This window comes from Momordica charantia, assembly GCF_013281855.1.
Source record: "Momordica charantia cultivar OHB3-1 chromosome 5 unlocalized genomic scaffold, Mcharantia_2.0 BLBB01000005.1, whole genome shotgun sequence".
Classification (NCBI taxonomy): domain Eukaryota; kingdom Viridiplantae; phylum Streptophyta; class Magnoliopsida; order Cucurbitales; family Cucurbitaceae; genus Momordica; species Momordica charantia.
In genome coordinates this window covers 20477998-20607820 of record NW_028275163.1, presented here as the reverse complement: position 1 = coordinate 20607820, position 129823 = coordinate 20477998, and the positions used below count along the sequence as shown (strand labels likewise).

General features: G+C 34.3%; 8 protein-coding genes and 1 pseudogene across 17 annotated transcripts; 4 read left to right on the top strand and 5 right to left on the bottom strand.

Annotated features, from left to right (window-relative positions):
* Window positions 1–14893: 14893 nt before the first annotated feature.
* On the top strand, window positions 14894–17440 carry LOC111021562 (zinc finger protein WIP2). The gene is made up of 2 exons (XM_022298579.2): window positions 14894–15630; window positions 16803–17440. Exons 1-2 carry the CDS (start codon window positions 15103–15105, stop codon window positions 17253–17255), a joined length of 981 nt encoding a protein of 326 aa, XP_022154271.2. The 5' UTR covers window positions 14894–15102; the 3' UTR covers window positions 17256–17440.
* A 34051-nt stretch (window positions 17441–51491) lies between these two features.
* Window positions 51492–52370, bottom strand: LOC148211514 (uncharacterized). The gene has a single exon (XM_088124446.1). It carries the CDS (start codon window positions 52368–52370, stop codon window positions 51492–51494), a length of 879 nt encoding a protein of 292 aa, XP_087980572.1.
* Window positions 52371–55076: 2706 nt separating this feature from the next.
* Window positions 55077–59746, top strand: LOC111021572 (Far-red impaired responsive (FAR1) family protein). Of its 3 annotated transcripts, none has more exons than XR_002602847.2 (5): window positions 55077–55211; window positions 55647–56126; window positions 58944–59159; window positions 59270–59387; window positions 59591–59746. XR_002602847.2 is itself a non-coding variant. In XM_022298590.2 (4 exons), the coding sequence occupies exons 2-3, from the start codon at window positions 55647–55649 to the stop codon at window positions 59145–59147; spliced, it is 684 nt and encodes a 227-aa protein (XP_022154282.1). In that variant the 5' UTR covers window positions 55077–55211; the 3' UTR covers window positions 59148–59159; window positions 59270–59746. The 3 variants fall into 3 exon arrangements, 1 of the variants encoding a protein (XP_022154282.1); XR_002602848.2 differs by having other exon boundaries at window positions 59258–59387; XM_022298590.2 differs by having other exon boundaries at window positions 59270–59746.
* Window positions 59747–60405: 659 nt separating this feature from the next.
* Window positions 60406–67098, top strand: LOC111021575 (target of rapamycin complex subunit LST8-1). Its single transcript, XM_022298592.2, has 11 exons — window positions 60406–60772; window positions 60892–61008; window positions 63831–63932; window positions 64100–64212; window positions 64318–64387; window positions 64706–64783; window positions 65598–65714; window positions 65790–65884; window positions 66030–66109; window positions 66236–66295; window positions 66731–67098. The coding sequence occupies exons 2-11, from the start codon at window positions 60901–60903 to the stop codon at window positions 66856–66858; spliced, it is 951 nt and encodes a 316-aa protein (XP_022154284.1). The 5' UTR covers window positions 60406–60772; window positions 60892–60900; the 3' UTR covers window positions 66859–67098.
* A 1261-nt stretch (window positions 67099–68359) lies between these two features.
* On the bottom strand, window positions 68360–90051 carry NRPA1 (nuclear RNA polymerase A1). The gene is made up of 21 exons (XM_022298543.2): window positions 89742–90051; window positions 89430–89599; window positions 88032–88191; window positions 87647–87916; window positions 86211–86465; window positions 85964–86134; window positions 85264–85426; window positions 81607–81791; window positions 80022–80288; window positions 79011–79099; window positions 78759–78906; window positions 78420–78638; window positions 77608–78036; window positions 77346–77490; window positions 75954–76165; window positions 74754–74956; window positions 73998–74196; window positions 73635–73894; window positions 72862–73002; window positions 70145–70928; window positions 68360–69270 (listed from the first exon to the last, which is right to left on the bottom strand). The coding sequence occupies exons 1-21, from the start codon at window positions 89757–89759 to the stop codon at window positions 68674–68676; spliced, it is 5085 nt and encodes a 1694-aa protein (XP_022154235.1). The 5' UTR covers window positions 89760–90051; the 3' UTR covers window positions 68360–68673.
* Window positions 90052–93441: 3390 nt separating this feature from the next.
* On the bottom strand, window positions 93442–100339 carry LOC111021541 (Pentatricopeptide repeat (PPR) superfamily protein). 8 transcript variants are annotated; one of them, XM_022298548.2, is made up of 7 exons: window positions 100216–100339; window positions 99406–99449; window positions 98882–99195; window positions 94890–98014; window positions 94677–94799; window positions 94139–94592; window positions 93442–94022 (listed from the first exon to the last, which is right to left on the bottom strand). In XM_022298548.2, the coding sequence occupies exon 4, from the start codon at window positions 97671–97673 to the stop codon at window positions 95343–95345; it is 2331 nt and encodes a 776-aa protein (XP_022154240.1). In that variant the 5' UTR covers window positions 97674–98014; window positions 98882–99195; window positions 99406–99449; window positions 100216–100339; the 3' UTR covers window positions 93442–94022; window positions 94139–94592; window positions 94677–94799; window positions 94890–95342. The 8 variants fall into 8 exon arrangements, with proteins under 8 accessions (XP_022154240.1, XP_022154238.1, XP_087980653.1 ...); XM_022298546.2 differs by lacking the exon at window positions 98882–99195 and having other exon boundaries at window positions 93442–93758; window positions 93890–94022; XM_088124527.1 differs by lacking the exon at window positions 98882–99195 and having other exon boundaries at window positions 93442–93711; window positions 93890–94022.
* Window positions 100340–104760: 4421 nt separating this feature from the next.
* On the top strand, window positions 104761–114435 carry LPAT2 (lysophosphatidyl acyltransferase 2). Its single transcript, XM_022298524.2, has 11 exons — window positions 104761–105133; window positions 105718–105840; window positions 106241–106280; window positions 106397–106470; window positions 106682–106741; window positions 106949–107026; window positions 107145–107303; window positions 110141–110266; window positions 112322–112414; window positions 112979–113065; window positions 113961–114435. The coding sequence occupies exons 1-11, from the start codon at window positions 105053–105055 to the stop codon at window positions 114186–114188; spliced, it is 1149 nt and encodes a 382-aa protein (XP_022154216.1). The 5' UTR covers window positions 104761–105052; the 3' UTR covers window positions 114189–114435.
* An 898-nt stretch (window positions 114436–115333) lies between these two features.
* On the bottom strand, window positions 115334–117961 carry LOC148211513 (receptor-like protein EIX1; annotated as a pseudogene).
* Window positions 117962–121258: 3297 nt separating this feature from the next.
* On the bottom strand, window positions 121259–125874 carry LOC111021545 (receptor-like protein EIX2; the record flags this gene model as incomplete). The annotated part of the gene is given in 2 exon segments (XM_088123736.1): window positions 121259–125068; window positions 125071–125874. Coding segments are annotated over 2 exon segments (2886 nt in total), but the record flags the coding sequence as incomplete, so codon positions are not given.
* Between the last annotated feature and the right edge of the window lie 3949 nt (window positions 125875–129823).

Here is a 129823-nt window from a genome sequence, read left to right as displayed (position 1 = left end):
CTGCTGTGTGCTGACTCCGGGGCAACATCACACATCTTAAATGACCCAAGTAAGATCCACAACTATCAACCTTATAAAGGACATGAGAAGATTTTTGTAGGAAATGGCAATCAACTTGATATATCTCATATAGGACAAGGAACAATAACTAATGAGTTTAAAGATCTAAAACTTAAAAATGTTCTGATTGTTCCTGAAATGAAGAAAAATTTACTCTCCATTAGCAAGCTAACAAGAGATAATGACTGCATTATTACTTTCCATGCTGATAAATTTTTTATCAAGAACAAGTAGGGTCAGATACTTGCTGAAGGAAGTAAGAAGGGGGGACTGTACGCATTGGATGAACAAAAACAGCAGCTGGAAGTCTTTGTAGCAGCAATAACAAAGAACAGTTCTGATGTTTCTCTATGGCATAAAAGAATGGGGCATGTCAATGACAAATCCCTCAAAATTTTGTGTGAACAAAGTCTCATAAATGTGGGCTGTTGGAAGAAATCATAGAGGATTTGTGAGAGTTGTCAAATGGGAAAAAGCTACAGATTACCTTTTAATTCTAGAAATGATTTTAGTTTATTTCCTTTGGATAAGATTTATTGTGACTTATGGGGCCCAGCTCCTATTATTTCTTGCCAAAACTTTAAATATTATGCTTGTTTTGTTGATGATTTCTCAAGATTTACTTGGTTATACCCTCTCAAACGAAAGTCGGATTTTTTCTCTTGCTTTAAAAAGTTCAAAATGTTAGTTGAGAATCAATTTGACAGGAAAATCAAAGTATTTCAAAGTGATGGAGGAGGGGAGTTCACGTCCTTTGCACTTAAGAATTTCTTAGCAGAAAGTGGAATCCACCATCAATTCTCATGCCCTTATACACCTCAACAAAACGGGGTAGTCGAAAGAAAACATCGTCATATAGTAGAAACAGGTTTGACACTTTTGTTCCAATCTAATGTTCCATTAAAATATTGGGTGGATGCTTTTCTTACTGCTATTTATCTTATTAATAGAATGTCCTCTAAGCCCCTCAAGGATCAAATCCCTTTTCAAAAATTATTTCAAAAAGTTCCTAACTACAATGGTATTAAGGTTTTTGGGTGTAAATGTTTTCCGTATCTTAGAGACTATGGCAAGAATAAGTTCTCAAAAAGAACTTATCCATGTGTGTTCATTGGATATAGTCCTATACACAAAGGATATAGGTGCTTAAATCCACAAAATAATAGAGTCTACATCTCTCGTCATGTAATATTTGATGAAGAATGCTTTCCTTTTATTAACAATACTCACCATAAAAACTATACACCACTTGTAGCTACTGAGTTTGCAGATTTTGAAGTGTGGGAAAATACCTCAAAGAATGGAGATAAACAAGCAGCCACTCATGAGGAAACACAACTACAACAGAGAAATACAAGACGAACAGTAACTGATGATGGAAAACTAATAAATAATAGACACTGCTGTGACTTAGAGATACTTCCAAACCATAATGAAGAAGAGAGTACCGAAGAAGTGATCAACACACTACAAGAGGTAGCTCCAGCTGAAGAAGAAAATTCTACAACAACAACTAATGCAGAAAATGATGTCTCAACTGAAGCTCCAATTGTTCAAGAAACACATAATGAGCAATATCTTCCCTTTTCTTCTTCAAGTTCTTTAAACTACTCTCATCTCCCTAATATTAGTAACCAACTGCATGTTGATTTAAATTTATCTCCTGCAGGAACACAAAGTGAGGAAATGACAAGAACTTCACATTTTGAAAACACAAATCAACTTCCCTCAAACCACCACATGATCACAAGAAGAAAGCTAACTCAAAATCCAAGCCTTGATCCTGACTTATACCAATCCATTCAAAGCACAAGGTCCATAAGACAACAAAATCAATCCCTTTTCACTACTGATAGCACCTCAGAAGATCCAAAATCATATAGGACTGCACTTCATATTCCTCACTGGAAAGAGGCAATGGAAGACGAAATGCGAGCCCTTATTCAAAATCACACTTGGGAACTAGTTCCTAAGCCTACCAACACGAACATCATAGGATCCAAATGGATATTTAAGACCAAACTCAAGGAGGATGGAACCATAGATAGATATAAAGCCCGCTTAGTGGCTCAAGGATACTCACAAGTTGAAGGACTTGACTATGAAGAAACATTTAATCCTGTAGTTAAGGCCTCCACAATTAGAATCATACTTGCCATTGCCACTAGCTCAAACTGGAGTTTAAGACAATTAGATGTGAAGAATGCATTCCTCCACGGAACGCTTAAGGAAACTGTGTATATGTCACAACCGCCAGGCTTTCAAGACCTAAACACTCCTCATTACGTGTGTAAACTCAACAAATCCTTATATGGCCTAAAACAAGCCCCACGAGCCTGGTTTGAAAGACTCTCCCAATACCTCCTACATCTTGGCTTTATATGTTGTAGATCTGATTCCTCTATGTTTATTCTCAAAAAGCATTCTACACTATTAGTCATGCTTATCTATGTTGATGACATCATCTTAACAGGAAACACCAATAGTGCAATCCAACACTTAATCAATAAGCTCAGTGATGAGTTCGCCATCAAAGACCTAGGAAACTTACACTACTTCCTTGGAATAAAGGTACAGGATACTAAACAAGACTCTTCCTCTCTCAAACCAAGTACGCCAAAGAGATCCTCCAAAAAGCCAACATGTTGTCTGCCTCACACTTCAACACCCCTATGGCCATAAGCTCAATAGACCTTCCAAATGACCAAGAACCCGTTGATGCCACCCAATATAGGAGTATTGTTGGATCACTACAATATTTAACCTTATCGCGACCCGATATCACCCAAGCAATAAACAAAGTTTGCCAGCACCTCCAAAAACCTATACAACAACACCTCCAAGCTGTTAAGCGCATTTTGAGATACATCAAGGGGTCAATTGAGTATGGAATACTTTTTCATAAAAATAGTCCCTTAACTCTATATGGTTTTTGTGATGCAGACTGGGGAGGATGCAAAGAAACAAGGCGAAGCACAACAGGTTTTTGTATCTTTCTTGGAGCAAATTGTATATCTTGGTCGTCAAAGAAACAACCTACAGTGGCAAGATCAAGTTCGGAAGCTGAATATAGAGCAATGGCAAGTACAACTACAGAAATCACATGGATCACCTTCATACTCAAGGATCTAGGCATCAAACTCCTTCAACCACCTCAACTATTTTGTGATAACCTAAGTGCTCTACAAATGTCCATCAACCCGGTGTTCCACGCTAGAACCAAACACATTGAGATGAATTATCATTTTGTAAGAGAAAAAGTAGCACTGGGATCATCCATTACACGGTATGTACCATCTACTGAACAACTTGCAGATATATTCACAAAGCCGCTTGCCAAAACACCATTTCGCAATTTAAGATCCAAACTTGGAGTTCACGCTTTAGCACACTCCAATTTGAGGAAGAATGATAAAATGGAGGACAAAACAAAAGTCACATCAGTAGCTACATTCTCAACACAGGCTCCAACAAATGCTCAATCATCAGCCACCTCACAGAACCAGCAGAATAAACAGTTAAATCAAACTTCCTTGCATAGAAAATCTGTGATTTCTCCCGATCAGCAGCTTTAATTAGTTACCTTATACGGCAGGCTCATATTTTGATATTTTATTTAAACCTCATATGGAAAGGATCACAATTCTGCTGTATTATATTTACTCTTCTTTACCGTTGCAAGTTTACCTTACTTAGCTCAAGAATGTATACTATCATACTGTATATTTACATAAGTTTTCTCTTTCGAGCAGTAGCAATTTTTGGGAAATATATTTTTCTCTTTATTTTCATTGTTGAAGCATTGAATAATAGAACATTTTCTTTTGCCATCTCGTTTGTGATAAACAGATTGTAAGGCTTCAAGAAATTCTGATCTAGTTTTGATCTATTTTTTTATTTTGGTCATGTACTTTTCAAATGTTTATTTTGGTATGGGTCATGTAGTTTCAACTTTAGTTTATTTTAATCTATGTACTTTTAAAATATTTGTTTTAGTCGATGTACTGTTAAAAAGTGACAATTTAAGTCTTTATACGTAAAATTTTAACACAAATTTTACACACAACGAAAATTTTATCATAATTACTTTTCAATTAATATATTGAGTGCAGATATTATGATAGAAAATTGAGATTAAAAACAAAATTATGATACTAAAATTGTCACTCTTAAAAAATACAGCGACCAAAATGAATATTTTTAAGGTATACAGACTAAAACGAACCAAAATTGAAAGTACAATAACTAAAATGAACATCTTAAAAATACATAGTCTAAAACAAACCAAAACTGAAAATACATAGATCAAAATAATATTTTAACCGGAAAAATATGAGTTTTTTTTTTTTCCAAAATAGGTCAGCAAAATGCTAAACACTATAAAATTTATTGCGAAACATTCTAAACATTCTAAACACGTTTTAGAAAGAGCATACTCATTTAAGTATTTCTTCAGAAAATACTTTTAAATGTTTACAAAATTTTAGGGTTAAATTATGAATTTGAATCTGATTTTTGTGTTTTGAAAAGTTTTAAAATTTATCTCGAATGGTTTGGGCGTAGATCTCGATAGTTTTAAAAGTTTCAACTGGTCCTATAATTTAGTTAAATTTTATAAATTACCTTTGTTTTTACACTATTAAATGTGACATTTTTTATATAGATGTATTTTATTTGGCTCAATGTGTTAATTAAACAGATTATATTAGAGTTTAGAGCAGAATAAACAAATTAGAGGAAAAAGAAGTGGCCCGATTTTCAAGTAGATCAAAAAATTTAGAGACGATAGGTGAGGTTTAACTAAATTATATGAAAATGTAAAATAAAATAAAAACTAAATTATATGAATCAGATTGAACTAGACTCATACTATTAACTATAACGAATCAAATTTGCGATTTAACTCATTTTAAAAATAACTTTAATCATAAAACCAAACACTATCCAAAATATATTCACTATTTCAAAAATCACATAAAACTCATTCCTAATCAAATGATTCAGTAACAAACATGAAATCTTAAAAGATTAAAATTCTATCGTTCAATCCCCCCATCACAATTAAATAACCCAGCACACAAATTCTTCCTCTTCTTTCTCTTCGGAGAATTTGATCATCTTGCCCAAAGTTTTATATATCAATACCAATAGAAATGTCAACGTCAACAAAAATTTCTAAAAAGGTGATTAAAAGGATCTAGAAATATTATGGTCACGTTAGCGATTTGATATTTTTCTTATACTTCATATAATTTAAGACCATATAATAGGATTGTCAACTGACCTTTAATAATGGTATGTCGTTATTGTCCACTTTGAACATAACTCTCATGACTTTACTTTTGATTTCATTCAAAATGTTTCTTTAATAATGGTATGTTGTTATTGTCCACTTTGAACATAACTCTTATGACCTTATTTTTTATTTCATTCAAAATGTTTCATTCAGAGTGAAGATAATGGCCTGTCTGTCTTATATATCCCAAGATCACCTCTCCTCGAGTTTTCATTCACCGTACGAAAAAAAATATTAATGCAAACAATATAGGATGATGATGATCTGTATGGCATATTGGGATTCTGGGGATTTGCGAAATCTGCAGAGGCCACAGAGATAATGTCTGTCTTGAAACCTTCAAAACAAGACAACAACATCGAAACTCGTTGCCCTTCCCCTTTTTTTGTTCCTTCAATTTTTTTCCTTTTCAACTCCAAAACCCTAATTTCTCTTCTATTCTAATTCTTACACACTCGTGCTGTCTTGAAAATAGCATTACTATTTTTCAACACAAGAAAAAAAGAAAAGAACACCCTAATTTAACCCCTCTTTTTCCTCAAATGTTTTTTCTTTGTTCCCTTTTAAATATATTGCCATTCTTAATATGGCTTTATAAAAACCATCCATTTCTTGCATGTGGGTGCTCGTGCTTCCACCCCCATGCCTTTCTATGTACTGAAATCTTGCTTTTGTGTTGGATTTCCCTTCATGGGGTTCTTCATTTCTTTACAATTTCCAAAGATTTTTGAGAGGGAGAGAGTGAAAATTTTGTATACCACTTGTTTTGACTATGGGATTGCATTGAATATAGGGGTAAAAAGTGAATGGAATGAATTCTAGGTGACAACTTTTCAACATCATCACAATATTATTGAATACAATGGTTCCAAATTGAATTCAAATATAAATAGTTGGAATTTTTATGATTAGATTGTTTGGTTGGCAAGGAGTGCAAACAAAATCTCATGTTAATTAGCTAGAAAAGGCGACTTTTGATTTTGGTTTCAGCTAGAACACCTCGTTCCAATGGAGATAATTGTCCTCATTTATATATCATGGATCACGTTATTCCTAGCCAATGTGGGAATACAAGAGAGAACAATTATCTCTATTGGTACGAGATTTTTTGGTGAAACCAAAAGCAAAACCATGAAGGTTATGTCCAAAACGAACAATATCATACCATTATAGAAATTACTTGAGGATACGAGGATACCGTTGTTCTTAACCTAGACATATGGATCTGTTTCATGGGATTCTTCATATATCAATACATTTTCCAAAGATGTTTGAGAGGGAGTGAAAAAATAGTTGTTTTGACTATAAAGATTGTCGCAGTACAGGTAAAAGAGGCAGTGAAGAAGGGAGGTTTTTTGAATTATTCTAGGTGAGAACTTGTGAACGTGATTGATATATTAGGTGTGTTTGGTTTTGTTATATAGGTATTGTGTGAAGATATTGGTGTGTGAGGAATATTTTCGAGTTGATTTGGGAATATATACAAACAACTCAGAAGAATATGTGATGATCTAGTTGAATCCAGAGATGTAGGGTTGAATTATATAAGATTGATTGAATAATATGGCATGAAACATGTTAATAATTTATAGTGCATAAGTGAAAGCCTAATAAATAGTTGGGTAGGGTAGGGATGTTACTTTTCCCGGCGCGGACCCGTCTGGTCAAATGAGGTAGAGAATTCTCGTTTAAAACTCCCTGCGAAGCGGGGTGAGAGAGAATTGTCCCCGTGATCTAAATGGGGACGGGGATGGAAAATATATTTTCCGTCCCCATCCTCGCCCCCACCCTATTATTCTTTGTTCCCTCTTTACCCTATTTATTTTTATATATATGTGTATAATGTTAACGTTTGAAATTTATTTGTATTGGTAATTTGAATGGTAAAACTTAAATTTATAGATTATTGTTTTATGAACTACGACACCCTACATTATTAGAAATCTAAGCATTTTTCCTTTTAAAGGGAGATTCACGGGGGAGGATTTCAACATTTTAAACCAGAATTTTCATGAAGAATTAACATTTAATTAAAAATTATCAAAAAGAGAAAAAAAAGACGGGAAATAATTTTCCCCGAGGAGAATTCAATCCTCCTGAAGTTCTCCCCAAGAAATCATCGCTCCAATCCTCACGAAATTTCGTGGAGAATTTCCCGAAAACATTAGAATGATATGGGAGGCGAGAACCGGGACCAAAAAACCGTCCCCATCTCCACCCACCGCGATAACACTCATATGGTTGAGGCATACCAAAGGCTATAACATATAGACAAAGGGCAAATGGACACTGCAGAAAAGTGGGTTCTCCATCTCCCCCTCCCCTGAAAACCAGGTGAAAGAACAGGTCCCCACTGTCTCTCTCTCTCTCTCAAACATGTAAGCATATTAATTTATTTTTCCCTTTTCAATTTTATCAACTACAAAAATAATAATAATAATAATAATAATAATGTACCTTCAAAAGTAAGGTACTTTTGCACTGGAGGGTAAAGGTAGGAATAAGAAATGACTTTGTGCAAACCCAAGAAAATGAATTGAATTATTATATAAATTAAAGTGAGATATGTACATTAAAGAGATAGCATATAGTATATCTCTATATATAATCATATGATATTATTATGTTAGGTTAAAATTTGGGATGATTTTACCTTTCCAATTTATCCAATCATCATTATTTGAATACTCAAGATCTTCTCTTGTGTTTACACAGCGAGAGATCAGTTACTCTAAAATATTAAAAATTGATCATATTGAATACTAAGAGAAAATGATGACAATTTCTAATATCTAACACATAAATTTTAGCCGATATAAGTTTAGTTCAACGATAATTGGCATCGTCTATATCTCATCAAAAGGTTGCATTATTGAGTTTGAATCCCCCAACCCGGCCCACTTATTGTACTAAAAACACATAAGTTTTATGTAGAAATTACATGGGGAAAAACTAAGGGTAGAGAAGGAAATTGGTACAAAGTTAGGAGGTGATTGCCAAATTAATATATATAACCCTAATATTGAAACTATTTCTAGATTGGCAATCTCATTATTATCCACACATATCTCAATTTTTTTTTTCACTTAAAAAGGCCAGACCGTACACTTTCAAACCAAGAATTCAGGTCACAGACCCATAACCCTAAAATTTGAGACTATTTTCAGACATTTGACAATAATCACATTATCATCAACACATATCTCAATTTTTTTCACTTAGAAGGTCACACCGTACCTCTCCAGACTCATGATTCAGATCAGGATTTGAAATCCCGATCCGAATTCTAGGTCTGTGACATCACAGCCAAATCCTAGTCTAGGCGCTTGTGTTGGGTTGGCAAGATAAATGCAAACAAAAGTCTCACATCGACTATGAAAGAGTACATGATTATATATATAGATGAAGACAATTATCTATATTGAAATGAGGTATTTTGAGTGAAACCAAAAGTAAAACTGTAAGAACTATACTCAAAATAGACAATATCATACAACTGTGAAGATATTTGGGGTACTACACTCTACAAATCCGACCAAGAATTCAGGTCACAAACACCCATAACCCTAACTTCAAACCCATTTTTAGATATTGGGCAATCCCATTCCCATTACGATGAACACACATCCCACTTTTGTTTTCACTTAAAAAGTCACACCATACCTCACACACTTCCAAATCCGGCCAAGAATTCAGCTCACACTCCTCTCCCACAACCCTAAATTTGAACTACTCACCTTTCAAATGGAGGAACAAAAAAAAAAGGGGTGAAATTTGAAGAGAGAGTTGGAGGGTGGGTAGAGAATTAATATGTAGATGTACTTGGCTTGGGATTTGGGGTTTTGGGTTGGCCTTGGTTTAGGTAAAGATTCAAGCTTTAACATCAAGGACCTTCCTATGCCCATAAAGTTATAACCTTTGGACTTAAAGATGGTGGAACAAGGCCCTTTGGCTTAGCTTATCACTGGGTTTATTTACTGTGTTTTATTTTGTACTTTCCATCACTGTTTCATTCCCCTCCTCTTCTCTTTCTTTCTCTTATGCTCATTACACCCACCATATCATAATTCTTTCTTGACTTTTTCACCCATAGATTTTGTCAGAAATTTTGTAAGGATTTAAAGAAAAAAAGGGGAGAGAGAGAGGGAGAATAGTGGCCTAGATTAGAGAGGAGAGAGAGAGAGAGATTGCATAGTTTTAAGAGGATATTGGAACAGTGGAGGGTTTTGGGGGAGGCGACCAGAGCTTCTCATATACCGATGGAAATGTTGGGCCATTTTTATATGCACTGAACTGTTTGTTTATGGTGGTGCTGTGTTGCTGCTTTGTTAAGTTTACAATTAAAAAAAGAAGAGGAGGAGGAAGAAGAAGAAGAAGAAGAGAAGAGGAGTATTGGTTAAGTATATACTTTGAAGTTTGAAGTTTTTGAAGAGAATAAGGTGAAAAGGGGTTTGGAATGTAAAAAGGTATGGTCAGAAATTGCGGAATTGTCACCCATCCCAAACAAAGCTTCTCTAGTATTAATTAATGTACATTACATCTCTCTCTCCCTCTCTCTCAATTTTTTTAAAAAATCGGAAATTACGACGAGCGAAACGGTGATGAACCGAGACGTACGCTTTCTAACGTCCTAATTTAGTCCTTCAACTTTTTAGTGTTATGTTTTAGGTTCTTTAAGCTTTGGATATAAAAATATTGTAATTCATTATATTACCTCTTTAATAATTTAATAGGAATGTATATTTTTTTTAAGAGAAACTATTTCATTGAGGGGATATGAGGGGAAAAAAGGGGTCGAAGTGAAAGTGTTCCGATTTAGAAAAATAGTAGAGATATTATGATTATAAAAGTGCTGGGATTTAGATGATGCTAAGGCGAGGCCGAGATTTTAATATCTTTCCGGAGGTGAGTGTATAAGATTTGAAGGAATCCATGAAGGTGCAATTATTCTTTTCTAACCAAATGTTCCGGATAATAAAATCTAGTACAGCTCTCACCAAAGAGTGTTTCTTGTGTAGTTAAGAAGGGGAAAGGTTTTCTATTAAAAAATCTTCAATGCTACCCCGGAGAAAAACACGATAGATAACTTAAAAATCATTTGAATAAGAATATACCACATGTAGCTAACTTTATATAACTCAACTGATTAAGATGTACCATATGAATGCTTCTTAATTATTATAAAAGTTAACAGATATATGTTTGAATTTTAAAAAAAAAAACACAGGTAATTTCTTCAACAAATTGTCTATTATTTAAATATCTATTTGGTTGGTTAGTAAAGGAAAAATATGTGCCAAATATAAGGTAGCTATATTAAATAGTTTATTAACTAAAAAGAAACAAATAAAAAAATGACTATAATAATTTTTTTCCATATAGAAAGACCAAAATAGAAGTAGCTAGCTTGGAATGGAATATAAACCAACATGTTCTCTCATCTTTCATTATGCCACATATATATGAAAGGTCTCTTTAAAGAATTTTATAATATAAAAGAATATCTTTATATATATATATAGAAATTAACAGTTAACTTTTTTTTATTAAATTTAATACAAATAATCAGTGAGCAGCTTTAGTTTTACTTTTTCTTTACCATGATATGCCATAATGATGATCACCTTTAGTTGGCTTTTTTTTTTTTTTTTACCTTTTTTTTCTTTTTAGAAAATGATTAAAAGAGAGAACACAAACATTATATAAAATTATATATAATTATATGTAATAGGTGGTGGATAAGGCACCTGATGTGCACGTGTTGAAAGACATTTGGGAATGCATTTGAGCTTTTGTATGGCACATGGATTCAGCCAAAATATAATGATGTTCATGGTTTTGGGAAAAAGCATTGTGAAAGTAACTCCATAATTATTGATATATCCTTAATTTGTCATCTTATCTTTGTTTGTTTTCAAGCAAACCCAAATCACTCCCTTGACTTAACGTATAATTACCGACTAGAACATAATTTAGTAGTGAAGATGAGGAGATTCAAACTTATGATCTCTTGGTCAAAAACATATGACAATTACCATATGAGCGTGTAACAGAGGGTGGGAATTCGAACTCATGACCTTTTTTTTTCTTTAATACAACATGTGGGGTAGAAGATTAAACTCACAACCTCTTAATTGAAGATATATGTCAATTAACGCTGAGCTATGCTCACTTTTGGATCGAACCTATGACTTTTTAGTAAGATATATATATGTCTTAATTAATTAACCAGTTGAGTTAAGTTCACGTTGACGTTAAGTTAGTTTTGTAAGTGTTTATTTTCTCTTGATTGAATGGGTCATTTAATCTTAAAACTTTTTTTATTTTATCAAATTTGACATTGAACTCGAAGTATTTTCATAGGATTTTATTTATTTATATATTTATAGCTAGTATTTTCATAGTTGGATTTGAACACTTTGGTAGAATATTTGTTCATTAAAAAATTTTTAATTCATAATTGGTTGAGTTAATGGACAATGTTCTAATTTTGTTTATTCACATGACATTGATTTTGTAATTGGATTAAAGTTTTAAGTTTAATTTGATGATAAATTGAAAACTTAAAATTAAAATTGACTCATTGCATTAGGATAAGTATGCTTTTTTTTTTATGTGTTTTTAAAAGCTTATTTGATAAGAATGTTGTTTCTTGTTTTTTTTTAAGAAAACTAATAGCTATTTGGGTATATTTTCCTAAAATTTTTTTGTAAAAACGATTTTTCATATTACACTTTTCTATGTCACATTCTTAAACTAATTAAAAACCTATTTGGAATGATATTATTTTGTTTATTTTTTGTACTTATTAATCCAAAATTATAACACATTTAAATCAAAGCTATACCTAAAATAATAATTAATAATCATAAATGAAGAACTAATTAAAGAAATCATTAACCAATTGTGAAGACAAGAAAAGTATTATTTATATTTTCTACTCTTTCTGGTTTCCAAAACAATTTTTTAGGAATTATTCCAAAGAAGTCTTCTAAGTTAAAAAATGCATAACATTTTTTAAATAAATAATTTTTTTAAAACCTAATTCCTAAAAATATAGGTTCTAAGTTTGTTTAATGTCAATTTTATTCTTATTTTTCTACATTCTAAAAACATTTTTGAAATCTTATGCATATATCTTTAAAAACTTAGCACAAAATGACTCCTGGGCTTGTTTAAAAAAAAATTATAAAAATTATTAAATCAATAATTTTTTTTAAAATAAACGTATTTTAAACTCTTCAAATTGGGCTATAATTTCATATATATTTTAAGTGTAAAAAACATAAAAAGTGCAATGATTACAAAATTACCTGATTTTTAAAGTTACAAAGATGACATGATTATTACTATTATTATTATACTAAACAAAGATGATTACTATTATTATTATTATTATTATTTTCTCGATAACGAGATGAAATGATTATTAAACACACATAAGTAATATATACAGTATTTGACCCAAAAGAAAATCCATCATTATTGTATGAACTCTTTAATATATAGAAATGATTATGATCTTTTCTTAAAATATATTTTTAGTAGATAAAATGCAATAAAAACATGGTAAATAAGTTGAACATTTTTTTAATACACGAGTTAAAGAAATACTTATTTCAAATTTTCACAAATTAAGCTTCAAATTTAAATAAATAGTGTAATTTATGATATTGGAAATCTAAGATCAATTTGATGAATTTGAAAATTTAAGTTACAAAAATAATTTATTATGCTACATATAGGAGATAAAAAAAATCCTTAATTTTTATTTAAAAATCCAAGATACACAAATTTATCTCATGTTTAGAACAAAAAAAAGATACAAACTATATTACATTATATTGATAATATAAATTTATCAATCACATGCTAAGGGGGAAAATATTGCATAATTGCTCAAAAATAGATCTAGTATACTTTGGGATCTTTATCTTCTGTTCCCTTTTTATCCTATTCATTGCACTATTATTAAAATACAAAAATTTAAGAGTTATATATTTGATTCAATTATTACTTCTATTATTAATTTTTTTAATATTTAGTTCTCAAACAAAAAAATATTACAATTAAATCTGATTTTAAAATATACAATCTTGCATAAATGGCTCTAAATCCACGGGTTTCAAATAATTTTGACTATTTAACTTTCAAATATACTATTTTTGCCCTTTAGATTTTACATTAATTTTTTAAACAAAAATATGAATTCGTTCCAAAACCTAACATCTAACTTACTTTAATTTAATACAATAATGTATTAAAAGCCAACATGAGTTTAATTCAACAACAATCTGACACATATTTTTTATCGAGAGATCATGAGTTTGAATCCCATATTAGAAAAGATACTACACTAAAAAAGAACTTGTCTGCTACATAAATATTTATTTTTCTTTTTTAGGAAAAAAATGTATATCTAGCTATTTACCAAAAAAAAGCATATGTATATATTAAATTAATTTTTATTAAATAATATTTAAAAAATGTCAACTCAAACTGAGATGGTTTCTTATTGCAAAGTTCAAAACAAAATATTTTACAAAAATTATGCATTAAAATGAAGTTGAACAGTAAAAATATAATTTAATGAACACAGTTTGTCCAAAATAATCTTGTTTATAAAAAGAAAACAAAAACAAAATGGGGAACTCTGACTCGTTAACTATAAACGGCCCTTAACGCCATTTTCCGATAAGATTCTGTTCATATACTCAATTCACGCTTACACACACCATAAACGTTTAATTTAAATTAAGATACAAAATTATATGATGAAAACTTGTATTAAAAAACTTTTTAAAATACTTGGATCTTAAGAGTTTGTAGATCAAATTTATAATTTAACTTAATTAATATTATTTAATTTTTGATAATTGGATAGGGTGCATAACTAAACTAACCAAAGCATCAATAAAATCTCGAAAGAAAATTAGTACTCACCCTTTTACATTGCCGTCACCCACATACGTCGTAATTATCTAAGAATGATGCGAGAAGTCCAACAAAATATATATATATATATATATATATATATATTCGAAGAGAAATTTACAATTATTAAAAAGAATTTTCCTGACTTGTCAGTCACACTAAGAGACCACATCCAATAATAATTTTTTCAAGAATTATTAGAGCAGCATAAAGTAACCAATAATGTGGCTGATAATTTGACACCATTGAACATACGAGAAGATAAACCGTATGAAATGCATCCCAAATCTATACCAAAATGGTATAATCAGAAGTTCATACAAGTTGGAAACTTTATGCCAGTTCAATAATAATTGGTCACATATATCTGAAGGTGTGAATTCAATCTGACTCTCACCCCCATATATTGTATCAATAACGATAGTTACCTACGACCCGCTTGTCCCAAATCCCGGCAGTGGGTTTTGAATAGTAAAAAAAAAGGAAGAGTTTTTTTTTTTTCTCTTTTTTTGTGGGTAAATTGGAAATTCCACCCGCATTTGCTCTGCCATATTGAAATCATCTTCTCCCCCTTCAATTTGGTGCTTATTGTATATATAATAATCTCTCTCTCTCCCACTCTCCACCGTCCACTTCCTTCAGTCATCTTCTTCTCTCTCTCTATAAAAGCAACTCCTCCATTAAAAAGCCACTCCCCACCCAACAAAAAAAAGACCCCCAAAAAAAAAAAAGAAAAAAAAAAGAGAACTATTCTCTTCTTCTTGTTGTTCTTGTTCTTGTTCCTACACAAAGATCCCCTTTTTAACCTCACCATGGATGACCCCTCCACTAACTTCTTCTCAACTCTCTTCAAATTCACTCCTCCTCCTCCAAACCCTCCTCCCACCAATTTCTTCCACCTCCACGCGCCGCCGTCCTCCCCGCCGCTCCGGCAGGCCCTCCCCCTCCTCCGCCGCAGCCCCACCAGAGAAAACAACAACAACAACATGGACATAGACAAAGAGGCAAACGACGACGTTTCCAATAATTCTGTCACAGTTGCACTCCACATAGGGCTCCCCAGCCCCAGCGCCTCAGAAATGGCCTCCCTTTTGCTCTCTTCACAGCCCCACGTAGATCAAGAAGATGAAGATGAATTAGAAGATGAAGATGAAGATGAAGAATTAGAAGATCATCAGCAGCAACAGCAGCAGCAGCAGAATCAGCTATCTGGATTCTCCCTCAGTAGACTCAATAAAGGACAGTATTGGATCCCTACGCCCTCTCAAATCCTCATTGGCCCTACACAGTTCTCTTGTCCTGTTTGCTACAAGACCTTCAATAGATATAACAACATGCAGGTAAACAAAAAAACAAAAACAAAAACAAAAAACCCATCTTTTTAATTCATGGATTAGACCTAGATTTGTATTAAAAATTTGATCTTTTTGCATGGGTTGATTTAATTGTGGTGAGATCAGTGATTGAACAACACAGGCAATGTTCTTTGTGCCTCCCTTTGGTACTTTGAACTCTGTGCTATCTGATATCTGCTGCTGATCTCTTCTCCCACGTTTTGGCTTTTGAGGGTTTTTAATTATGAAAACTCTCTCTGTGATCTGTTTTGGCAGTTGCTTTTTGCTCAGAGTTTCTCTCAGGAAATTAATTATATTATCTGGGTTTCTTTTAGATTATCCAAAGACTGAATTTTTCTGTTGTTTTTCTTCTTTCTTGGGAAACAAACGCATTTTCTAATCCCTATTCAGTGTAGAAACTTGAAGGTGGATTCTTCTTTGATTGCAAAGTTTTGGTCTTTATGTTACAATGAGAGAGGAGAGCTAGAAAACCAACTTTGCAAGACTGTATTGATGAATATAACCACCCCCATTTTGCCTTGTTTTAATTTCTCTTGATGATAGTGGGAAAGTTTCTTCCTTTTTTTCCCCTTGAAAAATGTGATCTGGGTTTGTGCAGAATTGATTGTTTTTCAATTTTCTTCACTTTTTTTTCTCAAATGGGTGTTGCAGAATTTGCTGTTTTTTTTAATTTGCTCCCCTTTCTCTCAAATGGGTGTTGCAAAAATTTGTTGTTTTTTTGCAATTTCTTCCCTTTTCTCTCAAATGAGTGCTGCAAAATTTTGTTATTTCCCAGTTTCCTCTCTAGTCTCTCAAATGGGTGTTCAAAATTTCTTATTTCTCAATTTCCTCTCACATGTAAGTTGCAAAAATTCCCATTTTCTCCATACAAAAAGCACAACTTTTCTCCATCTCCATCAATCTCGCCCCAAATTTCCCAAACTAAGAACCATTTCAAACATCCCTCAAGACCTAACCACGTAACTCAACCGTAAAGACATCGTTCGAATCTCCCCTTAACCAATCAACCCCACATCAATTTTTTATTCAAAAACAAGGGAGAAAAGAAAACTTTCTACCATCATCAAGAACACCCAAAAAAATAAAAAAGCTAGAAGAAAGCAAGTGAGAATTTGGGATGAGTACATATATGACTTATTTTCCTCTTCCTCCCTCAGATGCACATGTGGGGGCATGGCTCGCAATACAGGCGAGGCCCGGAGTCCCTCAGAGGCACACAGCCCACCGGGATGCTGCGGCTGCCGTGCTACTGCTGCTCCCCGGGCTGCCGCAACAACATCGACCACCCGCGCGCCAAGCCCCTCAAGGACTTCAGAACCCTTCAAACTCACTACAAACGCAAGCACGGCATCAAGCCCTTCATGTGCAGGAAATGTGGCAAGGCCTTCGCCGTGCGCGGCGACTGGCGAACGCACGAGAAGAACTGCGGTAAGCTCTGGTACTGCATTTGCGGGTCGGATTTTAAGCACAAGAGATCCCTCAAGGACCACATCAAGGCCTTTGGCCACGGCCATGCTGCCTATACTGCTGCTGCGGCTGCGGCTGGTGATCGCCATCATGGGTTCGAGTTGGAAGACGATGAACCTGCCTCTGAAGTTGAGCAAGATTGAGGACGATTGAGATGTATTTGTGTTGTTTGTTCTAATTTAATATGATGATATGGGAGGTGGTTTAGTTTCCCCTTCTGATCTTCTGTTTCGTTTTAGTATGTATGTATGTATAATGTAGTTTTGTTGGGACATTATTGTTATTCTTATATGTGTTCACAAAATCTAGGTGTTTTGATTTTTAGCCATTTTAGCCTATGTTTTTTTTTTCTTTTGTAAATTGATTGGCCATTTTTATTTGCTCTCTTCTTGTTTAGGTGTGATGTGCATCATTATAGTTGATAGTGTTATATCATTAATAAAAATTCGACCATTTTTTAGTTTTATGATGTGCATCATTATAGTTATAGTGTTATATCATTAATAAAAATTCGACAATTTTTTAGTTTTATGAGAACAAAATAAAAAATATATATTTTTCTTTCATACTTATCAAAAATTTAATAGTACTCAATAAAATAGGAGGACTATAAGCATCTAAGTACAATAAAATAGGAGGACTATAAGCATCTAAGTATTTTTTAGGTTTTATGTTAATTTTCTCTTTGTTTGATGTTGAAAGCAATGTTGAATGAATAACCCATCCCTATTCATCCGACAGTCGGAAATTCTTGTTGTCCACCACTAAATTTTTTTAGTGGTGTTTGTTTTTTTAGAGAAAAAGTATATATCTCTTCTCCATTCTCTCTCATATCGATCAAAATCTTAGTTTCTACGGCCTAATTGGTAGGTAAATACTATCCGATAAAGTTGCTACTAAACCCTAGAAGTTTAAGATGACAGGTTATTACTTTTGACACCCTCAGTCACTAAGCTTAAAAATCAGCACAAAATCCAATTAAGAGTATTAATTATCAATATTAATTGAAACAAAAATGCAGCCATTATGTGGGATGATATAAGAAGGGCCGTATTTTCTCAGTTCACCGAATCTCATTTCTTTTGTAATTATGACATTTCTACTATTTCTTTAAATTGAAGTACTTTTATCAAACCTCCCTTCGAGGTATGTTTGAATGGTATATTGTTCCTCTCTTCCAAAAATTAAAAGGAAAAGCAAATGATATTACAAAAGTCTGAAAATATAGGATCTTCTACACCGATACCCACGTTAAATCACTAAGCTTGAATTTATTATACAGAATGTGTCTCATTTTTCTCCTTCTCTAGACACACTTATCGAGAGTTAGCAGCAAGCCAAGGTTGTGTGATGTATGGAACATGTTCTGTTCTTTGTTTTTGTTTTGTTTTTTTTTCCTCTGTCGTTTGGTGTGTGTTTCTCTCTCCTGAATTGTACATACGAGTGGGAAAAATACAGGTGCATGGAGGGAGATCTATAGGCGTACACATATACATGGAAACCATAAATGCTGTGATTAATTACACTTCCATAAAAGGTCAAAGAAAGTTGATTGATGTGCGTAAAAGAAGAGAAGCATTGTTCAAGTAAGAAAAAAAGAAAAAAAAAAACCTCTTTCTCTCTCTCTCTCTCATCTTCTTTTTATACACATATTTTGCTGTTTTCAGGCTCTTTTTTTTGCTGATCTTTTGATTTTTCCTTTTAATCATTATTTTTCCTTTTGAGATCTTCATGATGGCTCGTATAATTCACCAACTTATTCGTAAATTTCAAAGCTAAGAGTGAAAAAAAAAAAAAGAATTTCTCTCTCTCTCTTTCCTTTTCTTTTCTCTCTCTTTAGGGTTAAATGTTTGTAGACTTTTGAGCTTCACTTCTCTGCAAATTGGTACTACTAATCTTCAAATACGATCAATGTGCCCCCTTTTTTGTTGCTTTGCTTTTGCTTGGTGGGAGAAAAGTTGAAAATAAAGAGATCTTTTGCTCTTAGGGTTAAATTTGTTATGTTTGTCATGTGGGGTTTGAGAGCTCTATATGACAAATAATATCAATTGCATTATGTTACCTCTTCAAAATTTTCAATAAATTCACGAGAAAGATTGTTTTTTTTTATCTTCTTAATCAGGTGAGCTATTATCAAGCTATTCGTAAGTGAGGTGAGGCGGCAATATCTCCTTAGATATGATATTTTTTAAGAAGACTTTGAAAATAAAAAAAGAACAACCTAAAGTTAGACCCAAAAAGTCTAAGCCTACAGTATTACATCATTTGGATAAATGGCTCAAAAATCATCTAGCATAATTGTGAGATAAAGTATTAAAAAAGCATATAACGCATATATACATCAAGGATATTATGATTACAAATTAACAAATATAGGTTAATCAATTATTACTATGATTATAGGGAACGAAATGACATCTAGGTGAATAATCGATTATGTAAATCAACCACGGTTACATGCGAAATCAAAACACACAATGGTATATTGCCATAATTAAAGTTGACTACTACTGATGAATCGAACTATTCATTCAAGTCTCATTTGATAGCGATTTCATTTTTAGTTTTTTTTAATTATACTTATTTTCTAACTATTTCCTTGATATGTGTTTTTCATCTCTTTTGATCAATAATTTGGGCCTGTTGAACTTAATGGGTCCTGTCCTCTTCTTCATGATCTTCTTCGTGAGTAAAGGCACCGCGCCATAGGTACTAGCTAGGGTTTCTCTTGGCCGTCCCAACTTCATGCATTTTTCATCTCTCGCAGGCATATTTAAATTCTTTGCCAAATTCAAAAAAACAAAAACCAGTGTTAATAGATCTTTAGGACTTTTCCTTGAGAGTAAAAGTGGTTCGGACAAAAACTTTCAATGGATTTCAACCACATGGTCCTTCATGATTTTACTTTTGATTGTCTCATACCAATAAAGATATTGTTCTTCACTTATATACCCATAATATCTTCCTTTTAATTTCTTAGCTAATGTGGAATTTTGGTTGCACTTTTAACAATCCTCCTCCGAACAAGGTACCAGTAGACCCTCCTCCAATATTCCATTTGTCAAACTCTTACTCATGTCAACTACTCTTCTTCAGAATACATTGTATGTCCAATAGAGCTAATTAACCATAGATTTCATTGTGGGATAATAGGTGTTGACCAATCATTGTCACACTCTTAACAATACTTCCATTCTATCAAGATTCATGGAGTTCCATCTCAAAATCAATTGGCAATGAGACGAGTAATCCATGTCTATTATAAATCTTTGTTAGGTCTCTTACTATAAGACTTACCAATATTTTGTTCAAATTTTGAAGATTTCACCGACACAGCTAGGGTTGAGACCATGATTATGATACTGCTAATTAGCTTGTTAAGGGACAACAGACCATTCACATTTCCACAATAGTATGATATTGTTCACTTTGGACATAAAATCTTGTGACTTTTCTTTTGGTTTCACCCAAGATATCTCATCTCTATTATTTCTTACCTATATGCACATGATTTTCCCTTACTTTGCCATTGTGAGACTTTGCTCGCATTTCCAATAAAAATTAAAAAAAAAACTTTTTTCTAGCTTTGAAATTTTGAAACGTTTTAAAATTAGACAACAAAACAAAGAAACACGGGTAGAAATAGTACATGTAATATAAAAACAGAAAATCACAAACAAAATAGTCATCCAACAGAGAACTCCAAATTCCTTGGATTTCATATCCGCGAAGATATAGAGAGACCCGTTGTTCTAAAGAAGGAAGGAAGTTGAATGATAGATAAAAGTGGGTGTAATGAGATGTTAATGGAGGGGGTATATAAGAATGGATTTGCAGTGGAATAGATACTGGTGGCAGCTTTTGCATAGAGAGAGAGAGAGATGGGCAAAAGGTATGCAGAGGCTAAGGGGAAAGAGGGGAAGAGAGAGGGGTATGTGTGGGGACATAAAATTTGTACAGATGCTTCCTATTCTGCATACACACATCCCCTCTTCTGATGGATCAACTGTACACTGAAACGACCTTTCACCAACTCTTTGACTATTACTCTCTCTTTCTTCTCTTCTCTGCCACACACTTCTTTCAAATCTCACCCCATTCTTCTTTTTCTTCACCAATTCTTCTCGCTCTTCTTTTTTCTCTCTTTTTCAATTCTTCTTGATGAGTGAATGATAATGCATGTTGTGCCCAATGGGTTGGTTTGTTTGAGTTTAGAGAGGAATTTTGATTTGTTGTTTAGGGTTCAATGAAATGAATTTATGAGATGTATCGTCGCTATTGAGTAACTGTTTTCTAAAAGAGACATTATTCGTTCAAAAAGTATGCGAGAAATGTTAAGGATCCCACGTCGAAAAGAAAAGGGACTTTACATAGGTTTATAATAAACATAAACTACTTCTCTCATTGTCCAATTGATTTTGAGATAAAACCTCATGAATCTTGATATGGTATCAGAACCAAAGAACCAATAAACTCTTAATTAATCTACCGAACAATTATATATATAACATTGATTATGGGTTAAAATGATCATAGTAATATCTGAACTTAATCAGTAAACTCTTAATTAATCTCTAGAACAATTATCTTTTTTTTTCCTTTTTTCCCTTTAGAAAAATGCTAAAATAAAAACCTCAACATAAAAATTGAAAGTGCAATAAATAAAAATGGGAGAAAAAGGAAATGATATATAGAATGAAATAGTTTAGTGAGAAGAAGGGTAAAAGTTAGAAATAGTAAAATAGAACAAAAGCATTTAGTGGGCATTAAATAGGTTTCTACCCCTTTGGGAAAGAGGAGACCCTACCACAATTTGACCATACCCTTTCTTTCTCTCTATTGGGTTTAAGGGGGAGAGACCTTTCCTTTTTGGATACTGCAGGATTTATGCCCTTCATGACATGTCTCTTTCTTCCAACCCCATCTTCTCTATTCAAAAAAAAAAAAAAAAAAAAAAAACATTCATTTTCATACCCATACAACCCCATCAAAAACCCTATTCTCTTCAATCACCAAACCCAAAAGGACTCTGTTATTCTTATTTATTCATGCTATTTTTTGCATCATTTCTCTTCCCCTTCTTCTCTCTCCTTTCACCTCTTTTGCTCCCTAAAAATGCAATGGTGGTTGGATATGGGTGGGTTGGGTGGGTTTCCCCTCCCCCTAATGTGAAAGGAAATATCGTACCTCGGGTTTAGGTGTAATTCGCCTGTACTATTTCGACGCGCGATTTAGTTTTCATGTTTTTATCTATAGAACTTTGTAGGATAGATAGTTTGTCTCAATTTGGGTGCTATATTTTGGCAAACATTACTGCAAAGAAACAAGTGAACCTCTATGGGAGCATCCAAATCGATAGTTCAGCTTTTGAACGATATTAGAATTGTCGTTTTATCTTGGTCAACTAAATCATCAATCTTTTGTAATTATGATATCTCCACTATTGTTCTAAAGCAGAGTGCGTTCATGTAACCCTTGTTTTTGTGGTATGTTTGTGATAAGAGAAAATTTTCTCTTTCCATAAAAAGAGGAAAAATGTCTAAATTTGGAGTTAGAAAAAAAAAACGTTTCGTTTTACATGCTATATTTTGGTCCCTAACTAAGCTTTCTAAACGCATTTTGTGTTTTAAATCCACTGACATCCATAATAATTATATAAAAAATTATTCTAGTCATTTTTTTAGTGATATTATTATTATTTTTTTTTGTAAGTTGCTAGTATTATTTTATAAGATGTTTCATTTTATATTGTATTCCCTTCCATACTTATATCTTAAAAAAAAAAAGTTACCATATTGCAACAAAAGTCACTTAAACTACATTTTCATTATAATTAAAGAGCAATAAAAACCACAAAAAAACATGTACCTTACATATATCTTATAATCTCATTCTTTTCTCTACTTTTTGTATTGATTTTTAAGTAAAAAATGTGATCAAAAGTCTCAATATTGACTAGATAAGACGAAAAGAGCTCATCGGTGTGTAAGTGGGAGACAAAAATCTCCACTGGTATAAGTTCTTTTTGGATGAAATCAAAGGTAAAATCATAAGAGTTTATGTTTAAAATGGACAATATCATATCATTATAGAAATATAGAAGATTTATTATCCCAACAATGCAAAGTATGTTGGTGTAGTGGCAAAAAAATGAGGTCGTTGTGATATCTCCTATCATGAGTTTTTATGTCCGAGTCCTACATTTGTCATTGTGTTACTCAGTCCAAACAACAAATCACGGTTATAGAAACTCACGTTAAAAATAATAATAATAAAAATGAGAGAGAGTTAAAATCCCAATGGTTTGGCTCCTTCTTCTCCCTTCTCCCAATGAGGAGAACTTTGTCAAAAGGTGGTTTAAGGTTAAAGAAAAAGAAAAAAATTGTAAGGTTGTGAAAGTGAGAACAGACAAAGCATATATATAATAACAATTTTTTTTTTCTTGAGTTGTGAAACTGTGTGTATTAGTTTTATCTCTTTATCTTCTTCTTTGCATTCATATTCCATTACATTGAGGGGACAATTATGTCTCCTCCATCTCCCCACCTTTCTCTTCCATTTCATTTTATATTCAATCTCTCTCTCCCAAATATAAATAATAAATAATAATAAAAAAACTATTCTTCTTCATTCATTGTTCATTAAATGTTGGGAAAATAATTGACAACCAATATATATACAATCATTTATAATAATCTATATCATAGCAAGAATTGTATTATATATTCTTAGCACTGATTTGATGACATTTTTTATGTGATTACTTATTATAATATGAAGTGAGATAAAAGTAATACCGATAATATATAGTGACTAAAACTAGTTGCAAATATGACAAAGTAGTGTATAATATGTATGAATTAATGATTATAGTAAAATAATATTCCATCAACATCTAGGTGTGTTAATCAACAAATCATCATATAAGATGTTACGTTGATTGTGCCATTATATCGAGATCAATAAGTACTACTCATTAATGATTTTTTTAAAGATTTGTATGTTTATGATAGTTCTTTTTCGTAACGACTTAAATAATATATTACAAAAGTCAGAGTTTATAATAAGAAAGAGGAGATACGTAAATCAATTATTATTATTATGATTATAATTCGTGAGTGTTTAAGTTAATCAACCCTATCAAATTTTCGATAAGGTAAATCACCAAAAAAAAAAAAAGTTAACAAAGTGATTAATAATTAAAAAAAATCAATATGTGCAATTACTTTTTCAGAAATGATATATACCTTAGGATACGATTCTTAGAAATATTTTAGAAAATTAAGCTACTCATTTATATTTTTAACAAATGTATTTGAATTAAAGATCTTGTCATTCAGTCTTTTTCCCTAGGAAAAATTGAATGTGTAGCTTTATTTCTATACATATATATAATTGATTATAAATATTATATTTTTTTTAGTGCACAACAACTGTAAGAATAGAAGTTCAAATTGATCCGAGATCTATGTTTTAATCAATTGAGTTATATTCAAATTGACATATGTATTATACCTCTTGTATTTATCTCAATTATGTTAAATTTGCGCCTTCAATTATTATTATTTTTTTTAATTTTTATTTGCAGCGGACAAAAAAAGTTATTTAGACGATAGAAAGAGGGTCCTAAAGAAGAAAGAAAAAAGGGAATAAAAATGGTGTTTTTACCCATTTCACTTTTGAATATAAAATTCTATAATCAAACATATTTCGATACAATATTTAGAATTCAAAGAAGGCAAATACTTCTCTTTTGGGATTTCATATATATAACTCAATAGAAGATGAGGAAAAAAAGAAAAACCTACATTTTTGTGCTGACCACCCATTAAAAATTTGACATTTTTTCCTTATATCCGTGAGTGTCCGGACCAGTTTACGAGTTAGTTCGACTAATTTCACCGGACAACATCTAACCCTACAACATTTGGTGACGAGATTATTCCTAAGGTAGGAGGCCGACCATCATGGGTTTGAACACATTCCCTCTCATTTTACTCTAACTCCTTCGGATAAATGAGTCACCTATAGGATGTTCATTTTTCCCCACAAGGTCCCATCCGACCTGCAGGGACCCACCTAATTGGGAAAGTTTTTTTCCCCGTCACCTAAATGGGGACGGAGATGAGGAATGCATTGCCCGTCCTCATTCCCCATTTCCCCGCCCTGCATCCCATTTTTTTAATATATATATATATATATCTTATTATTCTTGTTATTCTTATTATTCTTTATATACTTACATATACTAATAAAATCATATTCTTCTCTACCCACCAAATATACAGAGGATGATTAGACTATGTAAATAAAGCTTTTATCGTTGAAAATTAATTAATTAGTTATAAATTTTCTTAAGAAAAATATTTAATTGAAAAATAATTTTAAAATAAAAGAATAAACGGGAAAAAAATCCCCACAGGGAACCCGATCCTTGCGAGTTTCCCACAGGGAATCCCACCCCAATCCCCGTAAAATTTTGTGTGGAATTTCGCTAGGATGGGGAATTAAATGGAGGGCAGGGATGGGGACGGAGAAGCCTTCTCCATCCCCGCCCTGCCCCACCCCATGAACATCCCTAGCCACCTATAATTGTTAAAATTTGACAATTTTTTAGAGTTTCTAAACGTATAGAAAATATCTATTTTTTATGTATTTCTCTCTCGTATTTATTAAAAAATCTAATGATAGTCAACAAAAGATAAATACTAATCAATAAGCACCTACGTTTTTTCGAAAGTCATATTCAAATTGCTTTCGGAAACAACTACTAATAAAAACAATCCCTAATTATCCCACACATCTACATATATACACACATACATATACACTATTTTAATGTTCAACACCTTTTTACTAAAGTTTATTTTCATCATTTATGATACTTTTCCTGCTAAAGTTATATGCATTTCTTTTGATCATTCATGTGCAACTTGTATGTATACAATCAATAGTCTCTCTCTCTAGGTGTGTGCATAAATAAAGACAAAGGGAGAGATTCTGAGTGTGAAAAGGGGAAAAGATTAATTTTGACGTTTATGCCATCAAATCAAACAGGTATTTTTTATAATGCAACCCTTATTAATTCCTTAAAAGAATCATTAATTCTTAAAAGCGTACCCAAAAAAACCAACAAATCCATTAATTGATAATTAGGGTTTTAATTAATTAATTAGGCCCCACTTTTCAAACCCCAAAGTTCTTCAAAAATAAGTGTTGGGTAGAGACATGATGCCCCACCATCAAGCCCAATATCTACTTAATTCCCATATCAATTACACACACATCCATGCATCATTTTTTTCTTATTATTAAAATATAGTTTCGTGTCCAAAGTATTAATAAATAGTAACATTGTTTTTTTTAGATCCCACCTTGTTCTTATATTTGTAATGTTATGTGTTTGGTTTAGTGAAGTTTAAAATTTTTTAGTTTTAGCTTTTTATGTTGGAATGAGTTTCATATATTCGAACTTTATTGTTAAAGTGATCTTTAACAAAAAGTGTCAGATTCTAATCATAAGTTTAGCTAATTAAGGTTGATCAAAAGGTTTAAGGTTTGAATATCCACTCTCACATTCGTTTAACTTCCTAATTTCATTAAAAGAACCATTTAGTCCTTCAATTTTAGTAGTTAACAATTTAGTCCCAACTGTGAAAAATCTCATCAAATTTAAGTGTTGATTTTATTATATAATGATTTAATCTTTGTAATTTATAAATATATTTAGTCATTATCATCTTATTTATCTACAATATATATAAAAAAAACCTATTAAATCTTAATAAAAAAATTCACCATAGGAATTAAATCGTATAAACTTTAATCTACTTTCATAAAACTTTTAAGACTAAATTGTTGTCAATTTGAAAGTACACGAACTATAATGTTACAAACTAAAATTTGAGTATTAAATTATTACTTCAGTGAAAATATAGATAACAAAAGTATTCTTAAACCAAAAATCTTTAATATCTTTATCTTCGCTCAAATTTTATGTATGTGATGTCTAATGTTAAATATTGTCTGGATTATTTATTATAAGTGGACGATGGTATATATAAAAAAAATCATATGCCAATTTGAACCTAATTTAATTGATAGGATACTAATTAATGTTAAAGGTTTGTTCCCTTCCTCTCACGATTGTTGAACTAAAAATATAGATTATGTTATTTTTCATTAGTTTCTAACTCACTTTTTAACTATAAATATACATTTTAAATTTATTAAAATTTGAATGACTAAAATATATTTTTTAATATAAAAAGTGTTTACAATTTGGAAATGAGATAAACTTTATTAACCTTACTTTTTATTTGTTTTCAAAAAGAAAGAAAAAGAAAAAAAAACTTTACCTTTTATTGTATTTTATATGTAAATGCTTCAATAACTATGAATAAAATCATAATGATATGATTACCATTAACTAATTCTAGATACCATAGTTTTTTTTAAACAAACCATTATTAGTTTTATTACCTTTAATGGTGAAAAGTTAATTAAGTATTAAAAATTTATTACGGATTAACCACAAATTACACTAGTGGTTTGTCGAGTTTGTAGATCATAATACCTCCCTATATTACCTCTCATAAACTCGGTAAAGCAGCTTTGTAAACTGACTTAAAAGCATTAATTAGTAGGGAAATTGGGATTTTTGACCCCTTTCAATAATCACTTTGGACTTCTGACCCCCTTTTGATTTTTACCTATTTATGACCCCTTCACCTCAGATTTCTGACCCCTCCCCTTATTTTGCTTGGTAAAATTACCAAGTTACCCTCAATTTAAAAAAAAATCAAACCCAGCCCTCCCCTCCTTTCCCTCCCTGTCTCGGTCCTTCCCCTCCCTCATTCACTATCTCGTTGTCCATCCCAGTCTTCATCCTGGTCTCTCCCTCACAACCAGAAAGTTCATCTCCATCGTTTCTTCTTCGTCTCCCTCACTTCGTCTCTATCAGAGCTTTCCCCCTTCCCTAATTGAGGTAATTTTTCTTTCGAACTCGCGATCTTATTGTGAATGATTTTCTACCTTTTTTTTCTTCGTTCTTTGCGTGGGTGTGAATGATTTCAACCTTCAGCTCTATCTGAAGTAGCCAAGGTTATTATGAAGTTTGATTTATTGTTGCTTCCATTTGATGTTTTGTTTTAATTTTTGACTTTCAGGGTTTCATCTCGGCTTTAAGCCCGGTGGATTTAGGACCGGGATGAAACCCTGAAAGTCCATTCCAGAAGAATGGTCTTTCTGGATTCCATCTCGGGCCTCATCCCGGTTCGAAATAGACCGGGATGAGGCCCGAGATGGTATCCAGAAAGACCATCCTTCTAGACTTTCTGTATTCCATCTCGGGATGGAATCCAGAAAGAAGGATGGACTTTCTGGAATCCATCTTGGAACTCATCCCGAGATGAGGCCCGAGATGGAATCCAGAAAGAAGGATGGACTTTCTGGAATCCATCTTGGGACTCATCCCGGTTCGAAATGGACCGGGACGAGGCTTGAGATGGAATCCAGAAAATCCATATCTTGTACTTCGACTTTCTGGATTCCATCCCAGGCTTCAACCCGGTCCGTTTCTAAGCAATATTGTTTTGTTTTGTTACAGGAGACATGGATATGACACTTAAGATCAACCAAGACGACTGGTTCCCGGCCACGCTGTAAAATCTCGCTCACGTAAGGAAAACCTCTTCTCGTCTTAAGGCTAGGTTAACTCCCTCTCAGTTAGACATGTTTAGTCAAACATGTTTTGGTCCGATTTTAGGGATGAACGTTTTATTTAACAGTCCGTTGCTCCATCACCTGTTGCTTAGAGAGGTGGAGGAACCTAGAGACGACCTCATTAGCTTTAACCTATTCGTGAAGAGGGTTTCTTTTGGGAAGCGGGAGTTGGACCTAATAACCGGTCTTAGACACACCATGAATAGGGTAGACGAGGATGTTCATAACCGGAGACTTAGAATTCTGTATTTTCAAGACAAGGCGAGTGTGAAGTGTTCGGAGTTGGAGAAAATTTTTTTAGAACACACATTCGAAAATGACGAGGACGCTGTGAAGATTGCTATAGTGTACTTCATAGAGCTTGCCATGATGGGCAAGGAAAGGAAGCAGAAAATGGACACGAGCCTCCTTGGGATTGTGGATCGGTGGGAAGTTTTCTGTAATTATGACTGGAGTTCAATGATTTTTGAAATAACTCTCTGGAGCTTGAAGAACGCTCTGAAGGACAAGGTCGAGGCGTACAAACAGAAGGTCGCTATGGACTCGAGCCATGTTGAGACGTATAGCTTGTATGGGTTTCCATACGCTTTTCAGATTAGTAAAATTTAAATGTAATTTATTATATATTTATGTACCTGTGAAATACCGTAGAGTCTAACTTGACGTGACTGCAGGTTTGGGCATACGAGACAATATCAACCTTGTCGACTCGAGTAGCATTGAGGCTGAATGACGATGCTATTCCTCATCTACTTATATGGTCCTGCACCTATTCGCGTGCTTTTAATGTTTTGGAGCTAGAGGTCTTCGAGAACGTCAAGGTGATTACAACATGTTCTTATTGTTTTTAGTATTTAATATTAAAATTGACCTAACTATTTGTGTTATACAGTCGAAGGTTGTAGTTCGTTTGGAGGCGACTGATGTCGAACGACAGCACATGGCTCGCGTTATGCATCCACCAGTGGCCCCTGTCGGACCTCCTGCACCCACAGAACTTGATACAGAACCACTGGCTATCACAAACCCCGGAGAACTCTTCCATGTTGAGGATGAACCCACTGGAAATATTGGTTCTGCATATGCCAACATCCAGCTGTTGACCGTGTACGCCTCATCGCATAGTGTGTACGAATTTATACTACGAGAACTGGCTGCAGCAATAGCATGGGAGCACGAGACTTTAAAATAATCGAACTCCCGACAAGTACACGTCTGCGATTGCAAGTCAACGTCCCCATTGAGGTTCCCGTCGCGTACCTCATAATTAAACTGGTCGATGTTCATAACAATGTGTCTCCGTGCATTATCCGAAGCTTTGGCAATCATTTCCTCTGCGTAGTCAGACAACGTACTCTGACGTGAAGAAGCAAGCGTCCGACGTTCGTAGAACCACCTCTGATATGATCAAGTAATGCGGTGACTGGCAACTTACGTGCATGCCTGAAAAGGGCATTAACAGACTCTGCAATATTGGTGGTCATTTGTGAGTATCTTAGTTTCGTCTGAAAGCAGCGAGCCCATCGTTCCTTTCCTATAGCTTCCAGATATTCCCTCACTCCTGGGTGTGCGTACAGTTGGACCCAGTTCTCATTGAAATATGACTCGCGAAATGCCTTCGCAACCTTAAAAAATAATTCCTCCAACGCGGGCGTTTTAAATTTGGCCAGCAAGTTCATCTTTAGATGATGTATACAAAAGCAATGAAATGCAGTAGGAAATACCTCATCAATCGCTTTACAAATGGCGGCATGTCGATCAGAAATGAAGACCAAATTCTGAACGGTGTCGACAACACTCTTCAATTGAGTCATAAACCATACTCATGATGCGACGCTCTCACTCACGACTATTGCAAAAGCAACTGGGTATATTTGGTTATTTGCATCAACAGTAGAAGCAGTTAGTAATACACCTCCGTACTTCCCTTTAAGGTGTGCCCCGTCAATAACCAAAACTGGTCGAATGCAACACATAAAACCTCTAATTGATTGACCCATGGCCATGAAGACATATTTGAAGTACTTGCTATCATCCAACTCCAATTTAAATATAGTACCTGGATTCATGATTTTCACGGCTTCTCCATAAGCGGGTAGTAGCCCGTACGATGAAGCTGGATCCCTTCTGATAAGTCGGAGTGCTTCTTCGCTCGAACGCCAGGCCTTGTCGTAACTCATATTTACACCGTACTCCTCACGAATATCTTGCATGATGTCCTTCGGCCTGTATGTGCGAGAAACATCAGTAAACTTTGATCGTACTAGATGACCGACCACCCAACTCTTCGCCTAACGATGATCCTGTTTCATAACGGCACCATTGCACTTAGAGTGGACTGCGATATATTTCTTTATCTTAAACAGGTTGCAATCTCTAATCTTAGTGGCTCTAAGTCGCCACGTGCAAGTAGGATCGATGCATCGCAGCAAGTATAGTTCCGGCGTAGACTTCTTCACTCGAAACTGAAAGTTCTTCCGCAATGCAAGTAAATGCATTCTCATAACTAGTTCCTTCTTTGAGTCGAATACGTCACCCTCCTTAACATCATCGGTCCCAGCCGATTGGACCATGGCTTGCAATCTATCACCTTCTGACTGACCGGTGACTCTATTGCTTGCCATTTCATGGACGGCATCTACAGGATATTCAACCACTGTATTATGAATTGTTACCTTTTCATGCTCATGTTGCACATCAAGTCGATCACTGGCGTACTCATTTCCATATTCCCCTTCGTCGTCTCCTTCTCCCATGTCGGTCATTGGACGATATGATTCATCACTATCTTCATCCACATTTTCACTTCCATTCCACAAGCCAGGCACATCCCAATCATATGCCTTATCATCTCCCAAATTACAAGGAACAACATCTGACCCTAACGGTGTGAGAGATGTTATATCATGACCAATATGACCAAAGTAGGGGGTGGTGGGCGGGAAGAAGAGGGGTTCGACGACGAGGACGGAACTGACGGACTTGAAAATGAGGGTCTCGGAAATAAGGGTTTTGCAAATGGGGGGGCACAAGCTGAGGGAATAGCAAAATTGGACACGTGTTGGCCTAAATAATATGGGAAAGAAGGCATGTACGGTTCATTCTGATGTACCTTCTTTGACACGATAGATATGTATAGCGGCAATTCAGAGACATCTTCACCAGTCAAGAAGAAAGTTAGGTCATCGTCGTCAGTTATTTCCATTACACAAACCTTTGCCTTAAAATTATATACACGTCTAATTATGATATCTTCCTGTAATGGATTTATACTACTTAGCCTACATACATGTCCTAGAAATTCAGCATAGGTGATTTTACTATCCACAGTCAATCCTCTTGTACGACCACCCACGTAATCCTTTTCAATATCTTTTCATTCTCCACCGAATGATATAAAAACACGAGGCATCCTACAAATAGACCAAAACACTATAATTAAATACAAATCAATAAATTTACAAACAAACAAGAAAAATTCAAGATTTATATTGCATGGTCTCGGTCCCTATCCCGGTCCCGGTCCCGGTCCCAGTCCCTATCCCGGTCCCAATCCCTATCCCGGTCCCAATCCCTATCCCGGTCCCAATCCCTATCCCGGTCCCAATCCCTATCCCTGTCTACCCCAGTTTATCCCCCATCTCGATCCCGATCCCGGTCGTATCTGCCGGTCCCGGTCGTATCTGGACATGAAGGACCGGGCTTGAGTTTACCTTCTATCTCGGTCTCAAACCCGGTTCTAAATTTCATCCCGGTACCAATCCCGGTCCAAGATAAATTCTAGACTTCATTTCTGTTTTCCGTAAAATAACGTTTTTTCTAGAAAAATGATAAAATTTCGTATCATTACAAGTTTGAAGCAGTACAATATTCTAAAATGATGAAATGGACATACCTATATTGTGAAAACAATGGATTCTAGATAACGGATTATGTGGGGACCGATCGATTGGATAATGTGGGCCAACAATCACATGGAGAAAATCTTGAGTATTGGAAAAAAAACGTGACTTGTGTGTGTGTGGGGATTTGGAGTTGAAAAAACAAATTGAGAATTGTTAAGTTGGTGATTGGTGGGTTGGTTGGAAATTTATTATATCATAAATGCATTTATTATGAAATGAGGTCAATTTAGTCAATTTACATCATAAAATAAGGGGAGGGGTCAGAAATCTGAGGTGAAGGGGTCATGAATAAGTAAAAAACAAAAGGGGGTCAAAAATCCAGAGTGGTTATTGAAAGGGGTCAAAAATCCCAATTTCCCTAATTAGTAGGATTTATTTTTCTTTTGCCTTATTTTATTAACCTATTGTCTAAATAAGCACACGATATTTAATATAAGGAAGCCCCAGCCTCGCTGCTAGCCGAACCACTTCTCTAGCTAATTCCAAAAAGCTCGTCGACAAATTTGGTCATGTCGTAAGCAAGATTTTTATTCTCCTTGCAAACAATTACTCCAATTCCAGTTCGCGGGGTAGAATAATGGCAGGCTATAGGGGTGTTCACGTACGGGTTGGATTTAATCGGGTTAGGAGAGATTTTGAGACAACACGAATTTTTGGGTTGGCCATATATAGGAATCATCAAGTTTGAATTTGATGGTCAACCCGACCCTAGGTCGGGTTGGGTTGTCGGTTTGTATTTTTTTATTTTTTATTTTTAATTATCGTGGCGACGATGGGGAATTAGGATTAAAATTTAATGGACGACTGAGATTAAGATACAAAATGGAAGAAAATAATACGAAAACCCTAAATGAATGGCTAGGATTAACATTAAATACACGGTATACTTCGAAAATAAAGATATTATTATATATATAATTAAAAAAATGCAAATATATGCATAAATTCAGGTTAGGTAGGGTTGACCCGATTTTTTAAAGGTTGAACCCGAAACTCAACCCAACCGAGACTTCATCTAACCTAACCCAAACCACCAAACCATGGTTTGGGTTGGTTTGGTCGCGTTTTTTTAACACCACTAGGAGGCAGCGTTGCAATTGATAGTTGTCCACTCCATCGAAGGTAAAGATCTGTCCTTTCAAGTCATGAATTGAAATCCTCCATCCTCGATTCTTTCTTTCAAATTTCATCCCTCAATCGCACGTTTATAGTTCTCAAACATACGGATTAATTCAATTTTCCTTTTGAAATTAGATGAGGGATTTGGTGTTAGATTGCAAAATTGTTCCTATCATTCCACATCGCCCACGAAATTTTTACATCTATAACTTCTGGACTTGACTCGTTTTACATTTGTCAAATCTGGTAATTAAATTTAAATGGAAGAGATCATGAAAACAAAGTTTAGGGACTCTAATGGGAAAGTATTATCCTACAAAACTGATGATTAGGAAAGTAATTGGCAACTTGATTCGTTTTACACATGTCACATCTGTTAATTAAAATTTAAATGAAAGAGATCATAAAATCAAAGTTTAGGTACTCCAATGGTTTATTTTTACACTTATGTTAATGTACATATATTACTTTTGTTAAACATTAACATATATAATTTAGCAAAATGAAAAAACAAACTTTTAACGATACTATTTAAAACTTATTTTTAAAAACATACAAAATATGTGTATAAGTTTTGTTATTGGATAAAACCAAGGTGTCACTCGTGGTTGGTCCATTCAAACACGTGGACCACATGATCAAAGAAGAACCATTAGAAACCGGTTGCACCCGGACCAATCTCAAGCGCACTTGGACATCCCGTACAAAAAACAGCCAGCGAGCAAAGTGCTGATATTTTGTACCCAAATCGCAATACATCTCAAAGGATCACCCAGGACGCCGTCATGCCCCCTATCCACACAGTACAGAGGAGAAAATAGGTTGTCGCAATCTCCACTAGCCCCAGGTGTGACACGCCACCTCCCTATCTCTACTTCTCACGTTCGAACTCACTCGCTCTCTCTCCATATATAAGGAGGAGAGCAACCTTAATTAAGATAAGTCATCTTCAGTTACACAACTTCTTGAGAATCCCGCACACATTGAAGTAGGCTCTCACCTTCAAGAGTACTACTTTCCTACTCTATTTGCTTGATTCCTGTTTTAGTCCCAACTTGAATTCTAACTTAAGTATCAAAATGCATTCAGTAGAATGTCATACCAAGTGTTAGATTTCTGTGTGCAGAGAACCAATACCTTGGAGACGAAGGTGTTCGTGGCATTTATGTGACATTGATACGACACTGGCTCAAACATCAGCATCTCAACAAGTTCAATAAATGTGTGGAGGAAATCAAACCGTCCACGTCAAAGAAATTAATAGATAATAGACCATTTTAATTTATTCACTGAACTATATTATTGGGTAAAAACGAAGTGCTACTCGTCAAAATCCAACTAAGCCGCATAGGCCAGGTCAAAAAATCAGGCACAACTAAGTGCACTGGAAAGGATTCGAGCGCACCAATAACAGGGCAAAGCGCTCCTGCACATCCTTTACTCAAACCACTCCGCGCCTTTGAGGACCACTCAAGATGCCGCCTAGCCCCTGACTACGGAACAGAGAGGAAATAGAGAATAATGTCGGTTGTCCCCACGGGCCCTTGGCTTGACATGTCTCTCCCGTATGAGCACTTAAAGGAGTTGAGACCTCCCACTTGAACCCTTCCTCTCCATATACAAGAAAAAGAGCGACTCTAATTGAGGTTATTGTCTCTTTATTCTTTTTGCTCCATACATGTTTGCTCGCTACTTGAGTTTTAGCTTAAACATTGGAGTACATTCGACATTGATACTAAATTTATGTGCGTTCAGGCATCATATTTTTTTAGATAAAGGCATACGTAGTACCCACGTGAACCTCACCCACAAATGGGGATCATAATTTAGATGGATTACAGGAGATATATAAACCATATAAAGTAAGTCTGCAACGATCATTTCTTCATATTTTGCATAATTCAGGAGATAATAAAGATGAAGAAAATGAATGGCTCCCATGCGAATGATTTTGTGGACCAGATTTTTTTAAAACAGGAACACGTAGGTCCGGCAGTAGATGATTATCTCTCACTCTATGCCTAGTAATATCTTTGTAAAAGACTTGCAAAATGGAGCAAAACTTGAAAAAGGAAGAACTTCTCTTTTTCAAAAAAAAAAAAAAGAAAAAAAAGAAGCACTTTCACCAACTTCCTAGAAAAGGATCACATCCTTGGATTTAATACCATTTTTAATAAAGTTGAAAAGGAAATTTCAATGCAAAAATCAGATCAAAGGGGGAAAATAAAGGAGGGAGAGATTATGGTGTGGTGAAGATGTTCCAAATGCAATTATAGAGTCATATACTATTGGCTTGAATCTGAAATTTTTCAAATTTATTTTACTTTCATCTTGAGATTTTTTTAATATTCTATTTCAATCTCAAACTATTTTAATTATTATATCATTTATAAATTGTTTATGAGAAATTTGCAAAAACAGTATGGCCAATTGCGGCCCTCAAATTAGTAAGAGACCAATCTAAAGTCTCAAATCGAGGTTCAGATTGCGTGCCTGAGATCAAAATGATGTTTCTATTATATTTATAGAGAGTTAGATATGGTAACAACGTCTTACCATTTATTTGTGCTATTGGAAAATTAGTTAGACAATCATGGACTGCCTGTCTAGCCCCTAAGGTTTGGAGCATGGCATTACCTTCAACCAAATGGGAGTTTGACAGAGCTTACAAGTCACCTCTTGGTCGAGCTTCAAGGTCGATGACGTTGTGTTCCGAGATTCTGAAGAAAGATCATTAGCACAGCAATCTTTTCTAACAATCCACATGGAAAGTCCATTTTTTACCCTCCAACATAAATGATTAATTAGTACACGTCTTAGGGATAGAAATATAAAATAATATTAATACTTCGTTATTAAAATTATAAAATCCATAACCACAAAATGCATATTTTTTATTGTTTTTGTTCCAGTTGGATTTGTTTAGAATCTCTTTTTTGTTTAGAGTCGATATCTTGCTAATCAAACCCTTCCATTTTTAACTATTTATAGATAAGAAGGTTGAGCTCGGCGGTACCTTTACTAGCGAATATAAGGACTACAACTATAAAATAAGGCTATATTATTTTTTTTGCATGTCTCTCTCAAAATATATTCTTATGACGACATAGATGAATTTAAACTTGAAATCTACTTTTCTATACGGTTGGTCAAATTAATCTCCCAAAAAGTCAAAATGATTACAAGTGAGAAATTCTAGCAATTAGTATGGTTAATAATTAGGATCAAACTTAATTAAAACACATTGAATACCCTACAAATCTATATAAAAATAGATCAAATTATACCTAGAAAAGCAAGTTAATTATGGTTTAACAATCTAGAGAGAATTTAAGGGTGAGCGTGTCAAGTTAATATTGGTTGGCTTTGAGTACAAATATATTTAACCCTTCGATTTATGAAAATATATCAATACATATCTATTTACCGTTAATTCATTTTGCCAATCATCCTTAAAATTGATAAACATAAATATTAAAAAAATATATTCAAATAAATCACTTGGATAACTAAAGATAATGAGTAAAAAGAAAGAGTCTCGATAGTGTATCATTATTTAAATACTTTTAGCTTTTTAAATATCAATATATCACATCAACTTTTTTATTGATATATGAGTTTGATATATCTTTTAATTTAAGTACTTTTTATTCCACTTTTAGTAATCATTTGTCAGGTATTTAGATTAAAAAATGTCGCTAACTTTAAAGTAACTTCTTTAAAATAATATTATTTCTAGATATTATTTATTTATTTATTATAAAAAACAGGAAATTTTTTAAAAGACACTGGTTATCTAAAATTACTTAAGAAGTTATATTGTTAAACACATTTTAAATTAGTAATTATTTTTAAAATGCTTATGCACATTTTTTCACAAGCCATTCCAAAAACACTATTTATAGATTTATGATTCAAAGCTCAAAGATGGTAATTGTAATATGGATGTACAATATATCTTGAAAGTTAGAGAGATTAAAATGAGGTGATTTTTTCTCCAAACCAACATCAAAAAATGAAATATCATATCATTTAATTATCATTTTCTTTAGCACAAAAGTTGAAAAATTTTCATGTGGGATAAGGGATCCTCTAAGAAAGGTGGAATAAAGGCCATAAATGTCAGAATTGATCATAAATAACCATTCATCAAGAAGGAACATAGACAAGTATAAATGTGGTCGCCTTATCATTTCATTTATGATAGAATATGGTTTTAAATGCAATGTCTTGGTCCCTAACTTTTATATTTATTCTTTTCTGGTTTTTTTTTTTTTTAGAATCTTTTAGGGATGTTTGCGCGGGCATTGTCAAACCCGTATAGATCAAACCATCATCGGCGGCTCATTGGCTCAAAGAGGGTGAGTAGGTAAAGAAAATGGAGTACCATTTATATTGCCCCATACTCATATGTACGAGTAAATGTGGCTTGAATCCAAGACCCCAACCCACTCAAATTATCCCTTGAAAATTATTCTCTTCAATTTGCTGAACAGGGATTTTCTCTCTTTTTCTTTTTTTTCTTTTTTATCTCAAGTGTGTTTGTGTTTTCCTCAATGGTGTCCAGCTATACTTAGGAGAGAAACTTTGATTAATTAGGTTCATTTTTCCACTTTTTCAACGGAACGAGGAGATTCAAACACACGATTTAGAGTTATTAAAGTTAAGAGACTACTATTGTGATCGATTGACCTTATTGTTCAAGTTGACGTTATTTTTCCAAAACTTTGATTTATAACGTTTTCTATTTTAAAAATTTATACTTATTTTACCTAATATTTCTTCAAAAATTTGGTGGATAGCTACATGTTTTAAAATATGATTAAATATGGTTAAACTACTACTAAACCAAACAACTTAAGAGATTAGTTGTGATGAATTTATTCACTAATTTCATGTCCATCCATCAATCAAGTTTCTAAGTCAAATCTCAACCATATACTAGTAATCTTTATCCTAAGATATCATAGGCTTAAAGAATTTATTTAAAAAATTATAGTTGCCTAAAAACCGAAAAAAAATATAATTTTATTTAGGTGACAAGGAAATATTTTTTTTATTTGATATCCATGAGTGTTTGAATCAGCTTAAGCGCGCTTCGACTAATCTCATGGGACAATTATATGGCCCTATTACATTTGATTGTCAAGAAAATTCATATATAGGATATTAAATCTTAAGTATGTGGCCAATCACACAGTTTGAACTCATTCCCTCTAAATTCTTTAGAATTTATCTGGGTTCCTTTGGATGGGTTAAGGATCTCACATTGATTAAAGAATAGACCTTTACATAGGTTTATTATATACATGAGCTACTTCTCTCATTGTTAGTTTTGAGATGCAACCTCACGAATATTAATATGGTATCAGAGTCCAAAAAACTCAAACGGGCATCCGATCCGATGAGCCAAAAGAGATTGTGATGAGTCAAACCCATGATGGCTATTGAGGTAACAAGGATTGAAATTCATTTTATTTAAAAAAAAAAGTGAACTTTTCTCTCCTCATAGAAAATGAATTGGCTCGTGATTCTATATTGAATTTTTACTCACCGAGACTCTCTACCCTTCATCTGAAAGCAGTAGATCAATTCTTTGGAAAAATGGTATTGGTGTTGTTGGAATGTTTGGCTGGAAAGAAACAACTAATTTTTTTTTTGGATAAATCTCACTCTTTTGCTTAACTTTGGGAGGATATTAAAATCTTGGCATCAACTTGGTCCTCAAAATCCCATCTTTTTTGTAATTATAATTTATCTACCATTTCGCTAAATTGGAGTGCCTTTATATAACATCCTTCTTTTGTATGTTTCTCACATATCCTCTCAATAAAATGGTTTCTCCTTTTCAAACCGATGATTCTAAATCAAATTCTCAGTCTCGAAATAAGTTTTGCTTCAAAATTTTAATTTATCTATAAACCCTAACAATGCGCGCCAACCCAGAGGGTTGGCAGTTACTCTCTATATACCAAAATTATTGGTAAACCAATTAACTTGCTACCCATAGTTTGTACAGATGCAAATAAAATGTATATTTTTCGAACTATAATAAGATTAGAGAAATAATAATACAAAAGTGGAAAATGAAGACATTTTTGGTCTTTTTGTGTTACTTTCTGCAAACTTTAGATTGTGGGAGCCAATATGCACTGTTTTCTAATGATCTCTTTCTTTATATTTTGACCATCCCATAATCAAATTACTTTAAAGCACTACGCTCCCTCCCCAATTCATTACTTCTCCATTTTCCATATATAAACATGGCTTTTTAATTTGAATTTTAGTTTTCTTGTGTAATTGCCTTGTTTTTCTTTTGTTTTTCTAGTACAACATGTACGGGTAGGGGATTGAACTCACAACCTCATGGTTAGAGGTATATGTCAATTACCGTTAAGCTATATATGCTTGCTTTGACTGTGTAATTGCCTTGTTGGACTTGGAAATAGGAATGATCCATGTATATCTGTATTTATATACGAGTCATTCGTTAGAAATACAAACATAGTCTCACGTTACTTTATAGATAACAATGGAAGAAAATTTTTGGTATATGAGTAATGACAGCATCGAGTAGCTCTAATTGGTATTTGTCTTTGGCCTTAAGTCGATCCTCTTTCTCATGCTTTTACTTTTTTTTTCCGAGTTGTGAGCATAGGTTTCCCTCGCTTCTGTTTCTCTTCGTGATCTTTCCACGATACTTCTATCTTTTTTTGCTTTTGTCAACTGTTTTCCTAACCTTTTCTCTAATTTTATAGTTGTGTCTCTATTTGATCTCGAGATATGAGATTCTTTTCTTTCATATTTTCCGACAATATGTATATATATAACATCTCTGTTCAAATGAGGCATATGTTTTACAGAATAATTCAATAACAAACTATGCATGCTTAGGTTCCAAAGTGAACAATAATGTACTATTACAAAAATATAGAGAGACTCGTTGTACACATGGATATCATACGATCGATTATTATAGAAGTATATTGAGCCTTTCAATGTTCAAATTCACTATATCTTTTGGATTTTTTTTTAGTTATGTTCTCTTTCTTGCTTTAATTCATGGGGACTTTATCTCAAGCTTTTCCCACACCCTTTTGTGTCTGAAATTTGCTTTGGGAAATCCAATAAAAGACTCAACTTTTTACTTTTTTCGTAAATGAAGGGAAAGATAATGAGCTAGCTAGCTGAACAGCTGCTTTTAGGTCATATGAATCTCTTTTTGTTACATGGTATGTCCTCAAATAATTTTCATTTCCAACCCAAAATTTGTTCGCTTTAACCAACATTGTCTCAACCAGAAGTTTATAATAATGCTGGTATACCACAATAATAATTATTAGGGGCCAAAAAAAATCATTTGTTTTAATCTCACGTTGAATGTGAATAAATTATGAAATTTTTTTAGTACAACAAGTAGGGGTGGGAATCGAACTCACAACTTCGGTTAGATATATATATCAATTATCGCTGAGTCATGATCGTGGTAGCAAATTATGAAATTAATACCCCTTAATTATATATTTTCTGTTTATAATTTATGGAGTATGCTAATTTTCTTGTCATTGAAACAAATTAACTAGGTTGTAGTGGTTGCCTTTTATGATTGTGTTGGATTTGGACACCTTTTGATGTTGGGATTTTGTGCTTTTTGTGTACTTGTCATGGTAGGATTTTAGCCCCATGATAAGAAATTAGAATCAAATCAATCAAAAATATTATTTTCTTTGACGCGGTTTAATAAGAAATTTTCTAGCGAGAAACGAATTATATCTGAAATCGGAATAGAGTTCAGATATATGACAATTTAGTATAATATCATTTTCTTATTTCTAGCTCATTATAAATATATTAACTAAAAAAAAGTGTATTAACATTATTTTTAACTAAAATCATTATAAATTAGTGTTTTGTAGTTGAGTTTTGAGCTTTTTTTTTTTAACTAAATTTTAGTTTTTTTTAGTGATCAACTGACTACTTGTTTTTTACTTAATTTTCCAACTTGGTTGTCCAACGGAATCATGATTTTAGCACTATCTTTAGAAAGTTTCAAATTTTGTCTTAGTTCAATAATAATAATAAGATGTGAGTGTGCTAATTTCGTGGAGAATATATGTCTTTAACTAATTGAGGTATATTTAGGTCGACAATAAAAAACTAATTTAATTAGCGTAGTTCAACTGTAGTTCAACTGATTAGGTACGGTACACTCTCATATTATATAGCAAATTAAATAAATCAATAAATAGAATTCAACTAACAAAACATTCGAAATTAAGCCACACATATATAAATGGCCAGGTTGAACGTATTAAAATGCTCGAAGATAGGCATAAAATTAGTCGTAACTAATCATAAATCTTCAAAAATGAATGAAAAATCAAAACATCACCATTGAAGATTTATCTCCAAATTTGAAAGGGAAAAAAAAAAAGATCACATAGCTCATAAACTTGAATCAAAACACAACATTGTGATTCATAAATGCAAAGTGGTTGGTTTGGGGAAAAATGGTACAATATTTTGCCTTAAAAGGGTGTGTGTGAATGAGGCAATAGAGCATGTGTTCCACAATAAACCCTTTGAAGTTGTGTTTCATCATTTTTGTGCTTCACCCACCATTCATTGCCCTATGTCTATGTGCACCCCACATGCTTTGCTTGCCCAAATCCATCCTCTTTCCCTTTCATATTCAATAATCTCCCACGTGCGAAAGGTACATAATATTCGATCGAAAAATTATTATGCAACGTTTGATTATAACAATTTCACAAGTTTGAGGGTAAATGATAACAATTCCGATCTATTGAAGAGAGAGTTTAAACAATTATGATGTACCCTTACAATTTGAGAGATGGTTTGTGTATAATATGTTTTTCGTTTGTCATTTTGGCCCTTTCAACTTCTGGTTAAAACTATATTTATACAATAAAAATTGTATTGGTTTTTATAATTAAAAGTATATTTATAATTGATAGTCATTGTAAAATCAATAAAATTCATTATTGAAAAATCCTGTTGTCATACTTAAGCTCCTTCGAAGAAACTCAATTCTCTTGAGTCTTCAATGTAAAGAATCTATTTTGGTGTTTGATTGGATTTTTGTTGTAAATGTGCGAAAGAAAGGATGGTAAGAATTCAAAAGATATTGATAAACGGTTAAATTCATAGCTGTTAATCCACATGTACGCTGTGAATGTTAGTTAGCCGTTTTGTCTCTTTATTTTATTAACATTGGCGTTATATCTTAAATGAGAAGTTGTATACCACAATTGAATTTTCTCCTCCTCTCATAAGAATTATCTCTTCTTGTTGTTCATGTTTTAGTTCAGAGTTAGTGTCTAGAAGTTCCGCCAGATCTGAATAGTTCGAGGTTGTTATTCTATTGAGACGATCGCAGTAGTCTTATACTAGCAACTTGTGTAGGAAAAATTATTTTCAAATCAGCACTATTAAAACGTGTTTCGACCATATTTTATTAAGTTTTGGTGTTCATAAGTTGGTCGAAATCTATAATTGTTTGTAGCCAATTAAGTTATAATCTATTTGTCAGGTTAGTTTATCATATACTAATTTTTCTTTTTTTAAATACATTTACCATCATTTACCATAGTAAGCTCTAGAAGCCAAAAAAAAAAAAAGAACTTTTACACATTCAGCATAGCAAGATGTGTGAAAATATTGAGATAATAAGTCTAATTCTAAAATATATGACTTTTTTTCAGATAAAATCATAATTAAGACATAATATGATAAAAACGGAAGCGGATCACCATGACTCTTCCATAATGGGCCTTCCATTTGAGCCCATATTTGGACTTGGGCCATTTTATTTCTTAAACAAATAACTCATCGATTATTTTGATTTTAATCATGAATTATTATTATTTTTAGCTATTTATTTATTTGAACTTCCAAAATAAAAGTTTCTGTAACTCGGAACTACCGAATAATCTCTGATCGAGAATAAGTAGATGTCACCGTGTTGACCTATGCTCATGGATAACAATCCAATTGTTATATGTAAGGCGAAGGCAATACTTTCATGAGTGGGGCATAATTATTATTTAAATCAAAGGGGGTTTTTTTTTTCTTTTTGAATATTTGCTACTACCATCGAAATCTGCATCGATAGCCACTCCGTCCGAGCTTGCACCTAAGGTTTTTTGCAATGATTATCGGGCCCTTGTACTCATTAGGGCCTAGCAATGCTTGCTCCGACGACCATGTATATGTCACGTGCTTTGACACCATCCATTTTTTGGACTAGTTGACTCGGCCGGTGAGTGTTGGGAATTTAGTTCATTACTAAAGAACCAAATTCTCACACATTGACATGAGTCTAATGCTTCAATTTTTATGGTAAACATACCAACTTAAAGTACATTTTAAGTAGTAAAATATTTACCTTTTGATATTGAAAGTTGAAATCTCTACCTTCTATATTTGTTTTATTAAAAAAAATCCATAAGTGGACTTTGATCTTAAATTTCTCATTCATCCAAACATTATTTTTGGGTAAGTGAATACATCATTTCGCTGGTATGAGCACAAGAGACAATTAGTTCCCATGAGAAAGAATTGGAGAACATGTGCCCACAAAAATTATTCAAAATATTAAGTATGAAAGATTCATATTTGATTCTCAAATTTCCTTTTTTTTTTTCCTTAAGAATTATTACAAATAAAAGGTAGAGATAGTTCTGCATATATGTTGGTGGAGTAAATTATCACTCGTCACAATGTCAATACTAGAAAGCATCTTCTCCATGATTATCAGAATAGTCAAATGAACATTTCAAATCGGTTCAAGTTCAGGCAACTCAGCAGCAGAAATCGAGCGGAGCAACATATCACCGACATGCCGACCTTCGTTAGTTACGAGTCGATCATGAAGAGCACCTGCAAGTGCAAAGATAACAAGGATCTTCTCTGACACGGCATCATAAATTTCGGGTAATCGGAGAGACATTAGAGCGCTGTCGAAAGCTACGTCAGGAACTTGTCTCTATAAATATAGATTCTCACCTCTCACGCAAGATACATGAAACTATATTCTCTCTCGAATTTAAATCAGACAGAATACTTATTAGAGCGTTGGAGTCCTAACTCTGTTTTGCAGGTACTCGTACGTCGGTGTGCAAAGTCTGAATTTCCCGAATCTGAGTTTGATCATTTTGTGATAAACAAATGCTTTTAACCATGCTAAAATTTTTTAAATCGATCAAAGAAAAAATGCAAAAAGAATATAATTATGGCCAACTAATTTGAAAAATATTAAAAGGGAAAAAAACACACACCACACACCCTCGTGCACACAACTACCTACCTAATATTTGGTCAAGAGAAAAACACCTAGCTATACTATTTCTATTTTCTTATGTATATATAATTTTTTTAAATTAGTCCAACATAGAGTAGGTGATATCTTGACCAGCTCAATTATCCTCGTAAAATGTAAATTCTTAAAAAACTTTCATGCCAAAAAAATTTTTTAAATTAAAAAAAAGTATTTTTTTATTTCTTAAATAAAATATTATGTAAACAACATTTTCAAACAATATGAATCTCTACTTGTAGAGGTGCACCAAATCTAAAAATCAGAATACAACTATATTTAGTAATTATTAAAATTAAAATTTTTAATAATGTTAATAAAATTACAACTCTTTATTAATCTGATGTAAATTATCTCATAAAAATAAAATAAAACATGGCATCATAGTTAAATTCAAATCCCTCCCTCTATTTATTGGACTAAAAAAAATCTATTATTGTCTTGGTTAAGATATTAAGGTTAATTTTAGTATAGTACAATAATCAATGCATTTATAACCTTTTTATAGGTTGAAGATTTATTTCTTCCCACTCACATATATAAAGTTGTAATGTTATATTCTAAAAGAAGAAAAAACACCATCAAAATATTAGTAACTTTCTCGGTGAGTCAAAGGTTCAAATAACTACCTATAAATTAGTTAAATAGTGAAGCAAATGGCACTTGCTAAGTTTAATATCTTACTAATTTTCTTAGCAACAAAATATATTAGGGTCACATGATTGTCTCACGAGGTTAATTGAGATGCATGCAAATTGGTCCAAACACTGATGTATGAAAGAATAAAATAATAAGTTACGATTTTAGTCTAAATTAACTTTCAAGATTGTTTTTAATAAGTTTTTTTTTTTCAGTACAATGTAAGGGTGGGGATCGAGCTCACAACCTGTTGGTTGGAGATATATGTCAATTACCGTCGAGTTATGCTAGCTTTGGCTTGTTTTTAATAAGTTGCTAAACTTTAAACAAGGTCTCTAATAAATCCTATACTTTCATTGTTGTGTTAGGCCCCTAAAACATTCAATTTTGCGTTTAACAAGTTTCTATCTTTTTAATATTAGGTGTCTAATAGGTCATTGAATTTAAAAAGGAAAAAAAAAACAGTCTAATAGGTAAAAAAAAAAAGAATTGAAAGTTCATAAAGGCTTGCACTTTCTAAAGTTCAAGGACCTATTTTTGATATAATACTAAATTTTTTTGTTTAAATGCTATTTGGTCCACGTACTTTCAATTTTGGTTTATTTCAGTTCTTTGTACATTCAAAACGTGTCTTTTGGTATATTAAACTTTTATTCATTTTAGTACCTCTACTTTTAAAATGTCCATTTTAATCCATGTACTTTTACAAGTGGCCATTTTAGTCATTTCAATTTGTTTTTTTTTATCTCATTTCTTTCTATCACAATTTTATCAATATATTTCACTCACTAGATTTCTTAAAATATAGTCATAAAATGTGTTTTAAAATGTTGCAAATAGTGACCAAAATGGTCTATTTTCTAAAGTACACAGAACCATAACAGACGTTTTCAAAGTATTTCTAGATATTAATTCAAATAATCGAATTGATGAAACTTTTTTAATGATATTTTCAACTTCAGAGCATATATTAACCCATATATCATTTTTCGGTCATTTTCATTGTCATTACAATTCATTTGATAACTACTTTTTTCTGTATAACATGATTATTAGTTACTAGTTGGATTTATTCGAGGCATATATAATTAAGGGGGTGTTTGGTTCCCTATTTTCAAAATAGGGGATAGGGATTGTTAAGACAAATCTACGTTTCACAGTTTTATAAATCCAGTTTGCTACAGTAAATATCATTCTACTCTCATGTTGCAATACTATTCTATCATTCTACTCTCATGTTGCAATACTATTCTACCTCCGGTTTGCTATAGTATTTTATCACTATTCTCCCAATTGCTACAATATTTTATCATCAATATTTTATCTTTCATCCTTCTTCTAAAATGCATTAATCTTTAATAAAATATATTAGCTTAATAAGAAAATTAATTAATTATAATTTTAATAATAAAAAAGTAAATGAAATTGAATTAAAATTGGTAATAAATTATTAACTCATATATTGGTGTAAAAAAATTTAATCGTAACTTTATGAGTGAAAGCTAAAATTTAAATGGAATAAATTAGTCCAATCAAGTTAATTTGATAGGTTGGAACCATAATGGTAATTTAGTTCAATTTTCTTAGACTTATATATCAATTTTGACAAAAACCAACCTAACCAATTCATTTATACTTCTTATAAACTTCATGTTTTAGATGAATTATAATGATAAATTTATATGCAATAATTTAAGTAGACACTTTAGTCACACCTTGAACAATATTTTAAAAAGTTAATAACAAAACTAATTAAATATTTATTTCACACCAATTTAGATTAATAATTCTATTAAAAAAAATTTATTCACACTCGAAATATTAGTTCTTAAATAAATATTATTACATTTTTAATCATATATACATAAATAATCTAAACTATTTTATTTAAATTCAAAATGTAACTCACTGCATACCATCTGTTGATGCGTGGATTTCGGTCCTCCGGTTCTCCTCCTCGCACCTACCAAACTTGTTGATCCGGGACTAGTACCTGCAAAACTAGATGAGCTAAACCGGTGCGACTCTAGTCACACGGGCTCCGATGCTTAAGTTAGCAGGAGGATAATGTGAAATGTAGCTAGTTTTAGATGCCCTTACCTCTAAGGCTGGATCGCTACTTATAGTCGTCAGGTTGTTCCAGAACATTCCATAGGTAGCTAACCCTAATTTCGTTGGCGGGCCTGGGCGAAACCGTGGATCGAAGACGAAGGGCCGCTGGAGGGCCGTGGGCCGAGCCACGGGTCGGGACCGAGCCCCGGTCGGGGCCGAGCCACGGGTCGGGGCCGAGCCCCGGGTCGGGACCGAGCCCCGGGTCGGAGCCGAGCCACAGGTCGGGGCCGAGCCCCGGGTCGGGACCGAGCCCCGGGTCGGAGCCGAGCCACAGGTCGGGACCGAGCCCATCGCGGCCCAGTGGCTTCCTTCTAATCTTCACCTATACCTCGACTTTCGGTTTCCATTGCATAGCAGTTGCCCCCTGCTCTCAATGTGATGCTTTCGATCTCATTGGGAGTATAGCTTTTGTAGTGAACTATCTTGTCATATGGGCCCGAGTCGAATGAATTGTCGAATCATTGCGGGGCTCATGGCACCCTGTCGCAGTGAGTGATCTTATCTTCACGGGACACAAGAAAGTGAAAGTGTATGTCAATTTTCCTTTTCCTTGCAAGACCTAATGCAGCCTGTCATGCAACTGTCACATCTACAATAGACCCATGCTTTGAGATCTCGAGGTGTTGGGTGCCGAGCCGAGATGCCACAAGAGTGTTGGGTACCGAGTTGAGTAGTCACAAATGTGTTGGGTACCGTGCCAAGTAGTCACAAGGGTGTTGGGTACCGAGCCGAGTAGTCACAAGAGTGTTGGGCCTTGTGTCGAGCACCCTTTGGCCCGCTGGGTAAAGACCTCTGGACCGAGAACTGTGCTATGAGAGGTCTATTTAAACCCCTCCATCCTCATCAATTCTTGCCAACCTCCCAACAAGGTATTCATTTCTCTGCCCTGTTCTTTGTCGTATTTTCTTTTTATATGGCCGGCCTTGATTTCGAGTGGACTTCCTCGAATGATGGGTCATCATCGCATCCTTCGTCAGAGTCACAGTCTTATTGTCCATTTTGGATGGATAACTCCACTCTTACGGCGAAGGACATGCGCCGCTTGCGTTCGAAATACCGTATCCCGGATTCGGTTAGCCTTCGTCTTCCGAACCCGGGAGAGAGAATTGACGGTTCTTATCCCGGTGAAGTAGTATTTTATGCTGCGATGTTCCAATTTGGAGTTCGCCTACCATTGCCTCTTTTCCTTCAAAACTTTTTAGCTTTTAATCAAATAGCTCCTTCCCAAATCGTCCCGAACGGGTGGTCTACTTTGATTGGCTGCTTTATTTTGTGGTCGCACCTCGGGGGCGAGCAGCCTCTAACCGCCGCGGATTTTATGTCGCTTTATTATCTCAAACACAGCCCCGAGGATAACTTTCATTTTTATATTAGTTCCCGGAACCAAATTCTGGTTATGGGTCCCTCCTCAGTGAAGCATTGGAAGAATGAATGGTTCTTTGTTGGCGGTGACTGGCTGGCCAGTGATGAGAGAGGGTTGTATTTTCCTGTCCTGACCGAGTGTAGGGAGTTGGGTAAGTAGCTTCCGAACTCCGCCGGGACTTTCGCAAACGTCAATTCTGATATTCCTTTTTGTTGGCAGTTTCCCGCAACTGTGAGCTCACCGCCGAGGCAACCACTTTCTATCACACCGTTATCCAGCTACCGGATATCAAGCGTTGGGGCCCAGATTTGGTTACGGAGCAAAACCTAGTGGATTTTGGTTTGGCCCTTCCGCGTAACCCTCCAGGTCCTTGTCGAAATCCTCTCTTCACTTTGCATGAACGTCGCTTTTTACCTTTATCTTTGTTTGTAGACATGTCGAGACGGAGTGCTTCCTTGTATGAAAGAGAGCGTCGCCGGAATACACGGGGTTTGGGGGCCAGTTCCAGTCGGGCTTCAGATATCGAGGTAACTGATTTGACCGAGGAGGGACTCCCTTCACAACACGCTCGATCTTCCATGCCTCCGACAGCCCCGAGGTGCTCTGCTCGACTTCATGGGACAGCTACCCCGTCCTCCCCTCGAGGTCACCCAGGAAGCTCCTCTCAAGTCCCAATTTTCCCTTTCTCTGGCCCATATAATTCTGATGCTGACGGGACAGCTTACCTGGAAAGAGCATTTAGTCTCTGGCAAGGCCTCGACGACTCATCAAGTGGGTCAGACTTTGGTCTGTCAAATCCTCAGCACAGCATCAGCACCTGCCTTAGCGATCTCCACCAGGTGAGTGCTTGGTAACCTCCAGTACTTGTCATAGCATTCTCCCCTAACGTCAAATCTTATCCTTGGCAGACTTTCAACCGTCTGGTAGTATTCTCGGGTCGAGTTGCTGACGAAATTAACCACCTCCGCTGCCACTATGCCCCTCGGGAGGAGCTGGAACAGACCATTTCTTCCCTCAACCAGGCCATCAGCCTTCTGGAGGGTACCCAACGAGAGTTGGAAGCAGAGAAGAGAAAATCTCGAGACGAGCTAGCTAACCTACAGAGGAGACTTGACGAGGCCAACGCTCGACTCTCTAATTCTGAGTTCTTGGCCAGGGAATTCAAGCAAACTCAGGAGTATGTTGACTTGCAAAACTCTGCCATGGAGTGCGGTGTTTCCTGGTCTCTCCGTCAGGTTTCTACTCAACACCCTGACATTGACCTTTCCTTCCTCCCGGAGCGTTTAGGGCCGAGCGTGACGCTCCTGACGACATGGATGACGACGACGACGAGTAATAGGGTAGCTTGAGCGAGTAGTTCTTACGGTTGACTTTTATGTGCTTTGTCACTATGTTGCTTGTATTTTTTTCTTTGGAATCATCAATTAACCCTCTTACCAGTCACTTACTGGCTTACGGCTCTAACCCTGATGGAGTTTTGTTGCTTTCTTTTCGTAGGTTTCTAACTCGTTGGTCATAGCCAATGGTTTTACACCCGCTGTTGTTTTTGTATTTTTACTTCATCTCATGTTTTAACGGTGTTAGGCCAATTGACCCGCTTCTGGTTTGGCCGTGTTGAGATTGTTTAATTGTTCTTTCCAAACGTGTCGATTAAAGTAGATTCATGCTTCGTCGCACATGATCGGCGTCGAGTGATGGTCGGACCCGAGCAGTGGTCAGTCCACGAGCCGTGTTTAGTCGAAAATAAGACCTATTAACAAACATAGGCTATCTCGTAAAACCGCCGACTAATGTAGATATGTGCCCGTTCGCACTTGGTCGACGCCAACAGTGGTCGGACCCGAGCAGTGGTCGGCCCCGAGCCCTGCTCGGCCTGCTCTGTATAGCTGGTTTTACCGTCACCGTGTAGGATTGGATTTACCAAGCTTACGTCGTTGAGTAGCCGTAGTCGGTACCTGTTGCCCCCTACTCTCAATTGTATTGTCGATATCTTTTGAGAGTACGCTTGTAGACGAGGCAAAGTATTTTATCAAAAAGTCTCTTGGTATCTCGTTTTGGATTTAAGAGATACAGTTGACAGAGAATCAAATAAATAGGTATTTTATTGAACACAAGGAATTATAATTAGAAATCTTGTTAAAAGTAGAAAACAACCATATTTGAAGGAAGAAATAAAAGATCAACAGCCCCCCTTAGTAGAAGTTCTGTCGTTATCCCTTATTGAGGTATAGTAGCATTCCCGTGACACTCGTTGTTCTCCTTTAATTTCTCCTACCCCACCCGGTGTTGGGAACTTCATGGATTGGTGATATGTGGATGATATTGCTCTGAGCATATGCATCGTCGGTCTTCCCAGTATTGGGTTGTAGGAGGATGTGTAGTTAACGACCAAAAAGTCCACCATCTTGGTGACACTCTTCGGCCCACTTCCGAATGTTACTGGCAACTCTATCCTCCCTTCGGGGATGACCCGTTCTCCCCCAAATCCTACCAGTGGTGCCGGACTACTCTTGAGCACCTTTTCTTCTAGATCCATAGCTTTATAGGCTGTCCAGGAGATGATATCCGCCGAGCTGCCTCCATCCACCAAGACTCGATGTACTTTAACATTTGCTATCTTCAACCTGATAACAAGTGCATCGTTATGAGGGTGAAGGAGGTGAGTTGCTTCGTCTTCCGAAAATTCAATTGTCACCGGCCGGTTTGTAGTATACGCGTGGTAGACCTCATTTTGCTCGCGACTCGTCCTAGCTTCACGCACATTTGCTTTCCTTTTTCTCCCAGATTCTCTTTCTATGGGGCCCCCCATTATAGTTCGAATCTCTCTTGCGGGAGACTTGTCGCTTTCGCCGTTCTGGGTCGCTTTAGGTTCCTCTAAATACTCCTTGAGGTAGCCCCTTCGGATTAGTCCTTCCACCTCTTCCTTGAGATCAAAACAATTCTGAGTTGCATGACCATGATCCCTGTGGAAAAGACAATATATGCCTTTGCTGCGCTTAGCTGACGGGGCCTTCATCCTCTCCGGCCATTTAAGCAACCTTTGGTCTTTGATCTCCATCAGCACTTGCTCGATTGGAACGGTGGTCGGGGTATACTTTTCAAATTTTCGGGGTGGATCTTTCTGGCTACTCCGATCCCTCTTCTCCCATCTCGACCCCTGCGGTTTATCTCCCGACCTCTCCCTCTTTGGGTCGGTTCGCTTTCCGTCAGGTTCCCTTTTTGAGTAAAGAACTCACCAGCGCTCATGTACCTCTGAGCTCGGCTCAGCGCCGCCGAGAAGGTGTTCGGTGTTCTCTTTCCGAACGAGAATGACAAATGTTCATCCCTGACGCCGGACATGAAGGCCAACAGAGATACAGCGTCTGTAAGGCCTTCTACCTGCAGCTTCTCCTCGTTGAACCGGGCTACATAGTCGCGTAGACTCTCTATCGTCCTCTGCTTAATGGTTAAGAGATAAGCCACGGGTCGGCTCCAACACCGCCCCCCTACAAACTGGGTCACGAATGCTCTGGCCAAGCTCTTGAAACTCAAGATTGACCCTCGTTTAATTGTCGGAACCATATTCTGGCCGACCCGTTTAAAGTAGTCGAGAATACCCGGCACCTGGCCGCTTCCGACACTCCGTAGATATCCATCCATTCCCGATAAGCATCTAGATGGTCTACTGGGTCGGTCGTCCCGTCGAATTGCTTCACCGTGGGTAGGTTGAATTTTGGAGGGACCTTTTCTCTCATGATTTCCTCCGTGAATGGTGAGTCGGCTTGATCCAGTAGTTCTTCGAGGTCGAATCCCTTCTCCTTATGGCTATGTCGCTTCTCCGAGGACTCTGGCCGATCTGCCGGTTTGCCTTTGTCGAGACTTATCGGTTCAGAGTTTCTGTCATCATGGTCGCTCTTGCCCCCATTTGGTGCCGGGGATTTATGTTGCTTTTTCGTCTTTCGAGGGTCGAAAATTTGGGTTCGTCGCCTGGTATTTCCACCTATCCGCAACTTGCTCCCTGCACTGTTCGTTGACTCCTCGGTATCGCTTTCCGCTGGGCCCTTCCCCTTTTTCAGGTCTCTGACAAGGGGCACTTCGTCGAACTCCTGTCGCTCGAATTGTCGAAGGACTTGGGTCATGCGTTGAAGCATGCCCTCTACCTTGTCCTCCAAGACCGCGAACTGCTTTTGGAATGGCTCAGGGGTCGTTAATGCCTGCACCTCGGGCAACCCCTCCTGACGCTCTTGGTTTGGCTGGCTGGTCCCATCCTCGGGTCCTCCAACCTGGGGTCGCCCAAGTTCAGTCTCCTCTTGGCAGAGCAGTTATCATCAAAGCGTCGTGGACTCCTCTCTGGTGTCATGTTGTTCAACTGGATGCTTTAAGTCGTTCCCACAGACAGCGCCAATTGTTGATGCGTGGATTTCGGTCCTCCGGTTCTCCTCCTCGCACCTACCAAACTTGTTGATCCAGGACTAGTACCTGCAAAACCAGATGAGCTAAACCGATGCGACTCTAGTCACACGGGCTCCGATGCTTAAGTTAGCAGGAGGATAATGTGAAATGTAGCTAGTTTTAGATGCCCTTACCTCTAAGGCTGGATCGCTACTTATAGTCGTCAGGTTGTTCCAGAACATTCCATAGGTAGCTAACCCTAATTTCGTTGGCGGGCCTGGGCGAAACCGTGGATCGAAGACGAAGGGTCGCTGGAGGGCCGTGGGCCGAGCCACGGGTCGGGACCGAGCCCATCGCGGCCCAGTGGCTTCCTTCCGATCTTCAGCTGTACCTCGACTTTCGGTTTCCATTGCATAACACCATCTAATAACAAAGTTCATTTCACTTGATCTATAATTTTATCAAACTCAGTTTTGCTAATGCAATGCAAAGGTCAAATTAACACAATTAATTTTAAAATGTATTTTATACCATGAATGAATTTAATTATTTTGGTTAGTTTGTGTGGGAGTTAATAACTTTTAAATAATTAATATTTAAAATGTGTTAACATTTTAATCAAATTTACTGGCCAGGTAAAAAAGAAAAAAAAGAGTTAAAGTTTAATGGAATTTGGATGGTAATTAATAAATAAATCTAGTTAGCACTGTAAGAAATGAATACAAATTACATAAATTATTGATAATACTTATTTTGTGATAAATTGCATGTCGGATAAATTTGTATAAATAAATTATTAAAAAAATAAGCAAACAAATGTATTAATTTTTTAATTTTAATTATTTCAATAAAATAGTTAATATATGAATTATCTATTATTTATATAAATTCAAAATCTAAAAAAAACAACATTTTAAAGGTTTAACAAATATCATCCAAACACACGTTTAATAAACCCAGACTTAACAGCACTATTTTTTATCCTAATTTAACAATCCTCTTCAAACCTGCGAACCAAACACCCTAATGATTTATATAAATTACTACTATTTCTTTCATAGAATTTCCCTATTATTCATGCATTTACATATTTTAAACTAAAACAAACAAAAATTCATAATACACAAATTAAAATAGATGTTTTGAAAGAATAAAATCAAAATCAACCATAACAAAAATTACCTACATCAAAATAGTATCTAAACTAAAAAATTTAATGACTGGTTAACACAAATGTGGAAAAAAAAAAAGTGAACTAATAATTTAATTTAATTTGGAAAGGAAAAAAAAAAAGAAAAAAAAAATCTAAGCCTTTGATTGGACCATCCAAAACTTGGATCTAAGCCCAAAGTCCCATCCCATTGCAGCGACAACACCGCACAGTACACACACATCTCTGTTTTCCACCTTCTTTATCTTTTCTTCGCTCCTCCTTCAAGTTTTCGACACCCATTTTCGCAGACAACAGTCGCCGCCACTCGCCTTCTTTCTTGCTTCTCCCCTCTCAATTCTTCACTCGCTCATCTGGGTATTGTTTCTCTTACTTTTTCTAAATTCTAATCGTTCTTCTTTATCCTGTTTTCCCAATCCTCTGGGTCTCACACTGAAGTTGTGATGAGAGGCTTGAATTGAAGACACATCAAAACTGTATTGTTGTTCTTGATTTTCTTGCCCATTTCGCGGAATTAGCTCCACAGAGTCGAGAGCAATTGATGAACTATTTTCCACTTTCGGTTCTTGTATGGATTTCGGTAATTGGGTGTGCCGCCATTTTTTGTTTGGATGATGTAACTATGCAAATGGGGTTTGTTTGACGTTTTTTTATCAATTGCTCTCCGGGGTGGTTTTCTTTTTTGTTGATTTTGCTATGCTTTTGGAAATCAAAGTGCGATCATCTATCTTGTTTTTTCTAATTGTTTCTCGAGTTGTTTAGTTAATTTATGTAGATATTGATAACTTTCAGATGGATTTGAGAGATAATAGTGAAAGATGTCTTCTGACAGTGGACGCAGATGAGGGAGAGGAAGGGATAGAGGGAGGATCGTTTGAGAGTCCAGCAGGAACAGAATTAATTGAATGTGATGGAGATATTATTCTTGAGCCTTATGAGGGCATGGAATTTGAATCTGAAGATGATGCGAAGATTTTCTATGATAAGTATGCACGTCAGGTGGGATTTGTTATGCGTGTGATGTCCTGTCGTCGCTCTGAAAAAGATGGGAGGATACTTGCCCGGAGACTTGGATGCAATAAAGAGGGGTATTGTGTTAGTATCCGAGGTAAATTTGGGGCAGTTCGGAAGCCACGGCCGAGCACACGAGAAGGCTGTAAGGCAATGATTCATGTAAAGTATGATAAGTCTGGGAAATGGGTGATCACAAAATTTGTAAAGGAACATAATCATCCTCTCGTGGTTTCTCCTCGTGAAGCTCGTCAAACCATGGTGCGTGTTTCTCTTCCTCAATTTTTAACTTCAATCAAACATATCATGTTACAATTGTCAATTTACTTATGTTCACTGTTACATTTGTTCATCCCTTTATTAACAATAATTGGCTTCAGTTTTAGATTCCTTTTTCTCTGACAGTCATTTCGTTGCCTTTCACTATATAAAAAAAGACTGTATTTGTTGCGGTTGTGCTTTTTGTGTAATATGCATAGCTGTTATGGAATTGGCAATAATTGGAAATGCCTACTGCTCTGTAGAATTTAGAAACATATCTGATTCATTTATCTTTTAAATATGGATATATCTTACGATTATACAAGGAGAGCTATTTCAAGAGAATAAATTGTGGAAGTGCAGCATCTTTGCCTCTACACCCCATCAACTGTTTTGATAATGAGGACTCGTCTGTAAAAATAAAAAATCATATATATTATCTGTAGTTGTTACCTTGCTTTTAGGGAGAAGCTGCTTTCCTCTCATAAATATCTTCCATCACGCCAATTCAGTCCTAGTCCTCCTGGTGTTTCATCAACCTTTCTATTCTTTGCATCCTCCTACTAACTCACAAAATTATATTCTCTCTGTCTTTTTTTGTTTTTATTGAATTGAGCCTATATTTTACATTGTTCTTGTTTTTCTTGCTCTTTTCCGCTTGCATTTTTTTACAAATCAGGGGTGATACTCATTTGGTGTGACTTTAGAGATTACCTTTATTATTGAGTGTGGAAATTGGAGGACTGAGGACATAATATATTTTTCTGTTGTAGTTCCTATGAAGTTTACAATGACCTTGCCTAGAGTTTTGTTAGGGTTGCTTTATAGCCTCCTGGCGTTCTTGAACCATTTAGAGTTCTTTATAGCCTCCTTTGGAACGGAACTCTCGTGTGTTTGATGATAAGTCCTCTACTTTTGAAATTTTTTGTAGAAATGCGTACCGCCTCGTGGTGGTGTATCAATTATAGGAAATTCTTTTGTAACTACCACCTTTCCTCGTTTAAGAACAATTGGAAAGTGGTTGTTTAGTTTCTCTTTTGGGTGGGGTTCTCTCAACCTCAGCCCTTAGGCTGTTCCTTTGGTTTTTTGTGGAATATATTGAAGTTTCTTATCTAAAAAAACATAATGAAAGTATTGTTTCTTATCCCAAGGTTTCATTGAGATTCCTTTTTTTTTCCTGGTAAATGAAACAATTTCATGGATGAATGAAATTACAATAGTGGCCCATAGGAGGGATGTACAAAAGGAGGTGAGATATTCGCAAAGCTAAGGGAAGTACAAAGAGGATTTCCAATTGGCATGAATTTGCGAAAAAACCGTAATTACAAAAATCTATGAATAGGAGCACCACTTTGAGGCATGAAGATAGATATCCCACATATCATCTAAGATAATTCTTCTCCTATAACAGTTCTCGTATTCCTTTTCGTCCATAATTTTCATAGAAGACTTGCTACTGCATGGAACCACAAAATTCTGGCTGGTTTCATTCATATCTTGAGGAGTGTGTTAGTGTTAAACTGAGGGAATTTATATGAAAATTGAGTTTGTTGGGTTATCCCCATACTGACAGAAATTTCAATGGGTCGAAGATAACAAAGGGTGTTATTTTTTATATCTGAGGACATGATTTTTTTTTTCTCAACAAGTTTAACATAGATGCAGCAAAAATTTGCAAGAGGCAGGAAGACAAAGGGGTTTTGACACTAGGACAAATTTACTTGTTCGTGTACTTCATTGACCTGTATTCCACTGCCACCTTTTTAACCCAGAGTATCGGTTTCCAGCTTGCTTTGTGAGGAGAAACCAGACCTTTTTAATGGACGAAAATGAATAGAACACTTACATGGTTAGTTCAGTCAGGTTAATTCGATCTGTTTGTCTTAGACGTGGAATAGAAATGTGATGTTTTCTTTTTTATTTTTTGATAAGAAATTAAAAAATAATCTAAGGGCAGGGGAAGGGGAGGCGCCTCCTAGAAGAACCAATGATGGACAGTCGTCCAATAGTTACCAAAAAATTCATTTAAAGACCACAACGAGGCATTTAACTGTACACTATTACAAAAAACTGACTTGAAGAAGGGTGGTTGTGAAAAGCTCTTTGATTTCTTTTGCTCCAAAGGCTCCACAAAAGGGTTCTAGCTGCCCATTACCACAGGATTTTCGTTTTGGCTTTCAAAAGCCACCCATTAAGCACTTCCATAACCCAGTCATCAGCCCTCTTTGGAAGGCAGAGGAGTATATCCAATTCCTTCATCACAAAAACCCAACTTCAACTTTTGTAATAAAAAAGACAGTGGAGGAATAGATGGTCTAAATTTTCATCACGGCTCAAGCATAGACTGCATGTCGAAGGAGACAGCCCCCAATTTTTAGAGTTTTCTTTGGAGCCTTTCATAACTGTTTAGACTTCTGTGAGCAAGACTCCACAGAAAAAAATTGACCTTTGTAGGCCAATCACACTTCCAAATGGATTTGGTCAGCGATGTTTGAAGCTTCTGGGGGGTTTCTGTCAGTTTTAGGAAGGCTGATTTAGTAGAGGCTTCAAAATTACCTTAATTTAAGGTTTCTATATAGGATTCAAATTCCCCCACTTAAATTTGTACTGTTTTCTCAGGCATGACACCCTTTTCGACAACCAATTCATTGGCGATATTTTAGCATTTAAAGGGGGGGAATGCCTCACCTAGACTAATAGAAGTTCTTAGGATTACTTTTATGCTGATTGCTAAAATTTTTCTGTTGGTGATTGACCTACTACATTTATATTGTTGTATCATGATTGAAATCATTGATTCTGGATTTTTCCTTACAGGATGAAAAGGATAAGCAAATACAGGAACTTACTATAGAGCTGCGGAATAAGAAACGGTTATGCTCGACATACCAAGAACAGCTTGCTGCATTTATGAAAATTGTTGAAGAGCATACCGACCAACTATCGAGAAAAGTTCAAAATGTGGTTACCAACCTTAAAGAATTTGAGTCCATTGAGCAAGAACTGTTGCATCCTAGATAGCCTCGCCATTGAGTGAGTATTTGATTCCCCCAAAAACAAAATATACTTCTTCATTCTGAGTTCTTTTCACTGCATCAAAAGCATCTCTTATGTCATTTATTTACAACTAGATTCTTATGCAGCGTGGTCGGTGGCCATTGGTCGCATACGAAGAACAACGAAAACACCTCCAGTAGGCATTCTTTACCATCCCCCCACCCCACGCCAAGCTCTGAGCAAGCTATAGAAATGAACGTTGCGGTATTACTTCTGTATATCATAGGAAGCGCTAGCATGAAGTAGAAGTTTTTGCAGATGATTTTTGAACGAAGAGACGATTTTACTTACCTTGATAAATGAATCTTATTGAATAACCAATGCATTGTAGAAGTTTGGTTCATATTTCCAGAAATTTTGCTGAAATTTGCTCTGCTTTGTAATATTGTTTGCATTTGATACTGCAGTTGAACCATCCAAATCCCAGCCAAGGTGAAGAGAGAAGCTAGATCAGGATTGTTCCATTATGGTTTTATTTTTTAACAGGATTTTTCTGTTAGTGTGGAAATTTGATTATTTTCCCCTATTATTATTATTTATTTATTTATTTTGCTTTTACTTCAGGTGACTTGGGTGCATAAATTGTGACCTCTCTGTTAGTTTTGTATGACTATTATGAAGTTTCTCAGTGTTGGAATTGAATTGTAAATAAGTTGTTGAAGGAAATATCGGAGTTTTCAACGTGCCCCAAAAAATTAAATTATTAAACAAAATTATTTAACTATTTTAAAACTGCCTATAAATATGTTTTCTTAATATTACTCTCAAAAACATCCTAAATATATCCTCTACCAACAGATATAATGTAATTACGCTAACATAGCTTATAGTTAATATAAATTTTAAAAAAAATGTGACTTTTCATTTTTTTCAAGTTTAAATATTCTTTTTGTTTGTTTTAGTTTCATTACATTTTGATTTTTACACATAATTTTGAAAATGGTTGTTTTGGTCTCCCATTTTAGCTCCTTACTTTTATTTATTTTAAATTTATTTCACTCGTTAATTCACTTAAATTTTGTAAATATGGATCGAAACGATCCCTTTAAAAAATACAATGATCAAAAAGAGAAGTTAATGAATAAAAGTTGAGAGTGCAAGAACTTAAAATAAATACCTAGAATAAATAAAATTGGATGAGTTGTTAAACTAAGAAAAATGTATGTTTTTTTTAAAAGGTTTGATTTGAATATTTAACGTTGGATATTGCAATGTCTTGAAATATATTTGTCAAAAAAATATAGAATATTCAAATGATGTTATTTTCTGCCAACAATCATCTCCCGTGGCCATAGCTTCGTCTGTCACCGATCCGTCGCCGGGCTACTGCCGGAGTTAGTCCAGAAGACATCCACTCATACGATGGATTCCTTCATTTCGGGCCTTTAGGGTTCGCCGGAGTCCCGACCCTTCCCGCCGACGGTGATCCCATGCTCGCCCCGTCGATCGATACTGTTTGTGGAAGAAAGAAACTGGCGTTTGTTCTCACCTTCATTGATTAGCGCCTCCAAGTGATCACTATTCCTCATGGTTTTATTGAGCCACTTCCGTGATTGACTCGAAGATGCCCATGTTCCACAAATCCTGAGGTATATTTCACTTTAATCAGACACAAATGCATTTGCTACCTGTGGCTATAATGGAGAAATTTATCAACTTTATATCTGGCCTTTCAATTTACTCTGTATTTTCCTTCTTATTTTTTCAGGAGATTAAGATGACTCAACCATCAGTGATACTTGCAACTGCTAGCTATGATCACACTATTAGGTTTTGGGAGGCCAAAAGTGGTCGCTGTTACCGAACTATACAGTACCCAGATTCTGTTAGTTCATAAATCCTTTCCTACTGGGTTTCTGTGTGTTTCATGGTTATTCTACGTTATGTTTCTCTTTTCCGTTAGGAATTTTGGAAGAATTTTTTGTCGTATTTCGAATGTGATAAATTGGAAAGTTATCACATTATCGGAGCATTATGACATGCTTAACTGTCCTCTTTTATGTTACTTGAGCATTTTAAAAGATTGGAACAAGTCCATTCTGTCAGTTCATAAAGGTGTGGCTTTGGGAAACGCAATAATATTTGAAAGACTTCACAGTTAAGAAATTTGTTTGGATGCGTGCATGATTTTACAATATTCTTCTTGATATTGCCGTTTAAAGAGTATATATGCTTGTTTAAAGACACATGATAAGTTATCAGTTGTTGTGTAGTATAAAACTGATGCACGTCTTCAATTTGACACACACACACTAACTCTCCTCTTTAGTTAATAAGGATGAGAGAAGGGCTTAGCCATCATCTTAAGGTTGAGAGACTCTCCCTTAACGCTAAGTAAGTTGGAGATCTTAATGTAGGATATTGTATGGTGGTGAAAATGTAAATTGGGTGGTTGAGGGAGCGATACATAAGTACATGCTTCTTCCATAGGATCGTGGTTTGAAGTTTTTCGTTGAAACATTTGACATGATCGATCAGGACTTCTTGGATAGATTCTTCTTGTTAGATTAAAGTTCAAAGGCTTCAGGCCTTAATGGAGAAAGTGGATTTGGGATTGTATCAAGCGCAAACTTCTCCATCATTATCAATAGCAAATCAAGAGGCAAAATTCTGTAATAGGTATCTGTCAAGGTGGTCCTTTATCTCCTTTGCTCTTCATTATTGTTGCACATTGTTTTAGTAGGCTTTCCTCTCATGGTACTTCTAAAGGCTTAACAAAGGGATTTGGATTGAGACTTGGGAGGTGAATCTCTTTCTATCAACAATCTCCAATTCATTGATGACACTGTTCTTTTTTGCATCCTCCACATACACAGCATCAATATTTTCAATGTCATCAAGGTCTTGAAGAAGCTTCCGGCCTCAAGATCAGCTAAGGGAAGTTAGAACTCTTGGGTCTTAATTGTGATGAATACAATACCAAGGCTTTAGTTGCTGGTTGCTGCTCTCATGGTATTTGGTTTAGTTCCTACTTCGGTATCCCCCTTAATGGAAAATGGAAATCGATGAGCATCCTCCTTTAGGTTCCTGATCTCTGAGAGAACAAACAAAAACTTAAGAAATGGAGGAATGTAACTTTCTCAAAAGGTGGATGACTCACTCTTATACAAGTTACACTGTATTCAACCTCTCCACTCCCCACTATTATAGATCATTGTTTCTCATACCTCATACCCATCAAAGTAACTAGCTAGTTGTAGAAATTATTTATGGGGCCTCTTATGGGGAGAAACAAAAAAATAATTGTACCTGCCATTTGGTAATCTGGAACAAGGTCAAGCTTCCTACTGATAGAAGGTTGGGTTGAGATAATCTGGGTCGGAAATAAGCCCTTTGAAGAGTAGTTATTATAGCTAAATTTGGGTCCACCTACCATCACTCATCATGATCTCTTCTCTAGCTTAGTACACTCTTAATTCAATCAAAGGTCCATAGAAATCCCTTAAAAGAATGATAGACCTAATTTCCAATAGTATTATTAAATGTTGGAAAGGGCTCTTCTACTTATTTTTTATTTTTCTTATTAAAAAAAATATATTTTTGGATCAACAGTTGGATTGTTGATACCTCTCTCTCTGGAGCTTTTCCGAGACCTTTTCACCTTTCCTACCATAAATCCTTATCCATAAAGGATTCTCCAAATGCCTCTACAAACTCTTGGGATCTTGGTTTTGGAGAAACTTTTTGGAGGAGATGGTTTGTTTTTGGTATCCTCTCTTTTTATGGATCTTGTAGACAAGGCTCCTCTGGAGAGTTTATCCCCATACCAGGATATTTGTCATAATAAATATCCAAATAGAGTCTATTGCTTCCTGTGGGAACTTAATAATGGAAGCATCAATGCACACATAAATGAAGAGACAATTGAAAAAAACTAAGAATTTTGTTCCTTGATGAGTGGCAGTGCGCTCTCTTTTTATGGATAATGAAGTTCCTTCGGAGAGTTCCTGTACAAGGAGATTTGTCACATCAATATCAAAAGAAAATCAATTGCTTCTTATTGAAACTTAGTCATGGAAGCATCAATGCATATAATAAGGCAAGAGGCAATTGAAAAAATAGAAAGAATTTTGTTTCTTAAGCTGGAAGTTCTATGGAAATGGAAGGAAAAGAAAAAAAAAACGATGGGAGAGAGAGAGAGAGAGAAAGGACTGATACCTCATTCTCTTCATTTATAAATTGATAGTTCATCAGATTTTTGTAAAAAGAAGTCATAGCTTACATTGCTTTGCTTATATTTAGTTGCGACGCAAAGAGGTATGAAAAGGAACCCCATAAAGTTAACTTTGAGATCTTGATATGTATAATATTTATATTTTTAAGAAATATATGTACAATCACTCTTTCTAGAGTTTGTATCTTTGAACATTTTATGTTCCTTTTCATAATCAATGAAAAGTTTGTTTCTTGTTAAAAAAATGTATAATATTTATTATAATGGAAAGGAATAAATATTCGATTTTAATTTAAGAGTAAGAAGAAAGACTTTGCTTGGGCAGGGTGGTAGTTCTGCCTCAGGGCTTGGCTTAACTAACTGAAGTCTAGGTAGCAGAAGTTAGCCTTACCCCTTGGTTTTTTCTGGTAACAGTTAATTGTGAATGTTTTTTACTTCCTCATTTGTCTGATTACCATAAATAACGTGCGCAGCAAGTCAATAAACTGGAGATTACCCCAGACAAAAGATATTTGGCTGCTGCTGGTAATCCTCACATACGATTGTTCGATATCAATTCAAACAGCCCTCAACCAGTATGTGACCTGCTCATATTTCTTTAACACCTTACTGCTACTATTTAATTCTTATTCTTCTACATTTTCTAAAACATCTTTAGATGGAATCCGAGTGAAAATAAGATCTTCCCTTCATTTGCTAATGAACTTGTTTTTTCTATTTTTACCCTCAAACTCCATGGCAGATAATGAGTTATGATTCACATACTAACAATGTAATGTCAGTGGGGTTTCAATGTGATGGGAACTGGATGTATTCAGGGTCTGAGGATGGCACAGTAAAAATATGGGATTTGAGGTAAAGAAAGCATTCAAATTAACGTGTCATTATTTGCTTTTATACATATGTTTGATGTTGTCTAGGCTTGCTTTCAATTTTATCTGGACTTATTTTGTTATGCAGGGCTCCTGGCTGTCAGAGGGAATATGAAAGTCGTGCAGCAGTTAATACTGTTGTTCTACATCCAAATCAGGTCATTTATCACATCTCTACTCCTCTTTGGAGTTCAATGTTACTTAAAATCCTTTTAGTTCTGCTTACGTAATGGTAAGTTGTTTCTTATCGTTATAGTAGTAGTAATAATAATAATATTGCACAAAACAGTGCACAAGAACCTCTCTTGATTGTGATTTATTTGTTTAACTTTTTGAGCATGAGAAGGAATCTTAATTTTTCCATTTTCATTTAACCAATTCTGTCTTGCTTTCTGCCGAGAGATTAAACCGAGGAGAATTAGCTTACCTTATCATTTTGCTTTTGCATTGTTTAACCAAATTTGTGTCATTTGCAGACTGAACTGATATCTGGAGATCAAAATGGTAATATTCGTGTTTGGGATTTGACGGCAAATTCATGCAGCTGTGAATTGGTATTGCTTTGAGCATTTCGTTTGTATACTATCTTAATCAAACGTGCCTTGTATTTTGTTTGCAACTGCTTGTAGATTGTCAATGAGCTTTTAATTTTTTCTGTTCTTTGTGATTTCAGTCTCTATAAGATGAAATATTACTCAAATGAAAATAACATCTTTAGGTAAAAAGTACTTGTAACTATTTATAAATAATATTGCATAAAGATTGAGATGAAATTCCCTCAGGACAATGATAAGGAAATCCAAGGACACGGGTAAAAATCTGTAGAATAGCATTAGAGCACTTCATCACTCGTGTAAAGAAGGAAGTGGTTGAAAACCCATGGTTGGGGTTAATGGATAGCCTTTATTTAAGTGTTTGTAGTCATGATGCTTCTGAATTCGGATTGCCATCCTCAAATGGATTGGAAGAAAATGAGCTCATGAAGGAATCACTTTGGGTGGCTGTACTCAGTACTTATTATAGAAGTTCAGGATTAGTTCAGCTCCAAAGCCTAATCTCAAGTGATTGGAAAAATAAAAAGAAAAAGAAGTGCAAAAGGAGAAGTTTCCTTAAGATCGTTAAATTATGGAAGGAAATTTTTTGGGGGTGTGAAGTTTTAGAGATACAAGAGGCTGTTCAAAGATTTCAGAAGGTCAGTTCGGTGGTAAAACTTATAATATTTGAAACCTCCTAAACCGAAGTTTTGTACTTTATTTACTTGGGTAACTTTTTAAATATCAACGGTTTGTTTCTTCTAAAAACGCACAAAAGTTAATTAGTCACACTGGATTATCATGTATAAATCTCAGTAATCTAGTGTGATGCCAGGTGCCAGAAGTGGATACAGCTGTAAGATCGTTGACGGTTATGTGGGATGGGAGCCTGGTAGTTGCAGCAAATAATCACGGCACATGTTATGTCTGGCGCTTGTTACGTGGCACCCAGGTTGTACCTAAATGCAGAATGCTGATTATTGTACAGCTTACAATTCAAATAGTGTGACCCCTTTTTCTCTTTCAGACGATGACAAACTTTGAGCCACTTCATAAACTTCAAGCACACAAGGGATACATTCTCAAGTGTCTTCTTTCACCTGAGTTCTGTGAACCCCACCGGTCTTGTTCCTCTGACCTAATGCATTCTCTTTTCTTTCATTTCTTTTTGTTCAACATTATCCATGTCTTTTCTTTTATTTCTTTTTGTTCCACAACTTGGATGCTTTTGCAAATTGTAACATTCACATGGCTTCACATCTTTTAGATACCTTGCCACTGCATCTTCTGACAGCACTGTCAAAATCTGGAATGTCGATGGTTTCACATTAGAGAAAACTCTTATCGGTATCTACTTCATTTATATAATTTTGTTTCTATAGAAAATATATGTTTAATATTATACTGGATCTTACTGGCGGTTAATGAGAAGCAAGTGAAGTGCTTGATTTCACAATTCCATGTGCTTTTCAGGACATCAACGCTGGGTGTGGGACTGCGTCTTCTCAGTAGATGGTGCATATCTTATAACAGGTGATTTGTTATTGACAAATGAGGTCTCAGTAGGCTCTATTTTTCTTCTAAATTGCTTTGAGAGCTCTGATCTCTTTTGACTGCATTTCTAGATAATGTAGATTCAAACCAAAGTTGTTATTTTTCTAACACATTAGTTATACTACCTGGTTTTTAACCTTAAATGTTATACGGTTGTCCTATGCCAATATCCAAAAACTGATTTGGATATTCACAATTGTAAAGAAAAAGAAACAATAATCTCAAGAATTGTGATTAGAATGAACTAACATATTTTTTTGTATCCATGAGTTTCCGGATTAGCTTGTGCACACCTTGGCTAATTTCATTATCCTATCAAACCTTTTGAGGCATTTTTCTAAAATTTTGTTGAATACATTAAGCCTTACATATATACGGTGTGCAAATAAAACCTGAGATGCTTTGTGAATGCAGCTTCATCTGACACTACCGCAAGACTCTGGTCCATGTCAACTGGAAAAGAGATGAAGGTTTATCAAGGTCATCACAAAGCAACTATCTGCTGTGCCCTTCATGATGGAGCTGAACCATCATCGGGTTGAAACGGGAGCGTTGAAACGGGAGCGACGTTTATAATGTGCGGTATGCAGTCACTTCTTTGTCCATCCTTTTGTAAATTATAGAGATTTTTGGTTGAAACTCCCAGGAGGTAATATTTATTTAAGAAACCAAGTAATATATTCTCAGGCAATAGTGTTGAATAATTTGTCAAATCTCAACTATGTTTTGATCAGTGTAAGACTTGCCAATTTTAAATTCCTAAAAATTTCTACCTTCGATAATTTGAACCAACTTCCACTTCAACTGAATAATCAGACGCAGATTGCGCATAGGGGTGTCCATGGGACCATTCCAAAGTCATAATGTTTCAAAACGAGTACACAAGAATTTAGTTGGTTTTCTAATGAAGATATGATTTAGATCATCGAAACATTTGGATATTGATGCATTAGTTAAGGTTTCCTTATTTGCTGTATATTTAAATTTTCACTCCCGTAATTGTAATTTTATGTTCTAAAAAAAAGGACGAAAAAGATGAAAGGCACGTGCAATTTTTACTTATTTTCCATTTGGGTTTTGGAAAAGAAGCCTAAGGCCATTGGTAGGAGATTTTGAAGTTGCACAAGAAATTAATTGTTTCCAAAATATGACAAGTTTATATACAAGTGTTAGAGGTTCAAATTTAAGAATTTTCAATTATGTTCAAAATTTAGTATGATTTTAAGTAGCTCAATATTTAATATGGTATCTTTAACAAATTTTAATTAATATGACAATATAATAATTGATGAAATACAATGTAACAAACATATAGTCAGAGGAAATAGAAAACTAGATATAAATGAACCACCAAATTGTTCAGAATTCAAACGGACCATTTTCCTTTTTATATTAAAAAACTAAACCAAATAATAAATATACTTTAAACAAACTAATTTCAGCTAACTAGTTAAGACATCTATCTCCGATTAAAATATCTGACGGGTAGTGGCGTAGTGGATATGTTGCTAAATAAGAATACATCCTCCTCAGCGCATAGCAAAGACTTTCTCCCCAATTCAAGGACGCATAGCAAAGACTTTCTTCCCAATTCAAGGACGAGTCCCACTTGATTATAGTGTTGGGAGGTCATCAATACCCTTGATTATAGGAATCTAGTAGACAAAACCACACACATCGATCCCGAGTTATCAAAAAACAATCATAATAAAGATCTATTAATATGACCATTAATGAGAAAACATTTATTTATAAATTTAAGTAGAACATCATCCATATAAAATTAAAAATGTCATTACTAATATAACAAATCTTGACTAAAATAATAACAAATCTAGCTCAAGTTAAGCACATATGACATAATCATCTCTATCGATGATCAACACCCTTACTACATTTACAAATAAGACAATTACAATTTCTCAAATTAAATTCCATCAATTCTTTTAACTACAAAATTAAATTTAGCAAATAAAGATCTCAAATGAGCCATTCCAGGTGAAAATGAAAGCTCATATCAAGAAATTCACGTAGACAACGGAATCCAATACAAATGGATTAGATTGTTGTCATTGATCAACACAATATGCTTAAATATTTCTAGTAGTCTTTTTACATGGCTCCATTGTTCAAATATTTCTCAACAGGACAAAATTTCTGAGCCATTTTTGGGCTTGTTAATAATCTTGCACACGTGTTTCTATATGTAAACACAATATAAGTGATACAATGGTAAGCTAATGATACAAAATCTTATAGCATCCAAAATTTACATCCGCAGAACTCGCTCTCTTCTAATGCCAAAACTAATTAAATGATTCAAAACTCAAGAATATGAGGCCAAGAATTACCACTCATCAGACTTCGATTTTCTGCATCAAATCAAAGCTACCGGTACCCATCTTTGCTGGCAAACCCAGACAAATTCTAGCAGATGGAGTTTCCAAGTTGTCTATCTCCCCATGAAATGCAGCTTGAACAATGAACTTCGAAGCTGTCTCAAATGTCATTCTACTGAAAGGAGATATCGACTCGGCTATGCCTCCTAGTCGACTCATCGGTCGGTAACCGCCAGAATGAGTCATATAATCAGCAACGAGAGTTAGGTGTCGAATATTGACAGATATCCCATATGAACTGAAGATATTTTGTATCTCTCTCATTACGGTTTCCCTAGCAGCTTCCACTCCGTATGTTTCTAGCATGGCATGGATGTCATTGGAATATATATATCGAACATCGAGCTCGTCTTGTAACTCCCAGAGCATCCGAAAGTCGACTCCAGTGGTCTGTACTGCAGGAATCTTTTCCTTCTCTTCTAGTTTCATTTTCTTTCTTTCCTTGACATTATTCCCATGGTATATTACCTGACCTTCCTTGCAGGTGATTTGTTGACAGCGGATAATTTTGCCAGAGCTTTGGATAGACACCTTCTGGGCCGTTTTTTGAGCAACCTGAGAGCAAGAAAGAAAGTTTATTAAATGAAGGCAATGGTGAAAGGAAACTTGAGAAATAAAAAATCACAATATATTATGAGAAACAGAGATTACATTTACACCAACAATTTTCCAACTTTTGGATGAGCAAAAAGGATTACATCCACCCATCAGCATCATTACGATATCTTTTGTAAAAGTCTTAACAAGTTAAGAGGAACGAGCCAGGAGAAACCCAACCCATTCATTTTTGGGACCGTAGGGCAGAAGGCAATCCCCAAGAGATTAGGATAGGAAGTTGGAACCAAACCATTTTGGATTCACCCAAGAACTTGGGTCATCTAATATCTCTCCACAAAGTGTGATAGCCGCTAAGGCATAAGACTGGATTGGTTTTTCTTTAGACTAGTGTTTTAAGGAGCATAAGGCTCAACTTCAAAGGAGGATCGAGAAGGCATAATTCTTACTGAGAACGTAATCAAAAGGTTCAAGGAAAGATGTTCAACAAAAATGGGGGAGGGCATAAAAGCTCTCAAAGGCATCAAGATTCAAGTGAGGGAATCAACCTTCATCCAAGTCCATTGCTTTTGTCCAAGTTGTTATTTTTGTTGGATAGATTGAATAGAGAAGTCTCAGTTTTTTTATATCCCTTATCTTTCTTCATAGTTAGCTATTACGGACCACACAGAATAGAATAAAATAATAAAGGAAAAAGAAGTGTCAACAAAAAAACCATACATATTAAACTGATATAACAGAGCACCTTCTACTATTAGACCAGTGCTGCAGCAAACATGAACTCAACATTCCGAAATTGAAAATACATAGTTTACTACAGCAAGGAACAAACAGACCAGATCCAGATGAAAAGAGAACGAATGTGAGGAAGTACCTGGGTCAGTAAAATATGAGGTTCATTGGCAAACTTAAAATGAACCTCAAAGTGATTTCCTTTGGCTGCAACAAAAATTGCTCTATCATAGTCCTTCCTAGAGAATTCTAATTTAGCTCTCTTCTTCTTTTTGTTTGCTGTTTTGGGTGTTTTCCCTTTCAAATTGGACTTCGAGACATCTGTTATCTCAGTTTGATTCTCAGATGTACTGTCTTTAGCGATATCCATGATATCATCATTGGTGATTTCAACTTCATCACCTTGATCAACTTCACTTTCAAATCCTGCTGATGGTGCTTTGGCATTAAGCTCCTCATCTGAATCATCTTCATAATCCATCTCATCCGTTGCTCGCAGTTTTTGCTTTTTCATATCAAAACCAAGATCTTCAGCAGCATCCACGTCATTACCAACATTATCATCATCATCATTTTCTTCATGTTGTGAACTACTAACTTCATCTCTTTCACTCGAGCCCTGTGATTGTGAATCGGGCACAAAATTTTTTATACCGTTAATTCGGGATAGCAAGATCATTTCATTTTGGATTGAATCTTCCAACTCCCTAACAAACACAAATTCCAAAATTTCTTCCAAATCTTCTGAAGATACATGACCATGCTGTGGATTATTCTCAAGTGGGTAAAATTTTATTTCAAGCTTATAAATACTGCATATCTCCCGCTTCCGTACAGAAAATGGCACGACAGTTACTTCCATACTCTCTATTATGTCAGCTACTGTAATCTTCTTCAACTTATTAGCAAGACACTTTGCATAATCCCTGTCATATAACGAAGTAAGTAATCCTGCTTCACTATAATATCTGGCATGTAATAATGTAGGAAGCAACACGGATACAAAATCCTAAAGAAGAAAGGTTGCCAGCAAATACGGAGCTTGACTATAATATCTGGCATGTAATAATGCATGCTTGACTATAATATCTGGCAGGTAATAATGCATGCTTGACTATTCAACAAAAATACAGATGCTTCAAATATGGAGAAGAATGATAATAAACAAATCCAGAAATACAGCATCGTCCAGACGCTCGGTTCATGAGAGTATGAGAAACAAAAATTGTTAGAACAATCAAGATTCTAGGAATGAGCCGCCAATCTTAAACATGCGAAATTTGATAGTATGCTTCACAGTAGGGTGATTTCAGACACTTGTCCGACAGTCAATCATTAATCCATTTATTGGTGCTCTACATTATAATTTCAACTTTATTATACTCCAGGATGAAAATATCAATGTCAATATCGATAACTTAAATTTAGGGGTATATCGACACATATTTGGATATTGATGGATACTCCAGAAAAAAATCACGGATCACGGAAATTAAAATGTTGTGAATTTCTTAATAAAACTTTTAAAAAAGCTTATTAAAGTCATAAACTATCATTTTATGCATATGTATCATTAACACACATCAATATAAGAATAGATGGTAAAGTAATGAATGTCAATAAATCAACAAAATTTTGATTAATTCATTGATAAATAAACAATGTCAGTTCATATAAATACACCGTTCTTTTACAATTGGGAGTCGAAGCTTTGCTTCCCAATACCCCGGGGCACCCGCACCCACCCCAACCTGAGAGACATCAAGGGTTTTTGGTATTAAGCTCACCAGATGGTGCGAACTTGAGACCTCTAAACCAATATGACCATGAGACCCCAAGCCCTCGTCAACTGGACTGCCCTTTGGAGCTCATTACACCATTTAACAACTTAACAACAATAAGATGTGTTTTTTGGATTATAGACAATGATTAATATGCTACTGATAAATACATAAGAAATACAAAGAAGGAGAGGTCGAGACAATGATTTTTAATGTAATTTGTGTATTATTTTTTTTATCTATGGATCCAGGTCATCTTGCACGTACCTCGATTAATCTCACGGGACAACCGTCTGATCCTACCACATTTGGTTGCCAAGGTAACTCATAGGATATTAAATCTCAGGTAGGCGACCACCATAGTCTGAAGTCATTCCCTTAAGCCCTTTAATATTTGCATGGACCCTTATTGACCATTAGGTCAAGGTTGTAATTTATGTATGAATTTGTGACCCTAAATTCTTGGCCTAACCCAAAAACTCATGGTGGAACTTTCTAAAGTGATAAGAACTAAAATACCCGTTGGTAGTGAGTAGAGACGAAATGATGATTAGTAAAATACCATGGATATCAGCATTATATCGCGGATATCGGTAAAATATCAAAAAATATCGACAAAATATTGGCAGAACTGTAAAAACAACTCTCCCCCTGTTATCGTTGTCGGACCCATGATTTTAGCGACATATTGCCTATATTATGGTCAATATCGGTGATACTTTTATCCCTGATTATACTATTTATCTGCATAGATTAATAGACACACATTTGACTTAACTAAGAAAATGACCTGCAAGAATTTGTTAACTTGTGCCTGCAAAATTCACATAAAATGCAATCTATAAAGTTCCCTTCGCCATAAAATGCAATCTATAAAGTTCCTTTCGCCGTGGTTCGATAAGTTTCAAAGATTCCCTAGGCTATCTTTTATCAAAAAATAAATAGAAACAGCATAAAAGAATATTGATGTGATTTTTGGCGAAGTCACCATGTAAAATGTACACTGGTAATAAAAAGATCAGACAAATATTTAAGTCTGTCTCTAGAGAAGAATCAAGAAACACTGATTTTAACTTACATTGAGTAGCCATCTCGTAATGGACATGTCATAATTGGTGTCTTGATATCATGTGAAGCCGTCATCAAGATCTCTTGAAGGCGTGGGATTCCAAGTGTCACATTCATCTCACCACGCCCAGCATGATGGAACGTGTTCAACCTAAGATACATATTTCATTTCAATAGCAAAAGAGAATGATAGTGAAATCAGCCACTATATACCATCTAATGGGACTAAAACTTTCATTGAAATGGCACATAAATGGGACATTGACATAACTTAACATATTTAAATAGCACATAAATGGGACATTGACATTGGTGAACATAGTATCTATCATATACTACTTCATGTCAGATTGCCAACTTTATCCTTCTCATGACACTCGCTGAATGTTATATTGTTGAAGCATAGTTAGAGAATGATATCTTATAGAAGGAACTGCAGAGTGTTGCTGTTATTTATAAAATTTATAGTATAGGAGAAGATTCTTGTAGTAGGGTGATTTTACAGAAAATTCTTAGTATTATATTGAATGAAACATTTTCTAACTGTCCCTGTCACAGTAACATGTTTTTGAAATCAAAGTTTTATTTCCTACAAAATAAAATGATAACATGTTTTAATGTCCTAGAATGCATATCCAGTAGAGCTTTATTCTTCCCTATTACAGAAAGTATCTACACTAATTAAGATGACATTATTATTTCCTATTAAGAATTTCTTTAAACAATTCTTATTCAAATAAAAATAACATGATTAGATGTCTCAAAAGGAGGGGGGACTCTTACGTCATCTGTGTTGATGGCTCTCCGATAGACTGAGCAGCAAGTACGCCAACTGGTTCTCCAGGCTGTGCAAGACTTGACAGGTACTTATTCTCCAACAGCCTGAAAAAGTCATCTTTTTGTACCAGACCAGGAGCCTTGTCCTTCGAGAAGGAATTATATATGACCTCTGCTTTCTCTTGAAGAGCTGAAGGCAACTCATTGATATATATATTATACTTGCCAAGCTGATGATGACTTTTTTGGTATAGCATATCTCGGTTCTAAAACAAAAATAGCTATGATGTAAACATTTAGAGAAAACGAGCAAACAAAAAATAAAAAGCTCTATCAAGCATCCAGATTTGTGAAGCTTAAAGTTCTTACAGCTACAAGTGCTTCAAATTTTGTAATAAATGCTGTTTTATGGACATCTATGCCATCCTCGCCATATTGAAATTGAATAATGGAGCCATCAGCATCACGAACAGTGTGATCGTAACAAATTTTTAGAGACTCCATATTCTTTATTAGGCATCTTTGAAGATATCCACTACGAGATGTCTTGACTGCTGTATCAACCAACCTATGAGAGAGAAGACTCACAGTTCATATATCAATAGGATGTCAATAAAATACTAATCATATTTTTATAGTAGCTAATAATTATTGAATGTTGCTCTTTAACTAAAAAACGATCTATCAAAAGCTATAAGCAAAAAACAGGAACAGATACCATAAATCGAGTGTTATATGGCAAATCTAGAGTTTTAAGAATTTTATGCAACCAGTTTTATTTGTTTGATATAGTCTATAAAAAAAAATTCATAAGTTTGATATGAGTTAGGATCAACTTAGATAGGAGGGGATTTTTCAAGCCTACTAGGTATAGGGATCCCTCTTCCCTCTGGCCTTTTAGGCTGTAACCCTTCTTTTTGATAATTTATTTTTAGTTTCTCGTCAGAAAATAATGTCAATTTTTGATCAGAAATGATGATCTGAAACCCAAACTTAACTTTAAATTTTCAACTATCTAGAACAGTATGTAGTGTGGATACATGATGCAAAAGCAATTAAACTTTTGAGAAGAAAAACCAAGTCCTATTGATGCTAAATCACACAAAGTATAGAAGTTTAGTTTACCCTTCACGGCCAGCCATGCAATGGAAGTAATATTCTTGAGGTCGAAGACCAGTAAGAAAGCGATCAACAATAAACCCTCCAGCTCGTGATGCCCAATCCCAAGACGGAAAGCAGGGTAAGGTCTTTCCTGAGACCATTCTGGGAACTCGCTTGCCTTCTAACTGCTGCTGGCCTAAATGTGAAGATATTTGTTGAAAATTAGCCTGTTCAAAGCACCACATATTAGGAAAAACAGAAGAATCTAAAAGAAGAGCAAAATTGTGATTGAGCGTTTATTTAAATTTCAACACTTGAATGTAACAAAAAAAAAATTTAAAGCATTTAAATGCGTCAACAGGTCACTACAAGTTAGGAAAGATGGTCAATTATGTTGAAAAGGATGGAATCCCTAGACAGTAGTTTTGGAAATATTTTTGTATTCATTTGTTTGAACTTTCTTCTTTTTGTATTCTTTATTGCTGCATTTCACTTTCTAAGGTGCAACAAATACCATCACCTTCGATTTTATTATGTTCAGGGAGATAATAACTAATAACTTCTTTCTTGCATAAGATAACCATTCAAAAGAAAGGAGCAAAAATTAAACTCAAGCCTAGGATTTGAACTATCTAATATTACTCGACAAACAGTTTAATAGAAAAAAGATAGCATTTACAAAGACGTAGCATCCTATTTATACTTTTATAGAAGCTTCTAATTAACTAGCAAACCATTATACCAATTCTTCTAGAAAAAGAATACTAACAACATCAACTACACCAACTAATTAACTACTACACTAACTACTAGAAAGTAAATACTCAGCAAACAATTGAACTCTAAATATCGATCGCAGAGGAAATAACATCAAAGGAATTCAAACACATGACTACTGGTTCTAATAGCATATTAAACTACGAAATCCAAAAGTTTAAGCTAATAACTTAGAGCATATTTAATTTTATATTCTAAAAAATGCCATACGTAGATAAGATCCCAACAAAGATTTGAACTTTGAAATAAGAGATCTAAGATTATTATTCATCTTTTTAACCACTGCACTAACTAATAGAGGTTATTTGATCAATAAAGGCTTACTCCATTTAAAGCAAAAGGGAAAGAAGTTAAAATAGGAAAGGAGGTAGAAAGATATAACAACTGAGGGTGAAGCATTGTGTCGGCTGCAAATGCTTAGATACTCAGAATTGCAAGGAAACCTACCGTACCACCTTTAGCCCCAGATGTCGTCATCAGAGAAATGCAGTTCTTTACTGACGGTTTTAGTAAGCCCTCAGACAGCAAATCTTTGAGGACCTTAGAGTTTCCCGTCCTTTCATTAAGTTGGCTGGTCATTTTTCTATCCAATGATGTTAATGCAGGTTCTCCATTATCACAAATAGTTTTTTCAATATTCAATTGCAGTGTCATTGGGTCTGCATATCAAAAAAATCAAGTCCCAAATCAATCAGAGTAAAAAAGTCCAAAGGCAAAGCAAATAGATTACCACACCTACAGCTATAATAAAGATATTTGTGTAGCAGGCTGAATAATAGAAAGTGTAATGAGATGCAATCTTCAGGCCACAAGTCTCCATGGAAGATATAGCTTAACGTCTTCAAAAAATATAATTAACTAGGAAGAGCTAAATGCCCATTTATATTTGCCTTTTCAAATCATTTTCATGCTATTTATCCACATCAATTATTTTTCCTTGAAGGTTCATAATAAGTAGTTCTCAAACACTTGCAACATTTTAATCAGTGTGCATGAATTATAATTACAAATAAAATGATGCACATGAAACAAGATGTTTCCTCCCTGGCATCAAGAAGTCACCAAGAGAAAGTAATTTACCTAATTAATGTGTCAAGTTCTAGTATCGATCCTAAGCAAGTGGTTTACTCTCTAGAGTTTTTGAACTAAGCAAGTGGCCTAGAATTACAATAACTTGATAAGTGGTTTGAGATTTAAGATTTTTTTTTTTTTAACAAGAAACATAATTCATGATTAAATATTTATCGAATATTCTAGTATCGAGCCAAAGCAAGTGGCTTAATATTTCTACTAAATGCAACACAAAAATCTAATGACAAAAAACAAAATGAATTTTTGTGAACTTTCAAGTACTAAAGCATAACATTTCAAAGTATACAAACCAAAGCAGAAAAGTACACACATTTTTTTAACAAGATACAAAATCCTCATCGAAGAAATGAAAAGATACAACAAACGTTCATGGAGATACAAGCTCCGAAAAGAAGTGAAATTTTGAAAAGGAAAAATAAATAAAAAACAAAGTTGTAGAAATAATACAAATGTTTCATGCCCAAGGCCTTGAAAAACATATATAAAAGTACGGACAATCCAAACAAGAACTAAGAAAAATAACTCCATGACTTATTCGAAGACAGAAAAGAAAAAGTCCTCCCAAAACAACCCACTGAACAACTTTCAAAGAAAACCACAAAAATCACTAGGAAATCAGACTGAGGAGAGGAAAACCACCAACTCTAAAAAGTACCAAACAATATCTACAAGAGATCCATTGCTAATACTTACTTATTAATTACTATAACTTTATGCATCGAGAACTAGAGGCCAAGACGAAAATACCTAATTTTTCGCCATCCTTGACCTTAAGAAATCCCAGATGCACCTGTTCACCGATTTTCTCGCAGATTTGGAGTTGCTCCTCCCTTTCCTTGTCCATACATTCCAACAGCAAAAGATCGTCTACTCCACATGTGAACCCATGCATCTAAGTAATGAAAGATGAATGTTCAAGTATTACCAATGCCAACTCGTAACATGAGTTACTAACTATAATATGTTATTCTATATTAATGAGATTATGTTTGAACTAGTGCACCATCACCTGAAGAAAAACGGTGAACAAACGACTCATTACAGAAAGCAACAGGCCAGCTGTATTTGAACCGTAAAGCTCATGCACTGTATGCACTAAGCCATAGTCACCAAATTGAGCCTTATCTATGACACCTCGCACCAATTCATTTTTAAATATCAGTAAGCTATCATCATCCAAATGCTCTGCCTTCAATTTATCAAGCTTTGAGTACTCCTTTTTCTTTGAATTCCCTTCATCAGGAACTTCACTTTTTCCCAACCTATTTTCATTCCAAGTTCTCTTTCTCTTTGATTTATCACCATCAACCACCTTGACTTTGGAAGAATTATTCCCCGTATGTCTGCACTTAAAAAAACCACGTGGAATTTTAACATCTTTTTCCACACAAAATGGTGGGGAGCCTCTAGTGATGTGCTCCAATAAGGCTGTAACAACCTGTAAACCAAAAGAAAACAAAAATGAAGACACCATCAGAAATCAACCATGGCAACAAGTGAACTAGTTGGGAAACAACCAACTTATATTCAATCCAGGAGCAACGCTGAGAAAAGGCAAAATCAAACATCAATAGTTTTCTAATCTCAACCATTTTAAACACCTTGAGTGATGCAGATTATTAGACACTTCATCGTTAACATTGCTTACTCAAGTTCAAGCGACACAGAAAACATCTTAACAAAATCCTCTAAATTACTAAAGTAGCATACACCCATTAACTCCTAAGTCCTAATCATTTGGCTCATTTTCTTTTGCATGTCTCGATGCAACATTAACGTGCATATATCTTATTTGCTAGCAAATTTCTAAGTTCTAACAACCTGTTTCCCTGTCCAAAGAGGCTCTGGTTTCCATATAGCAGGAAGAACAGGTAGCATCTCAGCTTCAAAGTCTAAAGTGAAAACCTTCTGCCCAGGTTTCTCTGAAGAAGCACATGGTCTTGATGTTGAAATGCCAGAACTATACAGAAGCTGGCTAAATTCATCAAAATTTAAAAAAGTATCCTTCTTCGTGAGAAGTACAGCACTTATAATGTGATCCTGAAGAATACATAAAAAATTAGGTGGTTAATCACCGACCTATATCAGTAACATCAGAAAATTTATGAAGTAAAAAGCTCAGGGTTTTGACAGAAATTTACTTGTGAAATAGAGTGGTACCTGAATTAAGGCTCTGATGGGTTCACCACTGGTAGGTTTTACATATTGGTTGTTTGCATTCACAATGTTGTAAGCTTCAGCACGAGAAATTTCATCTTGTGGAAAGTGAACATTCATTTCATCACCATCAAAATCAGCATTATACGTACTGTAATTAGAGGACAATAAATTTTCAATGCCACATGCCACATGCTCTCATCGAAAATATCACAAAATGTTTTACAATTATATGCAAATTATACACACTGGTACCTGCAATTTGCATAGTGCATTCGAATAGTTTTCTCTCCCTTCAAGACACGAACAACATGAGCCATTATACTAGGTTTGTGAAGTGTAGGCTGTAAAAAAAGAGAGAAAGAGCCAAAAACATGAAGAAATGGGGTATAAATAGACATCCCAATGTTAGAACTAAAATGCAAGTGAATTCTAAAAGCCAGTTTACACCATCTTTATTTTATGTAGATCATCATTGAAAAGCATGAGTGCAAAGGACTATAGAATGCACGAAAGAATATCATACCAAGCCTCTAAAATATTTCCAATCCAATTGTATAAAATGACATATAGGCCTATAATCTGCAACATCAAATACTCATGATGAAGCCATCTACCCAGTAAAATTATAGTATGGTATTCACATCATAAACAACTTTTATGCACTTCAAAATGTTCAGTACGTGCAATCCATTTAATGGATAGTTTTCATAAATAATTAAATCTTTATCGTACAAGATTTTTTTCCTTAAGAACTATGACATCAGCTTCCACCACTAATCCATATGCGTACAACATGTGCCTGTCTTATAGTTACATCTAGGAATCCCTTTATTAAAGCTTTTCAACCAAAATCGGCATTTAATCCAGCCCTACATCTCAACCACTAGGGTATCTTTCCAGGCTCATTGTAGAAGGTATATCAACACACAATAGGGGTGTCCATGGTTCGATTAGGCTTGATTTTGGGGCCGGACCAAAAGCAAACCAAATTAAAAAAAACAAAAAAAAAAAAGAAAAGCAAAACCCTACCGAACCTCAAATATTGTGTAGACCACACTGAAGCAAACTGCAAACCAACATTTCGATCGATTTGGTTTGGCAGTTTAGCGGGCAAGGTCTGCTTGCCATTGGCCTGTTTTCATTATACCAAATCTATAATGCTAATGTTAAAGTTAACATTCATTCTGGAAGCAATTATAACAGTAATGACAAAAAAAATAGCATACATGTAAAAGAATTGTGTCAAATGACACCAAAATTTACCTGTCGATTCACAAGAACGATATCTCCATCTTGCAAATGCCGATTCACAATTTTCCCTTCAAATTCATAATCGCCGCTTCCTTGATCCACAACCACACCGCGAGAGGATGGTAATTTCCTCGAGATTGAAATGCGTGATTTCCGGCTTGGCTTCAAGTTCAACTTCACGGTAGCTAACTTATCAATGTAGTGTGTGGCTCCTGGATGGGTTTCCGGACCATTGATTATAGCATTTCGTAACTTTTGAACATTCCAAGCAGTCACTCTCTGGAAAAAAGTAACAATGCAAATGAACAAAATAAAACATGATCAGTTTTATAGCAAAAACATGTAAATAAGACCCCCCCCCCCCAACACACACAAAAAAAAAGGGCAATACCACCAGACATGCTATCAATAACCTGCTTAAGCACATGCACCATTTTGCATTTTTTCTTAACAAGAAACAAATTTTTCATTGATGAAATGAAAATGAACAAAAAATTTTCAAGGATACAAACTCTCAAAAGAGTGAAAATAAAATAAGAAAGAAGGCAAGCATAACTAAGGAAGCTAGATACAAAACTACTCCGACCAAATAAAAGAATCCCAGTTGTTAAAGATAAGAGGGCGAATAATGGAAAAAAGAATCAGCAAGAGAACACCAATGAAAGGGTCTTGAACTTTGTTGTTGTAAAAGAGAACACCAACAAAACTACTCAGGCAAACTAAACGTTTATAAAAAAGACACCCTAAATGCAAGGGTTGTTTAAAAAAAAAATCACATAGGCTCTAAGGGGTAGGGGCAAGGGCTTTGTGCCTTGAAGCTTTTCAGAGAGGCACGCGTTGATTTCACCTCACCTTTGCACAAAAAGTGCGCCCAACGCCTAGGCACACGTCCCGGAGCTTTTAAATCACTGGAATGATGTGCAAAAGAAACTAGGCGCCTATAAATACCTCAAATAGAAAATTTCTAGATAGGGATTCTAGAGTATAGCTGATCAAAAAACAATAACTGCAGCTTCTATGTCCTGCTCATTCAACAAGGGCACCCGTTAGAGTCTGATAACTCAATGATCATGGCCTTCTTTTTTCGAGCAACTAGACAGCGATGAAAGAACTTAGAATTCTCATCTTCTTCCTTCAGCCAATGAACTTTGCATTTCTGAATCAAGATGTGCTCTTCCTCGATGAAAATATTAAGTAATCTGTGTTATGAAAATATTAAGTAATTTGTTTTGAAGAGAAACACGAAGAGACCTTTCATCATTTGATATACCAAGACATTCTTCTTTCGCGTCTAAATTGGAAATGCAAATATTCTTCTTAAGCACATGCACCGTTGAAATGCAATAGTAGGCTAGACAAACAAAATTAAGACAATCAAGGCAAAATAGTTCAATGAGGTAATGGATTTTTTGGCTAGTTTGTCCTTGTTTTATCCAACTAATCTACTCTTGAGCCACGTACTACCACATCATGTCAAATCACCACTCATCTATCCAATCAAGCTCATATTTTAAAAGGAAAACCAATACATAGCATATTCAAATTTAGAAGATAATAAATATCACTACAAGTAGAATGCTTATTTAGAATAGGTTACCTCTGGATAGCTTAATCTCAAAGCAAAATAAGGGGGAATTCCAATTTCGTTAACTGCTAAGTAGGGATCCGGTGAAATGACAGATCGGCATGCAAAGTTAACCCTCTTTCCCATCATCTTTTGACGAAACATGCCTTCCTTCTTCTCCAATAACTGACATATTCCCACAGAAATATCTTTTTGACCTGAACCAGCCATCAAGAAAGCATGGCCACCATTCAATATGCAGATACTTGACTTGTGTATACATTGGTGACAGTACTAGACTACCAGTAATAGTAACATGATACTAATAGATTAAAATTAATATTAGAAAAACTCCTTTTTGAGTTCGTATCCTTCCAACATTTTGTTCCTTTTCATTAATCAATTAAAAATAATAATATAAATAAAAGTGGAAAGGTGTGGAAAAACTGCAATTTGAACAATGAGATAATTTTGGACCAAGGTGAGGCAGATCTTTTCAATTACTGGCACAAATACCAGATAACCTGTGCATAACTTTATTTCAGCATGGGTGGAATTTTATTAGGACATCTTACAGTAAAAAAGCCCTAAATAAGAATATAAGAAGGCTCCCTAACTGGAAATTTGAAAATAAAAAAAAAACAAAAGAAAAAAGAAGGTAATGAAGAAAATCGATTGAAACAAGCCAGCAAGACAAATTGAAACAAAATCAAGTCCCCAACTTCAGTACTCTCCCTTCCTGACATTTAAAATTTTAGTAATTTATTTCATTCAAGTATCCCCAGCAAGTAGGATGCACGCCAGAACCAAAAAAAATAAACTAATAAACAAACCAAATCAAGTTTTTCAAATTAATTTCTGGTTCTATTTTTTATGAAATTAAACCGACTAGTGCATATTGCTCAAACCAATTAAACCAACTTGATTTGGTTTGTTTATTATTATAAAAAATATGAAATAAACAAACCAAATCAAGTTGGTTTAATTGGTTTGAGCAATATGCACTAGTCGGTTTAATTTCATAAAAAATAGAACCAGAAATTAATTTGTCAGTTTCAATTGGTTCAGTTTGACTTTGGGGGATTTGGTGATTGGTTTTGTCATTTGTCTGATAGTCTGATTCGGTTTTAGAAAGAATAGTTTTGCCATCGTTTTTTTCTCAAACTGATAGGTCAAGTTCAGCATCGGTTTTAGCCAATAAATAAATAAATAATCAAGTTGAACCAACACGCTTACAAACCCTACCAGCAAGAGTAAATCCATATAAAGTTAAACTTAGCCCTGTTCTCAAGGGTTGCCATATTACAGATATGAAAGAAAGGCTTTGGCCATTTGAAAACCTAGATTTGGATCTCTGTTAGAAATGTTAATTTCTCGATCTTCGTAAACGGGAGAGTCGGAGACCAAGGGGTAACTGGTAAGATTCTGGCTTCTAGGGGTCTGAGGCAAGAGGACACTTTGTCCCCTTTTCTCTTCATCCTTGTGACAGACATTGTTAGCAAGTTAGTCTCTACTAGAGTTAAGAATGAGAGTTGGAAGGATTCCTTGCGGGGAGAGAGAGTATTTGCTTGTCACATTTACTGTTTGTGGATGACACTCTTCCTTTGCTCAGGAAAGAAAAGTTCCTTTATTAAGTTGATACGTCTCTGCTTGTTAATTGAAGTGATTTTGGGGCTCAGGATTAATAGAGATAAGAGTTCTAATAGTGAGCAATCCAAACTCACCTCTTGGGCTTCCCTGACCGGGCGTGAGATACAAGATTTCCCTTCCCCTTAGGGCTTACCTAGGGCTCCCTTTAGGCCATAATTTGAAGAACTTGGTGTTTTGGTCTCCTGTTTTAGAAAAGCTTCAAAAGTACCTTTCTGATTGGAAAAGAGCATTATTTTCTAAGGGAGTGAGACTTACCCTTATGTAGTTGAGAGGGATCCCAAATTACTTCCTATCCTTGTATAAAATCTCGGTGTCCATGTGCAAACGTTTGGAGAAAATCATGAGGGAGCTCTTGTGGGAGGGGATGGATGAGGGAAGAGGTCCTTGTTTGGTTAATTGGGATATCATTTAAAAACCTCAGTGAAGCGGTAAGATTGGGAATTGGGAACTTAAGGTTTAGAACGAGGCTTTATTAGCAAAATGGTCGTGGCGTTTTTTCAGGAACCTAATTCCCAGTGACATAGGATTATTGTGAGCAAATATGGTTTGCATCCTTTTCATTGGATCTTAGCTACTAGTGGTCTCAAGAGTTTTGGTAAATGCTCCCGGAACTTCTATCTTTCCCTTTTTCTCCCGATCTATTTCTTGCTCTATTGGGGATGGTATCAGATCTCAGTTCTAGGAGGATTATTGGGTGGGTGACAAACTCCTATGTCTCTTGTTCCATCACTTATAACACCTTTATGAGATGATGCCACATTCAATGACCTCTATGTTGGGGTCCGAGAGGACTCCCCTTCTAATTCTTTGAGTCTCTCTCAGTCTTTGATGGATAGGGAATCGTCGGAGGCTGTTGCTTTGCTATTGTCCGTAGGGGATGTTCGCCTCATTCAAGGGAGAAAGAACCTTAGTGTGGGGTCCCCTAGCCAGTCACCAAGTTCCTCTTGTTGTTCTTTTTTAGTCTTTTGAGCATTCTTCGCTTCTCCCTAATGCCTCATTCACATCGCTCTGACGCTCTGAAAAGGTAAAGATTCCAAAAAATATAAAGTTATTCGTTTGGCAGGAGCATGGGAAAGTTAATACTATGGATCGTGTTCGGAGACATTCTTCCTTTTTTTTGGATCCTCGATGGTGCATCTTTTGCAAGAATGCAAGATATGGGACCATATCCTTTGGAGCTACCAGTTAGTCAATTTGTAATAGTTTATTGGAAGTTTTGGGGTTTCTTTGGCTCTTACAGGATCTATAGGGCAATGTTGGAGGTGGTGTTGCTTTTTCACCTTTTTTAGGATAGGGAGGTCAGTTATAGCAGGCTTTTTTTTTGGGGGGGGCTATTTTATGGGGTATTTGACTTGGGAGAGATAACACAATTTTTATGGGGGTTGAGAGGTCTTAAGAAGAAATTTGGGAGATTGTTAGGTTAAATTCTTCTTTGTGCTAATCGGTCCCGAAGGCATTTTGTAGTTATAAGTTACATGTTATTCTTTTGGATTGGGTCCCTTCTTACAGGCCAGTCCCTTTCTTTGTATGTCTTTTGTATATTCTTTCATCTTATCTCAATGAAAGCTCGATTTTCTATTTTAAAAAACAAATAACATTTGATACAGATTATTCAAGAAAGTAAAAGCCAATGCAATTGTTCATCAGTTTTGTTTTATCAAAAGCTTCTCCAAAAACAGGATCCAGATTCCAGTGTGATAAACACCAGGTGTAAACATGATAGAAAATAATGGTTACAAAAAGAATGACAGAAACATTTGTTTTGGTCGATATATGTTTTATCCAGCAATAAAAGAAAGAAAATGGCCTATCAAAGTTTCTAGAATAGCTTAATTGCAAGAAATTATGACATGGAATCCATTTATCAAAGTCAAGTTATGTGCCTTGTGTCCAGGGTTGGTGCTAAAATTTTTCTTAAAAAAATTCAACTTAAATCTGAAAAAAGAAAAAAGAAGCCATAAACTGGGAATTGAAGCATTGCATATAAATTGAAGGCTGAAACAATTTGTAGAAAACATGACAGAATAAACATGCTTTTACCAGCTGCAGTTTTGCTATCAAACAAAACATTGACAGACTGCTGAAGATCCATCCATAGCCTCACTATCTTTGAGTGTTCTGATTTGTTAGCATGAGCATTTCCTAATGAAATATTGGACTGTAGCACCTTGTTCAGTAACACAGTTTGAGGATGCTCCATTACCTGAGAAACACAAATTATCAGCAATATTGAGATTCTCTTTCCGGAAACACATACCCGAGGCCACATAATTGTTACAGCTAGATTTATTGGATATTGGGTTAGGAAAAAATGTTGCATGCTAAAATGCTAGGGATAAGTACTATTACTTTAGCAAAACATACAATGACTCGTGATCCCAATTCTCAAAACCAGTTTAATATTGGCAACTCGAAAAATGATTGTTTTTAACGATATTCCTTACTGTATTAATAAGGGGGAATGCAAATGCTAGTCACCAGATACATTGTCTTAATTGACAAATAATGTTTCAGAGAGGAGACAAAAAAAGTATCATTCAAATTAACAAGAAATATTATAGTTACCAGTTATCATCTTATCAAAAGCTTTGATATTTAGTTGGTTTCGATTTACTAAATTTAATTCATTTCCATGCATCCACTTAAGTTGTTCCTAAAAGAAAAGGGATGATCAAGCGAGTGATCATCAAAAGCCTTTGGTCTTAGGTCGTATACAGAGAAAGAGAGAGAGTATACTTACAGAATCACCTCCTTTTGCAGGGGGTCGGAACTTAATTGGAGGGATTAGAACATTCTCTAAGAAAAACATGGAGTGGCCTGCTTTTTTTCCATGTCCCTGATGCTGAATATCACTAATAAACGAGCATAGCGTAGCCTCATTTTTCCACAATTGCCTCATGATAACTTTAACCTACAATAAAAAAAAAATAATTAGAAAAAATGGAAGGGGAAACAAATTGACCTGCTATAAAATAAACTGACAGTACCTCAGATGGCATCAAATGTCCTGAGGAGAAATTCTTTTGCATGAAGACTTCAGGAGGAACTTCCTCAGAGTCTTCTGTAGGGGCTTTGGTCGCAGTGTCATCGAATGCATCCCCTTCCGATGTATTGATAACAGTAGTGTGCGAAAATGTAGTCTCTTCCTCAAGCGAGGATATTCCTTCAGCCCCACTAATTACACTCACAGGCTTGCAACCTCTAATGGCATTCGCCCTCTTATGGGCTCCAGGCAAGCCACTCTGCATCCACCAAGAAGGAGAACTTGAAATCAAATCCATAAAACTTGTGCAATACAACTTGAAAGAGAGTTCAAGATTTCTACTAAGTAAATGGTTCTAATGAAACAAGTACATCAACTATATTTATGAACATGAGCATCATCTGTTAAATGGTTCTAGTGTCCAATGTGTAAATCATTGAATGGGTTAGTCATCAATCCCTAAAACAAACTATTAAACATACTTTATATGCTCAGTTAGAAGTGGGCATTTCACCAAAGGTTTCAATTGTATCAATCTATCCTGTTTAGTTCCTATTGAAGCATATACACGAGGGTGGGAACATTACAGGTCAATCAATCTCATAGCAAGCTTCCACTCACAAGATAGAGAGGTTTGGCAAGATTTCATGATATGTTGTTGAACTTACTCCTACCCACTTCAACACATATTCTCAGCATTCTGCCTTGAAGATCATCTTTCTCATTGATCATGTGTTCTTTGTTTTAGATCCAAAAAAAGCACAACTACATTCAACTATAATGAAGTAAAATTACAACCCCCAGCAAAACTACTAACTTCAATGAGCAATCTATTGGAAGTAGTATTTTTTCACAATCAATCTTTCACATTTAATAATCAATTAATGTATGGTAGCTTTTAAGAGTAACAAATGTTCTATATCATTTTCTTAATCAATCTTTTCTTTTCTTTTGTTGTTTAATAATGTACCGTGTATCGTAGAAAGTACAGACCGTATCTTCTATCAAATCAAATAATAATATAGAGTCATAAAAGCTAACTATTTCTCCTCTAAAAGAAGGAAAAGAAAAACAACAGTGTTATACGCTTCATTCTTTGGTTGCGTTCCTTCTATAGAAAGAAACTCATCCCTTGGGCATTTCTTTGAAAAAAACTTTTCCCAGATTAATATACTTGTAGTGTTTTTAAAAAGTGGTTGATATCATCAATAACTTTTTATAACAAACACAGCCAAGATTTACAGAAAAGGAAGGATAATAATAGGAGCTACACAACGGACCAAAAACTATGGAAAAGGGAAGAAAACAAATAACAAAAGAATCCCATATAGCAATAATCAAAAGAGTGATCATGTGTAACCACATTTGCCCATGACTAGTAGAGCTATAAATGTAATATCACTTCTGGATTTTAAGCAATGGGCATGTAATAATAAATACCATGTTAAGCCAACCAAAAGTTGGTCTACTAATCTTAGGATTTTTGGCACCACAATTTTTGCATTCTCTCTGTTTGGGCTTCAAAAATTTATTCACAACTGATATGGCTTCAGAAAATTGGAGAGAAGTCCATTTTCCTGGTTGCATGTTCTGCCTTCCATTGCTATATTTTGAATGTGAAGGCTCACTTAGCCACTCCGAATCCAACTCTTTGGCCTCGACAACATCACCATTTGAAATGAGGTCTAGTTGAGATACACATTTTTCAACCTAAAGTCAAGAATTAAATTAGCAAGTATTATTTATGTATAGAAAACATAAAGACGGGGTGTATGAAACTCAATATATTATACCTAAAAACATCATTAAACCATAATAAGTTTACCTGGGATTCACCAGCCCGAAAATGGTGGCAAGAGAAACAAGTACGTTGTAGAATATTATGGAGAATGACAAATAGCAAGGGGTTATACACAGGTGAAACAAGATCAATGTGACCACAATGACCAGGACAGTATAAAGGCCTTTGTCCACATGATTTGCAACTACATAAACAAAAATACCAAACAAATAAATATTTAATGAAATAGAGAATAAGTAAAAAACTTTAGAATACAAGACAAGCTCAAACCTGTAAATGAAAAGGATGTCACCATAATTTAAAAAAAAAAAAAAGGAAAGAAATTTTAATATGAAACTAAACTCAAAAGTCTTATAACACCAGTCTTTTTAGAAGAGAGAGAGATAGGGAAAAAATTTGTCTCCATCATTGCAGTTTAAAAGAAATGACAAAATCAACTGAAGAAAACCTTCCATTAACACGGTTTATATCCATTGCAAAGAAATTTAAACAATATGATTCCCCATTAGCTTGAATAAAGGGTTGTGCACTTAGTTTAGATTCATTTAAGAATCATCCAGTCTAAACAATCATGGCCTATGCCTTCAAAAAAAAAAAAAAGCAATCATGGCCTATGATACGCTCGTGATATTTGTGAGAAATTTGACAGAAGCTATTAAACCTACTTTTCCTTCCCATGCAATGTATGTCCAGTGATTAGAAAGAGTGAAGTTCTGTTTTCTTCCTAAGCTTAGAGGCACGTATTTCCACGGAGTGGAATCATTTGCCATTTGGTATGTCAGAACCTCTCATGATGATTTTCCATACTCAAACTAAGACCAACTCAAGAAATAAGCCACCAAAAGAACACGGCAAAACTACAAGAGAGGGCTCCAACCTCTTAAGATCATAAACAATTAAATTTACAATAAAGCTCAGTAGAATGGAATGGAAGTACCTATCAAGTCTCAACAATGATAAAAGGTCCAAAAGTCCATAAAAAAAATTCTTCCGCCAGGGAAAACCAACTCTAGAAACATGGCTATCAACATGTACACACAATAAGTCGATGCTAATAAATTTGTACTTCCTGTCCTATTTGAAGATGGATAATAAATTGGAATGTCTGATAATCTCGTAGACTATAAGAACGCTCCATATTCTAGGAGCACAACTTACATATTCATATACCAACTAATGAACGGAGAGACAAAAAATAAAAATAAATAAAAAAATAGATGTAGATAATGCAAAACAAAATATTCAAGATAAAACTTCGAGAGCCTATTGCCTATGAACAAGAAGCGTCACAAAACAAACTCGTATGTAAATCCAAGTGTGCAAACATTCGTCAAAAAACACAGATATATAAAATTGGATGGCAGCAGGACAAGAACACGATTTTTGAAAGATAACTAAAAATGTTTCCAGAATACTACTCACAGTGTTGTATCGTCTAAAGAACCCATTGCCGGATCATAAAGTCCGCCAGATACCGGTCTGCCCATACCGTCTAATAATATGGGCGCAGTAACTTTCACAGCACTGTGTTTACGAACCTCCTCATCAGTCATGAAACTGAAAGCGACCGCCTCGACCGACTCGGACGCACCCTGCAACAAATTTTCACGCCATTAAGGAACCTACAATACTTTTCAACGTTCCACCACAAAGCAGCTAAAATTTCCATGCCTCTACTTCAGAAGAAAACTTGAGTAATATCTGAAAACATCAAATAGAAACGGGCATCGGTACCTCTGTGGTCTGAGCCATGGCAGTGACAAGCTACTCCAACTACTTTAGTCTTCAAAAGTCGGCGTGCGCCAGAGAGGGAAAAAATATAGAGCAAGAGCAGGATTGAAAGAAGTCGAACATCAGCATATGAACGGCGACCACAAAAGGCACGCGATTTGAGGATGGCGAAGAACAGCAGTACGACGGCGGCGAAGAACAACGGTGCGGCGGCGGCGGCAAAGAGCACCTGTGCGGCGGATGGCAGGGGACGAGTGAAGAAGACGAGAGATTTGAGGGGAAGCAAGAGACGGTCGTTTGTTAATGTGACTGGAAGGAAAGGTTAAATAAAATATGAGATTTCAGATAATAAAACTTTTTTTTTTTAATACAAAGTGCTCCTCTTGTATATTTTTCTTTATTTTTATTTTATTTTATTGAGTTAATTTTCTTTATTTTTAATTATTTGTAGGGTATATATATATTTATTTATTGTATGTGATATACAAATAATGATACTTCATACCAGAGAGGAAAAAAATAAAAAAAGATACCCTCATTTGTATGTAATATGAAGTAATCTACTAGAACTAAGATTTTAAATTTGATATCAATGAAAATACCAAAATATCAATTTATAAAAATATTGATATTTTTTTAAAACATTTTAATTTAACAAATAAACGTTTCATTAATTTTAAAATTTGTTTAAATTTCTTATCATTAATATTTTGTCCATATGTATACACCAGTTAAAACACAAATACTAAAAAAAAGTAATAAAAAAACGTGACGGAAAGGGATAAATCAATTTTTTTATGTAAGTCGTTTTCTCTCATCATCTTAAAAAATTATAAGTAGCGTTTAGTTGGTGATCTGAAAACATTAGATTAAATAAAAACATAATTATTTTCGGTGTTTTATATGTGTTTGGTAGTACATTTGGAAATTTGAAAATTAAACATCAATTTAACAAATTATCTAATTAATATATTTGTAAATAAGTAGGAGTGACCACTAAATATTCAATTAAATATAAAATAATATTTATTAACATATATGCTATAAATTTTATGGAATTATTATTTTATAATTACATTATATTTTACTTTTTGAGTTTTAACAAAAACAAAATCCACGATGTAGCATATTTATCAAATATTTTATCTTTCTTAATTTAATTCGCATTCTTAAAGTTTCAAATTCATAGGAAAACACTGAAATACATAAAAATATTATTTTAAACATTTTTACATAATAAGAAAACAGTTTTCAAAAATAAATATGCCAAACGCTATTCACTGAACCATATGAAAATAATAAACCTAATATACACTGCATATGGAACGGACCTTTTAACTATCAGTACTCAATTTAATTTCTTTCTAGTTGACAGCTTTCACATGATATTCAAGGACCAAGATTATTGTAAGTTGAGTTATAAAAATAGTCATAGGACTAGAAATTGAAGTGAGAAAATTTTGTCAAAATGCAAGACTTGTTAATTTTATGTTTGAACATGTGAGAATCTTTTTCACTTAGAAAAATACGTCGAAATAAACTTAAATAATGTTATATATAAAGCGAACTCAAACAATGAATTTAAAAGAAACTTCACTTTTACATATCCATACCATAAAATTAATTAATTTTTAGCACGGTTATCAACTATGCGATACTAATCACTTCCTTTACGGTGGTTGATTGATTTTCCACGAAGAATAAAAAAGATATTCATATCTTTATAAGTAAATCACGATGTAAGGATGTAGTATATCGTATAGTCGTCAACCTGAACATGATTTAACTGATTAAGACATTGATATTTCAACTAAAAGGTCGTAGGTTCGAATCTCCCCTCAGAAAAGTCGATTTTTTCCATGTCCTAATTGGTGATAGATCATCATATCTTTAGAGAGAAAAAATGTCTACAATTTGCAAAATTTCATGTGATGGCGTTTTGTTTGTTTGATTATTTTTTTCTCTAAAGTGACTACCAAGATTAATGTGCTATACACACAAAAAGGAGAAGGGAGTTGGCATTGAGGTTAAGTTGAGGTCGTGGAGTTTGTGTTCTTAACTATATTGACAATATGCCATGGACCGATAAGCTAATTATTGCTTGATTGTGTGTATAGTTATTAGAAATCCTTGATATGAAAATACTAGCCAATTAGATATAAGAATTCATTATGTTATACAAATCCCCAGACCACAAACGCTAAAACTCTTAAATCAATATAATTTCAGAACAAGAGTTAGAATGGATTTACCTTTATGATCATGAACAAAAGAGTACGAAAGACGTCTTTATAAACTCAAGATTTTAATCACTCCACAAGCTAGCTTGATCAAAGCTACCTAAATGATAATATATGTGATTCTAAAATACAATAGATGCAAAGGAGAAGCTTATGGTTTAGTAAGTGCAAAACGCTGAAATCTCACTCAAATAAATATCAAATATGAACTTTACTAGGAAATAAGCAATGCTAAATAGATCCTCCAAAACAAAATTTAGTACAACACGTGAAGGTGAAAATTCAAACTTACGACTTTTTGATCGGAGATAAATCCCTTAACTAGTTGAACTATGTTCAAAACATCCCACAGTCAATTAAATGGTTTGTAACTCTTGAGTTTATTTAATACAGTTTGAGTTTCTTTAGTCCAACTGTAATGCAATTAGTAACTTGAATTTAAATTCAGTTCGTTGTAAATGATGTACGAGTGCATTTAAGGCAACTTTCATTTGTTGTTAACTTTGATAGCATGTAAGGTAAATCTCCAGGATTCTCCTTGAAGGCATGATTCAAACACCTCGATTCATATCAAATCCAATTGATATTGGATTGATTGAGATGAAGAGATTTGTAGCGTTCCAAATGTATGTTTATGTAATCCATTCAATTTAGACACTTGACTTCAGGCTAGTCACATATGAACATAGGTAGCAACGTCAAAACGGTCTGTAAAAGTAAAAATTCAACACAAAGGCATGGAAAGAGAGGAAAAAAAGAGAATAAAATAACATGTGGAGTTGAGATTCAGACTCATAATATTTTGGTCAGTGACTTAACTAGCTAAATTAAACTCAAGTTGACCAAAAAAAAAAAGTTTGATTGAATGATAATTGTTAAGAGTAAATTTTAACACTTAATAGTTTGAAGTTTAAATGGATGAATGCTTTGAGAAACAAAAGTTTAAATGACTGAAATTGAAACTTTGGGTATTTGTTTTACTTAAGCTGAAATCTAGGAATATAAATATTAAATTCATTGAAGTGCCTCTTATAGGAACTTTTGTAATTACAGCAGTTAGGATCAACTTAGGAGGGGCTTTTTCAAGTCTACTAGGCATGGGGATCCCTCTTCCACGAGGCCTTTTAGGCTGTTTCGTTCTTTTTGGTAATTTATTTTTAGTTTCTTGTCAGAAAAATAGTGCCAAATCATGATCTAAAATGCTAACATAAGTTGGGTTAAGACAACGATGTACGACTAGATGGTCGTGAGTTCGAATCTCCCACCCCACATGTTGTTTATTGAAAATGACAACGACGATATGGAACCAAACTTAATTTTAATTTTCAAATATATAGGACAGTGTGAAAGGTAGATATGCAAAATTTAACTTCTGAGAAGAAAAAACCAAGTCCTATTGATGCCAAATTACAGTCCAGAAGAAGTTTAATTTACCTTTCACAGGCAGCCATGCAATGGAAGTATTTTTATTTTTTTTTGAGAACAGGGAGTTGGAGTTTCGCTCCACTATATCTAGGAGTACCCACACTCGCCTCAAGACTCAAATTCGGGAGACATTAATGATTTTTAGTATTAAGCTCACCAGAAGATTCAAACTTGAAACCACTGAACCTAGATACCAAACTCTTACCAACTGGGCTGCCACTTGGGGTTCAATGGAAGTAATATTCTCGAGGTCGAAGACCAGTAAGAAAGCGATCAACAATAAACCCTCCAGCTGGTGATGCCCAATCCTAAGATGAGCACGGTAAGGTCTTTTGTGAAATATCTTCACATGAGACTGGAGGGGAGGGGAGGCAAACTACCAACTTTAAAAAGTACACAAACAATTTCTACAATATATCCATTGCTAATACTTATTAATTACGATAACTTTATGCATCGAGCCCTAACGGCGAAGACGAAAGATACCTAAATTTTCTCCATCCTTGACCATAAGAAATCCAAGATGCACCTGTTCACCGCGGATTTGGAGTTTCTCCACCCTCTCCTTGTCCATACATTCTAACAGCAAAAGATCGTCTACTCCACATGTGAGCCCAATCTAAGTAATGAAAGATGAAAGTTCAAGTATTACCGATGCCAACTCGTAACATGAGTTATTTACTAAAATATGTTATTCTATATTAAGGAAGTAAGTTTGAGCTAGTGCACCATCACCTGAAGAAAAATGGTGAACAAACGACTCATTACAGAAAGCAACAGGCCAGCTGTATTTGAACCGTAAAGCTCATGCACTGTATGCACTAAGCCATAGTCACCAAATTGAGCCTTATCTATGACACCTCGCACCAATTCACTTTTAAATATCAGTAAGCTATCATCATCCAAACGCTCTGCCTTCAATTTATCAAGCTTGGAGTACTCCTTGAATTCCCTTCATCAGGAACTTCACTTTTTCCAACCTATATTCATCCCAGCTGTATTTGAACCATAAAGTTCATGCACTGTATGCGCTTGTTCAAAGGCTCCTTTCCCTTTGGAACATACCAAACGTTCACTCTCTGCTGGTTCACCATTAGGGGTCTCAGATAATGCTCCTACACATGCGCAGCTCCGCTGAAGTCGGACAACCAACAGAATAGAACCATTTTGCATATGGCCATATGGAACCCTGCCATGAAATATTACTCAGAAACTTTCAGCGAGCAGATGAAACTCAAAGTAATTGTGAAAGCAGAAGCTCCTAAACTCCTACCATTCATGAATCTTGGAGAAGGTCAGCTCGAAGAGAGTAATCATGGAGTGCAAACCCCAGTAAGTAAGCCATTGCTGATCGTCGGTGGGATATTTGGTCTTGATGGCTCTGATTGAGGCATATCTGCAAAAACCCAAAACCCAAAATCCAAAAAAGATTGAATTCAGTTTAGTCAACAACTATTTTTGAAAGAGAGTGAAGCAAGAAACTTACAGAGGATAGACAAGACCGACAAGTGGCCTGCAAATAAAATGATGCCAAAGTTCACATCCCATTTTTAATTCTGATCAGAATCTCTAATTTCATCTATACATTTTAAATGGTAAAATGCATAATTATCCTTATACATCAGCCTGCAGTTTTTCACTACCTTGTTGCCTGAGCTTTTACACCTCGGTACTTCCAGAATTCGTAAAAGATCACATAACTATATGTCTTCAATTTATGAAACTGTAGGAAATCCATCTTTCTGGCTTGCCAGTGCGATTAAGGGTTCCCAAGAAAGCCACGCCACCCAAAAGAAGACAGCTTATACCATCCCGATAGCACCAGTCAATCATAAGTTATTAAGAATCAATAAGGTTAACGTGTATGAAACATTGTTTATCAGCATCTTTTATGTACCATATGTGACATCTAATAACTTCTGCTTCACATTATGATCTTTTAAATAGGTCTTTGAAGATTCGAGTACCTCTTTTCTGAACCTAGGGAAGGGATTTTCTTGAACTTTTTCTTCTCCAACTTTCTATCCCGAACTCCATCATATAACAGCTCATAACTATAGTATGTGATATGGGACTTCTTCATTAGATATTCTACAACAATTTTAGGTGCGGCCACCTCCTTCTTATCAGCTTCAAAAATTGAATTCACTTCTTCCGGAACAATGCTACTCTGTACCATGAGGTTTATAACAGCCACTGCCTCACTTAATCTGTGCTTTACACAAAGACAGTTTAAGACCCTTCCACAAGTTGTGAATGATGGAACCAACCCTTTATTGATATTTTCCAGGAGAAAAGTGTATGCAGGGTCAATGTTCCCTGTTTTGCAGTAAGCATCTATCATGATGCGGTAGGTGTAATTGTCTGGAGTACAGCCACAACCACCCATCTTATGAAAGAGCTTTTCTGCCATACTTACATGTAGTTTTTCACAGAAAGCATTGATCATAATGTTGAATATAGGTGTTGAATATGAGAATTTGAATTCTTTTTCCAATTTCAAAAAAAGCTGATATGCTTCATCCAGCCCACCATTACTGCATAAGCCACAGATCAAGGTGCAAACAGTAACAATATCAGGAGTCAAACCTCTAGCTTTCATCTCTTGAAACAAGTCCATTGCTTCGCCAACTTTTTGAGCTTTACAAAAATTTTCAATCAATATGTTATATGTAATAATGTTCGGTATACACCCCTTCTCAATCATCACTTTGAAAGTGTCCACCACATTTTCTAGCTTTCTCGCCTTGCAAAGGCCATTTAAGAGTGTATTATACGTGATCACATCAGGAGTTATACCATGACTCAACATTGTGTCTAAAATATCAATGGCTTTATCCAAGTTTAGTTGTTTACAGTAACCATCAATCAATGTATTAAAGGTAAATATATCAGGAATACAACCTTTGGCAATAGCATCATTCAAAACTTGACTGGCATCAGATAAACAACCCATCTTGCACAGCCCATTCACGACTAGATTGTAAGTCCAAATATCAGGGTTACAACCATGTTCTGTCATATCCTTCATTAGCTGCAAGGCCTGCAAAATAAGCCCCTGCTGGGATAATCCTTTGACCAGTGTATTATAGAGAATAATGCTAGGCTTTAATCCTTTTCCCAATACCTCATTAAATACAGTCATGGCTCGGTCCATATCACCGACCTGGCATAATCCATCAATTAAAGAGCTATACGTAAATTCATCAGGCACGAACCCCTTAAACATTGCATCACGGAGAATTTTATCTGCATTTTGCATCATACCATTTTTACAAAATCCATTAATAATTGTATTATAGGTAAATTCATTGGGCTCAAACCCATTATTCACCATCTTACGCATATAACACTCTGCTACTTCTAACTTTGAATGTTTACAGAATCCACAAATCAACGTGTTATATGAAACTAAATCAGGAGTTAGACCTTCTGATACGATACTCTCCAATAATCTAGCAGCTTCATCAATGGCACCTTTTCTACAAAGACCCTGAATAAAGATATTGTATGTAAACAAATTTAGGCACACTCCCCTCTTCAGTACCTTGTTGACAAGTTTTTCACTTTCTTGAACGTTTCCCTTCTTACAAAGAATATGAATGAGCTTATTGAATGTTAAAATATCAGGGCATATACCTTTCTTAAGCATTTCTTCAAACAAGTCATACGCCTCAATTTGACGGTTCTCTTCATAAAATCCACCAATCACTGCACAATATGAAACTGCATTGAACTCACACCCTTGGCCAGGCATGTTATTAAGCAGCCGCAGGGCAGCACTCGGCCTACCAGTTCTACAAAAGGACTTTATCCTAATTGTGTGCGTATAAACATCTGGATGAATTCCAATATCTTTCATCCTCATATACACTTTGTGAGCTTGATTGAAATACCCGTACTCAACGAGAATGTTCATGATGACATTATATGAATGAACAGATGGCTCACAATCATAAAAGTCCATCCTTTCAAACGCATTTACAGCTTCTTGAACCTTTCCTTTCCTGCCATAGTCTCTCATAACTCCAATATACACTCCTTCAAGCATTTTGTTATCAATATTTTTCCTCGTTTCAGCAAGCACATCCTCCATGGCTTCGAACTCTCCATGAAGCCCAAGCTTCTCAATCATGCACTTATACGTGAGCATTGTGTGCTTGAAACCATCTTCTGTTTTCACTTGGTTGAACATTTTTAGTGCTTTTAGTGGATCATTTTGGTATCTAATTACAGCAGCTACATGTTTCGGCCTCAAAGCTTGATTCATTGTCAATAAAGGAATTGATATCTTGCTGTTCCACTGTTCATTAGTTGGTCCAATATCAACTGACAGGTAGATTGTTTGGGAGAAAACTGCTATCCAGTTGTTTCCACTTTCAGAACATTTGGGAAAAGGGTGCTAGTGAGTTTGTAGACACCAAGAAAAGGGCAGCATCATGATGCTTTTACAGTTTTTATAGTTTGAAATCTTCACTTTGGTGAATAAATCGATATCAGAGGATGCAGAGTCTGCATACAACCTTCTCGAAGCTTTAGGAGATTCTTCAATAGGAGCGTGGCCACGTAGAACAACCCCATCAATGTCAAATGCAATCCCGAAATAAGAACCTGTAATCATCATAAGCTCTTCTGAATTCTTGGTTGCCAGTAAATAAATAAATAAAACCGACGAACAAGCAACAATAAACGGTCGATTTCATGTTTCTAATAAAGGAAGAAGAGAACGTAGTCTTCTAAATCTAAACTCAGCATTCAGTTCCCTTCTTCCCCATGCTCAATTTCTCGAAAAATTGATAGTCAATTACTGATTTGAGGAAATGAAAACGTGACGGAAATGTTGTTGAACCTAAGATACATTGATCTGTTGCAAGAGTCCCAGATCATCGATGATCCGTTGGAAGAGACCCAGGCTGTAACGAAAAAAGAAGACGAACAACAAAGCGGAAGCAAAAGAGAAATCGTACGAAGGAAGAACTTCTATTCATTCAATTGATGTTACAATAATTTATAGGGAAATAATAAACCGACCACTAATCCACTACTTAGGCCACTAACCCACTACTTAAGTCATTACCATTCAAAATCTCTCTAAACCAACTTCATAACTCCACTAAGCCACTAACCTAGAATTTCTCTCCAATCAACATCATCATGTCATGAACCATTATGCCCAAACTTTCTCTCAAGTTTACATCCACTCACCACTATGAAATTAATTACCGAGCATAACTCCAAATTGTGGAACCACTAACAAAGAAACTAATACATGTTAGCACTAATTCTTAACACAGGCCTCCCCACCCTCAAAAAAACCTGCCGCCAGAGACCCATAATCACGGCAAAATACTAAGTTGAAATGACAAAAAAGGAGGAAATCAAAATCATCAACACTGTCACATTTAACCCTCAAGATAAAGGAGGAAATCAAAATAGTCCCAAAAGAGCACGTGGAAGATGGAAAGGTAGATTTCATACCTATTCCAATTCAAGGCCAGTGTGCCAAGTTTGTGGAAAAACAGGGCACACTGCCAGAATTTTCTATCATCGCTATGATTCAAATGGCAAATCTAAGAATGATGGCAGCACTTCTTCTGGAAACAACCAACAGCAAGTCAAATTTACTTCTCCAGCTGCCTAATGGCTTACCCAGAAATGAGGCAGTGGCTGGTTAAAAGGAAAAAAGGGACCATAAACCGAACCGGTTTGGTTTTCGTACATGCTTAACCGAACCAATTTCGGTTTTCTCCTTTTATCTGGAAACCGAACCAAACCGGGTTTATTCACCCCTACTGTGTAGTATGATTAAAAAAATTAGACCTTCCGGATAGAAACAAACAGCAAAATTAAAAAAACTAACTAAAAATAACTCATAAACTAAGAACAGAATCATTAAACTCAAAAAAATGCACACCAACATTGGAATCATTAAACTCAAACTAAGAACAGAATCATCAGTACCCCAAGCAAAAGCGATGAAGTGTTAGAAATTGGAATCTTACCAAATCTCCAGCCACGCAGCTGCTTTTGCTCCTGCTATCACACCCTTTGTCCGTCAAACAAGAAGAAACTTAACCTTAGCTTCAGATACAAATGAAAAAAGCTAAATTTGTGGAGAGAATTATTAAAAATAGAACACCGGAATTCACTTCCCTATGTTTTAGGGTCCCTAACTCCATATAAAGTATATTTTGTTTCCTTGAACAAAAACTTGTTATAACTACAAATCGAGAAGGTCCACTTCAATAAATTTGAAGTCTTCTTCTGTTTTATAATTCTGATTTTCTTGTAAAATATTGAAGGGCAGTGAGTTTCTGGAGGAGAGAGATGAGGCATCTAAATCTATGGCTGAGGCTGAGGCATCTTGAAAGGTACTGAGTAAGATAAAAGGGACTACACGTAACACTATGACTGAAACGGTAAGGGAGAGCGAAGAGAGAAAGAAAACATTAAAATAAAATACCCATCCTCTCTTTCAGAAACACTTCTTGAAGCTAAAAAGAAGAGCACCCTCTTTAAGGAATTTCATCGAACAGCTAAAGGGCATTATCAAAAACCAAATCTCAACCCCATTATTATGATCAAACGGTCACTACTTTCAACGACCCAACTCATCAATGCCCTTCTCCTTCATCTCTCCACATTTTCTTCATCCCCTCCTGGCTCAGAACCTCAAAGGCTGCCGCCCCAGCGACCGCCTCCACGACCTTCCACCCTCAAAAACACCCGCCGCCCCGCTGTTGGGTCGCCGCCGTTGGAAACACAAAGTATAAAATAATAAAATAATAAAGAGATCAAAGCAAGCAACTTACAAATAACTCGTCGTCGCCGCCGTTGGGTCGCTCACAGAGAGCGTCGCCGCCGCCGGAGATGGCATAGAGAGAGAGAGAGCGGGGGGGTCGTGGGCGTGAACCGATCGAAGAGGGAAGACGGCTGATTCTAAAACACTATTTTAAAAGGAAACTTATTTGGTTAAAAAACAACCGAACCGAACCGTACCGACAAAACGTACAGTTCGAGGGTGCGGATCAGGTTCATACGCAATATTTAACCGAACCGACTCGACCGATTCGGCTCAAGTCGATTTTCGCATCAGTTCGGTTTCTTTCACCCTAGCAATATCCACGTCATTCTCACCAAGTTGAATATGCCACTACACTCAATTTAATTTTAAATGGAAGACTTGCTTTATGTTATTCGTTTTTTTTTACCTATTTGGAAAATTGGGATTTTTAATGTTGATGCTTATTGTTTGTTTTTCCTTTAAAAACTGTCACTAGATCGTACCATTTGGAAGTTATACTTGCACCATAACAATTAATAGTTGAATATGAGAATATCTCGGGATATATATTTTCAACAAAGATTTAAGGGGTTCGAATCTTCGTATTCACGTGTACTAAAAAAGTTATATTATAACATTAATATTTATAATATATAGGTACAATTTAAATGTCAAATTACTAAATCATAAAACTATTTTAAGAATGCCCATTTGAATATAACTTAATTGATTAAGGTCAAATTAGTAAATCATAAAACTAGTTTAAGAACGTAACTTAATTGATTAAAATGGAAACTTATAATAATTGGTACTAGGTATAGATATAGAAATAGAAAGTGATATAATTGAAAATATATAACCTTTTTAGTTATAATTTATAAATCCAATCTTGAAATATGGTGGAATCGATTGTATAGAGGGATTGTGTGTAACTGTAGTGCACGTGATAGATGGTAGCAGCTATTATACAACTTCGATTGAATAAGAACTAAAATAGGACTAAATGACGTTGAGGACGAGATTTGGTCCTTATCGTTAAAGAGTAAGTATTTTTCACTTTACTTTGGGTGCGTGAAAAAATTGGGCTCTAAGCCATTTTTTAATATGGTAGATGTACGTTTTCAAGTTATGGTTATCCAACTTGTACTATTTTTTTATCTTTGTGGTAAGTACTCATTTTATGTTAAAATTATCAAATAAGTTATGAACCTATTATCAACATTTACTTCCTTACGAATGAGTTTCTTATTTGAACATAATTTCACTACTTTCTTGAATAAAAATGAATAATTAATCATACAAAATATATAAGTTTTTTACACGAGGTACACCTAAAAATTTATATTTATTACTGAATCTACCATGGACCGCGGAATGGGATGACAGTTTCTCATTCGAAATCGGTAAAATTGATTTTTTTTTATCAAATCACATATCGCAATATACTAAATTATTATTTTTTATAGTACAACATGTGGCGGTGGGGATCAAACTTACAACCTCTTGGTTACAGATATATGCTAATTACCACCGAACTATGCTCGTTTTGGCAGGTCTAACACTTGTTAAGTACAATAAAAATACATAAATAGCAATAAAGACAAAATAATAAACTTTGAGCATAAAATACATAAATTTGATTCAGTTTTTCATAAATTTGTTCACTTTAAATTTTCTTATGGTATAAAAATTATTTGTACTTAAATATTTTTTTTTTGTATATTTTAGTAAATGTGTTATTATCATGTGTGTCATGTCATATCTGTGTTACGTGTCCGTAAGCTCGACAATTTCGTATCTGTACTTATGAGTGGTTAAGCTAGACAATTTCAATGATAATGATTCAATTGTTTGTGACATACTTTATGAGATGGTAACTCCTCAAATCCACTTTGAATAGCAATACATCAGTTCGGTCGGGTCGGTTTTCTGGCCAAGACTCCTACGGACGACTAGATGAAGCTCACTCTGACCAGTTTATTGTCGGGTTGGTCGGTCGGTTGTCGACAAACCGATCTCTCCCTCCTTTTTTTTTACCTTTCGTGTTTTTCGAGCGACAGATCTGTGACTTGGTAGCGGCTGAAACGAGACGATGGGGGGCTGGGTGCGGTGGCGCGAGGCGACGAGGTGAGTGAGAGAGACGGAGCACGTAGGTGAGGGTTGACGTGCGAAGGTTTGGGCGATGATGGCCACAACGTGAGGGAAACTGATCATGAGAGGGAGAAAGAATAGTAGATGAGAAAGAGAGAGTGAAAAAAGGAAATGAGAGGGGAGGCGGTCCGTCAGGTGTGTAAACTCTAAAAAAACGAATCATTTTATATATATATAAATATATAATAATAATAATAGTAATTTTTTTAAAGAGAAATATTTCGATAAGTTCGATCGATTATAGGGGTTTTCTACTGGCCGACCGATCGAAATTATGAAAAATGTCAAGCCGATCACTGGTCGATTGACTAGTCATTGAAACCGATCGACCGATGTCGGTTTCGATCGGTCGGACCGATTTGGTCGATTTCGATGTACACCCCTGATTACATGTACCAACTTTAGTAGCAGTGTATGCAAATTATGAATTTAAAAGGATAAAAGGAACTGGCTGGGAATGATAACATATACGAAATAATCTATTTTTCATATATTATTATAAAATTAATTACATAAAATAAATAACAAATAACAAATAATTAATTAGTTATCTATTGTATAAAATTCAGAACCTTCTATATCTTTTTTTTTAACAAATAACTTTCTACATACTTAACAATATATGTCTTTATTTTAGAACTAGTTAATTAAAAACAAACTTAATAGATACTTGAAAACACTAAACTTAGATTCTTCAAACCTAGAGAATGAGAGAGAGATGATTATTGTTTTTTTTTTCTGAGGATAAATGAGAAGAAGATTAAAATTTTGAAGAACAACGTTCATCTACCATCTCTAATTCCGAACTATAAATTTTGTTTATTTTTTAAATTATTATTAAAAAAACAACTGAAAGTGTCATTTTGTTACAACTTTTGTAGCTTTAATAGACGAAATATGGTTAACAACATTTATTTGTTTGGTAATCCACCCATTGAAAAATATTTTCAAAATTTAGTAATTTTTTTGTATAATTGAAAATAGTTATCCAAAAGGCTTTCATTTTTTTATAAATATAAAAAGTTTACTAAAAACTTAAAGCATTCCTCAAAACATACAAAAAAAATAAAAAAAAAACAGTTATTTGTTTGGAAGCCACATTTTGAAAAGATTTGCAAATTTTAGTTCATTTGAAAAAGATTAAAAATAGTTATCAAAAGCTTTTTGTTTTTGTTTATTTTTTTCAGATACACATCATCTTAAAAAAAACATTTATTTGATTGGAAACCCACTATTTGCAAATGTTTTCAAATTGTAATATTTGTAATTATTAAAAATGTTCAGCCAAAACCTTTTGTTTAAATATAAATATAAAATATGAGAAAAAATTTCAAGCATTTTTTAAAAGAGAAAAATAAAATGAAAATTCATTAAGTAACGCAACCACTTTTTACCCAACTCTCTCCAATTTTCTAGACTTGTCTAGCTGTGAGATGCATTTATTCTGCAAGTTAAATAATTTTTACCAAGAAAAAAAGCATGAAATTTGTTTGGTAACCTACTTTTGAAAATATTTTCAATTCTTACACGATTTTTGACAAATAAAAATGGTTATCCAAAAGCCTTTTATTTTTATATAAATACAAATTTTACTATAAAAACTTCAAGTGATATTAAAAAATATTTAAATGCTATTTTGACGGTCTATGTAATTTCAACTTTTGTTTATCTGAGTATATGTTATTTCGAAATATACATTTTGATCATTGTACTTTAAAAAAGTGATCATTTTGGTATATTTATTTTCATCTCTATCTCATATCTTTCCTTCAATTTTTTAGCAAGACGTTTTATTTACTAAATTATTGAAATGTAGCTATACATATATATTATATATAAACGTTATGTTAAAATTTTGTAAATGAGAACTAAATTGATCCATTTTTAAAAATAGAGGAACCAAAATAGAGTTATGGTATTCGTCCCAAAAAAGGTTCAGATCTCTTATTTCATTATTTTTAAAGGAAAATCTACGTGCTCCGGAGAAAAGATGTATCTAAAAGGACTATGTAAATTAGAATATTTAAACCCTCATCCATCGTTTTGTTGTCTTAAAAAAAAAACTTCAATTATCATACGTTTCTAAAATCATTTGAATTCGTACCATCATTTCAACCTGACTTTTTATTATCTACCAAATAAAAATTAAAATAAAAAATGGAAAGCATAAGCACTAAAATAAATATTTCAAAGCTGGAGCGAGCATACTAAAAAATATATCTCAAATGAACGAGAATACTCAACAATAATTAATATATATCTTAAATCAGTAGATCGTGAATTTGATCACGACGAACGTATCAAAAAATTTTAAATTACATAGATAAAAATAAATTAGAAAAGGAAAGTTAATAAAATTCAACCATACTAATAAAAAAAGTAAATTAAAGAAACAAACACATTTTAATTGGCTATCTGTCAAAAGAAAGGCTATCTGTCGACGATATTCCCATCGTCGCTGTGATAAATGCGATGGGATGGGACGATGCCTGATTCCTCTTTCATTCTCTTCTTCTTCCCTCTCTTCATCACTTTCAACTCTTTCCCATACCAAGATTTCTTCAATCCCCAATTGGTTCCCACTAATCGTTCCCCATTTCATCATAAATTAGCTACAGATTTCTTCATCTTTTCCAACCACTCTGCCTTTTTCTCTCGTTTTTGTGAGCTTCTGAACTGGTCTGGTGGTGGGGCTTGGCTGCTTCCTTCCGGCTATGGCGATTCCAGCGGCCCTGGTGATCTTGCCATTGGGCGTCCTCTTCTTCTTCTCTGGCCTCGTCGTTAATGTCATTCAGGTATTCTGGACTCTACTTCTGCCTCGATCCGTGCCGGTTCTTCTTTCTTTGTTGCTCGATTTGGATTTTTTAAGCTTGCCGGCGTTCTTCAAGCTTCAATTTGTTTCTCTCGTACATGGGTTTTGTTCTTTTTTTCGTTTTGGTGTGTGTGTGCGTGCTTGAGGTGAGTTGCGGAGATTTTGACAGTTAGGTTTAGTTGCTTCAGCCAATTTAGTGGCGTGTTTCGCTTGTGTTCATGCATGTTATTGCTCTCTTATTTGGATTTATTGCCTGGAAATTTAGCGTAGATTTAAAACATGATTATATAATATTTTTATTAATCCAATCGTTGCTTTGGTTTTCAACAAAGTGTGCTGAGAGTAATACCATGCGTCGGTTGTAACCATCGAGTCGACTGATGAGTTTAATAACAAACAAACAAACATAGTTTATTTTCTAGGCAAGCATCGCGATTATACTGTGCTATGCTAGTATCTGTTTTTGCACTCTCACCTTGTCTTCTTTGACACCTTTGCTGGCCGTTCTTATTATGTGCACACCTAATGATGTGATCGGACTCTCAAATCTCTGCTCCCTTGTTTCAGGCAGTATGCTTTGTCCTTGTAAGGCCGTTAACAAAGAATGGGTACAGAAGGATTAATAGATTTGTGGCAGAGCTGTTATGGTTGGAGCTTATTTGGCTAGTTGATTGGTGGGCAGGTGTTAAGGTGCATCGTAGAGATCCCCATATTATGTCATTTAGTAGTTAAAGCTATAACTATCGTTTTTCCTGTAATTGTATTTTCTCCCTCCTGAATTTTAATGACTTATGTCATCCTACTTTTTATTATGCTCTACTGTATTTTGATGCCTTGAAGGAGAAACATAATTTAGAAATATGAAAATTAAGAGTTTTCCATCCTTATTGAATTGTTACCCCCTCTGACAATCCTCCCCCATTGAAAAAGATGATTTTATTTGTATTCTAATGTTTTTTTTTAATTAATAGAGCTACAAAATGATCAATTTTTTCTTGTAAAATATCCATATAAAATGATCTATTACCTGGTTTCTTGGTTCTTGGATCGGACTAATGAAACCTCAATTTTTTGACCATTCCGAATGCAGATCAAATTGTACACAGATCCTGAAACCCTTAAATTAATGGGTAAGAGTGCAATTTTGCATTTTTTGCATCATGGCTGCAATTTTGCATTTTCGACCGTAAATTTATATTTATTTTGGAATATCTGCAAAATGGCTCAACTGATAATTTATTTCCAGGTAACGAGCATGCACTTGTTGTCTCTAATCACAGAAGTGATATTGATTGGCTTGTTGGATGGATTGTGGGTCAGGTACCTATTTACTTTGCTTTCTTAATCAAGGATAGTTTTACTTCAATTTGTAATACATTCAAATATATGGGCGCATCTTCATACATTTGTTGACATCTAGATATATTATATGTTACGTTCCTATCAAAGCTGAAAATCCCTGTGTTTAATGCCATTTTCTTGTTTGATTTATACTTTTTCCTGATTAATAATCTTGAACTTTGTGTGATAGAGATGTGGATGTCTTGGCAGCACGTTAGCTGTGATGAAGAAGTCATCAAAGTTTCTGCCAGTATGTTAATTTTTCTTAAGTTTTTTGAGCATTCATGAGATTGTTATTACTTTTATTTTAAACAAATTTTGAAGTGTTTTTTTTTTGTTCAGTTGCAGACTTGTTATTGATGCTAAATTTCTCCTTTGCACTTAACTTTATAAGCTGACTAAAGTTTTCTAAGTTACCAGAAGGGAGAACCTATCCTTTAGAGTTCTATTTTGGCAGGTTTTAGGCTGGTCAATGTGGTTTTCTGAGTATCTTTTTCTCGAAAGAAGCTGGGCCAAGGATGAAATCACTTTAAAGGTAAGGCATTTATGCTGTACTTTATATTGGATTTTTCACTATGCACTAGAATTTTACAAGCTTATATCTGTGCTTCACATTTTGATTTCATTTGAGTCTCATGTTATTGTTTCTACAGTCAGGTCTTTTACGGTTGAAGGACTTCCCTTTGCCTTTTTGGTTGGCACTTTTTGTAGAAGGGACTCGATTTACAGAGACGAAACTTTTAGCAGCTAGAGAGTATGCAGCCGCAAATGGATTACCTTCTCCTAGAAATGTTTTGATTCCACGCACAAAGGTCAGAGTTTATTTTAACAACTTTTCATGGACTTGTCACTCTTACCATGTTTAGATACTTTTTTTGTTTGTTTGTTTGTTTATATCCCTTCTTTGAACTCCTTGACCTCCGCAAAAGAAATACAGTTGTCAGTTGCCAGCTGCAATTTTACCAAGTCTTTGGGGGTGATGTGAACATAATAAAAACAATAAACAGAATTGAATTTGAATGAGAAAAATTGGGCTCTTTTTTTCTACGTGTATTAATGCATCAACCTACTTCAGTGTATAGCTTATTTTCTTATCAGACATTAGAACATTTAAAAATCTGTCTATTTGGCTTTGAATTTCCTGGGTAACTTTGTTATAAGACGTGAGTTTTGACATCATGACTATAAGTGGCCCTTTAAAGAAAAAGAAAACCAGTTCATGTGTAAAGTATGCCGATGCTATTCTTAAGGTAATTTACATTTTCAGCATCTCATCGCCTGAATTTTAAATGCAAAATTCTGTCATACTTTGAAGTGCAAATTTCTAGGCATGCAAATCATCAAAATGTTTTTTTTTTATGAGAAACAATACTTTCATTGAGAATAATGAAAAAGATACAAGAGCTACAAAAAGCCTACAAAAGGGCATCCAAAAAAACAGCCCGAAAGAGGAGAACCCCTTACAGAAAAGGACTCCAATCCAAAAAAAAATATACGAAATGCAAATCATCAAAATATTTAAAGGAATGCAAATATATTTAGAAAATATACGATTTAATAGATGTGTCTACATTAGTTCATGTGATGTATCTGCATGTCCTGGTCATATTTGTCCCCATTGTTAGTTCTTATTAGTCTACTGTTTAAATTAGACATTTTTTAAGAAGGAAGTTTTTTTATTAATGGAAAGCTTTGATTTCAGCTTCTTATGAAAACGGTTCAGTTCTATTAGAGGAAATTAGAGACATGTCTTTTTTGGCATTTTTTTCATTGAGTAAGATTTTATATTGATCTAGATTTATTTCCCCTGTTTCTATGCTCTATTGAGTATTAGAGTCTGTATCTCGAGCCATAAACAATGATATGTATATGGTTGTTCCAACATGTGCTTAGCTCAGGGGTAATGATACCTGTCTCTAACGAAGAGGTCTAAGTTTGAATCCCCTCACCCTACTTGTACTAAAAAAAATGAAAAAGAAAGTGCACTGTAAAAATGTCTTTCCCTCTTTGAATTCTCTTATATCCAATTGGAGATTTTTTTATTTTGGTAATATCTTTGGATGGGATCTTCGTCCCCCTTTTGTATAATTTCATATCACCAATCAAATTGTTTCCTATCCAAACACAAAAAAAAAAAAAAAGAAATAAAGTTAGAAAACATGGTGCATCAAGCATGCTAGGAATTGGCATCATGATCTTGAAGAAGTATGCGTTTTACTGCAAATGAACATGTCTATGGCTTTTATGGATTGTGGAGATTTGGGCTCATTAGCGTCTTAATTCCATTTTTCTCAATCACCTTGAATGGGAAGCTTTCTCAGTATCAGCCGGGGGATCTCCTCTCCCCCTTTGTATATCGTGTTTCTTCTCTTTTTTTCCCCTTTTGATATGAATCAAGAACAATTTCAATGATACGAAGTTATGAAAGTAGTGGTAAACCCCAATTCTAGGAAGTTACAAAAAACTTCTCCAATCAGATAGAAGAGAATAGTTGCTATATAGGAGAGCATTTAACAACAAATAAAACTGTAGTGCTTTGTGCCTTCCCACCAAATTTTCAAGAAAGTAAACTTCCTTGCATCATAACTATGGTTGATATTTTGAAGTTGAAATTCCTACCCAAATTATGAAAATTCTCTCTTATGTACTATGTGAATTGCCTAATGTTAGCATTGTTTCAAAAGATTTTGGCGTGCAGGTCGTCTTGGGAGAACGGCTTACATTTTTTACTTTTGCTAATCATGCTAAGAGATTTCTTAGTTCGTAATATCTCACTACTCTTAATATCCTAATGTAGTCAGGATAAATGGAGATTTGTTATCTTTTGAGATATATTCGGTGGTTGCCAGTTCTCTCAATACTTGAGAGATATTTATTTATTTTTTTGATAAGAAACAGAAGAGAATCGCACACTAAAAAAAACAGCCTAAGGGTGACGGGTAGCGAGATCCCCTCCCGAAGGAAGCTAAGACATGAATGCCTTCCAATTTCGAAGGATAGAGCAAAGGGAGTAATTACAAAAGAATTTGCTGAAACTATAGCACCATCTAGAAGTAAGCCATACATTACTCCACAAAACAGAAAAATCTTGAGAGACATTTATCACCGAGACAATTTGACAATTATGTTTACTTGACCTTGTTTAAGTTCTATCGTTAAGTACTACAAAGACTTACCTTCTGCAATTCAAGATCGTCTAACTATTAAATAATTTGAAGTTGAATATTTTACCTGTACTCATTTATATAGAATTCTATTTATTTTGTCATTTGTGGGTTGGAGTTTCAAATAATTTTTCATTATGCCTTGTCTAATTATTGGTTGTGGTGACTGTATTTTGAAATCGACATGAGGAAACATCAAGGGTTGGGATAGTCTCATAAACTACTGAATGTGTCATTAACCACAGCATCTCAGGGGATACTGAGCTTTCTGTTTGTTAATGTTGATTGTGTTTCTGCACAACTTTGATTTTCTCTCGTTCATACATTATATCACTTATGTCTACTTGTCTTTTAAAGGAGGGACAAAGCTTTGTGCTGCAACAGAAGAAAATGTTTTTATCATATTTTTGTTTATTCACCTGACATGTGCTGAGCTATATTTACAGCCCATGAATTGGCATAACTTGTTACTCTATTGCTTTCAGGGTTTTGTGTCAGCTGTAGGTCATATGCGGTCATTTGTTCCAGCAATTTATGATGTAACAGTAGCTATTCCCAAGAGCTCACCTCCCCCTACAATGCTAAGACTCTTCAAGGGGCAGCCTTCTGTGGTAAGTTAACTTTGTTAAAAGTTGCTTTTCATTTTTTAATGGCTAATTATATTGGTTAGAGAGTTGGAGCAGAATTCTTAGTTGCTTTGAGTTTGGTCTGGTCAATTGGGACTAATTTTATACCTTACTTTAGAAGTGAATATTGGATTCAAGAAGCCAGATTGGTGTGGGTAATTGATTTTGAATCCTTATTCCTTAAACAATCAAATAAAAGCAAAATGTAACGCAAGGCATCTTAAAATGGGAACCTTATTGATGTCTTCATAACAATGTGAATAACCTTCCGTGATCAATTGGCACACTATGCTTCCCTGAGTTCCATCAACGTGAATCCTTCTCATTTTGGTTCATGGTGGTCATCCTCTCATTAGAGAGAAAAAAATCCTTTGGTTGCAGTTTCTTTCGTCATTTACTAGTTGGTACTCAACTCATGAGTCACAGGCATTGCACATGTTTGTAAAATTTGAAAATAATTGATGGCAAAATTTTAAAATTATTTAATTGAGTATAGAACACGAGTAAACATGGTTTTGAAATTGTACAAATGTTTAATTGTGAAATAAAGTTCATAATTGTTGATTGAAATTGGTTTTTCTATAAGAAAAGGAAATTACATTTATATAAAAAAAAATTATACCCCTGAGTTAGCCTAGTTGGCCTATTGGTCTTTGGGTCCCGTGGAAGAATGAGTTTAAGTCATGATGGCCACCTACTTGAGATTTAGAATCCTATGAATTTTCTTAGCAACTAAATGTAATAGGGTCAAGTGATTATTCCGACACTCACGGATATAAAAAGTTTGAAACTATGCAATGAAAGAGAGAATATGAAAAATTACCTTGAGTTAGCTTAGTGCTCATTGGGGCTGGTGAAAGAATGAGTTCAAACTATGATTGCCACCTACTTAAGATTTAGAATCCTACGAATTTTCTTGGAAACTAAAGTGATTGTTTCGACAATCACGGATACAAAAAAAAATAGAATTATATAATGAAAGATAAAATATGAAAATTTACAAGTATATTGTAAAATTAAAATATTTATTAAATAGTTAAAATTGAAGTGAAATATTAAAATAGTGCCAAAAAGGGAAATCAAGATTCAAGATTTCCCCTTGATATATTATAGGTTACGGCTTGAAAGAAGTAATAGAGTATTTCCAAGTTAGTTTTAATTTTTATTCTTTTAATCTCTATAGCATTGGAGCTTGGTTTCCTTCCCTCTTGTAATTTCATTAGTTCAGCGGAATTAGTTTATTGTAAAAAGAACAAGGTCCATAGATAGTAGCTTTTATGTTTGTCCTCTTGATTATTTTGGTGCAATATTTTAGGCGATACAGTCTACCATGTCTCTGATAAAACCAAAAAGGTGTTTTTTCCCTTTTTGTGTGCGTCTCTCTCCCTCCATCTTGGAGATGGGAAGTAGGGATGGTTTAGAAGTGGCTTTTGGGATGAGTTGTTCAGTAGTTAAACATACAAACCTTTTTTTTTAATCTTTAAACTCAGTATTGAGAAACAATTTCATTGATATATATATATATATATATATATATATATATATTTATATATATTGGATCAGAAACCTGCTTTCATTGATATATATGAAAGTAGGGATATAAAAGAGAGAGTAAAAGAGAGAAATCCCTAAGTGAGGTAGTTACAAAGAAAACATCATTAGATACCAAATCTGTAAACAATGGATTCAAAAACACGATCAGAGGAATGCTCTTTTTCTTGGGAAATTCGACGATTCTTTTCCATCCAAATAGACTGAAAGCCCGCTCGAACGAAGGCAGCCATGGGAGCTTTTTCTCCTTTGAGAAAGGGTGGCCTGTGAAAAGGAAAGTTTTTGCGCTGTTAGCTTCATAGGCAAGTGATTTGTGCCATCCAAAAGATGACAGGATGAAAGGATGAAGCTCCATAATTTCATAGAGAATGTATATTAAGTGACTCTGTGACTCTCCCTTTGCTTTACACTCAGTATTGACGGACCTATTTCAGTGTAGCCTCTGCTTGGTCCTATCATAGAAGATATCTAATCTATCTGGTATTGTAGGTAAATGTGCACCTTAAGCGACATCCAATGAAGGATTTGCCTGAGACAGACGAAGCCCTTGCTCAGTGGTGTAGAGATATGTTTGTGGCAAAGGTAAAAGTATTTTGTTTTTGATTTTCTGTTTTAAAATATTAAATTTATAAACAATACTCCCAACTCTATATTTATTATTTTTCTTTTTGTTTTTAATAATCTAAATTATAAAAACGTTTCCAAAACCTAAGCCAAAATTTGAAAACTTAAAAAAAAGATAGGTTTTATAAATTATTTTTATTTTTGAAATTTGGCCAAGATTTCAAAGTGAAAAACACATCAAAGAAATCAAAGAAATAAAAATGATGTGAAAAAAATTGGCTTACTGTGTGGCCCCCCACTGTTAGGAGGGTAAAATGGAAATTCCCCAACCAACCGTTAGTTATGATCGTGTAGTACGTTTTGTATGTCTGGGAAGGGGATATATTGTCAGAGAAGTAGGGTGGTAAGGTATATCTCATTTTGTGTAAGGTTAAAGGTCAAGGTAGGAGAGCTCCTCAGTCCCCTCGAATAGACTGCGGGTATTTTCTATTTTGTAATGCCCGAGGGCAACTCTTTCATCTTTGATTATCAGAGAATGGTAAGGGGTACCTTGCTCTTACACTCTTGGTTTTTGCGTTCCAGGATGCACTGATGGATAAACATGTAGAAAACGATACCTTTAACGCTGAAGAATTACAGGATCTTGGTCGGCCCATCAAGTCTCTCGTGGTAAGCTCTTTGTTTTTCTTCCCAAACGAAAAGAGAATATTTTATTTTCTTCTTGAGTTAATTTTAACTTTAAGACTTCCAATTTTATCAACTTGAACCCTCACTTGAACCCTTATTTGAATAAGTAATGAAATTTGTAGCCCTGATTGGCTATGATTATATTTTTTTAAGGATTTGCGGTTAACTATGAACCCTTTTGTGGCCGGACGAATTAATTTCTATGGGATCTGATTATTCTAGTCGTGTTGGATACTTTTTAGCTGGGTTTAGGAATTTTATTGCTGAATTTAGACCCCAAGGGACAACCTAGTTGGCAAGGACTTGGAGTCTCTTGGTCATACCGGCTTAGAGGTCTTAAGTTCGAACCTTTCAATGAGCTCAATATAAAAAACCCTTGATGTCTCCCGAGTCTGAGCTTTAGGGACGGGTGCGGGTGCTCCCAGGTATAGGGGAGCTCAGGGACGGGCGCGGGTGCTCCCAGGTATAGGGGAGTAAAGCTCCGACTCCCAATTAAAAAAAAAAATTGATCGCTGATTTTAGACACTACGACGACGAAATTATTTTTACAAATGTGCTACTATTTAGCTGAGTTTAGGCACAGCTTATTGTTGTATTTAGGTGTACCCTTTTACCTGATTGATCTTGTGACTAGATTCAAGTTTTTCTCTTAGTGTTTAGGCTTGAGCATTTTTACCATGTAGGACTTTATTTTACTGCTTAATTGGTTAAGTTTTGTGTGATTTATCGGGAGATCTTATAATTTAGTTTTACCATCTATTCAAGTATAAATGGAAGTTCTCCATTTGATGAAATTCAATGTTCAATAACTGAGAGTGACAAATTTTATTTTTTTATTTTTCTAAAAGAACTTCCAACTTCTCTGTCTCTCTCACAGGTGACTATTTCATGGATATGTCTGCTTATCTTGGGGTCCCTCAAGTTTCTTCAAGGCTCTTCCTTTTTATCCTCATGGAAAGGTCTTACATTCTCAGCATCGGGCCTCGCCATTGTTACAGTCCTCATGCAGATCCTTATACGTTTCTCCCAGGCGGAGCGGTCCGCCCCCGCTAAGGTAGTCCCGGCCAAGCCTAACGACCCAAGACGACAGCCAAAACAGAACTAGAATCTAGACAGACTCACTGTTGCCTAAAACCTTGTTATATTTTCTTTTTTACACGATTGCTTATTTATCTGCAGTCGTAGTTTTGTGAACTTATACATGTGTTGGGTCTCTGTATTGTATGTGAACTCATTTTCCTTCTCAAATCAAACCTCCTCTCCGTAGCATCTTGTATTTTGCAAATTACCAAGTTCGAATTCCAATTTTCTCTCTTTTTTGAATCACAAATGTAGTCTAATTTTGATAGTTATGTCCATTTTATCTTTAAATTTAAAAATTTTAATTGTGATTCTATACAGCTTTTGTGGACAATACTATTTTTGATTAAATGATGATGCAACGAGGTTATTAGGCCAACGATAATTGATTTGGTATAATGTGATCGATAAATAATTCACAAAATGGATAGTCGGATAAAATAGAACTACTGATTGATAATTAATTTGGCACAAGGTTTGAGTGACTGTTCGGACAGTTGATTGAGGTATATGTTTTTTTTGTTGGGTACAACGTGTGGGGGTGAGAGATCGAATTCATAACCTTTTGGTTGAAGATATATGCCGTGTATTTATTTAACAAATTGATTTCTTTTTTCTATATTGGTATATGTTTTTTTTTGGGTACAACGTGTGGGGGTGAGAGATCGAATTCATAATCTTTTGGTTGAAGATATATGCCGTGTATTTATTTAACAAATGCGGATTGTTGTATTGATTTCTTTTTTCTATATTTACATTATAGTTATAGTTGTATAGTTGAAAAGTGAAACGCAAAGAAACAAAACAGAAAGGAGAAAATCCCCAAAACAGAGTAGCCATGAACAGATGCGAGGGACAGAAGCCCTGCATCTGTCTGCAGCCATTGCAATTTGCAAACGGAGCTTCCTCCAGCCATTGCAATTCTACAGCACCAGGTGAAAGCGACATGCCTTAGAAATTTCGGCATTTGAAGAATGTCTGATGTAATTGTTGACCCTATTGTTGAAAAATCCTATTTGTTTGCAGCAAAAGGGAGTGGATGCATTTGGAGTCGGTTTCAATGGCCTAATCGCTTGCTTCAATAGCCATGCCTAAGCTTTCTCGAATGGCCACCGCCTCTGCTTCTCGTCAACAAGGTGAGCAACTCAGCATCTCTATCATCTCTTATAATCATTGCAACACAACAAATTTGGATTTTGTAAAACTTCTTATAGATGATGGAATCGTACCATTAAAGATTATTCTTTGACAAATATAGCATGCTCAAATTGGGCATCAAATCACCGATGTTTGAAGGTATAGGACCTCATAATAAATTGTGATGGAGATATAGTAAAGTTAGAGTAGGATGCCATTGCGAGATTGAATCCTCATGGAGATCATTATCATGACTTGGATCAACTGGATTTGGATCTTTAGATGCCAATAGGTTAGATAGTTTTCCTTCGAGTAAGTTGTTTGATAGATCCAAGCTAGTGATTTGAGATGACATGTTATAGATCCAATTGTTTGGTATAGAACCACAAATTCCGGCATTAGAGATAATGACATCACCGGTTAGTTGAGTTTGAACTTGAAGCCAAACTGGAAACTGAGAACCAACGAGACAATTTTTCAAATGAAGAGTCCTGAGCCTGAAAGGAGGAATCCAATCATATGCCACGTTGAAGACCGAATCTTTATTTTTGTCTGTTGTAATTTCAAGTATTTCCAACTTCGTCAAATTCACCAAATGAACTTCGGTTATGATTGCGTTTTCCGTCTGACCCTGCTACATTTGGTTGACAAGATAACTCATTATCTTAGGTAGGTGGCCACTATGGTTAGAACCAATTCCCTCTAAGCCCTTTCCTATTTACATTAGCCCTTGTCGACGGCTAGATCATCCCATGATGGTTTGCATTCCATGTATTGTTGTAAGCAAACTCAACTAATTTTGAAAGTTGCCTAAAACTTGGGGATATGGTTCCATTCAAGAGGTTACTTGAGACGTCAAGATATTTCAATAAAGACAAATTACCTATCAAATTTGGGAGCGAACCCCATAACTTGTTATTTGAAAGATATAAGTATCTTAGATTCTTGGTGAATTTGGGATCTCTCCCACCAACTTGTTATTTGAAAGATATAGGTATCTTAGATTCTCAGGCGTCCTTGGTGAATTTGGGATCTCTCCCACCAATTCGTCACGACGCAAGTCCAGTAGGAACAATTCGAAGAGCTTCCTGCAAGCTCATCACTTCTACAGCCAAAATTGTTGTAAGCAAGTTTCAAAAATTGTTCTTGTCAAGATTGGGCAAACTTGGCGGCATGTGATCTCCGATACACCTTAAGTGGTTCCCACTTAGATCGAGATACTGTGGATTTTTCAATTTCATAAAGTCTCGAGGAATTGTACCATGAAAATCATTGAAGTTGAGATCAAGTTTTTCAAGGCCAGTAAGATTAGATAGCCACAAAGGTAAGAGATATTTTATTGAATTGTCTGATAGATCAAGGACTCCAAGTGCAGTGAGATTTAGAAATCCAATTGAACTATCAAAATTTGGAATATTGCAATCACCCAAGTGTAGCTCTGACAAGGAAGAAAGCATATTAATTGCTTGCATCCAATTTGCCGGTAGACGACTCAAATCCCCACCATTTGAACATTAATGTACTCTAAAGAAGAACGACCAGAAAGCCATAGCAAGTTTTCAACCGTGAAGTTTGATCTCTCTTCCTATATAAATTGATTATATGCAGAAAGGTCTAAATACGCCTCAAATTGGACAATTTTCCTAAATGGAGAGGAACCTCTCCACCAAAATATGTAGAAGGGAGTTGAGGCATCTCAAGTTTAAGAAATATGGAATAGAAACACCTTCGAGATAGTCATACTCAAGTCTAAATAGCTTAGATCTTTGAGCTCAAGTAGAGAAGGATTGATCTCACCACCAAAACATGACTTCTTTTACCGCAAGGTGGTGTCCAAGGCCTCTAAGCTTTTCATGTCATCGGGAAAATAAGATAGATAATTGATAAAGTCCAACGATTTTCGCAGATCAATCTTTGCGACCTTCCTAGATTCACAGCAATTTTCACCAACCCAAGAAGAAAGTCCGACAGAAGGATGTGATAGGTTTTGTTTGAAAGCAATGAGTGCTTTTCTCTCTAGAAGTGCACTTAATAGCATAAGTGTTGGTAATTATAAAGTATTAGACATCCCAAGTTAAAAAGAAGAAGGACCTAACAAAGAAAGAAAAAGGGACTATATTACAAGTTGATACATTGAGTTTGACACCTAACTTTAATTTTTTTGTTTGAGGTAATTGTAGATTTGATAACTTAATTTAAATAAAATACATTCAACTAAAAACTAATTGTACATAAAGTGAAATTAGAATACAGATGGTGGGTGTAAGATTCATTGTTGTACAATTTTTTTTCTATGGATTATGTGAAAGATTTGTACCCTTGCCATTTCAACTGGCCAACAATGAAATAAAGTTTTTTTTTTCTTTCTAAATATTATATGGTGCACTTCTACCATATTTACAAATTAGTCTGAAAATTTGAGGGAGAAAGTTTAAGAATAATGTAATTTAAAAAACTAATTACAAAAATAATGTATATTTAAAAATAATAACAAAATAAATGTAGTATAAATAAAAAATTACAAAATTAAGTTATACATTCAAACTATTGACAAAAATAGGTTAGGTGCTAGTCAAAGTCAAAAATCGCATATAATGGATGCGATTTAGGTGCCAACATGACATAGATGGGGTGGACCTCGAAGAATGAGTCAGCAAGGAAATTGCGTACGCAATTTCTATTTATGGAAAGTTGCGTACAATGAACGCGATTTTCATTTAAAATATTTATATATTTATTTATGTAGTCTTTTATTTATTTTACGAATAAAATATTTTATTTTATTAATATTTTATTTATTTTCTATTTTCTATATAGTTTTTATTTATTTTATCTATAAAATATAATTTATTTTATTATAAGTAAAATCATACATTCGTTTGGAACATATTTTTTCAATAAATCTTAGATCATACTAAACATTACAATAATTTATATAAAAAGAATCACATGTATGTAATGGCAACAAACAATTGAAAATAACAAGAAGTTAAAAAAGAGAAAATGAAATTAAAAAAAAAGTAAAAAGAGAACATTAAACTAAAAAAAAAGGTTAAAAGAGAAATTGAAGAAAAAAAAGTTAAAAATACGTTGGAAGAGTAAAAATTGAAAATAAAAAGAAGTTAATAGCGAAAATGAAATAAAAAAACAGTTAAAAGAGAAATTGGAATAGAAAAATGTAGTTATGTTAGAGCAGGGATTTGAGTTGACAATGACCTGCACAATTCTTACCATTGAACCAAATGACAAAATAATATATATAATATATATAACTCGCAGTATCGTAGCCATTAAATACGATTTACCTGAAATTGCATCCAACGACTGTGATTTTACTGCCCTAGAAAATATTTCAAACCTACGTTATTTGTGTCATTTGTTTTTTAAAAAACATTATTTTAGAAAAAAATCCAAATTTGAGTTGATAGGAGCTTTAAAAGACCAGTATTATTTTTTAAAATCCATGTTTTCTAGGCTCTCTACGTTCTCTCTCTCATCCCTTCCCTCCTTCGAGTGGCCAACAGGAAATTTGAATTGACGGGAGCTTTTAATCACCTTTTTTAAAATCCATTTTTTTTAGGCTCCTTAAGTTCTCTCTCTCATCCCTCCCCTCCTTCTCTTCCCATCTTCTCTCTCCACCATCTCTCTTATTTCTCTATGGTTACACAGAATCTTGTACTTTCTTATAGTTTGGATTTTTCCTTTCAATTTAAAAACACTTCCATCACTTTGGGAGCGATTTCGATTTCCATATCTCGCTTCGGTGCTCTCTCGCTCTCTCCGCTCCCTCTCTCTCACTTGTTCTTTGCTCTGTCCCATTATTTTTTTTTTAAAATTGATACTTCCACGTGAATCAAAGTGAATTAAATTTTAAATTTTAAATCCAATCATAATTAAAATTAAGAGATTAAATGAGAGATTTTAAGGAGGAAAAAAAATCTTAAATGAATTTGATTTAAATTTCAAATTTGAATATGAATAAAGGAGATTGAGATTCTGTTTTCCTTAATTCTAATTTTAAAATTTTTAATTATAAAATCTTTAATCTCTTAAATTATTCGTCAATAATTTTGAATTTGAATTTACCAAAAACTTTATTTATTTACTTTCGTTGATTTAATTTTGTTTCTGATTTCATTTAAATTAACTAAATTTTATTAATAATTATTTAGATAAATAAGATAAACGATATTTTATTTTAAAATATTTGATATTTTATTTTGGCTCTCTCCTATTCCTTCTCTCCCTCATCTCTTGCTCTCTCCCGGCATTTTTCGGTGATATTCTTCTTTGAAGGTGAGTCTCACGTTTGCGCCAGCAACATCTCCTCCCTCGTCAACGTCTTCTTTGGAATTTGATAAATATTTTGAAAAATCTAAACTTCCTCTGCCTAAATAGTAGACACAGGTAATAAATAAGAGAATACTAAAGATTCGAGCCATAGAATTTCTCAATTCTGACACTAAGGTACTTATTAGCATTAGATCTAATAGAATTATTTTGCTGTATCCAAACTAATATCAATCCAACCCATTTCATGAATAAAAGGTGACCAATTAACCAACCAACAAAACTACTTGTTACAAATAACATCTCGTTGTTGCATCGAAACATAGAAATGTTGACTAATCTGACTAACATTTAACTGGGTAAAATGAAATGGTTGGATAATTGAAAAATGAGATTATTCAGGAAGAGGGAGAGAGATAAAGGCCGTAGGGAATAAGAGAGAAAGGGAAGAGAAAAAAATAAGGGAGATGGTGGAGGGAGATAAACATAAATGGAGGGGAACGATGATCATTGATCACAACGAGAAGTGCCGGTGATTATAAAACAATACTGGCTTTTTAAAGTGTCTATTCAGTCCAAATTCCTTAAGATTTCTAATTTATTATTTTTTTAGAAATAAAATACGGTGATAATATTTTCTTATTTCTTTCATTCCGATAACTAGTTTAGATACCATCCAAATTTTTTTTTTTTTGATTTTTAAGCTTAAAATATCCAAAAACGCTATTTCATTTTTTTTTCTAATTTTAAATTTTTGCATTTTATACGTGCAACATAATCATGAGCTTGAAATGATAAAAAATAATTCTTTTATTAATATTTAGAAAATATCAAATTTTTAGTAGCACATATGTGAAGATGGAAGATTGAACCTAGATTTAACTCATCAGCTAAGTATTGATATTTAAGAAATATCATTAAGTTTGACTCAATTGGGAAGAAACTGTTCATTTAGTTCCACTTCACCCAAAGTCATTAAAAATATTAATATGTGATGTGGGGTTGAGCGTATTTTTTGTGAGAAAAATAAAGACTGCCTGTATTATAAGTGGATATTTTTTGGCTTTAACACCTAACTTATGTTCCATAGGTGATTGTGGATTCCTAGTTTAAATAAGACTGGTAAGAAACACGTGCGATGCACGTGGAACTCGAAAGTTTTATTTTTAAGTACAAAAAAATGAATTAAAAAAAGTGATAAATTACAACGTAACCTAATTTTATAAAATTGAAGATGTTGGTTTCGGTATTTTATTATTATTATATGAATATTTTAGATATTTGTATTATATTGTATCAGTTTTAATTAATACAAAATATTCATTTAAACATATTTTCTGTTCATTTATTTATGGTTTTTACGATTCCTAATTATTTATTTAGGTGAATATCTTAGATAATTTTTTTTTCATATGAATATTTTTTTATTGGAATTTAAATCAACACATACGATGTTTCATGAATGCTGAACTACGTATTATATTTTATCATGATTTTTTATAAAAATATTTTATCGGGATTAATTACAATTCTTCATTTATCGTCAAAAAATATCACAATATATTATTTACTTACAACTTTTTTTGTAATTATAATTTAAAAATAAAGGATAATTAATTATTCAACAAAATTGAAACTGAATTTAAACATGTTAATGAAATTAATAATTGTTTTATATAATACAATACAGGACTTTATTTCTAAATTAGAAGTGGGAAAGTTACTTAATAATTACCTATTATACTTCTCACCTATTTTTACCTATACCAACCCAATATTATCATATGTAGCTCAACCAATAAACTTCAGCTAATAACAAAGCCCGACTACAAGGATTTTGTATTTCTAAACACATAAATGCACAAATTATAGAAACCAATTTTTTTCTCCTCTCCCTTCACGCGTGTATCACCTTTCACTATATGTCGTCTTCTTCTATCCAGTGCCGCTACTGTCTCAACAGCTTTCTCCTTCTGGCTCGCCACTACCGTTCCCTCTCTCGATCGCGCCCCTAGCATACAAGTTTAAAGCAACAACATTTTGCGACCTCGACTACAACTGTTATACCCTCTGTCTTTCCTGTAACGACTTCTACTATGCCCTTTGGTTAAGTATGGTGAGAACGAAAATCTCACTTTCTCGCAAGTTTTTTAGTGCTCTCCCCTTTGCATTTTGTATTTATCTCACCCACTATGTATATATATATATCTCTAAAAAAGATGAAGAAGATGAAAGAGTTTTTAGAAGTTAAATGGAATAAAGATAATGGAACATTAATGATCTTCTAATTATTGTCTTGATTCATAGTATATGGAAAAATTGAAATAGGGAGATGAAATACTGAAAGGTATTATGGCTTAAATGAAGGGAGAGGGGAATTTGAGGGGTGGGATCGTGAGGGAGAGAGAGAAAATTTGTATTTAAATTACACAATTACAATCAAAAGAATAGTGAAAAGAGTTAAAATGAGAGGGTAAAAATGGAACACAAAGTTTCTCCTAAGAGTGGCTTTTATATATACTATTAGATATAGATATAGATATAGATATATTGAGCTCAAAGACCTATTTTACATGAAATTAGAGTACAATTAGTTATTAATATTCATTAATAACTAATTGCATTCTAATTTTAGTTAAAATATATTCAGCTGAAAAATACCGTTGGTTGTATTCTAATTTTGGCTAAAATATGTTCGGCTGAAAAAAATACTGTTTTAGTTGTCAATTTAAGGTTGGTTTCATAGATTAGACCTCTCTTTTCATTTTAAAATATGACTCAGTTCACTCATAATTTTTAACTGAAAAAAATATGATATTTATTTTTGTATTTCTTAATTTCATCGTGTTGAGGTGAGTTGTTGTGTTTTCCTATTTTAATTGTATTCTATATCATTACTCATAAATATTAAAATATGGTTTTTAGAATTTTTATACTGTGGAACCTAATTATTATTTAATAATTTGTTGGGATGGTAACGATATTATAAAATTTACTTTTTTATTGTAATTTTGTGAGCAAACTAAAAATTAATTTGACTCGCAAGAATGTTAAGAATATGTAAAGTTAGAAAGATAGATGGACACACGATATTTTTAATGTGGTTCGGTTCACAACCTACACTACGAGGCCACACCTAGAGATTTAAAATAGATTATCAAATGATTAGTACATAATATATATTATCTTAAGATACATATTACATCTTAAGATCAAATAATAAGACGGTAGTAACACGAATAAGAAAGTCAAAAATGCAACAAACAAACATTAGAAAAAACGCTACATACCTTGTAAACGGGATACAACGTAACAACTCACGTATGGAAATAAATTTGCCAAACGTACTTCTCCTTAGGCAGCCAAGTTTCTAGAGATGTTCCATGAGCACCTTTACTAACTTCTTCTCCTTCTCATCTTTCTGGTGCATGATACAACAAAACCGATTTTTTCGAGTATGTCGTAGCTGATACGATCTATAAAACGCAGGTACAATATTCTCCGTGATTCATTTGTGAAAATGGTGAAAAACCAGATGTTGAGGCCAACAGGAAAGCCAATTGCCATGCTGATAAAGATGCCAAACATTTCGGATTCATTTTCCTTACCATCTTTAATACCCAAAATAAGAACATTGCCTGTATTTGCATTTTCGTCTCCCGAGCTCTTGGTTTCTAGAGAGTTGCCTTCATAAATGGAGGGGTCATTCAGTGTTTGGAGCTGCTTGCCAGTGGGTACTCGACCAGTCAAATTGTTGAATGACAGATTCAAGTGTGCCAAAAAATTTAAAGAAGCTATGCTGGTTGGAATCTTTCCAGAGAGATGGTTGCAGGAGAGATCAAGTGTTTCTAACTGTTGCATGGCTCCAATATTTTCTGGAATGCTACCAACAAGATCATTATTGGACAAGTTTAGAGCAACTAGACCACGAAGATTTGTTATCTCATTTGGAATCTCACCACTCAACTTATTTCTTGAAAGGTCTATTGTCAGAACACGATTGAGAATGACACTATATTCATCCTCTCTTCCTTTCATGACCAGTGTTGTTTTCTCTGTTCGAAAGTGATAGTTGTGGCTAAAAATATGAGTCATGAGGTACAATTCATTGGCACTAATGGACCTTTCAGAAACTAAAGGTTCTGAATTATTCAAACAACTTGGAATTCCTCCAGAAATATTGTTGTTTGAGAGATCTAGTAGCCGAAGCCATCGAAGATTGCACAACTGTGATGGGATAGTTCCACTGAAATGGTTTGATCGAAGATTCAGCAACCACAATTTTGACACATCTAGTCCTATCCACAAAGGAAGGCTTCCGTATAGTCTATTTCCACTAAGATCAATGCTCCTGAGGTCTGAACAGTTATGCAAAGATTTGGGAATTCCTCCATGGAGATGATTGTTGCTTAACCTTAATGTTTTGAGGTATGTCAAAAACCCTATTGAGCTTGGAATCTTCCCATATAGATTATTGTTGGCCAAATCAATAACTTCTAATGATTTAAACTTACCCCAAGAAATATCTAACAGGTCTCCTGATAGTTGATTGTCTGGTAATGAAATTATTCCAAAATTACTCATATTTTGAATGGACAATGGAATTGTACCGTTGAGACGATTCTCCGACAAATATAGTTGTTCCAAATTGGGCATCAAATCACCAATATTTGAAGGTATAGACCCTGATAACAAATTTCCATCAAGATATAGAAAGGTTAGATTAGGATACCTAATTGGTGTTGAATCCTCAGGGAGATCATAATTTGGGTGTTGAGGAGCCAGTAGGTCAGCTAACTTTCCTTCAAGCAAGTTGTAGGATAGATCCAAGCCGGTGATTTGAGAGGACAGTTTAGAAACCCACTCATTTGGTATAGGACCACGAATCCCAGCATCTGAGATAATGACATCACCAGCAAGTTGAGTTTGAACTTGAAGCCAAATTGGAAATTGAGGGCCAATGATGCATTTCCTCAAATAAAGTGTCTTGAGCCTAAAAGGAGGATTCCATTCATATGACACGTTAGAAAATATCAAGGATTGATTTTTGTTTGTATAAATCTGAAGGGATTCCAACTTTGTCAAATTCACCAAGTGATCTTCTGTGATGATCCCTTGCCACGAATTTTCGTTACTAGAAAATTCAATAAGTTTTGAAAGCTGCCCAAAACTTGGAGGTATAGTTCCATTGAACCGATTATAGGAGGCTTTCAGATATTGCAACGAGGATAAGTTTCCAATTGAATTTGGGAGTGAACCCCATAATTTGTTATATGAAAGATACAGGAATCTTAGATTCTCAAGTGTCCCTAGTGAATTTGGAATCTGTCCCACCAGTTCAGTACGTGTCAGGTCCAAAACTTCCAACCTATTGTGGGAGCAATTTGAGGAACTTCCCAAAAGATCAGAAATTGTACCGCCAAAAACGTTTCCAATTAGACGAAAAGACCGTAACTTGCAAAGATTTCTTAAAAAAAAAAACTTGGCTTGTGATCTCCAATATTCCTTAAATCGTTGAAACTTAAATCAAGATATTGAAGGTGTTTTAATTTCACAAAGTCTCGATGAATCGTACCTTGAAAAGAATTGCCACTCAGATCAAGTGTTGTAAGGCTTGTAAGATTCATTAACCACAAAGGCAACCAAGTGTTTATAAAATTTCTTCCTAAATTAAGAACCCTGAGGGAAGTGAGATTTTGAAAACCAATTGAACTATCAAAGCTTGGAATATTACAATCCTCCAAGCGTAGTTCTGATAAGGAAGAAAGTTTATTGATTGCATGCATCCAATTTGCTTGTACTCTACTCAAATCCATACTTCCAATATCAAGGTACTCTAAAGACGAAAGACTCGAGAGCCATGACAGGTTTTCAACTCGCACTCTTGCCTCAAATCCTTCTTCATAAACTTGGTGAGATGCAGAAAGGTCTAAATACTTCAAATGGGACAAATTTCCTAGATGGGGAGGAACATCTCCATTAAAAGATGCGGAAGAGAGATTAAGATACCTCAAATTTTTTAACCTCCCAAAGAAAGATGGAATTGGAGCATGTTCAAAATTGTTTAGACTCAAGTCCAAATAGTTCAAATATTTGAGTTCGAGTATCAAAGGATTGATCTCACCTCCCAAGCATGATCTTTTGTACTCTAGTGAGGTGACCGTAAAGCTTTGCGTTCCATTGAAATAAGAATATTGATAATTGGTGTAGCCCAACGAGTTACGTACATCAATCTTCGTGACCTTTCCAGAGACATATGACTTAATATAATCTAGATATAAATTAAGTTAAAAAATATATTTGATCCTTGCAGTTTGTTGAGTAATAATTTAGTCTCTAATTTATAACAATTTAATTCATGTACATTCAAATTTGTAACAATTTAATCCATGTAATTTAGCGTGTAACAATTTAGTTTCTATAGTTTAAAATTTGTAACAATTTTGTTACGTTGTGAAATTTTTTTTATTAAGATTAAGTGTCGTTTTTTATTTTTTATAATTTATAAATACATTTTGTCTCTCATCAATTTATTGATTTACATGTATAAAAAAGTTAACAAATTTTTTTACTATAGGGACTAAACCATTACCAACTTTAAATTATTGATACTAAAGTTCAGAATTAAATAATTAGTAATTTGAAATTCTAAGAACTAAACCGTATAAATTAAAGTTCATGGACTAAATCATTAGTTGAATGAAAGTGTTGGTAGGTAGCAAAATCAATAATATACCTAGATCGGTGATTATTGTTAATTAAGTCAATAAATAATTATTACAATTATAGCTAACCAACATTTAAATTAATTATTGATTTTCAAGTGATAAAAAATATGTTTAGTATACCTAACATATTTTTTTTACAGGATATGTTAGGTAATTTTAGAATATTAAAAAGTTAGGGATTTTGTATAAATTAATTAGTTTCATTTTTTATTTCATAATATATAGGGAGGTGGTTTCAATTATTTGCCTTTTAACATTTTTAAAGTTTGAATTAGTAATTAAAATGAAAATTGCTAACGATCCGTTTTTTCTTTTCACAATAAATTAAAATGTGAAGGCAAAATTGAAAATAATTACGTAGATTATTAAGGACATTTTGTATAATTAGGCAATTTTATTTTAAAAACTCTAGGATCCCTCGTTTCTCTAACATTATATCTCTCTCTCTCTCCAATTTATCAAGTGAGGCAATAAATTTGTTAAGTATTACACATATATTTTTTTTAGCTGGGTATGAATTTTCTTTCTAAATTTTATATATCTTTTTAAAAAATTTAATCGAAAGAAAATTGATATACTTAATATGAAGTATATAATTCATATAAAATTTTTAAGTATTTTATATATACTTTTTGAGTTACAATCACGGTATCAAAAAATATAATGTGTTTAATCATAATTAAAAAAAATTGTCTCATTTGATTCTAAATAAAAAAATTTCTGTAATTTTTTTTTAAAAGATGAAAATGATTCAAAAATATAATTTTTATTTTTATTTTTTTTGAGACAAACATATTTTTAGTTATTTGTTAATGTAGTACTAATAATGGTTCCTGGTTGAATTATAATGTGTTTAATTATAATTAAAAAAATAGTTTTTAAGCAATAATTAGAGTCTATAAATATATCACGAGAATATGAAACAAAAGTTTTTTTTTTTTTTACAATTATATTATGTATTAATTGTTGTCAATCGAATCATAACTTGAATAGGATACCTATTACTTTCCTTGAGGTTTAAGATTGATCTCAATCTTTATCTTTGTTGAACTTAAATAAAATGTATTTATTGTCTTTTCTTAAATATGATAAATTGTATATAAATAATTGTTTAATAGTTCATTAATTGCATTTTTAAAATTTGAGCAATTAATTATAAAATGTTAAATAATGTATTTTCGAAGGACCAAACATTTTGGAATATATATTAGAGCAGTAAATTCAAAGATTTTAATGATAGTTAATTGCTTAAATTTTTGAAAGGAAACAAATAGATCTCATGTACTACATGTGTATATCTTGATTCCATCTCAAAATTAATTGGTACTTACAGATGCTCGTTTGAACTTTTGAACTCTGATACAATGTTAATATTGATAGGTTTCATCTCAAAATTTATTGACTATGAGAACGGTAATCCAGTTATATTGTAAACCATTGTTAGGCCTCTTTATCTCTTCAACGTGGAATCTTTAACCTATCTTAAAGTTATTTTAAATGAAATACAACTAATATAAATAGTTGGCAAATGATTAAATTTTTTTAGTAAAATTAGAAATAAAAAATAAAAAATGGAATTCCGAATTATTATATTAAAAACCTTCATCAGCTTTTCAGTCATCACAATGATTTGCCGTGTGGGGTTTTTGAGTCAATAATTTGGGGCTTTTGAGTTTGCTTTTCCACAATTGAAAAAAAAAAAAGAAAGAAGAAGACTTTGACCGACTAAAAGTTGACTCATCATAGCTTATTTTGTACGGCTAGAAAATAATTTAGTTCAAAGTAATACAATTTAGATAAAATATTAAAAATTTACAGCTAAAAGAAGAATTGAAACGACAAAGACATTTGTAAAAATATAGCGAAAAAAATAAAAATAATAACAAAGACATTTAGGAAAATAAATTTGTCCAAGAGTTTACAATCAGTGTTTTTTAGTAAAAAAAAAAACTAAAAAAACACTAATTCAAACCCTTAGGCCTCGTTTGATGACCATTTATATTTATGTTTTTGGTTTTTCTATTTTTAATTTTTGGTTTTCAAAACAAAAATTTTTAATAATCATTTTTTGTTTTTTGCTTTTAAAAAATGGAAAACTAAACATGTTTGGTAACTATTTTTAGTTTTTTGTTTTTAAAAAAATTAGAAAATTGGAAGAGAGAAAATCTTATGTATGGGAGATATGACAATGGTGTGTGCTCTTCCCTATTCTCGTGCTCGTGAAAATTTTTAATCCGTGTCTGCTTCTTGTTTCTCGATCCAAGAGATGCCGTCGAGAAAAATCATCGGTTTATAATTGCTTTTAATTATTTTTAGAACTTAAAAAATAAAAAAGCGTAATAAATATATATTAATTATTAAAAATTAGAATTGGGGACGGGTCGGGACATGCATTTCCTATTTTTGGGGTCTGATCCTGCGGAAATTTTTGTCATCCCACAAATGAAAATAGAATTTTAGATGTAAATAAACTTTTGGAAGATAAATTTTAGAGAGGTAAATAAAAAAATTTAGAAAAAAAATTAATGAAAGAAAAGTTAAAGACAAAAAGAGAAAACTTTTAGAGAAGAAAAGGTAAAGTCGATCGGAAAAGATATGTTAAAGAAAAAAAGAAAATTAGAAAGAAAGATAAAAATTATAGTAGAAAAAATTTTAGAGATAAGAAAAAGATTCAAAATATATTTTTTAGAGAAAATAAATAAATATACAGATAAATAAATCTTACGCCGAAAGAAAATTGAACGAGAAAAAAGATATAATTTTTAGAGGAAAAATAGATTAGGAATGGAAAGAAAAGTTATAAAAGAAATTTTAGAGTGAAGAAAGTTTGGAAAAATATTTAATTTTTAAAGAGAGAAATGAAATTGATCTATTACAAAAATAAAAAACAAAAATACATATAAACGAAAAATTAGGAAAAATGAAATATTCAAAATATCAAAATTTTAGAGAGAGAAAACTAAAGAAAGAAAAAAAAAATTAGAATGAGAAATAAATTTTTTAAAGTTAAATATGAGGAAAAAGAGTTGGGTATTAAAAAAAATCAGCATAAATCTGTCTTTGAAAACTTTTTTTTTTTTTAAATTTACCTAGAATTTCAAAATTATTTTTAAAGGAAAAGATGGAAAATTGAATTGTCCAACCATCCTATTTTTAAAAAACTAAAAACGAAATCAAATGGTCCTTTGTTAATAATAGATCGACTATAATATAAAAGTAATAAATACACAACCTTATAGTTTGAGATATATGTCAATTACCAGTTATACTTATTTTGTCTACACAAAACTAACCAGGACTGAGTACAACAATATTAATTATATTCCTAATTTGAGTACAACAATATTAATTATATTCCTAATTTAGATAAAACTTTGACAGAAAGATCACATTGATTTATAAACACATTTTAAATAAGTACTTCGAAAATAAATATCCAAAAAAATGTTGCTTTTAAAGTATAATGAAACAAATTTATTTTAAAAATACTTTTAGAAAATGTAAC

Bases quoted from the DNA above. Each gene is read 5' to 3' on its own strand.
- LOC111021575 (XM_022298592.2), top strand. From the start codon at position 60,901: ATGACTCAACCATCAGTGATACTTGCAACTGCTAGCTATGATCACACT. The intron at 64,388-64,705 runs GTCATTTATCAC...TGTCATTTGCAG, and splicing joins TTGTTCTACATCCAAATCAG to ACTGAACTGATATCTGGAGA. The intron at 66,296-66,730 runs GTGATTTGTTAT...TTGTGAATGCAG, and splicing joins TGGTGCATATCTTATAACAG to CTTCATCTGACACTACCGCA.
- LOC111021562 (XM_022298579.2), top strand. From the start codon at position 15,103: ATGGATGACCCCTCCACTAACTTCTTCTCAACTCTCTTCAAATTCACT. The intron at 15,631-16,802 runs GTAAACAAAAAA...TTCCTCCCTCAG, and splicing joins ATAGATATAACAACATGCAG to ATGCACATGTGGGGGCATGG.
- LOC111021572 (XM_022298590.2), top strand. From the start codon at position 55,647: ATGGATTTGAGAGATAATAGTGAAAGATGTCTTCTGACAGTGGACGCA. The intron at 56,127-58,943 runs GTGCGTGTTTCT...TTTTCCTTACAG, and splicing joins GTGAAGCTCGTCAAACCATG to GATGAAAAGGATAAGCAAAT.
- LOC148211514 (XM_088124446.1), bottom strand. From the start codon at position 52,370: ATGGAGATCAAAGACCAAAGGTTGCTTAAATGGCCGGAGAGGATGAAG.
- NRPA1 (XM_022298543.2), bottom strand. The intron at 86,135-86,210 runs GTACTGTCAGTT...TTTTTATTGTAG, and splicing joins GACATTTGATGCCATCTGAG to GTTAAAGTTATCATGAGGCA. The intron at 74,957-75,953 runs GTAGGTTTCCTT...TGCTTTGAACAG, and splicing joins CTGGGGCTAAAGGTGGTACG to GCTAATTTTCAACAAATATC.
- LOC111021541 (XM_022298548.2), bottom strand. From the start codon at position 97,673: ATGAATCAAGCTTTGAGGCCGAAACATGTAGCTGCTGTAATTAGATAC.
- LPAT2 (XM_022298524.2), top strand. From the start codon at position 105,053: ATGGCGATTCCAGCGGCCCTGGTGATCTTGCCATTGGGCGTCCTCTTC. The intron at 106,742-106,948 runs GTATGTTAATTT...CTATTTTGGCAG, and splicing joins AGTCATCAAAGTTTCTGCCA to GTTTTAGGCTGGTCAATGTG. The intron at 107,304-110,140 runs GTCAGAGTTTAT...TATTGCTTTCAG, and splicing joins TTTTGATTCCACGCACAAAG to GGTTTTGTGTCAGCTGTAGG.